At 49.1% G+C, this 124840-nt stretch overlaps 2 protein-coding genes and 2 pseudogenes across 2 annotated transcripts; 2 read left to right on the top strand and 2 right to left on the bottom strand.

The window, feature by feature from the left end:
- Positions 1 to 3151: 3151 nt before the first annotated feature.
- Positions 3152 to 3664, top strand: LOC142456278 (adenylate kinase isoenzyme 6-like; annotated as a pseudogene).
- Positions 3665 to 6140: 2476 nt separating this feature from the next.
- KLHL25 (kelch like family member 25) lies at positions 6141 to 44543 on the bottom strand. The gene is made up of 3 exons (XM_075557866.1): positions 44395 to 44543; positions 13477 to 15279; positions 6141 to 9160 (listed from the first exon to the last, which is right to left on the bottom strand). The coding sequence occupies exon 2, from the start codon at positions 15266 to 15268 to the stop codon at positions 13499 to 13501; it is 1770 nt and encodes a 589-aa protein (XP_075413981.1). The 5' UTR covers positions 15269 to 15279; positions 44395 to 44543; the 3' UTR covers positions 6141 to 9160; positions 13477 to 13498.
- LOC142457053 (large ribosomal subunit protein mL42-like) lies at positions 19581 to 26372 on the top strand. The gene is made up of 2 exons (XM_075558402.1): positions 19581 to 19601; positions 26006 to 26372. The coding sequence occupies exons 1-2, from the start codon at positions 19581 to 19583 to the stop codon at positions 26306 to 26308; spliced, it is 324 nt and encodes a 107-aa protein (XP_075414517.1). The 3' UTR covers positions 26309 to 26372.
- A 65-nt stretch (positions 44544 to 44608) lies between the features above and the next one.
- Positions 44609 to 101885, bottom strand: LOC142457049 (BTB/POZ domain-containing protein 10 pseudogene; annotated as a pseudogene).
- Between the last annotated feature and the right edge of the window lie 22955 nt (positions 101886 to 124840).

Raw genomic sequence — 124840 nt, 5'->3', positions numbered from 1 at the left:
GATTTAAATCAGGCATTGACAAAGAACTGCCCGAAGAAGACACAAAAGCTGTGGGGGAAGAATAGCCAGAATGCTCCTTCTAAGGAAGGAGGGAGACTCTTCGGCTCACTTGCTCTGGACATGTCAGGAGAGACCAGTCCCTGGAGAAGGACATCCTGCTTGGTGAAGTGGAGGGCCAGAAAGAGGAAGGCCCTTGGCCTCAGCAACGGGCTCACGCCAAGCAGTTGTGAGGATGGTGCTCAGCCAGGCGGTTTGGCTGTGTCGCACAGGGGCTTACTGTGCGTCAGAAGTGTTTCGAGAGCCGCTAAAAGCATACAGCAAACCACCTGCCAATTCAGTACCTGTGAGACGTACACTCAGATCGACAGACGCACCCTATATGTTCATCGCCTTGTACAGCGCCCATCCTCTTCCAGATTAGCGCGTGTCGTTCACAGAAACTCGGTGCCCCAACACTGGCTCCCCTTGCCCCTTCCTCCCCACTCCTGGGTCTCCGCATGTTAGTCTCTTGCAGATACACGGGGTTATGCAAGACTTGTCCCTTTCTGACCGAGTTCCTCCTTGCTGCAGTGTGCATTTTCGCGCTACCTTGTTGATTATACCAACTTTTGTTCATCCACTTGTCTGTGGATGCACTTTTGGGTTGCTTTCCTGTCTTCTGATTATGGTGAAAAGTGCGACAGCAGACACACCAATGTACAGGTTTCTGTCAATCCCTTTGGGCTCAATTCCCTCAAGAAAGGAAGGCACATTTTCTTGCTGAAGTCCCTCGCCAATCCTTCCAGGAGAGTCTATTATTTTCCTTGTTAAAGCACGAGGAAACTTGATCTTGGATAGAATGGCTGGCCTACATTGCTCGGCAGCTGCAGCCTGACATGGGTCTGGATCTCCTTGGTTCCCGAGGCCGTGCCACCTCTAGGGAATCGCCTGCCCTTTGTCCTCTGAGCTCACGGCTTCCCAGGTTAAACTACACATGTGCTGCACTTTGACCTTCACCGTTGAGCCCAAAGTATTGACACACACAAAAGGTCTTGCACAAAGTCACTATGGAGATGAAACGAAATATTTAATTTAGCTACATTTTAACAACCGGTTTTCCAATTTGTTGCAAGTCCCTTACAGCTCCCGGTGACCTCTATGGGTGCCAGGTGCTCCACAGAGTTTCCAATGACTGCTTTTCCAGATCGCCAGGCCTTTCTTCCAAGGCGCTCCTGGGTGAACTCCAACCTGCAGGCTTTCTGTGTGTAGCCAAGCGCAGACACCACTTACCCCACTGAGGAACTCCATGTATTCAAATATGACATTAGAGATAGTAACGCAAAAGACTCCATGTAGGAGGGGCTGAGCCAGTGATGAGATTGCTTCTCTAAAGGTTAAGGCCAAGTGAGAACCTGGTGCCATGCGAGGTCTTGATGCTCAATCAGAAAACAAAACGCATGCAATGACAATAGTATCAACGGCTCACAGGTGCTGAGGGCTGCCAGCAGCTTGCCAGGTATCCACTGTTCATGGGCCTTCATGTGTCTCAGGACCCTCCAAATCCAAAATGAGCAAGCTGCCTGGGCACACACACCCCACAACTCCGTAGGCGGGGGTGGGAGCCGCGTGGTCACATATGCACAGAATGAATGGGAAACGCATGCTTGGGGTTGCCCCAAAGCTTGAGCCCGCCTTGCCATCAGTGACCGTGTATCTAGAAGAGTACAGAGAGTTTGATGTGAAATAGTTCTCCTCCACTGCCTCTTCCTGTTTAGACTTTCCATTGCCCCAAGGGGACCAGTGCTGAGGGAGAAAGGGGAGAAGCCACAGGGTAAGCGCGGACATTCCACCTGCTGGCCCTCCCTTGGCCACTGGAGGCACTGTGGCTATGGCAGGCCCAACTACCGTTTCCCTGAAAATAAGACAGTGTCATATATTAATTTTTGCTCCCAAGATGTGCTAGGTCTTATTTTTAGGGGATGTCTTATTTTTCCATTTAGAAGAATATGGTACACATTTAATGTTTTATTAAGAGACCTCGCCCTTCCTGTCTGCTCCAGCTGCACTGCAGCTAACAGTGAGGTGTGCGAAGGCACCAGCCACTACGGTCCAGAGTATGGCAGCTTCGGGGGGGGCTTATTTTCGGGGAGGTCTTATTTCGGGGGGGATGCCTTATATTTCAGCAAGAGGCAAAACTGTAAGTAGGTCTTATTTTCAAGGGATGCCTTACTCTTAGGGAAACGGTATGTGTTTTTGGACCTCAGTTACCAGATCTGGGAAATGGGATCCAGGCCTTGCAAATGCACACAGAATAGTAAGGGCCCCCAACAGGTTCAGCAAGCACACCCCAGTCCCAGGGCCTGAAATGGGCCTCCCACCTCCTTTGAAGGAGGGTGACATCTGAAGTGGGTGCAGGAGCAGCTCTCTGCTGGCACCTCCTGCCCACTGGAGCCCCTGCCCGAGGGAGCTCTCGAGAGCCTGATGTGGCTATATGAACTACAATCGACTGGCATGCCCTGAAGTCGGGCACCAGGCACCCCAAAGTTGAGGAAAGCCGGAGCAGGAGGAAAGAGGGCAGCTTGCTTCTGACTGGCTGTGCGCACCTCCCGTTCCAGTCGGGATCCCTGGGAAGAAGGGAGTTGCTGGGCTAGGGCAGACCCGTGGCCCTGCCCCATGCTGACTCAGGACAGCCCGGCCCCTCTGTGCTCTGGCCCCTTTGGTCACCGGGTGAAATCAGGTTTTAAAGTGCATAGGGAACATGGGTGTGCACAGGCAATATGTCAAACATCAGACCGCTTTCAATGTGTCACAGACTGATGATGTTGCCGGTAACCTCTGCTGTGAGCTCCAGATCCGAAAGGGCTTGTGGTGCTGCCGAGTAAGCGCCAGCTGCTGACCGCCCGGCAGAGGCGCGACACCACCAGCCCCCTCTGGAGAAAGGACAGGCTGACAACTCCGTAGCTTCTAATCTCAGAAATCCGGCTCACTCAGAGGTGGGAGCAAATCCGTTACAGTGGGGTTTGGGGTAGATAGATTACAAGGTCTAGTGGCCTAATAGCTGCTTTTTGGAGACATAAATTAGTATAAGTATTTCGAGATGCCTACAATATGTAAGATCACCTGAAAACATCTGTATTTATAAAGCCATTTTAAAAATCCATAGAGGAAGGCCATGGTGCAGCCAAACATCCCCTGCTCACCGGTCCACCAGGGGTTGGAAAAACCACACTAGGTGAAGACCTTGCATCAAGATCAGGACTGAAAGGTATTCATGTGGGGTTTAGCTAAAGGGGGGCGGCTGCACGATGGCTGTGATGAGGAGTAGGCTGTTCTAGACGAAGAGAGAGTAGTGGATGAGCTAGGAAACCAAATGAAGGAAGGTGCAGTTATTCTTGATGACCATGGCTGTGATTTCTTCCCTGAACGCTGGTTTCATATAGTTTTTGTGCTGAGAACAGATAACACTGTATTGTACAAAAGACCTGAAACAAGGGGTTATCATGAGAAGCAGCTGCAGGAGACTATTCAGTGTGAGATTTTTCAAGTTCTCTATGAAGAAGCCATGGCCTCCTACAAGGAAGAAATAGTACATCAGCTAACTACCAACAAACCGGAGGATCTAGAGAATAATATAAACCAGATATTAAAGTGGATTGAACAGTGGATGAAAGATCATAGCTCTTGACTGTCAAGACTAGCCACATGATCGTTACTTACTGAGCTCTCTCTGCCCATCATAGAAATGGTCCAAGTATCAGTAACAGTTTCATATTTAAAATGTGCTGCAGGACTAGCAAGCGGAAAGTATCAACAAAAAAATCCATAGATCCTTGTGATTGGTTCCCCTGTTCTACTCCAACTTCCCCTTCCCCTCCTGGTATTTCCACTCTCATTATTGGTCCTCAGGGGTTTTCTGTCCTGGATTCAGTTTCCAGTTCCTATCTGTACCAGTGTACATCCTCTGGTCTAGCCGGATTTGTAAGGTGGAATTGGGATTATAGTGGGGGGGGGGAGGAGAGGGAGGAAGCATTAAAGAACTAGAGGAAAGTTGCATGTTTCATCATTACTATACTGCATACCTGATCCCATCGACACCTCGTGATCGCACAGGCTGGTGTGCTTGTTCCATGTGGGCCTTGTTGCTTCTCAGTTAGATGGCCACTTGTTTATCTTCAAGCCTTGAAGACCCCAGATGCTCTATCTTTTGATAGCTGGGAACCATCAGCTTTCTTGACCACATTTGCTTATGCACCCGCTTTGTCTTTGGCGGTCATGTCAGGAAGGTGATCGTGGAATGCCAGTTTAATAGAACGTGTTCATACATTGAGGGACTACTTGAGTGGAGGTCCAATGTCCATCTGCTACCTTAATACTTAACCTATAAATATATGGACATAGATCTATTTCCCTATCCTCATATATAAATATATTTGCATATGCACATGCCTGTATTTAGACCTCTATAAATGCCTTTTGTCTGCTACTTCTTTCCTCTATTTCCTTTTACTTTCCTCTTGTCCCACTATCATGCTCAGCCTTTATTTGGGTTTCAGTAATTCTTCTCGGTTACATTGCCCTTGATCAAGCCCTTCCAGATCTCTTACACCCTCCTCGCCACTGATTTTGGCTCACTTGTTCCCTTGTCTCTGGATTTGTTAACACCACTTCCTTTCCCCCTCCTGTCCCTCTCCCATGTACCCCCGGAACCGTTGGTCCCATTGTTTTCCCCTCCAGATTGTTTATCCCGCCTATCTTATCTAGACAGACCTGCAGAGATAATAATATGCACAAAACAAGACAGCAAAACAGTGCAACAAAAGAAAACAAACATCAGAAAAGTGGGTGAAGGGAGCCGTTGGTCAGGGTAAGACAGGCGTTCTCAAACTAGGGCCTGCAGACCACAAGCGGCCCGCCGAGGACATTCATCTGGCCAACCAGGTGTTTTTACGTTTTGTTTTTTACTTCAAAGTAAGATATGTGCAGTGCGCATAAGAATCTGTTCATCACTTTTTTAAAACTATAGTCCGGCCCTCCAATGGGTCTGAGGGACAGTGAACTGGCCCCTTGTTAAAAGTCTGAGGACCCCTGGAAGACATGACAAAATAATAATTTATAAATTATCAAGGGTTCGTGAGGGAAGGGAAAAACAAGCCACAGACTGCTGCCACCAGTGTCTTACTGCGTGCCTTCACAGAAGAAAATGGCAAGTATTAATTAGAGGTTAGAAAAGGAAAGGTGGGTTTCTGGTGTGTTGACTTACCCCCATTCAAGGGCATAAACCTGCAGACTCCGTAGGGGTCAGTGCAGCTCTGTGCTCCGTAGGCTTCCAATTTCTGAGTTTAGGGAAGAATATTGTCAGGTCTCTCTACCAAGGCCCCTCTGGGAGCACTCGACCAACCAACCTTTCCGTTAGCAGCTGAGTGCCCTGAACGCACCCACCCACCCACCCACCGTTCAATGGCATTGGGCTGCAACCCACATGGTGGAGGTTCGACGTCAAAAACCCACAGGGGCTCATTCGGAGTCAGCACTTACTCCATGGCAGTGAGTTTGGTTTTGAGGGACTCTGACCCCTGAATTGGTACCTGTGGTCTGAGGGCAGAGCCATCACCCAAAGCTGGAGGCCTCCACCAGGGCACTGGCAGGGAGGGCAGCTCACCCAGAGATGCTTGGGCAGGTCTTGAACTGAGGTGGTGCTGTGGGCTGCAAACAGGTGGGCTGGGTCCCCCTGGCACAGGAACTGCCCTACCTGCCCCTCCTCCCCACCAGAAACAGTAAAGAATCAGGAGTCCACAGGCCTCCAAGAAAAGTCCCTGAAGGAGTCGAGCAGTGGGGAGAAGCCACTGGGGCTGGACCTGGACCTGGGCTGCCATAGGAGCCTGGAAGTCTCTTAACTGGGAAGCTCACCCAGTGGGGACCCTTTGCAAGCTGCACTGTCAAAGACAATTGCTTCCAAAAGGCTCCCCCTTTTCTTGTTATGATTGCCACCCTTGGCTGTTGAGCAAGGGATGGCTGCCTGGTCCGGGGGGGCTCACCCTCTCCAGTTGGTGCAGGCAGAGGGGCTGTTGGAGCACAGGATCATCCCCGGGGAAACCCGACCACGTCACCCCCGGGGAAGGCTCCCGGATGTTGAATAACAGACACACCACATGTGAGTGACTTTAACGACTTTATTTCCTCAACATTCAGGAGGTGAGTGCGGGCTCTGGGGAAAAGACGTGGGTTCTGCTTGGCCTCTGAGCTTGCTTTCCCAGGATTGGTTTAAAATACACAGGAAGGTGGTCTCATTAGCATAACAAAAGTCCCATTCCCAAAATAGATTGCCCCACTGGTATGGGGACCTAGGATCTTACACTCCCTTTTTGGGAGACACAATTTAATCCGATACACTACCACCAAGTGGATTCTGACCCATAGGGACCTTGTAGAGCAGTGGTTCTCAACCTTCCTAATGCTGCGGCCCTTCCATACAGTTCCTCATGTTGTGGTGACCCCCCCAACCATAAATTATTTTCGTTGCTACTTCACACTTATACCTTTGCTACTGTTACGAATCGGGCAAGCCCTGTGAAAGGGTCCTGCGACTCTCAAAGGGTCCTGACCCACAGGTTGAGAAGCGAGCGCTGCTGTAGAACAGAGTAGCATTGTCCCACGAGAGTCCCATAGGACTGAAAGCGTCCCTTCCCTGAGTGGCTGCGGGTCTCTGTGCCAACCCTGCAGAAGGCAGTGCAACACCAACCCACGATGCCGCTGTGTACCTCCAGCCCCTGGCTTCAGAGCCCAGCTCCACTACTGGCCACCGGCGCTTGAGTCCGGTGAAACCGGCCCAGTGCCTTCGGCTAGCCCTGCCAACAGGAAGGCCGTATTAGCAACGAGGGAACTGAGGTCCAGAGAAGTGACGAGACTGATCCAAATCCAAGGTCCCACATGCACAAGACTGCCCCACTGCGTCGGCCTGGCTCACGGGGTACTTTTTAGTGATGACGTGTGGCCTTGTAGTGAGACACCCCCCCTGCCCCCCCAGTATTGCTCGAATGATCTCCTCGGGCTCCTGGTTGCTGAAGGGGGCTGTACTAGTGGGAGACCACTCACTCCATGCACAGCTGCCCACTCTCCCTGGCACATGAGCGAATGGGTGGGCAGTGTGTGCTGAGGAAAGCAGCGTATATACTTGAGTATAAGCCACCCCAAATATCAGCCGAGGCACCTAATTTTACCATAAAAACTGCATTACAAATGTGCTGAAAAACTCGGCTTATACACGGTGTACACAGTACATCATCACGGCCGGTGTCCTCTGGTATAAAAGATTAAACCCCTTAGTCAGGGGAAAGTTCAAGAGCTTGAAAAAAGGAAAGCCCGCTGGAACGGCTGTCCCTGAAGCCCAGTGTGCGGACAGCCAATGGCTGCCTTCTGGCGCCGTGTGCTTTCACACGAGGGCCCACGGGCGCGCTCAGCCGGGCACGCGCCTGGCATGAGTGGACGACATGTTCTAACAGCGCAAAGGTTTCTCAACAGAACTGTTGGGAAAGGGAGGCATACAGGGCTCTGCAAACGTGCCGTCACTTCAAGTGGTCCTGCAGCTGTTCGTAGCACCAATGGAGTTGAGGAGGGAGCTTTGTCTTCAGTTGGCTGGTCGGTGAGATGGGGTGAGTGGGTAGGCTGGTGGGGGAGAAACAAGCCCACTTCCCCAACTAGTCCAGGTACTGGAAAGGAGAAAAGTGATTTTCTTAACCTTCTTTTATTCCATCAGGGGTCCTTGTGGCGCACAGGGTTAGGTGCTGGGTGACTCCTGGAAGGGCAGCTGTGTGCCGCCAGCAGCGGCTCCGCAGCGCCCTGTCACCTGCCAGTCTCGCCTGTAGGGTCGCCATGAGTTGGAATTGACTCCACCGCAGTGGGTTTGGCTCTTAAAATCAGATCAGAACTGGTTGAACAACACAAAGGTCAGGGAGCACAGCCACATGATGCTCTGTGCTGTGTGCCGGTGTGCTGATGGGAGCCGGGGAGTTTCAGCGGGGTTTCCTGACAGCCTCCCAGGACAGGAGACAAGTGACTCCCGGGAGGCAGAGTTCAAGCGGAGGACCAGGAAGCTGGACTAGACATGGCCAGTCAGTGCATGGGCGCTCCCGGAGGGCAGGTTGCCCCCGGCTCTTCCCCACCAAGCCACTTGCCTTGTGGGCCAAGGCCCAGCACTACCCAGGTAGCACCCCTGCGCCCTAGTCCGACTCCCTGGAAGTCAACAGACCGGGCACCTGGCCAAAGGAGGGGCAATCATGGGGGTGGGGTGGGAGGGAATTCTGGAAGTAAAGGGGTGGTAAGGTGCCGCCCTCCTCCCAGAAATTCTTTACATGGGGCAGTGCCGTGGGTGGCCAGATCCTCACCCAGCTTCGGGCACTCACACAGGGCAGCAGACCAGAGGGGCGCGGGTTTGGGCACCAGAGCTCGTCAACCCCTTTCCTCCTAAAGGATGCAGGACCCTAAGAGTGGGTGTCAGGCTGGCCCCTCCAGGACCCATGTGGCTACTCAGGAACCCAGATGCTGGTGATCTGCTCAAGGGAAGGGACCCAGTAAGCCCGGAGGTGAAACAATGAACAAAGGGCTGGCAATCCCCTTGGGGACAACCTCACTGTTTAAATCTTGGAGCAAATGGCCAGACCAGTGCCTGCTGGAGGCCAAGGCTGTAGGTCTGTGGCTGTCCCCTGGCTCGTGGACATACTGTGGCACCATCTACTTGTGCTTTCTGAGGGCAGGCAAGCTCTGATGGTCTGGGGCACCCGGCGTGGGTGATATGGCCACCCACCAGGGCAGTCCTGCAACCAAGAGCTTGGAGCGCGGTCCACCAGGGCGTCCTGCACTGGGCGTGGCCAGCAGACCCCAAGGCAGGATGTGCTGACAAAGAGGTCTCCACAGGTTTACAGAGGGTGGCTTTTCTTCTCCCTAAGGGAGTCTCCGAGTCAGCCCACCTCCCAGCAAGCCAACACACCCAAAGAGGTCGTGGCGGGCTCCCGGGGGTGGAGATGGCACCTCTTTGCAGGTCCACAGCATTGCCCCGAGCTGGTAGGTGACTCCAGGACGCTTGGAGCTCGAAGCAGGGCCAAGCTGAACTTCCTGTTCTGCAGACAAGGTCAAGGCCACTCCGCAGTCAGGGCTGCTGTGTGGGCTGGGGAGAAACTCGCTGAGCCTGGGGAGCAAGCAAAGACATGAGTGCTCACACTGTTCTGTCCTAGTAGGGGATAGAATGAAATGTAAGGTGGCCGCAGGCCAGAGCCAGTGGGAGAATCCCATGCTGGCCTCCACCATGAACGGGGTCCAGGTATCAGTCCGCCGTCTCCCTGGGCTGTGCTCTTCTCACCAACGCCATGGGCACCTCGTCTTCCGTCCACTCACCCCACGTGCCCTGAAAGCCCACCATCTGGCAGCACAGGCGCTGCCCCCCTCTCCAGGGGGTGGGGAACTGCAGCTTGCACCAATGCACACAGTAAAACACCCAGAGAAGCAACGCGAACTGAAAGAATGCCCCTATGCCCACTCGCCGACTACTTCCGTCTCCAGAGAGCGTTACACAATCTACTGTTCTGTGCATAAACGATGCCTGTCTGGCAGGAGTGAGCGCTGAGGTGCCAGCTGAGGGTGACGCTGTGACGGTGGCGGTCATGACACTGTGGCCAGGCCACGAGTCTCAGAGGCTCGGCAATTTCAGTGCTGTAATTCGGCAGCTGTGTCGTGATGCAGTCATTTTCTACTTCGGGATGGGATGGGGTCGCCCCCCATCATTGCAGTCCGCCTACGCTATTTTTGCATGATGGCTTATTTGTGGGGCTTCACCATGCCAGTGTGCTGTGGACGTCAGAGTGGGCAGACAGAAGCAGGAGCTGTGTACTGGTGGAGGGTGTGGAGGGAAGGTCTAGGGAGAATTCCCTGAAGAAGTAATATTAACCTGAAGGACAGGCATGAGTTCGCTTGAGAGGGACCAGAAGTCCAGGGAGCAAGTACAGTGGGGCCAGAGTGTGGAGGTAGTGACTGAGGGGGAGACAGTCAGAGGCATGATCCCCACATTGTTAGGAAGGACAGATGGCGTGGTATGGACAGAGGCCAGCAGCGGTGCTACCGGGGCAGGCAGCCCTGGTCTCCGGAAGCTCGCGCCCCAGGTGGGCTCTTTGTGAGTGCAGGCGACGGCTCTCTCTGACCTTCAGTGTTGTCACAGGCGAAGGCCGGGGCACCGTGTGTTGTCACCTAGTGCAGGTGTGCTGGAGCAATCCCTTTAAAAAGTCCGACCCACAGCAGCAGCGCGGTGTCATGCTGGGGGTGTGACTGGGCAGAGACACGGCGCTGGACGCTGGGGCGGGGAGGATTCTCGGGACACCAAGTGAGGGGCCAATCACTGCATCCCTCAGCATCCACGGAGAGCTAAAGGCTGGGGTTTCATCTTCCTTCCCTCCCTTTCGAAAACGTGGTGAATGCATGCTTTACACAAAATCTGCTATTGGGACCATTTTCTTTGTGCCATTGACCAGTGACATTCCTTACATCAATGTGTGCAGCCATCAGCACGACCTGGCTCCAGCACCTTGTCATCCTCCCCCAGAGACGGCCCCCTTCCTTCCTGGAAACCTCCTCCCTTGTCCCTGGAATGGTCTGTCCCGGGTCTGTCCCAGGAGTGAAAGGAGGTACAGCCTCTGGCATGGCGGAGTCCCTGCGTGGTGCAGACAGACAAGCCCTGGACCATAAGAAGCTGGCAGCTTAATCCGCCCTGGTCTGGCCATCGCCGTCTGTCCCCCCAGGGTTGCTCCCAGCTCCAGGGCAACAGCACCCTGGCAGTTGAATGCCGAGCTTCCCTGGGAAGCACCAGCAGTTTTGAAAGCCCTCATATCCCGACCAATGACAGGAGAGGGGTCCTAGCTGTCCGCCAACCCTGTTCCTTTGTTTTCTGGACAGCAGTCACCTGCTGGTGTGACCTGGCACCTGGCTGTGGATTTGAACCGTGCTTCCTGGGCGACAGAAAGCACCGTTTTACGTGTGCACTGGTTGCCCATTTGTCTCCTCCTGAGCACCAACGTCTACTCATGCCCTTGGCTCGGTTTACATCAGGGTGTCTGTGTGGATGACCTGCAAGTGTCCTTTATATATTCTGGGTATTAAAGTCGTAACAGATCAATGAGCTGCAAATACTTTCTCCACTTTGTTTTCACACTTTAGGATCATGGAAAACATCTTTTGTTCTGACGAACTCCAATCTCGGTTTGTCTTCTGTTGCATGTGCAGCGGATGTTAGGGCTGCGAGCCGTTGCTGAGCCCACACGCAAGAAGAGTTACTCCTGGATTCTTCTCACAGACAGGGCATCCTGGGGTTTCCCTCAAAACTGAAGTTGGCGATTGCTGCAGTCTTGTGAATAATTAAGAGTTGTTTACTAAAAATACTTTAAATGGGTCAAATATGTAGAAATTTTAGGTCAGATACAGTTTTTTTTGTTTTTTAAAAACAATACCAAAAAAACTGGTCTGGAATACAGAAATACAGGGGTTAGGAAGGGGCCTGGTCAGGGACATGGGAATTCATTCTCCCAAAGGAGTTGGTGGCACTCAGACCTGGCCACCTAGAATCTCGGTGGCTGCTTCCGCACTCCCTCTGCAAGCGCCGTGCCTCAGGCAGCCCGACACCTAGGGCAGAGGCACCCCCTTCTCTGCCCGGGGAGGCCAGGAGATGCCGTGCCCACCAAGCTGCCCGAGGACGGTCTCACAGTGGCTCCAAGAGGAAGCGGACAGCTGGGCAGAGAGCAATCCAAGATGCGACAGTCTCCCCAAATGTTAGCAAGGACAGTGTGACTGCTTCTGTGGCTCTGGTCTTACTTGCCCTGGGAACGACTACAAGGCCTTGTCTTGGTAGCTCTGTGCCACTTAGAGAGGCGAGCACTTCCATCTAAGTTGGCACGGGGCTCTGACCCACAGCACCTTTCACAGAGTGGTGCCGGGCCGGGCTGTAGGCTCTCCTCTGCACGTGAGTTTTGCAGCCACTGTCAGCCCGTGTCACGGAGAGCTTTCCTTCTTCCCCTCCTCACTGGCCCTTACCCAGCTTGGTGTCCTTCCCCAGGGATTGGCCCACCGGCATCTAGGAGGCATCCTTGCTCCTGAGGTCCATTCTGGTAACACGGCAACTAGGAGGCCTTAAGCTAGAACCAAGCAGCTTCAGAACACCATCCTCCCACTGCCGCCCTTTAAAACAGTAAACAGGTGAGCCCTTACCCTCTGCCGCCCTTTCATCTGCCAGGCTCTAGAAGGCTGCTGAGTCCTCGCAGCCACCTCTAGCCATCGGCAAGGTCCCACATGCGTCTGGACTTGTAAAGGCACCTTTCCCTGCCCTGAGCCTCTAGTGAGCAAGAGCTTGGTCTCAGCCGTCAGTCCCCCTGGGATTCCGGACAGGACACACTGAAATCTCGGTGCTGGGTCCCCACTGCCTCCTGTCCCTCCCCTCCACCAGACAATAATGCTTGTCTGCCCCATGGTGGTGATAGTGGGGTGCGTGTGTGTGTGTGTGTGAGAGAGAGAGAGCGAGAGAGAGAAAGAGAGAGAGAGAGAGAGAGAGAGAGAGAGAGAGAGACACGCTCTCTGCCCTCTGGTTTGTCCTCAGCAGGGCCAGCCTCGTTCTGGAATCATAGACCCGTCCCCCTGCCTCTTGGAGGGTCACTTTCAGTTCCTGGGAAACAAGGGCCCCTCCTCACTGCAGAGGGGTTGCGGAGTCGCTGGGCACCCACCCTACCTGCCCTGTAGGGCTCCTTGTCCTGTGCATGGTTACACCTAGCCCAGGGTCAGGGTGGCAAACACAAGCCAAATGTGTGGCTGCAGGGACACAGGCAGATGGATCCGTCGTGGCTCTGCAGTCCGGCCTGGGCTGCGAGTGCCCACTTGTCCCACCCTGGGAAGGGGTGCAAGCAGCACCTCCTCCGAGGGTGGCCACATGCTGTCAGTGTGGCACCGTCAGAGTCAGTCACTGCCCAGCCCACACCCCATCCGGACAGGTGTGCAGGGGAGCTTCAGCCAGACAGCGTCTAGTCCCCACCCTCTTGCCTTAACTGGTCTGGGGATCGCCTGGGCCTTGGGACCAGCAGGGGATTCTGATGTCCAGCCGGTTTTGGGACCACTGCTTGGCGCAAAGGGGAAGTGTTGGACTGCTGACAGAAAGCCTGGCAATTCGAGCTGTCTAGAAGCGCCCCCAAGGAAAGACCTGGTCATCCAAAGGCTGAAACATTCAGCTGTCGAGAGTCAGGGGAGCTGAGCTCCTCTCTGACACGTGCAGGGTGGCCATGAGTCGGTGCCGACTCACGGGACCAGGCCTGGCTGGTCTGAGGGCTTTCCCCATTCGACAGTAGGGTGCCCAAGGTCCCTGCCAGCTAAGCAGGCAGCGCCAGGACCTGGTCTCACACACTAGCCACTGCCACCGTGCCCCGCTTACGGGGGCGGGGAAGCAGGCGCCCTGCCCTGTGCAGCCCCGGGAGGCCTTACCTGGGTGGCTCTGCAGGTGCCCTCAGGCGGGCAGGTGCTTCCAGGTGCTGACGAAGGCCGTGGGGATGAGCGAGTAGGGCACGGTGGTGATGCAGTCCCACGTGTCTGAGGTGGGGTCATAGCAGTCTAAGGTCTTGCACCGCTGCGTCCCAAAGTAGCCCCCCACCACGTAAAGCTTGTTGCCCGAGGCTAGGGCGTGGCAGGACATGCGCTTGGCGGTCATGTCCCCGATGCGCGTCCACTGGGTGGTCTCGCAGTCGAAGCGGTAAGCCGAGGCGGCCGTGAACTCTGTGTCACCCCCCATGATGAAGATCTGGCTGCCCAGGACGGCCGCGGCCGTGTAGCGCCAGGGCTGTGGGCACTCGGCCTTGATGCTCCACCGGTTCTCGGCGGGGTCGTAGCACTGCACTTTGGAGACCATGTCCCGGTGGATGCTGGTGCCCCCGAACACGAAGAGCTTCAGCTTGGCGCTCACCACCGCGGCGTTGCTGACGCCGTCCCGCAGCGGCGCCACCATCGTCCACTTGTTGGCCGCGGGGTCATACCTCTCCGCCTGCTTCAGGGACACGGACGGGGAGGCCGGGAAGACGCCGGCCAGCGACGTGTGCCCGCCGACCACGTACAGGCAGTTTTCCAGCTCGGCCGAGCCGTGGCCGAAGCGGGCGATGAGCATGGGCGCCGCCTTGGACCACTCCTCGTGGACCGTGTCGTACACCCACACGTCCTTGGAGACCCCGTTCTCCGAGCCCCGGCCGCCCGTGACATAGACCTTGCAGCCGATGGCGGAGGCACTGAACTCCTTGCGAGGGCTGGGCAGGTCTGCCTTGGGGATGATCTCCTTGGCCTTGTGGTCCACCTGGTAGATCTTGTCGCACATGAAGGTCTGGCCCCCGAGGATGAGGAGCGTGTGGCCCGCCTTGCGCGGCCGGGCGCAGGGGCTGGTGACCACGCCATCGTTCTGCAGGATCTTGGCCTTGCAGCCCAGGGCCTCGTCCAGGAGGAGCCTGGTGCGCTCGTCGGCCAGGATGAGGTCCTCGCCCAGAAGGGCCTCCCTGAGGCAGTCGGACGGCAGCAGGGCCAGCCGCACGCTGCGCAGCAGCTCGGGCAAGTGCGTCTTCCGCCGCTCCGGGTCGTGCCTCACCCACTGCAGGACGGCCTCAAAGACCACCTGCTCGTCCTCCACCTCCAGCTCGTCGCTGGACGTGAGGTCCAGCAGGGTGTCCTTGGACAGGCTGTTGAAGTCCTCGCTCTGGCGCACGGTGGCGAAGTGCACCAGACACATGCGCCAGGAGAACTCGTAGAGCCGGCGGCACTGGTGGGCGTCGGACAGCAGCATCATGCCCAGGCAGTTGGAGGGCAGCAGATTCTTCTCCAGGAACTCGGCGGCGGCGTCCCGCACGTCGTGGAACTGCAGCATGTCGCCGGCCTCCAGCAGCGACTCGGCGTTCTCCTCGTTGATGGCGATGCGTGAGGAGTAGGCAAAGTCCAGCAGCAGCTCCAGCACCTCGGGGTGCAGGTTGTCCTGGAAGTTGACCGTGTCGTCCCGGCTCTCCCGCAGGCCGTGGCTGAACATGGCCTCGAAGTAGCGGCTGGAGGCGGCCAGCACCGCTCGGTGGCAGGGGAAGGCGCGGTCGCCGGCCCAGAGCGTGACATCGGTGAACATGCGGTGCTTGCGCAGCGTGTTGAGGTGGGCCAGCACACAGTCGGGGTGCGAGGCCTTGTGGAAGAGCGTGATGTTCATGGAGCCCGTGCTGCCCCGCGACTTGCGGGTCTCGTGGACACTGACCGACATCGTAAGCCAATCTGCAGAGGGAAGGAAGCAAAGCCCGAGGTGAGCGTGGCCATTCTCAGGGCTGCTCACGCTTGAGCCCGGCCCCAGGCGGCCTGCCCGCTCTCACCCCCACCCCTCACCCCACCCAACTACACTGGCGGTTCTCCAACCCCAGGTCTGCTCCCTCGACCTCCTCTGAGGACGGCACTGGGATCTGTGCTGCTCCCTGCCCTTCAGGCCTTGTTCCGATCAGTGTGGAACCAAACCTCCGGTCTGTCGACAGGCCCCGCTGCGCTGGGCTCCCGTGGGCTGCAAATGGCCAGCGTACCTGTACAGGGCCGTGCCAAGTGTGTGCTTGCTGCTCACCCATGCTGTGGCCGGGACACCTGGGCTCAGCATGACCCGGACAGAGTGCTGCAGGCAGTTCCACAATCAGTGGCCAGCTCTGCTGCCCAGTCCTGACACTCCACTGGTCCCTGGAGATCTGCCTTCTGTGGCCCGAGAAGCTAGGATGCCCAGAAGGGGCTTACATGCCCCTCTGCTTCCAATGGGCCCTGCCTCAAGATGGGCCACCATGGCCAAGTGCTCAAGTCCTCTGAACCCTGGGGTCTGGAGAGGCCCTGCACAGCCCAGCTGACCTGCTGGCCAGTGGCTTGGCCCCCAGTCACCTTGGCCTACTCTCAAGTCCTAACAGGAAGGCAAGACAAAGGCCCGGGAACCACGGCCAGAAATGTGGGAGGCCAGACAATCTAGACTGGCCTCAAGCCGAGCAGCCCGCACCTCCCTGTCTGCTCTGCTGGCCCAAGGGTGCTCAGCACTGCACCAAGCTCAACCCGGAGACACAGGAGCATCCTGGCTGCAAGGTGGGGGCTTCCCAGAACCTTTGGTAAAAGGTTTGCTGCCTGCCTGCAGTGGAAACCCGGCTCTGCCCACAGGCCAGCAGAATCACCCTTCTTAAAGCTTGTCTAGCTAGTGACCAGGCTAAAACATTATCATTTTCCAATTTTTCAACCACTTAGCACCTCTCCCTCCCCCCCAACCTTCCCCCCTGCAATTTTCCGCTTAAATAATCCAGTAGGGGAAGGAAGTGATTTCATGCTTCAGTGAAATTTTAAATGAGCATCTGCCTGCCCGGCCCTCGGCACACCCCTCCCTCCACTGGAGAGGAACCAAAGAAGCCGATATATGTTGCGTGGCCTTGCGACCTAGGCAGTGGAGGGCTGTGGACCTATTAGTCGGCCAGAAGGACACTGTTGCCCCAGTGTACCCTGGGCAGTGGGCCCTGGTTCTGAAGGAGGCTGACCATGGGGCCCCGGCCCCTCAGCAGGTACTGGCATCAGTGGGGAAGGCAACAGGTGAGAGCTCAGGATCCCACAGAGGTCACCACTCCTGCTTGTCTGTACCTCAGTTTTCTCTTCTGGAAAATGAACTCTGTCCTGCTCAGACGTCCTGGGAAATGTAATTACTGACCAAGCACCTCCTGCTAGCCGGGCCTGGGACAGGGAGTCAGGCAAGGTGTGCCCATGGCATCCATGGCAGGCCCGCTGACACCTTGGTCCAGACCCCTATGCCCAATCTGAATTACCGATCCAGCTGTCACACCTCTCTGCAAATCCTCCTGTAATTGCTAAACTTTCCTTCCGGCTGCTCCCACCCCTAATCGCTGGGTTGCTTACTCTGCGGTCTTGCCCCATGGACCCTGAGGTGCAATGGGTTGCCGGGATTCTAGGCCTAGGCCCAGGCCCTCGCCCCAGGAGCCAGGTAATGCACTGAACACCGAGGCGGGCCGCAATCCTTGCCTTGGCACCCAGCAGCTCCTCTCCAGGTGCCTGAGCCCCTCCCTCATGTGCCCCCTCACCTGCGGGCTTCAATCCCTGAGCAATAACTCCCCACGCGAATGCCCCAACCTCCTCGGAGTCTTTTGACAGGCAGGGAAGCTGGGTTAGAGTCCAGCCATCACCGAGGCCCCCAAGTCCTGTGGCCAGCACCTTCACCACTTCCTGCTCCAGGCAGGGGTTCAGTGGGTCCCCACAGGGCTGGTACCCCCACTGCCAACCACGTGAGAGCATACATTCCAGACCTGCTGGGGGTTGGGGGCGAGGATTCTGGACCGGGTCTTTCCCTTGAGTGACATGCCTCCTCCCCTCCAAATGTCCTGAGTCCAAGCTTGCAGGGCAGCTGGCCCTAGAAGCCACATGGTAAGGGCTGAGCTGGGTCTGCACTGTAGGAGTTTACCAGCAGGCTCTCTGCCAAGGTGCGGAGGGAGAGACGTCCCTTGGAGGGGTTCCAGGTGTGACTAAGGTAAGCCTGGCCTCGTGCATTTGAAGGTGGGACATGAAATAAGACTGAGGAGAATCGGTGCGTGTGAATTATGGTGCTGGCGAAGAATACTGAACGCACCATGACTGCCACAAGAACACACAGCTGTGTCTTGGAAGACATACAGCCAGAATGTCCCTAGGAGGCAAGGCCGGTGGGACTCTGCCTCACATACTTTGGACATGTCGTCGGGAGAAGCCAGTGCTTCCAGGAGGGTAGAGGGGCAGCATAAAGGGGGAAGGTCTTTGACAAGCTGGACGACACAGTGGCTGCGACATGGGCTCAAACAGAAGAACAACTGTGAGGATGGTGGACTGGGCAGGGTTCTGTTCTGCTGCACCTGGGGTCACTACGGAGCGGAACCGATTTGATGGCACCGAATGACAGCAAAGGTGGGACAGGTGTTCCCGGGCAGTGCAAATAGTGAAGCACTTGACTGCTAACTGAAAACATGTGTCTCGGAAGAAAGGCCTGGTGATAAACTTCCAAAACCTCAGAGACTGAAAAACCCTAAAAAGTCCAGCAGCACTCAGGCAACTGGTAAGGCAAGGGGCAAAGCGAGGCACAGAGCTGCACAAGCACAGAATGGGCCACAAACACACAGGGTGGCCACGCTGGCCCTGGGAACAAGGGACAGCAGCCTTTCCTTGGACCACAGAGAGCAACTAGGAGATAGTTAAATCAGGATCGAGTGTGCTAGTCCACGCAGCCAAAGAGCCAGAGGCTCGACAGCCACTTGGAACAGGTCCCCCGCCCTCCCAGCAGCTGCACCCGACACCCATTTTTTGCCTCCTGTGTAGGTGGGAGGCTGGCCCTATGACACTCATGACTCACTCCAGACCCTGAGCTAAGGGCTCCTTGTTTCAGCCACATCACAAGTAAGAGGGATCTGTGCCCGAGGATTCTCAGGCCAGAGTCTTTAATGACACGCTGTGACCCAGGCCACAGGCTGGGAACAGGCAGAGTTGCAATTCTCCACTCACGTTATTGGGCTCCTGGGTTGCACTGAACCACCAGCTCCTAGTCCAGGAAGTAGCCGGGCTGTAAGGCTGGGAGGCCTGGGCTCTACCCTCCTGGCACCTGACCCCCACATGCCTCACTTCTAGTTTAAGTACCTGGACATCTAAGGCAGCCCAGAGCTATGGTCCAAACACTTCCAAAGCTGTGACCGCCAGCACTTTCTTCCAAGGTGCCCCTGGGTGCACCTGAACTTTTAATTTTTTAGTCAGTAGCTGAGTGCTTGACTGTTTGTGCCACTGAGGCTATCTAAGTTACCACAGCTCAAATATGTCCAAAAGAGAGTTCTGAGCCCTGGCCCAATCCATGGGGTCGGGGGGACAAGTCCGGGTGCCCCCACCTCCTGAATGAATCCTAAATCTGATCCCTTCTACTACTATCCATCCCTCATCTGCACAAATGCACACAGTCCCTCACTAGTGACCCACTTGAGCTCTTGCCCTCTACACAGAGGCCAGGAGGTCCTCGTAAAAGCATCAGTCATACACAGAACTGACCCGGCCATCTCCCCCCTAGAGACACACCGAGAGGAAGGCAGGTGCCCGACCAAACACAGCACACCAGTGGCCACTCGGCACAGTAATCACAAAGAAGAAGCCGTCCCAAAGCCCATCAATGGGTCTGCTCGTACCACAGCCGGCAGGAAGGAAGCTAACCACAGCCTGTTCACAGCAGCCAGATGGAGACCACCCAATCCCCATCAGCGGAAGAACGGATAAACAAGCCAGGTTCCCGTCCACAAGGGAACACAATGCAATGGCCACAATCACAATGACTCTCTGAATCTCATCCTCTGGGGGAACCCGGAGGACATTCGACAACTGTTGGGGGAGACCTTTCTTGCCAGGAGCCCAGAGAAGGTCTTCCCGCTCAGGAAACCTTGCTTAATGGCTCCCCAAGGCGGGGAGGAAGGGAGGGCAGACCCTGGCTAGCGGGCGAAGGAAGGCAATTCATAGAGGAAGGAAAAAGAATGGAGGCAGGGCAAGACAGCGGGAGGATGAGGTCTCTTCCCGATGATGAGCTGTTCGCTCGAACCTGACAATCTGCGCTGGAAACCTGCACCTGATACACAATAAAGGTTTGTTTGAATCTTAAAGACTGGAGTGGCATAACCTCACTTCAAAAACAACAACAAAATGGTGGCAGCAGCTGAAGAGTCAGAGAGACAGAGCACAAGGCCACAGGCGAAGACTGCCTGCCGGGCACACAACCTCAGGCCATCTCCGGTCTGTGCGTGGGCAGACAGGCAGGCCGAGGGCAGTGCGAGTGAGAGCGGAGCAAATACATAGATGTTCCGCGTCTGTATTAACCTACATATGCAAACACGGATCGGTCTAATAGAGGTTGTCTTGCTGCGAATACGCCCATGAGCCAAGTGAAGCATTCAGGGGCAAAGGCATGAAAACTTCTCGGACATAAGCAAACACCCTGCAGAGGGAGTCCCTGGGTCTGGGAGCTCAAGCCTGGTCTCATGAGGGGGACCGCCACCAGGCCAATTAGCGTAACAATTCAGAAAGACAATGTTCTATATCCTACTTTGGAGTTCAGCCTAGAGTCTTCCTCTTTTTTTAAAATCATTTTATTGGGGGCTCATACAATTCTTATCACTATTCACACATAGATCCATTGTGTCAAGCACATATGTACATTTGTTGCCATCATCATTCTCAAAACATTTGCCTTCCACTTGAGCCCTTAATATCAGCTGCTTGTTTTCCCCCTCCCTCCCCACTCCCCCTACCTCATGAACCCTTCATCATTCATAAATTATTATTATTTTGTCATATGTTATGCTGTCCAATGGCTCCCCCTGCCCTCTTCTCTGATGTCCATCCCCAGGGAGGAGGCTATACGTAGATTCTTGTAATCAGTTCCCCTTTCTACCCCACATTCTCTCCACCCTCCAGGCATCGCCACTCTCACCACTGGTCCTGCAGGAGTCATCTGTCCTGAATTCCCTGTGTTTCCGGTTGCTATCTGTGCCTATGTACATCCTCTGGTCTAGCCAGATTTGTAAGGTAGAATTGGGATCATGATAGTGGGGGGAGGAAGTATCTAAGAAGTAGAGGAAAGTTATAAGTTTCCTAGTTGCTACCCAGCACCCTGACTGGCTCATCTCCTCCCCACAACAGCCTAGAGTCTTCTAAGATCCAGAGCAGCTATCTAAGAAGTAACAACTGTTCTCTCCTCATCCAGAGGAACGAAGACGCCTGGAAACAACAAGTCCAGTGGACCATTGTTTCCACAGCCCTGAGACCAGAACTAGATGGTATCCAGGTACCACGGCCACAGGGATCACATCAGAAGGTCTTGGACAGAGTGGACCAAAGTACAGAACAAGATTCAAAACCATAAAAGAGACGCAGCTTAATGCTCGGATAAGAGACCGAATTCCCTCCCAGGTGCTCAGTTCTCAGTCAGACGACAGGCAGGTTTCTACGGTGAATTAGTGAGGTGTGCAAACCTTAGATTCATGAAGCATTTGAAATAAAAGAGAAAGCAGTGGCCCCGGGACAAAGTTCGGAAGGTCTGGGACAGAATGAGGAACGGACAAAAGAAATTCAGGGGAAGCGGGAGGAGTGGTGTTACCTTGTGGGGTGACCATCAATCACATGAAACAAAATGTCCAGGAAGTTAAAAAGTTTCAAAAAGGAATGAAGTCCTGCTGCTCCCACCAGGCACAAAATAACAAAGATCTCACGATCCCATTGATATGAAAAAAGGGGACTCCATCAGTCCACAAAGACAGAAAGCAGACTGGGGTTTGCGGAGGGGAGGAGGGAATGAGGAGAAATTGCGGGCCGGGGCTGGGTCTTCTTTGTGCAGCGATGAGGTTTGAAACAAGAAAAAAGTGGTAGTTCACGATATTGTGAATACCTAAATGCCACAAAACCAACTTTAATCCCACCGTGCTCAGCTCCTCCTCGGCACTCAACACTGCACGCTCCTGCCGTCCCTCTGCGGGCCTGTGCGGAGCCCTGGGGCCGGGCAATATGGCATGGTTGATGGCACGGAACCCCCGGCAGCTCTGCGGGAGAAAGACTGGGCTTTCTGCTCTAGTAGACAGAGTCTCAGAGACCCTCTGTGCGCCAGCCAGCCTGGACTCTAGGGCAGTGAGTTTCAGTTAGTCTCTGCCTGCTCCGAAGTGGGCTCAACTTCTTGGGTAACGGCTGCCATATACTGTGGGCTCAGTATGACCCAAAAGCCACCAGCACCTTGCTTTACTTGTGATGTGGCTACTGAGACACTAACCCAGCTGCGTCCCACTACTGGGTCGATGAGGGCGAGTGGGATGGTGGGGGAAGAGTGGCAAGCGAACAAGGGTGCCCACAGCGAAAGCTCGCTGAGTTACTCTACCTCTCCCCAACACACCACATGCACCCCTTTCCTGCAGTCACACCTGATCTGTTCTCCAGGAACAGCGCCCTACACCCAGGCTCACGGAGCTCTGTTGGCCAAGTCCCATGAAGGGTCCCAGTGAGAATGATGAAGGCTGGCTTTCCTCAGAGGCCTGAGAGTGCAGATGACAGCCAAACTGCTGCCACCTGCCGGAGCAGTGGGCCTGCACAGCAAGGCAGCAGGAGAGCCCCTCACCTGCGGCTCCATGCCCGCTATGTCCAAAGCTGCCTGCTCCTAGGCTTCCCTGTCCTGCTCAGGTTTCCTGTCACTTGCCACCACACAGTCTCAATGGGGCATCAGTTCCCAGAATCAGTGATCAAAGTCTGCTTGTCTGGGCATGCCCAATACTGAGTCGTAGCTGTATGTGCCCCTCCTCCCATCCAGGACACCACAAACACTGGGTAAGTATTACTAAGTGGCAAAATACACGTTGGAATCTGAACCCCTATCCGTATATGTAACCTTGTTTGGAGGTGGTTTTTGTTTGTTCATTGGGCCATCGCCAAGTAGGCTGGGTTCTAAATCTAATCACTTCTGAGCTATACCCAGGTGGGGAAGACAAGAGGCATATCCAGGATTGCTGGCAGCTGACTTAAAGCTGAACTAGAAAAGGAAGTCTTACCCTTAGAGCCACACCCTGCATCCAGACTCCCATCCTTCCCAGCTATGAGGAGGTGAAAAACAATTTGCTCTCAGCTGCTAACTTTGATATTGGAGCTTCAAACCCTCCCGGCGGTGCTGCAGAAGAATGGTCTGCAGATCCGTGCCCGTAGTCCAGTGAAGGAAACCCTTGGAGCAGCAGCAGCTGCGCCACCGGGTAGCACACGAGGTGGCAGGGGCTGGAGAGGCCTCGGTGGCAACAGGTTTTGTGTCTGTCTGCTCGTCACAGCCACCTCCTTGTGGTACTGCTCCCCCAGCAGCACTAGAGAACCAGGACTGTGAGGCTGAAGTTAGTTTTCTCTGCCACTCAGGTTATGTCTGTGATAGGCACTGTGGTCGGGACTGGGGGACATGAAAGGGGTGTCAGATGCAGGTGCCCGAGAGCACTGGCGGCAGTGTGCATGGCATCAGGCCTGCCCGGCTCCCTGTCTCGGAGTCAGAGTATCAGACATTGGTGCTGCACACAGCACAGAACCATGTGTTGATTACCTATGTGCCATCCTAGGTATTGATGGGTTTAAGGCAAGTAATTTTTAACTGCTCGCAATGGAATGCTTTAGACTAGCAATTCATCATCCTGCTAAGAGGTATCGACCCACCTCAGGCAACACCTCCACTCTGCTTACCTCGCAAGCTGCAGCCAGGCAGGCAATCCTTACCTGCATACAGGCGGGGCAGAGGACAGTAGCAATGGACCCGCACTTGTCTCTCAGGATCCTGGGAAAGCTAAGTGTCTGCAGCAGAGAACTCAGTAGCCAAGGGACAGGACCTTCAGAGAAGAACTTGCCACTTAGACAAAAGTGTAGCAGGTGGCCATTTCAGTGTCTGCTCTCCAAAACCCAAAGCCACAGCCATGGAGTGGATGCCGACTCCCAGTGGCCCTGGAGGACGCTGTGAGCTTCCCAGACTGTAACTGTTTACAGAGGAGAAGCGCCATGTTTCTCTCAAGGAGAGGCTGGCTGCACAGTTGACAGCCAGGGCTCTTAAGTGAGACCACCATGGCTGCCTGGCTCACTATTAAACCTCAGTTTGAATCTCTAGGAGACCCACTTCCACCTGCTGCTGTACCACCTTCACCCATCGTCAAGAGCCCAAACCAAAGTAACTGCTGTCGAGCTGACTCCAGGTGCGGTGACCCCCGGGGTGTCTGAGCAGACCTGTGCTCCACAAGTTCTCAATGGCTGGTTCCAACAGATCACCAGGCCTTTCTTCTGAGGTGCCTCTAGTAAATGTAGACCTCCACCTTTCTGGATAGCACCTGAGTGTGGGGTTGTTTGCAGCACCAGAATGACCCTCTAATTGAGAGTCTCGACTTCCTCTTTCATTAGAGAATGGGGGGGGGGCGGCGTACACAGTACACACAGGCTGCATTGCAGATCTGACTGTTCCCCAGTCCCCAGGTCTGAATGTATCAGGCCCAAGGCCAATTCTGCAGTTACCCAATCTCTAGATCAGCAGGACCGTGTCCTGGGAAAACTGGAAAAGCTGGCCCTTCTACAGGCGGCTTACAGGGGAAAGTGCAGGCCGAATTTCAGCCCACCCTGGGCTGGCGCCACGTGAGGCCAACAACCTGTGCAGAAGCTGGAGCTGCCTTGTGGGAGCTAGTACTGACAGCCAAGCCAAGCCCAGGCCCCGGTCTCCACCGTCTCCTCCTCCCACAGAGCATGGCCCAGACTTCCCTCGCAGGAATAAGGCGGCGAGAAAAGAACAAGCTATGTTATCAGCAAAAAAAGACAGACGGCACAAGCACAAAATGAGCAAAGCCTTGGAAAGACGTTTCTACAAAGGGGATGTTCAAAGGACCACCAAACACAAGAAAAGATGTTTATTGTCCTTAGCCATCAGAGAGACGCCAGCCAGAGCCACAGTGAAATACCCTTTCCGGAGTTCCAGAGGCACAGCGGTTGAGGTCAGAAGTTCAAACTCAAGGTTGCTAGTGAAGGAAACCCTACGGAGCAATCCTCCTGTGTCCCACAGGATCATACGGGTCAGAATTGATGGCAGCGGCTGTAAGATAGCTACCCCAAACTAAAACCCACGGCTGTCAAGGGAACTCAGAATAAATCTTTACAGACACAGTCAGCCCGCCCCTCTTCCTCTTCAGTGGCTGGCAGCCCAACATTTCCCCCGCTGTGCCAGCAGGGCTCCTCAGGATATAGTTATACACACACACACACACACACACACACACACACACACACACACACACAAATGCTAGCAGGGAAATGGGGAAAGTGGAACTCTCAGTCATTGCCGGTGGGGATGTAAAATGTACAGCCACTCAGGAAAACAGCACGGATTTGTGACAATTTCTCTAGCACGTGACCCAGCAATTCCACTCCAAGGGACACACCAAAAAGCCTGCAGCCCTTATGCTATGCATGGGTGGCGCTGACAGACATGCTGAACGAACACACAGACACACAGTGGTAAACACGACACTGTCTCACAAACGTAAAGGAAAGGTAAATGTTTAGAAAACAGGGTGTATTAGTGGTTACTGGGCGCAGGAGCGGATGGAAAAATTGAATTGATTACGGGGAGGGTTACCCATCTGATTATTCCAACTGCTGTCAGGAAGTTGTGCGCCTGTAAAGAGTTGAATTGGTAAGAGTCTTGTGATGGAAATACAATGGAGGTGTACACACACACACACACACACACACACACACACACACAGCTGCTGAGGTGGCTTATTTACAAGCCTACACCTCATGCTATTTGGTGCCTTGGTTTGGAGGTTTAAAGGGTCGTCATTTCATGGGACACCCCAGCCAACTGGCTCACTAACGTGTTTCATGTTTGTGTTCTACCTTGTGAGGCAGAGCCTAGTCTTCGATGGTTGCGAGCACCCTTCACGGAAGCGCTGTTCTCTACTCACGCGGAGCAGCAGGGACGTGGAGTCAGGAGCAGGAGGGTATGTGGCCACTGGCTCCATGAATCCCTTTGTCATGAGATCAGAAGAACTGGATGGTACCTGGCTAGAATTACTGACCATTATGATCAACAATTCTGTAGAATAATTCTAGTCAAAAGGGAGAAAATGCAGGGCAGAATTTCAAAGTCTCACGAACTCTGGACTTTCTGGAGCCATGAAGGATGAGTGAGTTTCTGAAACTGTTCCCTAAGATAATCTTTAAACCCTAAACCAAAAATATTTCCCAAAGTCACTTTATAACTGAGTAATAGTTTAGGGCAGCTAATAAGAACGGCCTGCCATGAGCACTGGGCTTATTAAAAGAACTTTCCCGGGGAGACAACATGGCGGTTTCACCGTGAGGACCCGTCAAGGGATGAAAGTAGATGTGCCTGGAAGCAGATGTTTCAGTTTCTCTGCATAATATCTTTTGCCATACCGTCTGATATAATTGCAAGGTCGAGCTTGCTTTGACATCAGATGGCAGGACAATAGTACGCTACCACCCTTCTGTGGACATTCCATATGAACATACGAAACCTATTCCTCGGCCAGATCCTATACATAACAGTGAAGAAACACATGATCATGTGCTGAAAAGTAGATTAGAAGTGAAAGATCAGCCCCTTCAACAAGGACCGATGATAGAACAACTTAGCAAAATGTTCTTTACCACAAAGCACCGTTGGTATCCTCATGGACAGTATCACAGACGTCGTAAGAAATTGAATCCTCCAAAAGACAGATGATTTCGAGGTTCTCATTAGGAATCATAGAGAAATGTTATCTTTTGCCTCATTTGCCACTTGAGAAAAATATCCGATGTTGTCCCTACTATGTTACAAATAAAGTAATTTTAAAAAATTGGAGGGGCCCGTGACAATTCAGTGAGATGATAAGTGAGGTTTCACTGCTGTACTTCTCACCTTGGTCCCACATACAGGAAGCCATCCCCGGCCTCCACTGGGAGTAAAGGAGGTTTTCCTGGTCTTCTGGACTGACTTCTGTTACACTGTTGTGAGAATGAATCGTTTTTATAATCAGGAAGAACCCTAAAGAGTTTTATCAAGGCTACTGGACTTGGGTCCACTAAAGGATTGAATGAATGAGATAAATCTCACAGCGGTGTGCCCGTGAGTGCTGCACCTGTTACCTGAGCAGGAATTTCCCAAGGGGGCGGAGTCGAGCTGAGTGGTGACCCTGAGCCCAGTGTCAGGAAGCCCACACGGGAAAACACACCCGGCATCCATCCCCAGGAAGCGGGCAGCAAAATAAGAATGGTCACTGTTACCGAATCAGAGCTGCGGATCACTCTGGACACTCGGTGAGGGGACACGTGCGATGCCCTTCCCCGTCTACTTTCCAATGGCCCTTTCGCTATAAAAACAAACAACAGCAACATGCATGCATGTTAAAAACAAAACATACTCTTCATTTAAGTGCAGCAGGTCAACGTCGTTTGCACTGCCTCTCCATCCCGACTGTGCGTATGCACTTCTGTTTGGTGAAACAATTTCGAACCTGCCACAAAATGACAGGAACATACATGTCTTCTGGTCTCATGTGGTCAGGCTGCTTGGGGGCACCTCTCACCGCCCTGCCCTCAGACCCCCACCCATGCCCCTGGGGAATGAGCTGGCCACAGGGTAGGTTCTAGAATGGAGCGGGGCTCAGAGAAGAGGTTAGGGCATTCCCACAAGCACTGCTTGGTCACAAACAGGTCTCCGCTTCAGGGAGAACCCAAGTGCGCCTGAAGGGCACTGCTGCCCGGAAGAGTGGGCGGGTGGGCCAGGGCCTGTGGAGGCCAGCATGCCAACCCTTCCCGACACAGCGTCGGCTACGTGCCTGTTGGCAGGAGCAGGAGCAACAGAGCCAGCATGCCCTCTCAAGGGAGCTCCCCCACCACCCAAATGCTCAGCATGGCCATCCAATCGCAGGGCAAACCCCATGTGGATGAACCCACTGTCTGCCTGCTGCCAAGAGCCAGAAGGGAAAGCGGGGTCCAAGGAGCCCCAGAGGAGCCAGTGCCTTCTCCACGGGGCTCCAGCCTTTCGACTTAATGCCCCAAGTGTTCTGCACACGTGGAGCAAGGGGTGACGCTTTAGCTTCTGGGGTGGAGAGCCAAGTCCTCACAGGCTGTCCTGGGAGCCAAAGCCATGGTGACAAGTTGACAGGTACTACTGAGACGGGTGGCCAGCTCCACTCACAGAAGCACAAGTGTCGCTGCTAGAAGGATGGGCTCGGCGGTGGCCTTACTCAGGGCAGCAGGCTCCGCCTTCCAAAGAAGGCAAAGGTCGGGAGGTAAAAGGGCAGGGGCTGTGAAAGCCTGCTGGAAGATGAAGCAACACTCGCCGCAAGAAATCAGCTAGGGAGCCTGCTTGGGAATGAACACAGAAGCCCGCGAGCCTGCTCGGAAACCAGTGTTTGCCTCCCTGATTGGGGGGTTTAGTCCTTGCAGCTGAGTTGGGCAAGCCCTGGGTGGTGTTTACCAGGACAGGATGGGCTGTGCTGTGGGAACCAGGCCCTGAATCTCGGTGGCTTAAAAGGGCAGGCACAGATTTCTTGCTCAGAACACCTGCACCATAGGTCCGGGGAAGTCCGGGAATCCTCAGCACTGTCCCTCCCAGTGACCCGATGACAAGCAGCCACCGTCTTGAATGCTGCCAGGGGAAGAAGGCACGCTCTGGAGCGTGGCGCGCTGACAGTCGATGCTTGGCTGGGAGGGTGCACAACACTTCTGATCACGCCTCATTGGCCAGAGCAGTCACCTGACTGCACATGCAGGGGGTGGGGGGTGGGGGGGGCAGAACAGTGCAATCCTATCAGAGCCCACTACTCCCATCATCTGCAGATAAGAAGACAGAAGTCCACAAGCAATGGGTGAAAGTTCAAAAAGGTGTGTGCAAATAGACCAGGACACCATGGTTAGCTCTACATCGCAGACATTAAAATGTATAATCGACAACTGCAGAGGAAAACCAAGCTTCTTCGCAGGAACATCCTATCTGCCCAGTTCACTGTGAAACCCACGACAAAGGACCGGCAGCATTAATAATAAATAACCACCGTATGCCAGCACTGTGCTCAGTGGTTTTCGTCATGAGCTCTCTATTCCTAGTGGGCCGGGCTACGATCATTATCTGCGTTTTACAGGTGAGGACACTGGGCGGCGAGATGTTGGGCAATGTGCCCAGGTCCCCTGGGGTTGGGGGCATAGCTCAGGAACCACATACCCCTCCCAAACAGACTCTCTCTCTTTCTCTCTCACTGCCATGAGAGTCCAAGGCTAAGAGGCTGGGGAAAGGCAGTCATCTAATCCAGACCAGTCTCACTCTGTTGAGCTCTTCAACAGGGCTAGAAGAAAAGTCTATGGGGTGTCAACCTCACATCCAACACTAGCTTCTGGCCTCCGGCCCCTTCCCCTTGGCTCCTTCCAGTGGCCTCCATCAACCAGCTTGCTGAGAGACTAAACGCCCCCATGTCCCACGGCCCCCCACTGTGGGTCACGGACCGGCTCCCTAGGGTGCATCAAGAACAGTGCAAATCCAGTACCGCCCTGGGCAGAGCGGAGACCCCAGCCTCTCAGTCACAGGCCACCATAGGGGAAGGGGCCGTTTAGGATCCGACAATCTCCCAGGCCTTGACCAAAAACTCAAAGCCAACAGTCAACCCATGGATGTATCCTGTCAGTTCCCAACCACCAAGGGGTTCGTTGCTCGTTTTTATATCGTTTTGAGGCATTATGCCAGCCAGCAGAGCCCTCCCCCTAGGGAGGCGGGGTGCAGCCAGCCCACAGACGAAGCTGCCCTGCATGGTCAGCACCCTTTCTGCCCAGCATCCTGCTCTCTCAGTGGGAACCCCAGTGGATCCCAATTCAGAGGGGCCTGATTATCGGGTTCTGGAGGTGTTGTAAATCTTTACGGGGCAGACAGCTTCAGCTTGCTCCCCTGGAGTGGCTCAAGTTTGAACTACCGACCGTGAGCTAGTAATTAACTGCCTGTCCAACAATGCCAGCAGTTTCAAACAACTCAGCTCAAAGGGAGCCTATAGGACACAGCAGAAATGCCCGAGTTTCCGGGCCTCCAACTCATCAGCGGGCTAGAAATCTCCATCTTTCTCCTGAAGAGTAGAGAGTGGCTTCAAACTACTTGCCTTTGGGTTAGCAGTCTCACATATCACCCCTACGCCACCAGGGCGCCTCAGTGCTCCAAAGGGGACAAAAACTGGTTCCTGGTGAGAATGCAAAGAGTCTTACTTTGGGGGGGGGGGAGTACCGCTAAACATGAGGGGACTTCAAAAGGTTCGAGGGAAAAAATCCCACTTTTTAGAAAATCTTAATTTCCCACAAACTTTTTACAAAGCCCCCTTGCATAGCTAGTGAGGAGCCTTAGCGGCTGGCTCCACAGTTTAGCCGCTGCTAAGTAATATGACGGTGGATTCACACTCACGCGGCAGCGGGGAGACCAGGCACTCTGTGCTCGCTACGGATCCAGCCTGCAGCCCGCACGGCGCAGCTATACGCGGGAATCAAGTCAACGGCACGTGTCAACAACACACGCGTCTGTAAATGGATACACAGAAACCACATGGCAGTGAAATTTATTTGGGGAGAATTACACACACGCATGCACACACACATTCTTTAAAAATTCCTGTGCATGAAAGAATACCATATAAACGTGGTTGAGAAATATCAAACAGAATGCTGATTTTGACTAAGGCTTTTACCAATTAATATTATGTGTGTAATCCTAATTTTTACAGTGTCCAACTCTCCAGTTTCTAGCTTCCTCCCTTTCACTCACGACTGAACAAAGACTGATGAGAGGCTTACTCTGCAAAGACCGCGGGGACCAAGTGAGCAAGGAGAGGGGACTTCTGTTCCCTCCGGAAGTTTGGAGACATAAAGGTTAACCCCAATTGTTATGTTCTTGTTCATTCACAGATTTAACAGCCAGCCACCCAGTGAGCAGCTTTGCTTTTCCTGAATGACCGTTATCTTGAGCAAATTCCTTAGAGAATTACATTTTTTGATGTCACACTGTTCTAAAGTTCTGGTTTCCACAAATGTCACCTGCTGAAACAGTTTGCTGGCGGTGACACTGACTGCCGGTGATCACAAAGTGTGTCAGAGCAGGACAGCTGCACAAGGTTTTCTGCAAGCAGACCTTTCCTCCACCTCGCAGCCCTCCAGCACCCGTTTGTTCCGCCCACTCATGCTTACACGGCGTCTGCCACAAAGAGGCGGACTTCAGCGTCCAGGAGAGATGGCTGGGTGCTCCATGTGCTCCAGGACTTGTTCATGCTGCCTCTAGCCCCTGCCCTCCTCTCAGCTCTGCCGCGCGGGCTTGCTGGCACCACCTGGGCCTGCTCTGGCCACGAGAGCCGGGAGGCATCTGCAAGGCTGGCTGCTGCTCCCGCCGGAGCAAGGCAGGAAATGGACACCAGGGCTCAAAGCACAGAAGAGACCGGGAACTCCGCCTGGGGGCCGGCCATCTGTTGGACTAACTTGTTTCCTTTTCCTTAGGAAGAGGGAGACAAGTGGGAGACAGGGCACACAGGGCAGCCCCTCACAGCAGACACCATCACCCGGACTCCTCCCTCTTCAGCTGCACCTGCTTAGCTTCTGGCACAGTGGCGGGGTGCTGGGGACATGCAGGGGCTGTCTCTACTCTTGCCTGGGTCCTGGAAGGGTCCCCAAGGCCCACAGAAGGAGTCACTAATGGCACCCTGGCTTGTGTATGAGCTGCGTGGCGGGTGTCACGCTCCGGGCAGAGCACTGGCTCTTTTTATTTGGCCGGAAGTCCCCGGAAGCTGGGTTCTTTCCTGAGCTGTGAGGGTTAGCACTGAACCAGAATTAGAGTATTTCTTAATTCCTAAAGCCCTGGGCCCAGCTCTCTCTCTCTCTCTCTCTCTCTCTCTCTCCATCGAGAGAAAATGGGGAGCTACGGAGGGAAGGGTGTACAAGCCCTGTAGAGCGCGCTGGCATGCATGCACCTGTCCCAGCGCCTGCACTCCTGGCCAATCTGCCCTCGGCTACATGTACACCTGTGCCAGGAAGGAAGGACGCAGCCTCAAAGCTCACAGGCGCGACCACCTGTTGCCTGAGTCCATTCCAACTCCTGATAGCCTTGTATGTGTCAGAGTACACCTGTGCTCCGTAGGGGGGTCAACCGCTGGGTTTTCTGCTTCGATCACCAGGCGAGCGGGCTTGAAGGTCCAACCTTTCAGTTAGCAGTTAAGCACCAGAAATAAACCTTGATTCATGCACAGAGTGGAGGGCTACCCAGCTGCTTAAACACAAAACAACTGGCTTTCCTGTTCTGCAATAAGAGCTGTGTACAGGATGCTAACTCATGTATATTACAAACCGGACAACCTACTCACACACAGTGTACACCTGTGGACAGATGCAGAAACTATCTCTGGAAGACGGACAAGAAACTGGCTGACAAGAGCAACCCCAGGAAGGGCGGTTGGAGAGACTTGGCTTCTCGCTGTATGTCCCTCTATTAAGAATTTGACTCTGCTGAGCTTGTGCCAGATGCACTCACACTTCCAATGGCATGGAGTTGGTTCCAACTCAGAGCCCCAGCAGGACTGCTCTGTGGGCTTCGGAGACTGCGACTCCTGTTAGATACAGCAAGCCTCTTCTGCCTCCTGCGGGGACCTCGGGGCTTCCAACTGCCAACCTCGCTGTTAGTCCCCACAGTGTGGCCCACCACCACAGCAGGGCTCTGCCAGATGCACCAAACCCAAACCACACTCGCTGCCATCGAGTCAATTGTGACCGACGGCCAGCCTGGAACAGGGGAGAGCTGTCCCTGTAGTTTCCAAGACTGTAACTCGCTACGGGAGTAGCAAGCCTGTTTGTCTCCCGAGTACCCACCACGCCACCAGGGCTGCACAGAAGCCTTAAAAATAGCACTAGTAGTGCAGGCACTGTGCCAGGAGCTTTCCAAGTACTATCTCAACTAGCATTTACGAAGCCTCTTGTGAGATGGGCGGATCAAGGCTCAGAGAAGGGAGGGCTGGAGCCCATATGCAGAGCCATGTGGCATCTTAAGTTCCCATTCCACTGGCATCTATGGGCTGTCCATGGAGATAAGATGCTCACCCCCCAACTCCCCCGCCTTCACCTCATGTGTCTGAGCAGCAGTGATAGCAAGTGAGAGAACTCTTGGCTTCCCAAGCACCCTGCTGCCTCCCCGACACCTCACAGTGGCCTTCCTGGCACACAGGGAGGGGCTGCCATGCCAAGCCACGTGACGACTGCTTATGGCGGGAGGGATGGTGGGCACAGAACAGGTCTGGGTTTATGACAGGATTCCGTCCCAGACACCAGTGAGACCTGTGTACTGTCCACAAATCAGTACTTCAACTTCACAGTAGTGCTGCAGGATGGTGTGGGAGAGACACACGCAGACAGCTGGCGTGAGGCCTGCCGCATGGCTGCACATTTTTAGGGGTTCCAATGGTTTGACCTCAGAATTCTTAAACAATCCTAAAACCACTCAAGGATCCTACACTTCCTGTTGGTATGGTTTATTCATACACACCGTATTTGATACCGAAACTGAGGGATTAAAAATACCTATTGGTGGTTGTGCTCCAAGGAGTGATTCTGACTCACAGTGACCCTGCAGGGCAGATTGGAGCTGCGACACAAGGTTTCCTAGGCTGGGAATCTACAGAGGGGACAGCTGACAAGTGGGAGGGTCCACAGTTAGCTGCGGCTGGAGCCTCCTGCGTCCTTGGCGGAGGATCTGCTGGCAAGCTGCACCCTCTGAATGGATCCCTTAGCACTCGAAAACAGCATCGCTCTGCGGCTTCGTGCACTGGTCATTCTGGAAAACCTCACTCCACCCAGCGATGTGCCCAGGAGAACAGGAACAAAAAAACAACCAAAAGGAATAATAATGTCTTGGTAGTATCATGAATGAGGCCGCGGTGATGCAGGAGTCGAATCCCTGGCGGTCCGTTCCAATCCCTGCCAGTGTACTTAACAGTGGATGCTCCCAACAGCGATGATGCTAACCGGGTCTCAGCAAAGCTTCCAGGAGGAAGAGAAGGCTGGCAACCGACTTCCAAAAACCAGCCCAGGCAAACCCTACAGATCCCAATGGCCTGATCTGTACCCCATCGTGGCGCAGTATTAAGCTGTGTCCTGCTTCATTGATGGGGTCGCCGTCAGTCAGGGGTGAGAACAACTCTGTGCAGCTACATTACCATCATGAAAATCGTCCTGAACCATGAACAGGCCTTCAGGACCACTCCCCAGATCGTACTTTGAGTAAAGTGAGCTGGCAGAATTTCTTTTTCTTCCACTTTAAGTATGCCTTTTATGAGCTTTGAGAAAAAGAGACTTCTATAGGAAGTGTGGGGTCAGTGAGCCTGGATGGAGTCACCTGCATGCTGGGGTCCCTGTCCTCTTCCCCAGCTTGCCCGAGTGGCAGTCAGCAGGGACTGCTGCCACCAACCACAACCTAACCCACTGCCGTTGAGTTCATTCCAATCCAGAGGGGCCCGTTACAGGGTCTTCTCCAGTCTAACATGCGGCCCGCAGACTCGGAGCCTGTCTGCTTCGACAGCTGCGGGAGCCATTGTCCCGACATACAGGACTCTCTCTAGTAAGCCCAGCTTCACCTTTCTCCCGAGGCGTGGCAGGTGAGCCACTGACCTTGTGATTAGCAGCCCAATGCCTAAGCCACAGTGCCACCAGCACCCTCTAATCCACAGCTGCGCCTCCCCAGTCACCAGGAGCCTGCCTTCCTTCTAATAACCTGGCTCTGCCCGGCTCCTCTCCTGTCATTATCAGATGCCTTCCTCCCACCTCCTCCTCGAAATGACAGAGTGCCTGTGGTGGTCTGCAGTGGGGAGGGGGGGAGCTCCCAAAGCAAAGTACAGGGAGGTACACAGGCTGTTGCACTTGGGCTTTGCAGCCGATCATTTTTTCGTCTCTTGAAATTACACATGCGTGCCTATTTATAGTCAAATGCATGGTGTCCATAATAGGCACTGATTTAGATATGCACTTTTAGCATCTCGTGCCATTGAACAGCCTTGCGTCAGTGCCTTCCTTCCTGCTTCTACCAGCAGAGAGAGACGATGAGGGCCTTACCACTGCAGCCAGGTTAGTTCACGTCCCTGGACCCAACCTTTCTCCACCGCCATCCATCGTGCTGAAGACTGCTTACTTAGATCACAGCCTCGCAACCATGAAACCCAATTCTTATTCGACCTTCACCACCAACTCCTGCCCTGCCCTCCCCTCTACTCCCCGGGGCTCACTCTGGGCTTTGGCTGGCACTTCCCCGTTTCTCCTTGGCACCTCCTCCTTCTCAAACCCCTCTGATCGCTCAACTTTACCCTCCCTGGGTCCCACATGTGTGTCCATGTAGCACCATTGTGTGCCAGAGTCCCTGGGTGGGGCAAATAGTGATGGCTTAGCTACTGACCAAGGGCTGAAGGTTTGGGTCACATACGGGCACTCTGGCCATTAGATACCGAAAACCCCATGGGTTTCTGAGGCTGTCAACCTTCCCGAAAGCACAAAGTCTCGTCTCCTCCCCTCCAAGGGGCTACTGGGCGTGAACTGCTGATCTTGTGGTGAGCTATCCAACATGGGACCCACTGGAGGGCGGTAGGTAAGCTTTTTCCTACTGTGGTCTGTCATCGCCCACCAGATCTACATCAGCTTCTAAGCAGCACACACTGCGGAAGGGACCATAGACCAACCGCAACAGTCACTGAATTAAGGATCGAACTGAGTCCGAGACCCTTTAAAGGTGGGTGAGCAGTCCGCGTATCTGCGGAATTACTTGCCGTCTGACCAAGGTGGTTCAGACTCAAACATCTGAAACGCTAGATGGGAAAGCGCGCCTTCAGCTCTGTCCTGGAGGGCGCCCCACCAATCACAGGACACACCCTGGGGGTGCAGGCCTGAGCACCACAACAGGAGGGGTAAGGTGGGAAAACTCTCTGATCTCGATCCCAGTACAGCCATCTCTACCTGGTCACTAGACCAAGAGACTTAAGTCCTCTGAGCCGCCCCCTCTTATCTGGAAAACGGGGGTGGGGGTGGAGGATGAAAGAGCCGGCCACAGAGCGCTGCCTAGCAGAGGGGGAGTAGATGTGGTAAGCGATGCTCCCACTTGGACTCAAGGCCGGGGACCAGCCAGGGCTCACTGCTGCCCCGGTTGATGGCAGAGTTGCACAGCCAGCTCGTCATGAAGTGCTCTCTCAGCAAGGGCCTCTGGCTGTCTGGAGGAAACAGTGCCCTTCCAGGGAAAGTCCTGGCTGGAGTGGCAAAAACAGCCACCACAGCTTCCGTCGACACAGATACGCTGGCTGACCCTGGTGCATGCGAGGAAACCTGGTGATTCCGCTCCGGCTGGCTGAGTACTGTCCGGGAGCATGGCTGCCCGCAGCATGGCCCTGCCTCCCCCCCTTCCCCGCTCCCTCGGCCTCCATGACTAATCTCAACCATGAGTCAGGAGGTTCCCTCCAGACTAACACAAAACCCTGCCGCCTGCACCGGCTCCCGTCCCACTCCTCCCTGCTGCTTCAGGCTCAGAAACTAAGTGCAAAAGCAGGGCCCCCACTAGGACCCTTGGAGGGACCCCCTGCCCCCTTCCCCACCCTCATCTTTATCTACCCATGCTCCCTCTACCAGCTCTCTCTCCCAGGGGGGTTTAAGCAGGCCAGGCCTGTAAGCTGATAGGACCCTTCCCTGGGGCTTAGGTCTGAGTCATCCTCAGGAAGCAGGGGATCACAGCCAACCCTGGAACTGCTTCCCCTGGGGTGGCAGAGAGCAGAGCTCACCTGGGGGAGGGACTTCAAGGGAGCCTGGAAAAACCAGGCCACCAGCTTGGGCCACAGGGACCAGGGCCGCCTGGGACCATGGGCCCAGGTATCCAGAGCCCGAGCTCCAGCTGCCCTTCTCATTTCCCCACATCTCTGCCGCCTACTGTACTACCTACCGTGTTTCCCCGAAAGTAAGATATCCCCGCAAAATAAGACCTCCCCGATAAGAAGGCCCACTGAAGCTACCGTAACTGGACCCTGGACCATAGTGGTGGGTGCCCTGCACAGCTCACTGTTGGCCACAGCGCAGCCAGACAGGAAGTGTGAGTAAATATACCATAAATTATGAGTAAATGTACCATAGATTGTTGTAAATGGAAATAATGGTAGTAACAAGAAATTCTTGATACTGCAGGATTCACAGTTTGTCTGGTTATCCTGGCTTGTAATGACAACTGCTACTGTACCATATACAGGTAATAAATGTCCTTTTTTGTTGTTCAACAACAAATGTGTACTATATTCTTCATGGAAAAATAAGATATCCCCTGAAAAAAATAAGACCTAGCACATTTTGGGGAGCAAAATTAATATAAGATACTGTCTTAAGGGGTCTAGGGGAGGAGATGAGTCAGTCAGGGTGCGATGTAGCACCGATGAAGAATACAGGTTTCCCCCAGATCCTAAATGCTTCCTTTCCCCCAACTACCATGATCCGAATTCTACCTTGCAAGTCTGGATAGAGCAGAGGTTGTACACTGGTGCATATGGGACCTGGAGGCACAGGGAATCCAGGGTGGATGATACCTTCAGGACCAGAGGTGTGAGGGGCGATACTGGGAGAGTAGAGGGTGAGTGGGTTGGAAATGGGGAACCGATTACAAGGATCTACATGTGACCTCCTCCCTGGGGGATGGACAACAGAAAAGGGGGTGAAGGGAGATGCCGGATAGGGCAAGAAAAGACAAAAATAATAATCTATAAATTATCAAGGGCTCATGAGGGAGGGGGGAGGGGGGAGCAGGGAGGGAGGGGAAAAAAGAGGACCTCATGCAAAGGGCTTAAGTGGAGAGCAAATGCTTTGAAAATGATTAGGGCAAAGAACGTACGGATGTGCTTTATACAATTGATGTATGTATATGTATGGATTGTGATAAGAGTTGTATGAGCCCCTAATAAAATGTTAAAAAAAGAAAAAAATTCTTTTCAGAATAAAGCCTCATGTAATTTTTTAATAATAAAAAAAAGGACACTGTGTTATTTTCAGGGAAACAGGGTATCACTATTCCAGGTGCATGGCCCCTCTCCACAACTTTCCCTTCCTGTCTCCAAATCAAGTTCAAGGGCCCACTAAGTATATTTGTTTGTCTAGAAGCTTCCTGAAATCCGAAGGACCCCAAAGTAATTTACATGGAAATTCACAAAGTTCTCAGAACCCCAACCTTTGATCTCTCCCTACAGGTACACAGGGCTCAATCCCTGGATGGCTGATGCCTCTTTCTGAGCCTGTTTTATAGGGTTGCTATGTGTCAGAATGACTCAGTGGCAGTGAGTTTGGCTTGGATGAATCACTGGAGAATTCTCTACACTTCTTCTGGAAGGAAAGAGGACTCAGCCAGTACTCAGAGAGGGGCGTCCAGTCCTCTCAGAGGCCTGCATCTTTTATGTAACAGGGGATGCCAGACAGATGCCCCCACCCCAAACAAAAAAAGCCCCTCTACTTCAAAGAGGCAGAATCACCCTAACCCCCTCCCCCCTTCCCTGGCCGCACTAGCTGTGCAGAACCGGCACACTCAAATGTCCTGGGCTCCGGACAGCAGGCCCACGAAAACAATGCCCCCAGTTGTTTGCGGAGCTTTCCAGCATAAAACAAACTTCCCTGCATGCTTTCTCACGCCCCGCACAACGCAGCAGCCTGGCAGCAGGATGCTGAAACACAGGCACTCGGCTGGAGTTGGAGACCAGTGAAAGGCAGAAGCAGACTGGCTAAGCCTGGAATTGTTCTTCTGGAAAAACACAGGTGGGTGAGACTCCAACAGAGGAAGCCCAAATAAACTGGAAACTGCTTCTTCCCTTTAAAGGAATAAGGAGACTATCTTTCATCCATCACCTCAGCTAGAACCCCAAACCAAACCAGCTGCCACCAGGTGACCTCCACTCACGGCGACCCAGAGAGTGAATGGCAGAGTAGAACTGCGCCCACAGGGTTGTTAGTGGCTGATTTTTCTGGAAACAAACCACCAAGCCTTTCTTCTAAGGCACCGCCAAGTAGATCTGAGCCACCTACATTTTAGTTAGTAGCCAAGTGCTACCTGTTTGTGTCACCAGGGACAACTAAAACGAAAATGTGGTGGGTGGGGTGGGGGATATCTAGAAATTCTCTCCAGGCTCTGTCATGGGAAGAGAAGGCTTAAGACTGGGCAAAAGGCATGTTGTGAGCCATACAAATGTGAAATGATCACACCTGCACAGAAAGACGCATGCTTGAGGGTGTGCCTTACCTGCAAGGGGGAAAGACACACCCCAATGGCTCTCACTAGGGAGACAGAAAAGTGAAATATGGAGGTTTGGCTGAACTATGGAATATTATCCTGCTGTGGAATGGGAGAGTTGCCATGCTCCACCAAGCGGTGGAGGCTGGGGAGTACCCCGTATGACTCAAACTGCGTGAAAAGCAAACTGTATGTAAGGAGGAGGACTGGAGTCCCTGGGTGCTGAACATGGTTACTGCACTCGGCTAAGAGAAAGGTTGGAGTCTGCCCCAAAGCACCATGTAAGAAAGGCCTGGCAAGCAGCTCTCCAAAAAAAAAAAAATCCATCCCTGAAATCCCTGTGAAGTTCAGTTCTACTCTGGTGGGTATGGGTGGCCAGGTATCAGGGCAGAAGTGAGGGCAACTGGCTAGGAGGGTGAACACCACCAAGCTGTTGACAGAGAGCAAAGACGGCAGGAGGGACACAATGGCTTTTATGCTGTGGCCCATTTTTGCTATATTGTCGTGTCCAAAGGGAATACGCTGAGGTTACTTCAACAATGCACACAACAACTCCTATCGGGGAAATCTTTGTCCTCCTAGAATCAGAAGTTGCTAGCATGTAAAGTCCATGGTCTATCTCTGGGACATCACATCCCCAGCCCATTCAGGGCACCCTGTCTTTCCCATGCTGTGCTCCTGCCTGGGGCACATCGCCCTCTGGCTGCCTCCTCCTGGTCTCTGCTCTGACATCACTATCCAGGAGCAAGGCTTCCCTGACTGGGGTGATGGTTCTCACCTCAGGTTCCCCACCCCCAGTACATCCAGCCACTTCCTCCCAAGCCCTCTTCCCAATTCTGCTGTCTCTCATCTGTCTCCCCCAGCTGAGCAGGAGCCCTGGGATGGCGAGGATCCAGGGCCTGCCCTTGAGGATTGGACACCAATTAGTCACTGGTCACCTCTGGCGAGGGAGGCAGACTTTCTCTACCCCAACACTGTCCTGAACCTGACTGCGGGCTGTCTCGCACCCCAGACGACTCTGCCTGGTTTCTAGCCCAGGGCGTGAGACAGACCAGTACCCAGTTGCCCCTGGTGACCCTATGTGTCAGAGTAGAGCAGTGCTCTGGGGTTTTCACTGGTTGATTTTGTGGAAGGAGACTACCAGGCCTCTTCAGCGGTCCTCTGGGTGAATCCAAACTTCCTCCCTCAGCTCTCCAAGGCCACCCAAGTTCTCAGAGCCCAGCTGGGAAGCACCACAGCTTTCTAGAAAGGGAGTTCCTCAGCTGCCCACACATCAGCTGGGCCAACTGCTGACCTGGCAAGAGGCTGCCTGAGGTTTGGACCAGCAAGTATTCTTTATCATAATTAGGAAATTAATTCTGCTCCGCTTAGATTGATCTGTGGTCAGCCTCCTCTCCCGGGCCCAAAGGGAGCAGGCACGAAAGAGCAAGAGCAAGGTGTTTTACTTCCCAGCCCCTGCCTCCCACTACTGATGACAGCAACAGCAGCTGAAGGTGTCATCTCGACAGAGGTGGGTGGGGAGTGACAGGCTTTCTTTACTTGGGCAGTAGCCCTCGGGGGGAACGAGGTCCTCTGTTCCCATGCGGCCCTGCCCGCCCCCTCAGGGCGGGGTCACCCAACTGGTCTTGCAAGCTCAGCCTTGGCAAAGCCAGGCTACACAAGAGGCAAGGAGCCTCCACCAAGGGCTCCCTGCCGATTCCTCTGCTCCTCAGAGCTTTTGGTTCATTCTCTCTGCTGGGTGGTGGCCCTGGGCAACGTGCCCAAGGCACACTCAGGAGGCTATGTGCTACCCCATCTACTGATTCCTTCATGCCACTGCATGGGCCGCCTTGAGAAGGGAGTCGCCAGATGCCACCTGCTTTCAAGCAGTTGTCTGCTCCCCAGATGCTGCTGGGTCTGGCTCTGGCTCAGCCCTCAGGCTTCACCAGTTCCCTCATCCACACACACCTCCATTTTTTGCAGGCCAGGATGGCAGGGGTCCCTAAATATGGAAGCGATCGGCACATGTGGGACACTGAGGGAGGTTTGCGAAAGGAGGGGAACCTAGCTCAGCCTCCACCCACCAAGAAAGGAAAGGAAATAAATCTGCCTACTGGATCCCTTTTTCTTTCCCAGGTAGACGGGCTCAGAGAGGGAAAGTGACTTGCCCAAAGTCCCACAGCACATCATGAGTAGAGTTGGTACTAGCACCTAGACTACTGACTGCTGGCTTGGACCCTCTACATTGCAATGACTCACCTTTCAAATCCCTCCTGTTTGTTAGTTAAGCCAAGATTTCTAAAACAGCGACCATCAGTGCAAGAACCTCGGAGAGTTCACAGCATAACATTTTGAGCAGTATATAAGAAAGCACGCACCCATTCTACAGATGAGTGACCTAGAGATAATAAAGCCATGCAGCCGGGCACAAGGAACAGAACTAAAACACCAGGCCCCGAGTCCCACTGTGCGCCCTTCTGCCAGCAGGTTTCAGGTCCAAGGCTACAGGCCGGTTGAGCAAGGCCTGGCCCGTGCAACCTTGTTTGACCTCTGCAGCTGAACCTGTGGTGCATGGAGACCCTGGGGTGGTGGGGCGGGTAGGGCTCACAGAAGAATGCGTGGGTAGAGTTTAGCTGGAAGGAAAGGGTTAGGCGTGAGAGAAAAAACCTAGTCTGGGGGTACGAAGGCAGGCTGGGGATGGGTAGAAGTGGCTGGGGACACAGGACAGGCTACAAGCTGTCCCAGAGCCACAAGTGTCTCTCACCACCACTGTGCACATAGAAGACAGGAAGAAGGGAGCCAGGGCTCTGGCATGCACTGGTGCCCATACGGGACACTGTTCCAGAGGCTTCCACGTGGTATCGGACTTGATCTTTACACTACATCGAGTTTCTAGCAGCCTGAGGACCTTTGAGTGAGGTATCTCTGGCAAGGTAACGGCCCAAAGTTAATGAGTTGCAGAACTGTTCTGCTCAGGATGTGAGGTGCTCGGCTCAGGCCAAGGTTCAGAATCCGCTGTAGGATGGGTCTGATTTTCATCACCTCCACCACCACCGGGGCAGCCACAGATGAAGGAGGGGAAAGTGGCAAAGCCTGTGGAGGCAGGAATGTGCCGGCTCCTGGCTGCTTCCATCTGAATGCTTCCCTGGCTGGGAAAGCACTTCAACAGCCTGGCTGACGCAGGCAATTCAATTAAGAAATTTATCACATTAGATGAAAACCAGCATCTCAATTAGCCAATTCATTTACGTCTGGCCACTCTGTCTTCTCATGTCAGCCCTGCCCTCCCACTCCAGCCAAGCTACACCCTCACTATGGGCTGCAGAGGAACTAGGCTAGGGCCACGGTGGGCAGGCTGTTCCAGGGCCCGTGCAACAGAGAAGCACCCAGCATCCTGTGGACACACTGAGCCCCGGTCTCTGGACTCTATAACCCTAGGCCACCCAAAGCTGCGGACCTTTCCGTCACCTCCCACCTACTTCTCCCTGACCTGAACCTATCGACTTGGGATGCCCGCGTTTGCTGCCTCCCTGAGACAGGTGGGTGGTGGTGGGAGAAAATACAGAGGGTGAGGAATTGGGCAGGGCTGTGACGCACCTTCCCCGGGAGCCTTTACATGGTGTTCCTGCCATTCCCCTTCCTAGGGCATACTGCCTGCCTCGTGGCGACACAGCCTTCATCCAGCAGGCGCCGCTTCTACTCGGTTCGAGCAATGAATAATTTAACACTTAAGTAAATGACCAAGCCACCCACTAAGTACAGCTCTTCTTCATACTCCTAGTAATGGATGGGAGAACCACGCTTGCTCTCAAGGCAGACTGTACAGTCAGGGTGTTCAGTAATTTTTCATTTCGTCCAGCACTTCTCTGCCCACACTGGTGTCCTCGGGTTGCAGATGCTATTAGGGTGCATCGGGCTGCAGAAGTTGCCGAGAGATGTGGCAAGTACAACTCGCCCACAGCTCCCCTCTAGGTACCACAAGCATAAATATGGCCGCTGTCTGGGACCCAGGACAAAGGTTTCTTCCATTTCCCTCTACCTTCCTTTAACAACCTCCCTGGAGTCACCTCCTGACAAACAGAATGACTCAAGACCTAAATAGTTGCCCAGCCTAGAGGCATCCTCAGGCACTGGGCAGGTCCAAGGACCTGGCTTAGAGGGTTACCTAATCTGGCTCTGGGCAGGGTTGATGGGGTGTCCTCATCCTCAGTCCCCAACTCCAAGTCCTTCCCAACACTTAACATCTCCAATTCATGACCTTTGTCAATGGAGAGATTGCGGCCCAGGGACAGAGGATGTGACCTCAATGTCACAGGCACCAGGTGTGGTCTGTGGTAAGATGTGGCTTCCTGGCTCCACATACAAGCGCTGATGGCCCCCACCCCCACCCCCCAACCACCGTGCAGGGAGCTGCCACTCTGTCCTGACTTACCAGGGCAGGCGGAAACTCAGCCAGACTGCTCCAGGGTAAAAGGAAAGGGGCCCAGCAGGTCCATGATTAAGCCTACAGGGCCTGGGTCCCCCCACTCCCACCCCACCAACCTTGGTGAGTTCTCTCTAGAAATATGAATTGTCCTTTGTTCCAAGACGATGGAAATGAACTTTAGGGGCTTTGAAGCAACCGCAAGCAGAACCCCCGGTAGCGGTGGAGACAGGGAACAAGATCTCTTGGACAAAAAGCATCGAAAGGGAGTCAGGCCGGTGTGGAGCAGGTGCGAGGTGCCATGAGGTCCTGGAAGCCAGCGTAGGGCTAAGCAGCAGCAGAGCGGGGCTCAAAGAGGGAAGCTGGGGACCTGCCTGGCAGGCGGCCCCCCAGGTTGGTAGGTGACCGTGATGTCAGGAGTGGGGCCCTTTCTCTGCAGACCGACAGCTCTCTAAACAGAGACAAGGTACCCAGGCCAAAGAGGAGGTAGTTCAGCGCCCCCATCCCCATCCTCCACAGCGCACCCCATCCCCGAGTCCGCGGGGACCGCTTTTCCCTGATTGAATCCTTCAACGCACGCTTTGCACAAAGGCCCTCGGCGCTCCGTGCGTTCTGGACTCGCTTCGGACGGGCCGCAAAAGCCGCCCGCTCACATCCTCCTGGACACACAGCGCTCTTTCTCCGGGATCGATAACGATTTTATTTTTTAAAAAGCGAGTCCGTGGATGGACTCCATGAATCAACCACTCCCAGGGGACAGAGCGGTAGCGCCCGCGCGCAACGTCCATTGGCAAACCAATTCATTGCCTTTCCCGGGGCTCGCAGCAAATCCCCACGCCGGTCCCCAGGCGCGGACGAGCGCGCGCGAGCCGCCGGAGCGGTGGCTCCCGGCAGCCCCCATTGTCCCCGACCCGAGCGCCCAAACTGCCGGCGGCTCAGGGGGCCGGGCTGTGCCGCGCTCTTCCTGGCCGCGCGGAGGCGTCCTCGGCCGGGGGCTTCCAAGGCGCGCCTCGGCCTCGCAGGGGGCGCGGCTGCCAGGCTCGCGGGACCCAGCCCTCGGCGGAGCCGGCGCCCGCGCGCTGAGGCGGGCCGGGCCGCAGGACAGTGCCCGCGGGCGCCCAGCCCAGCCACTCACCGCTCGGGACCTTGCCAGCCGCCGCGCTCCTCGCTCCGGGACGCAGTCCGAAGCCCACGTCGCCCGGGAGGCTCCGGAGTCCTCGCCGCCGCGTCGCCGCCACCCGCTCCCCCGGCTCAGCCCAGCCCCGAACGCGGTCGCGCGGCGGTCTAGCCTCGGCGCCGCCAACAAACTAGTTTCTCTAGCCGCCCCTCCCCGCCTCCCTGGCTAAAGCTCAGCAGCCAATCAGAGGCGGCACCTCTGTGACGGACGGGCGACCGAACCCGTAGTTCAGCCCGGAGGAGGAGAGAGGGGCGGGCACCTAGGCCGCGCCGGGACCGGGAGGGGGTGGGGCCGGGAAGGGGAAAGGACTTCGGCCTGATTCTTAAAGGGACAAGAGCCTGCCCACCCGCGGGCCAAAATTTAGGAACAAAACGCTACAATGTTCCAATGCTTTGGAAGAAGGGAGCCAAGCAGCGAGCACGGAGTTTGTATTTCAACCCGCAGGAGGCAGGATTATTTGATTTCATTACTGTCTGCGAGGCCACGCTCCTGGTTGTTCTACTTACACCCTAGCTTATGCTCTTGGTTTATTTCAGTGTTGGGGATATTCTGCAACTACCAACGCCAATCTAGGTTTGGCATCTATTTTTTCAGGATCTCTCAGGCTCACCTTGAAGCCAGCCGTCTCAAATATTCGTTCGTTCATTCATTCATTCATCCATTAATGATCCCGCAAATGTTTTCTGGACGCCAGTGATGGAGGAAGGGTCTGCTAAATCTTCATCCTTGCCTTCCGAGGTTGCTTCTCAGCCCACCACTTCAGTGTACTGTGCACCCGGTTCCTTCCTCCACCAGTAAGTGGCTGGTAGCAACTCCGCCAAGGACCATTTAAAAGATTCAATGAGCAGTGGGTATTCCCCTCACAGGAGAAAAAGAATTCCTATAGGTCACTTACTTAAGGACTTACTTGGGTCCTCAGATTACGAAGACAACCCTAATAAAATATGGAACATGATATGAACTCTAAGAGCTGAGCCTGGGGCGGCGAGAATTCCAGGGAAGCAGAGGTCAAGGTGCTGGGAGGGGGCAAAAAGGTTTGTGGAAGAGGAAGAGGGACTCCAGGAAGGGTTTTGGAAGCTGAGTGGGATTTTAGGAGTGGAAACTGGCAAATGGAGCCCAGGGTTACCAAGGAACTTAGACTGGACAGGAGACCCCAGCGATGAAGAGGCTGCCTTGTGGCAAGGAAGAACCTCTCCGGAGAGGGATTGTGGGGGGAATGGTGAAGTGTAGTGGAGAGTGGCAGCCCACATGTGAGTTCGGATCTCGATGCCCAGCCCAGAGGTGAGTTCAGATCCCGCCCAGCCCAGTCAAAAGCTGTGGAAGAAGGCAGCTGGCGCAGGTTCTCTTTGGAGGAAGGTTCTGAATCTATACTAGGATTATTATCAAGATTAAATAAGACAACAGCACCTATATGGGTACTGGCACCTAGTAAGCATTCGGTGTCGGTTTGACGCACATCTGGAGATGTTTACGACAAGAACGTTCTACTATTAAGAGCCGTTCTGGCCAGAGGCAAGAAGCTGCCCTACTGTGCTGTTAAGGAGTCCTCCAAGGGGGGGGGAAGGATGGAATGAGAGTAATTGTCCCACTGAAGACATAGCACCGATCCCATTTGTAGTTCTAACGTCTTGCCAATTTTCTGTGGCCCGAGTATTTATACAGCTGCTGGTTGGAGGACGCTCCTCATGCAAAATGGGTACTTAGCGAGTTCATAACCACTGCTTATCATTCCACATAAGTTCTCTGGGAAATTATAAATGAAAACCACCTAAAATCTGTCCCCATGATCACGTTTCCTCTCCTCAACTCCAAAGCTTAAATTAGGCACTGGCATATATTAAAACCAAAGATAGGCAATGGAACAACATCAGACTAAAGACATGTGCTGTCTTGCGTTATTACATGTAGCTATGACTGGAAGGGGAAAGAGATGGGACTTGCTTGGCATTTGTCTCGCTCCTCCCTGTAGACATTGGAGAAGCTACCACCACGGCCCTTAACACCTATGTTCTGACGGCTGGCTTACCTGTTACTCTACTCACTGCACAGCTGGTCTGGGCAGGATCAAGGCTGATCTCTCTGAACCCTGGGCACCTCACACGAGATGTCTGGGACATTGTTTGGAAGTATCAGTGAGCATAATAAACTAAACTAAGTCTTTTGCTGGCGAGCAATTATGTCACGTGGTATCCCCGGTCTTACAGAGTAGAACTTCCATGGGATTGTCTTAGCTGAAATCTGTAAGGAAGGAGCCCTGGTCAACAGCTCGAACACAGCTCTGCTCTGAGGGAGAAACATAGGACAGCCTATTTCCATGAAGATTAAACACTAAAACCCAACGCATGGCCATGAGTGAATTCTAACTCGGTGATCCTACGTAAGGCTTTGAGTCTTTATGAGAACAAACAGCCTCTTCTTTCGCTCAAGCCACAGTGCCACCAGGGCTCCTATAGGGCCCTTCTACTATGTCCTCTGGGGTCACTATGGCTCATATTTGACCCGATGACAATGGGTATAATCTTCATGGAAGCCATTCACCAGGTCTTTCTCCCGTGGAACCACCGTCGTGTTAGCAGCTGGTAGCACACCGATTATTACCACCCAAGTACCTTAGAATAAAATATCCAAAATAACTGTGATCTAGATAAAGGTCTGTAATGCGCGAGGGTAAAAGGTGTCTGGAGTGACATATTTTGTCCAGGACTGGCACTTAACTCCATAGTTGTCTGAAAATTGGGCTCTCATATTTTCACTCTGCCATCCTTCATGCCTGGTTTCCATTTCCAGGGTTGCCTCATGGTCCAAGGTGGTTGCTGGAGCTCCAACCACACCATCTCTATTTTGGGCAGCAGGAAGGATTAAGGGTAAAAGGACCAAAAGTGCCTCCCAGCTGTGGAAGCCGCCTGTGGAAGTCCCACATAACACGTCATCTACCACACACAGGGCAGAAGTTTGTGGCATGGCCATACCTACCTACAAAGGCACCTGGGAGATGCTGCATTTTATATGTGTGCACCCCCAAACAAATCTAGGTTTCGGCTAACAAAGGAGAAGAGGAGAACAGATGCCTAGTTTCAACCATTAGTCCAGGCTAAACTTTTTGTTTTTTCCCCCTTCTCACTTTGCCATCTGTCGTGTATTCCTGGTGGCCCAGAACATAAAGTTTTATAAATTCTGGGATGTTGTTCAGAGTTCAATGGTATGTGTTAATACATAACTGAATTCTTCGTTGTCCTACGTCTTTTGGATGGTTCTTTTCCAGACTGTTTTGCTCATGCCTCCTTATTTCCAAGGCTTCCATGTTATGGAATGTTCCAGAACTGGATGTCTATAGGTAGAAAGATTTCTTTCTTACCTATACTCACTCCCTAGGTCAGCAGTTCTCAACCTGTGGGTCATGCGTGAATCCTTTGGGAGTCGAAGGACCCTTTCACAGGGGTCTCCCGATTCATACCAGTAGCCAAATGACAGTGATGAAGTAACAATGAAAATAATGTTATGGTTGGGGATCACCACTACAGGAGGAACTGTATGAAAGGGTCATGGCATTAGGAAGGGTGAGAACTACTGCCCTAGGTGATCTCATCCAGGTCTACAGCCTTCTGCCCACACAGACACGGGCAACTCCCAAATCTCTGTACCCCCAGCTCCTGACTTTTCCATGAACTCCAGGCCCATGGCTACAACTGCTTGCTCAATGTATTTGCTCAGATGTCCAGAGTGCATATCAGTCTGAACAAGCCCCTACTGCATCGACACACACCCCTGATGCTTCTGCAGGCTTCTGTAGCTCAGAGAAAACGAACCAACAAACCCTGTGCCCTCTGAGTCCATTCTCACTATAGGTCAGCAGAACTGCCTGATCATTTCCAAGATTTTAATCCGCACGGGAGCAGATGGCCCACATCTTTCTCCTGGCACACCAGTAGAGAGGTTCAAAGTACAGACTTTGTGGCTAGCCTGCAGGGTTCCTTCCATCTCAGTGAAGTCCAGCTCAATTGTTCCTTTGGTTCAAATGGAAAAGAAAGCAAACCTTGCCTCATTTTCTCCGATCCCAGGGCCTAAGCCCTAAGGAAATCCTCAAGTCTGAACACTACCTATCACCTTTACTGCCTTGTCAGGTTGGGCCAGTCCACTGGGTCCTTGCAGCAGTCTCCAGACTCCCCCTGGATAAAGTGGAGCCAACGCATGGGGGTTTCTGAGTGGTGGAAATGGGAAACGCCCCTGACTGCTAACCAAGCCACCCAGAGGCACCTCAGAAGAAGACCTACTTCCCCAAAGCACCTGCCTGGAATCCGCAGGAGTCAGAGTCAACTCCAAGGCAACTGGTGTAACTGGTATATCCTTGGCTCAAAGGCCTGCAAGGGCTCTCAGTTCAGAGGGAAGACAAGAGTTAAGCCAGAGATGGGGAACCTTCTTTCATTTTCCATTGTGTATCTGTAACATCATTTGTGGGCCATACTGGTCAAAGATTTCACCTACTCCTCCTGCCTGGGAGCGGCTGGACTGCTTCTCTTTGGTGAGGCCTGTGAATTCAGCTGGACCCATGATGTCATGGGCTTTCTATATCTGCCAGGGCAGACGTTGGTTTCCAATTTGTGGGGGAAAGGCCAGCCCCCCTCCCCAACTAATCAGGAAGTGCAGTTGAACGGCTAAGATACGTAAAGATGGTAATAAAGTCATAGAGAGCATGAGAGCTAGAGGAGAGATTGAAATAATGGAGTCAGACACACTTCATGGTAGCATGCTCACCTCCTGGATGGCCATGACCTTACCAGCCAGGTCCGAGCACAGCGTGGGCCGAGGTGAGGTGGGGCAGAGACCCCCTTTATTGTTAACCAAGGCTTATATCTCTTTAGGGGATGTGATTACAGGTAACCACACACATCACAGGAGGGGGCTATACAATAGACAATACAAGTAATAGGGGGATATACAATGGGCATAGATTTAACAGGAAGGGGATGAGCTAGGGGTGTACATGATAGGAATGCGTGGAGCTAGAGGTATACATGTGACAAGAAGGGCGGACCCTAGATTCATGATGGCGGCCAAACCTTGATCAACCTTGAGTGAGCTTGGCCTTCCTGGGATCTCCTTCAGGGAAACAATCTACTACTAGCCTTATCAGAAGGCAGTGGGCTACCTGTTGTGGGATAAACAGTGGTGTCTGCTTGCTCCAGATGGCTGAGAGAATAACCCCTGACCTACTTCTGTAGACCTCCAAGTGTAGTCATTTGCCACGTGTAGCAAGTAGCTAAGTTTGGCATATATTTTGGGAAGACAACTTGGGAGAAATCCTTCTGTTTCCCACGCCAACTCATACAGTAAGCCAACAACCTGACCTGATCCTGGGCCAGAGAGCCCCTTGCAGGTCACCTCCCTGTCCCTTCACCTCTTTGTCCTTAGGTGCCATTGATTGCTGCGTCCAGGAGCATTGATTATGAACACAAGCAAAACAAAAGTCTTGACAATTTCAACCTCTCTCATGATCCTCAAACCTGCCAAGTCCACTCTGAGCAGGGCTTTTGCTTTGCTGGTTGTTTACCTGGAAAGTTCTGGACTCCGATATCCATCTGGTTCAATCTCTTTCACTCAAAAGATTTCTGCTCAAATGCCACCTTATCACATAGAGGCTTCACTTATGAATTCAGTTTGCACCCTGCCCCCTAATATGTAGAATTCCTCACACTTGTACTTGTGGATGTGACTTTATTTTGACATAGGTTCTTTCTTTCAAGATGTTATGGGTTAAGTGAATGAGGTCATCCTGGAGTCAGATGTACCCTAATCCCTTCTGAATGATGTCTTACAAAAGGGAAGAACAAACATGGAAGCAGAGGCCCCAATGGAAGATGCCTTACAAGTAAAGGTGTAGCTACAAGCCAAGGCATGCTGAGAGATGCCTGGACAGTTGAAAGTACCTTCCCCTGGAGCAGACAGGGTGATCGTGGACCCCGCTGGAAGCTTGAGTTTGGACATCAAGCCTTTAAAGCTGTGAGAGTATAAATCCTTGTTCGTGGGAGTCACCCAGTGCGTGGGGTCTTGTTATGGTAAACCTAAGACATTCTCTTGAATGTCCTCTAAAAGTACCCAAACTCCTCGCCCAGGGGATGCCCGTCCCCCTAGTCACCTTCCCTTGCTACATGCATATGTAGGGAGAAAGCTTCCCACTCACAGCGAGGCCTCCGTGGTCTCCTGTGGAATGTGAACCCTTTCACAGACCATCGGCAAAGCCACTCTTGGGTCACAGTGGTCAAAGCAAACGTGAGTACCTAGCCATTCTGCCTGAATACAGACACACATAAACAACACCTACCTTGCATCTGACCTTGGTGGGCTTGAGTGACCACTCCTTGAAGGAGCCCCATTGGTGCTTTTGGTTAAGCATTGGGCTGAAACATCCTCTTGGCACTTCAAACCCACCAGCTGCTCCGCGGGAGAAAGACCAGGCTGGTTGATCCTGTAAATAGTTACAGGCTTGGAAACCCAAAGGGCAGTTCTGCTCTGATTTATAGGTCACTGTGGGTCTGAATTGACTCAGTGGCTGTGGGGGTTTTGAAGTTGCTTTATTGCTTCTTTACAAATTGTAATTTTAGCTTCTTGGTAGTCTGCCCACCTCCGCAATAAAATTTAAGATAGCCAAACATGAAATTCATCTCCTGCTTTCTGACAGCATGTAAGCAGAGCAAACCTTCATTTCTTAGGACTCTTACCCAAATCATCCATTCAAAGCCAAATCGCAGTAGACCTACTTCTTTGCTCAGCTTGATTAGGTTCCTAAGACCAGGCCATATGTGAAAATCAGTGTTATGTGCCAAAGGAGGATGAGCCATCAGATTGTTAGACTCTGAAGTGGTTTTGTTAGGCAGCTTAGCCTAGGGAATTGGGAAGTCCATTTACGCATGCCCAGGAGAGCCAGCAAAGGACAAAGCTGGATTTTCCCCCCAGTGGGCTCAGATGGGCATTACACCTGGAGCAGCCCACCTGGGCCAGGTGACTGCAATTCAGCCAATGGGATCGACCTGGGGTCGTTCACCACGCCTCCCCCGGGAACCCTTAAGAAGGCAGGACCCAAGAGGGAGAGGGTCTTGCTTGGTGGTCTGGTCGTCTTCGTGTGAGGAGAGAGATCCTTGCGTGACCTGGGGCAGTCTCTGCCAGGCCGCATGGTCAGAGGAATTCTATGGGTGCCGCGTAAAACCTGAAGCTTCTTTTAACTCTCATTAAATTCACTTGGATCACGAGCCCGGCTTCGGCGTGAAATCTCTCTCACGTGGAGCCAAGGACCGAGGTTGGAATCTAGTCCCGGAGAGAGAGACCTAACAGTTTACCTTTGTTCCTGTTTCCCAACGCTTACAGAATTCACATAGCACTTTTGTAAGTTCCAAGTGACTTTTCTGAGGAAAAGGGAAGTCTCAGATGTTCACAGGAAATCTCAGGGACCAAGAGCTGCAAATCCCAAAAGAGCGCCCTGTGAGAGAGGCCTGAGAAGGAGTGCCCCTGCCCTGAGACATGCAAGAGCAGACCCCTCCCCACAAAAAAAGAAGAAGAGTAAAAGAGGCCTGGCCTCCCAATGGCAGGCTTTCATCTCCTCTGGCTGGGGAGGCGTGGTTGAAGGTCCTGCCCAACCTCATTGGCTGAGTATAAGCACAACCGGGTGAAGTCATGTGGCTAGGCCTAGTCTGTGCACCCAGGTGGACCTCCCACCTGGGCGCAGAGGGCTTGTGTCTGAGCATGCTCAGTTTAGAAGATCCTTCCATAGGTGTCTAATGGGTGCCTGATTTCTTTCCAGTCCCTTTGTGTGGCCTTGTGCAGGTATTGGTCCCTATTCTGGCTACCTAATAAAATCACAAAATGGAAGGAGACTACATCATTACATAGTTGCTAAATTATATCATTATGGTACTGCCAAATCATTCGGAAGCATGTCCCAGCCAAATTGACATATAACCTTAGCCAGCACAGCCAGCACTACTCTTGCTCTGTACTGCATTATTGTCAGACATAAGTCAGTCATTAATACCCAAACTAGTCAGACCATAGATGTTTTATACGGTGGGAAACACAACTGGGAAGAGAGTGTATTTGGACACATTCCCTACGCTCATCTCTAAGGAGTCTGGGAGATGAGGCCCAGCCACATTCTCCTAACTAAAAGTTATTCCCTCAGAGTCGCCCCGTAAAAATGTCAATATTGAGATGCTTCTTAGAAGCTTGCTATGCCCTTGAAGGTTGTCTGCCTGAAGGTTGTCTGCCAGGGAGAATCCTCAGACCCTACTGTCTGCCCCACTTAAGTATGGCCCACTCCCTTCTGATAAGGGTCAGAGATTGTCCCACTAGAGATGAGCTCAGGGACACTTAACTAAGGTCAAGCCAGCTCAGGGACCGCCACCAAGGGTTTTAACTCTAGAACCTTCCCACTCTATTGTGGATGTGACTTCCTGTCATGCGTATGCCTCCAATACCTCCCCTTCCTATTACATGTATGCCTCTAGTGCAGTGGTTCTCAACCTTCCTAATGCCGTGACCCTTTCATACAGTTCCTCATCTGGTAGTGACCCCCCCAACCATAAAATTATTTTTGTTGCTACTTCATCACTGTAATTTTGCTACTGTTATGAATTGTAATGTAAATATCTGATATGTAGGCTGTATTTTCATTGTTACATATTGAACATAATTAAAGCATAGTGATTAATCACTAAAACAATGTGTAGTTCTATGTTGTGAAATATTTATTTCTAATTACAAATAAATGAAATTTTGTCTTATGCATGGGTAACAGTCTTAATATAACAACAGTAAACTATATTGCTACATCCTGCGACAGTATGCATAAAAAGACAGCATCAGTGCGAAGGTTGAGATAGCTTCTTTCTCAAAAGATCAGAAATTCTCGGGGTGTCTTTGCAAGAGCACATTGAAGATCATCTTCCACAAGTCTCCTTCTATATTTAGACTTGATAACCAACAAGCTGAATCATAACTCGAAACAATGTCTTTAGCCGCTGGCAACAGTAAATCCTGAGCAATGGTGTGAGGTTTCATAGCTCTGGCGATTCTGAGTGCCACCAAATCTGAAGCTTCAATGGCTGCTACGTTTTGTTTGTGTTACTTGCCACCAGTGTCAAGTCTGGCTTTCTTGAGTCCATCAGCTTTGCTTCTAAAATAGTTGGTATCCTTGCCGGCAAATCTCGGACGCTTGCTATCAAAATGGCGTTTTAGTTCGTTTGGCTTCATAGATGCGGCTGATAGAACTTCACAACAAATAGCACATAGAGGTTTCTCAATTTCTGCTGCAATTATTGAGGTAAACCCATACTGTAAAAAATTCCTCACTCTATTTTCTTAATGTTCTTGTCTACACAGACCACTGTCATGGGATGGTTTGCTAATGAAAATAATAGATAATAACAGCTTTCATAATACAAAAGATGATACATGGCATAATTCAGTCAATACAATTCATTAAAGATTCCTATGATTTACCATTCTCTGTGGGTTGTTTTTTTTTACATACCTGTCACTATCACAAGGGAGCAATATTCACATCAACCACAGCAGAATATAAGAAGACTAATCAGCATCCAGATTCAGTTCCCATTGTACAGATATTTTTTGTTTGTAGTATTTGATGATTTCACAGTACATAATTTTACATTTCCCAGTAATTATAATTCATGAAGTGTCGTTTGATCTCCAATACTGCTGCTTTCAACACAGCAGCTGTTTTCAACACAGTAGCTGCTCTCTACACAGTAGCTGCTCTCTACACATGTGTGACTGGTCAGCATAAGTACATATGGTGCCAACCCTGTCACATACACCTGTATTTGTACAGGGTGTATGTTATGGGGTTGGCATGGTGATATGATCACACCAGGTACTCATATATGAGCGTATCTGCATGTGGGCAGACCTGCCTGGAGATGGATAGAGGAGTGGTGTCTCAGTTCCTAAGACCATTGGAAATACGTGTTTTCTGATGACCTTAGGCAACCCCTGTGAAATGTTCCTTCAACTCCCAGAGGGGTGGTGACCCACAGGTTGAGAACTGCTGCCCTAGTACATGCCCTTCCTGTTACGTACCTGTATGGCATGGCTTGCATGCCTAGTGATTATTTAAACCTGTCGGATACATTTGCCCCATCTCTGTGGTTCCAGACTCCAAGGAAGAGGTGAGCCCTTATCTGCTTGTCTGAGGTTTCTGTAATTTACCCTTCAATTGTACAACCATTCCTTGGGACCCATTTGGTTGTGGAGGCTAGACCCCCACATTATACACTGTCACAAATGTGAAATGTCTATGAATGAGGAGCAGATGTATTGATTCTTTCTAGCACCTTTTTACTGAGATGGTCCTTGTGCTGTGGATGCATTTCCTTATAGAAACAACAATAAAGCTCTTCAACTGTAGGTGTTCCTGGTGGTATCTGGCTGGACAGCTTTAAGAAACATTTTTGTTTGTTGTTTCTTTTTAATAAGCTCCAAAAAGCCTAATTTATTTCATTAAAGAAGCAAAATGGAATCAACCTGATGTTCATTTATTTATTTTAAACTTTTTATTGTGGGTAAGGTGATGGTTTACAGAGCAGATCATAGTTTTACATTCAATAATGCACACATAGAGAATCATTTATAGTCCCCACAATGAGCCCTTCTTCTCCCTGTGCTTCTGTCTCCATCCCTCCTCCTGTCCTAACCCTCTGAACTTTGTCCTAGGGCAAAGGTCTCAGATGATTCATCATTTTCAAGCAGTGGTGGGTTTAATTCAAGACCTAAGGGTAAGGGCCATAGTCTTGGGAGTCCTGCCAATCTTGGTCCAACCAGCAAGCCCACTTTCTTTTATGATTTTGAGTTCCATTGCACATTTTTCTCCCACTCAATCCAGGCCCTTCTAATGGGATCCTTTTCAGGTTTGGTTTGAACTAGCCACCTCCTCGCTCAGAATGTCAGTTTCACCAGAGCAGGGAATTTGTCTTGTTCACCACTTTATCCCAGACCTAGAACAGTGCCCAGCTCATAGGAGGCTCTCAATGAATTAATGCTGAAAAACTGGGGTTTGGGTTATACACAGGTTAGTGGCATGAATGGATGTCATCTGGTCAAGCCCGACTAACAAAAGGAGTCAATCTCATGAAGCCTGACAGAGTTAATAGCAAAGTGGGTTCGAGATGCATGGGAAGACATTCCAGAAGACATGGTGCGACGTGCCTTCCAGAAATGTAGTATTAGTAATGCTATGGATGGCCATGAAGACTACGCTTTGTATGAAAATGACAGCAGTGATGGTGATGACGGCGATCTCAGTGAGGACAGCGTCTATGATGTCCTCACACCAGCTGAAGCTCTGTATTGGGATACAGATGATGAGGAGGAATCCAGTTTTGAAGGATTTTAACTTTTTACATTTTAGCTTGGTTGCTGATTGAGCTCAGGGAATAGTACTCTTACGGTATCATTGTTGATACCTTATTGTTTTTGTTGAACCTATTTTCCACTTACTGTGCTGGTTTACTAATGTTAAATGACTTGTCCTTTTGTTTATGTTTTTTTATTTAAAATAAATAAATATTTAAATACATTACCCCACTGATGTCTCAATTTTTAGTAATTTTATTTTCATTTGTTTTGATTATTGAAACTCACCAATAGCTTCTGCATTTTCCACTCTAGGCTTATACTCGAGTCAGTCAGTTTTTCTGGTTTCCCAGGTAATAATTAGGTGCCTCGGCTTATACTCGGGTCGGCTTATATTCGAGTATAAACGGTAAGTGAGTGACACTTCAGAGGCAGTCTCCCCAATCATGCAGACAGTAGTTTCTGTTCTCAGTGGTGGATAAATCCAACTGGGCCTTCAGTTTTCCCTAAGTTTTTCCAGGGGTGGAATGTCCCTGCTCAAGTGAAGCCTGTCCAGGCTGAGTTGTGGAGCCAGAAATGCATTTGCCTGCTCCGGTTCTCAAGGAAGAGCCTGGTGTCCTTGGTTACCACTGCAGGAGAGCAGGAGAAACCAAGATCATGGAACGAGTCACTGCTCAGGCCCTGGGCACAGGGCAGGGCTGGACCTGGGCAACTTGCAGAAGATGGGAGGGATTTGCAAGAAGAACTAGCGGTTGCTGCTCATTCTAGCCAAGGAGGCCACAGTCTCTCAGCAGTCTCCATGACAGCCAAACTTTTTAAAATATACCCTGCCTGCCCACCAGACACAATTAACCACCTCCCCCCGCCCCCATACACACACACCAGACACACCGCAATTGAGGCCTGTATTTGATCTGGAAAGCATTCCTATTCCTTGGTACTGCGCAGTGCATGCTGGAGGCGCGAGGAAGGGAAAGACAATGCTCTTGGTTTGGGGGCAGTGAGCCTGTGTTGGTGCACTCCAGAGGCCCGCAGCAGAGGAGCAGGTCCCAGGGGGTGGGAATTAGCATCTGGAAGGAGGAGAAGAGGGTATCACAGAGCTAAGCCCTCCATTTGGACACATAGCTGGAGATGCCCTACTCCCCACCCCACACCCGAAACAAAGACTGATGAAGCACATTCTTACTACCACCAGCTCGATTACAACTCAAAGGAACTCAATGTATGGTTTCTGAAACTGTACACCCTCCTGGGAGCTGATAGCTTTATCTTTCTCCCAGAGAGAGGTTGGTGGATTTGAACTGCCAACCTGTGGTTGGTTAGCAGCCTACTTTGGGAGATGCAAAGGTATGTGTTCAACAACAACAAAAAAAGAATGTGTTCAGTGTACACTTTTTATGGCACCAATGTGGGAAAAAGAAATAAGCACCTGTTTAAATGCATGTGTGTGAATGAAGAAATTCTTCAAGAATATTCATAAAATGGACCCAATTGCTCTCTGTTCATAAGGAGGGGCAGAGGCAGCAGTAGACTGCACCATATACTCTGTAATAGAGTTTGATTTCTGAACTGTAGAAATCTAATGTTTATTTTAAATACAGTTGCACCATGTACTCTGATACATAGTTTGATTTCTGAACTGTAGAAATCTACTGTTTATTTGAAATACAGTTTAGGAGCCAAGACAGACTTGAAAATGAAACACAACAAAGGGATGTTCAAAGCTTGTTGGCCAACAGAATTAAGAGATTCTAGATGGTTTCCACAAACTTTTTGAAGATCCCTCGTTTCTATTTCGACAAAGACCAGGATGTGGGAAGAGGAAGCATAAAGGTGAGAATCCAATTCTGTGAGGAGCTTAGCCATGCCAACCCCATGGGGCTCGTCTACTCTCGCCTGCGGGGGCCCTATGAGTCGGAATGGACCTAAGAGCAATGGGTTTGGGTTTGTCCCTAAGGAGCCCTGTTGATGCAGTGGTTAAAGTGCTCAGCTGCAAACCAAGTGATAGGTAGTTTGAATCACCAGCCGATCTCTGTGAGAGAAACGTGGCCGTCTGCTGCCATAAGGATTACGGCAATGGGTTTGGTACTCTTTTGTGTTGCAGTGGCTGACTGAATAGAGCGTCTCTGTGTGTGGTCTGTTTAGGGCTCGGCCAGTGTGAGGTGTTTGTGGTCCACAAGGAGATGACACAGCTTGTTAATAATATCAGTAAGGTTCATGGAAATGAGGGGTAGACTCATGCGCATGAGAGGTCTGGAATCCGAGAGCAAGTCTGGGTCAGTTTTGCTGCACATCTTCCTCTAAAATGAGCCATTTCAGAAGGGAAATGAGGAATCTCACTTGTAGAACCAAGAGGGGAGTATATCCGTTGGTCCCTGAGATTCCTGCGCTGAAGTTTCTTGATCCAGGAGATAGATAACTTAGCTCCAGAGGGGTGTGTTAGTCTGGGCACTTCAGAGAAACAAATCCACAGAAACTCATGGATAAGAGAGAGTTTTACATAAAGGGTAAGTGCGCATCAAGAAAACATCCCAACCCAGTGCTGCCCAAGCCCACAAGTCCAACATTAACCCTTTAACCCATATGTCTGACACCAATCCACAGAGTCCTCCTCCATCTCACAAAATACACACTATGATGCTGACTGCAGGAGGAAAGCTGAGTCAGTGAATGTGTAAGAATCTCAGCGCTGGCAGGGCTCTCCACACGGCTGCTCCAGCACCCAGGGCTGCATCGGGGTAGGTCCCTGTGGCTTCTCCTTGGGGATATCTTACAGGAAGTGAGCCTTGCCAGCTCTTGGGACTCTTGCTTTCTGATGGTCGGATCAGGTTGCAGCTGCCTTAGCCAGTTCCCTGCTTCAACTTGCAAGGCTTACTGCAAGCCAGGCCATTTAACTCTCTGCCCTTCAATTAACCCCACATGTGTTTACTGGCCAGGTTGGTATAATAAACTGACTACCTCAGAGGGTAAGAAGCAGCAGAGATGCAGCAACAGCTTTAGAAAGTGATCTTTTATAAAGCAGAAAAGAAGCAAGGAAGGAAAATAAATGGTGTTTGGAGGGAGCAAGAGCTGCCTAGGTTAATGCACCGGCTCTGCTGCCAGCTGTGAGCATGGGCAGGGTATTTTGCCTAAGCCCCAGCTTCTCTATCAGTGAAATGGAGAATGTTGTCATGATAACTAATATAATAGTAAACATACTATAATTTTATTCTATTTTATAATTACACTCTTATTACATAATATATAATAATTTAATAATGAAAACCTACTTAGGATTCTACAATCCTGAAAACCTTACATAGGCATCACTGTGAGTCTGAATCTACTTGACAGCAGTGTTTTTTGTTTTGTTTTTTAAATAGGACTCTAGAACAGGTTATATTAAAATCTGTGCAGCATCCTTACTCTATTATCTGGAGCCTAGGGTCTAGGAAACCTAAGACATATTAACTGCAATTCAAGAACTGGATGTTCATGTTGTACTGAGGTTAGTGACGCAGAAGTCAACAGAGAAGTGGCGAGCTCTGAATGCAGTAGTTGGTTTCAGAGTTGGGGAGTGCTTGACTGCTAACCACAAGGCTACCCAGTCAGACCCACCAACCAATCGGGCAGTTCTCCAGGGTCACTATGAATCTAAGGGAAGACAGTGGGTTTTCAAAGGGGCATCCAAGGCGTCCTGGAGGTACAGTGTGTTTTTAACGAGAAGATCAGTTGGCTGGCACCTACCCGCTACGCCACCAGAGAAAGACACGGCAGTCCGCTTCTGTAAAGGCCACTATCTTAGCTACACCCCATATGTGGCAACGCCACTCGGCCCGAGAGAGGCACTGTGGGAAGGAATAGCATTCAGAACGATGTTATTATTAATCTTCTTTAAATGTGTTATTGTGCTTTGGGTGAAGGTTTGCATAAAGCTCTGCAATGTAACATCACTCACCTTGTTTCTTCTCTGGGTTACCTGTTTTCATGCCTTCTTCGGAACCTCGTCCTTAGGCCAATGCTGCCCTGTGGTCTCAGTGGCTGATTGGTCTAAGGTGGGTGTGCACATCTCTCGTGGGACTCTTCACCTGTGGAATGTTTGGGTGAACATTGATCCACCTTGCTGAGTTCAGTTCCAGTCCTGATGGGTGACTGTGGGCCATCATCTCAGGGATTCCACCCGTCTCATTCTTACCAACAAACCTGGCCTCCTCCTCCTCTTCCTCCTCCTCCTCCTTCTTCTTCTTCTTCAATGATTTTGAAATTGGTTTCACATTTTTCCTCCTACTGTTTCCAGGACCTTGTCACACCATCTCTTTCAGAGCACTTGGTAGTCCTTCTGAGCTCAAGGTCACAGAGATCAGTGTTCCTATGGTCCATTCGTCTATCTACTGGACTGATGGTTTCCATATATTTTCACTTTTCTCTCCTCTAGACCAGGAGAAACCAGGGAGAAACACCTTAAATTGCTGCTCATGAACTTAAAAAAAAAAAACTGTTTAAAAAAAAAAAACATTTTATTAGGGGCTCATACAACTTTTATCACAATCCATAAATACATCAGTTGTGTAAAGCACATCTGTACATTCATTGCCCTCATCATTCTTAAAACATTTCCTCTCCACTTAAGCCCCTGGTAGCAGGTCCTCATTTTTTCCCCTCCCTCCCCGCTTCCCCCTCCCTCATGAACCCTTGATAATTTATAAATTATTATTTTGTCATATCTTTCCCTGTCCAACGTCTCCCTTCACCCACTTTTCTGTTGTCCATCCCCCAGGGAGGAGGTCACATGTAGATCCTTGTAATCGGTTCCCTCTTTCCAACCCACTCTCCTTCTACCCTCCCAGTATCGCCACTCAAACCACTGGACCTGAAGGGATCATCTGCCCTGGATTCCCTGTGTTTCCGGTTCCTATCTATACCAGTGTACATCCTCTGGTCTAGCCAGACTTGAAAGGTAGAATTCGGATCATAATAGTTGGGGGGCGGGGGCGGGGAGGAAGCATTTAGGAACTAGAAGAAAGTTGTATTTTTCATCGTTGCTACCTTGTACCTTGACTGGCTCGTCTCCTTTCCTAGACTCATCTGTAAGGGGATGTCCAGTGGCCGACAAATGGGCTTTGGGTCTCCACTCTGCATTCCCCCACTCATTCACTGTGGTAAGATTTTTTTGTTGTTGTTCTGATGATGCCTTATACCTGATCCCTTCAACACCTCGTGATCACACAGGCTGGTGTGCTTCTTCCATTTATGGACACTTCACCCGCCCATCATACTATTCAATAGTTCTATCATATACAGATGAGTTGTACAATCTTCACCACAATCAACTTTAGAACAGTTTCTTCTTCCCTGTACTCATTGTTACTCATGTAATTATTCTTCAATTTTGGTAAAAATATACACAAAATATTCACCAGTTCAACAATTTCTATCAGGTATGATTCAGTGCCATTGATTAGACTCTTGGTGTTGTACAACCATTATCGACATCCCTCTGCAAATTGTTCCACCACATTAAAATAAGCTCAATGTCCCCTAAGCAAAAATTCTTCCTCCTTCACCCATGGTAACCGTAGGTCAAGTGTGGTTTCGTTTTCTCTTTTAGTAGTTTTCCTAATAAAATATTCACATATCATACACTTCAATAGTTTAATTGCCTTTAAAAAGAGGGGTATCTACATCATCACAATCCATCCTAATGCTTCCTCCCCCTACGGAAACCATTGCCTCAGTTATTGCCTCTAAGCATCCGCTCCTTCTGTGCTTCGTGAACTGGGAAAACTAACATAAACAATAAAAACCCAAACCAAAATGAAACAGAAAGGAGAAAACAATGCTAATAACACAGAGCGTATGAAAGAACAGAGCACCACCAATAGTTAAAAAGCCAGAGAAAGAACTTCTGTTCTGGAACAAGCGGGAAATATTTGAGCTTAGCGTAAATTCAGTTTGGGTCAAGAGAGAGGTCAACTGACCACGTTTCGTAGTATGCCGTGGTTTGATCCACCCTCATCAAGTTTGCAATGATCTCTGTCTGATAGTGAAGATGCTCCCGTCCCTCACCTGTGGCCAGAGGAGATCTGCCAGAGGCTGAATAATCTGACTAGATATTCTGCAGATGGATTGTGGTTTCCCACCATCCTCCACAGTCTTCTACAAGTGGAGTGTTCACCATATAAGCTCTGGGACTTTTCCCTTCATCATATTTGGATTTTGTTATCCTCATCTTTGGCTCACACAGGCTGATGTGCTTCTTCCACGTGGACTTAGTTGACACCTCACTTAGATGGCTGCTTGTTGGCGTACAAGCATTTAAGATCCCAGACATTTTTTTTTTGATAGATAGCCAGGCACCATCTGCTTTCTTCACCTCGCTTTGCTGGAACACCCTTATCCTCAGTGATCTCTTTATGAAGGCAAGTATCTAGCATGGACCTGGGGTGGTTCCTCTAGCTTAGTGAGTGTTCAATGAAAGGTAACCCAGAACTACTATGTATTTAGTACCTCAATGTTCTACTCGCATTAATATGGTGGCAGAATTTAATGTGAGAGGCAAAAATCTACCCTTGTGAGGAACAATGCAAGAAAATTTCCCCTAGCACCAACCCCCATGGTGAATGCAAACAGAGCTCATTCAATTAAGACAAAAATCTTTACAAAGCAACGACTCAACTATTGCAGCTCACAGTTGGACTATGGTTACATAAATTTATATCAGCAGTACCTTAATTCTATGCCTTTAGATAAATTATTGATGTTAACATTGCAATCGCCTTATTCCCTAGGGTAGTGGTTCTCAACCTGTGAGTCGTGACCCCTATGGGGGGTCAAATGACCCTTTCACAGGGGTCGCCTAAGGCCATTGGAAAACACATAAATATTTCACAATATATAATTACATATTGTTTTGTGATGAACCACTGTGCTTTAATTATGTTTAATTATGTTCAATTTGTAACAATGAAAATACATCCTGCATATCAGATTACAATTAAATTACAATTCATAACAGTAGCAAAATGACAGTGATGAAGTAGCAACGAAAACAATTTTATGCTTGGCAGGGGGGGTGGGGGATTGCCACCACATGAGGAACTGTAAGAACCACTGCCCTAGGGGGATGGTTAACAACGATTTTTGTTTGCTTGTTTCTTTTTGTTGTTGTTCTTGTTGGTTCTGGTTTTTGTTTTTGTCATGATACGATCACCAGAGTAAACCAATATCATTCATAACCAGGAGACAAGCAGATGGATTCTGGGCTCCCACATAATTCTAGTCCCAATCCAAGAACAGTTCTTATAACATTATAAACTTTTAAGACATTAGTTTCAGCTCACCAAAGTAGGATGTAAAACATGGTCTGTATTCTTGACATCACTCTCTTGTTTGTTTGCTTTGGCTTTCAGGGACATTCCTGGACTGCTTCTTATAAGTGCTTGATTCTCTGTGATTATTCTTTTTATAAAAATCATTTTATTGGGGGCTGTTACAGCTCTTATCACAACCCATACACCCATTGTGTCAAGCACATTTATAATATGTGACCATCATCATTTTCAAAACATTCTCTTTCTCCTTGAACCCTTGATAATTTATAAATTATTTTTTTCATGTCGTACACTGATCACTGTCTCCCTTCACCCACTTTTCTGTTGGTCCTCTCCCTGGGAGGGGGTTTTATGTCTATTGTGATCAGTTTCCCCTTTCTCCCCCACTTTCCCCTACCCTCCTGGTATTGCTACTCCCATTAGTGGTCTTGAGGGGTTTAATCTCTCCTGGATTCCCTGTGTTGCTAGCTCTCATCTATACCAGTGTACATCCTCTGGTCTAGCCAGATTTTAAAGGTAGAATTGGATTCACGAAAGTGGAGGGAGGAAGCATTAAAGAACTAGAGGAAAGTTGTACATTTCCTCGGTGCTATACTGCACCCTGACTGGCTCATCTCTTCCTTGTGACCCTTTTGTTAGTAAATGTCCAATTGTCCACAGATGGGCTTTGGGTCGCTACTCTGCACTCCTCCTCATTCATATTGATATGACTTTTTGTTCTGGGTCTTTGATGCCCAAGACCTGATCCCGTGGACATCTCATGATGACAGATTCTGCCATGGGGATTTGTTGCTTCTCAGCTAGATGACTGCTTGTTTATCTTCACGCCTTTAAGACCAAAGACACTATATATGTTGATTTGAAAGTGTTTATCAATCACTAAGCCTCTCCAGGGCACAATGTCAGGGGTAGGGGAGATCCAGAGGGAAATGTAACACCAAACAACAAAACCAAACTCACTGCCATCGAGCCGATTCTTACTCATAGCAATCCTATAGGACAAAATAGAATTGAGCCCGTGGGTTTCCAAGACTGTAGCTCGTTATGGGAGTAGAAAGCTTCATTTTTCTCTAGTAGAGCAGATGGTGGTTTTGAACTGTTGACCTTGTGGTTAGCCGCCCTCTGTGCAAACACTACGCCACCCTCAGATTCCTTCTCTTTTAAAGCAGTTCAAACTATGCACAAGGATCAGAGAATATGCAGGGTGCTGTAAAATAAGACAAAGAGTGGCTGAGAGATTTAGATGAAGTGCTATGACTGAGGCGGAGAGAGTGTAAGAGGCAGCACTGGCAGTGGGCTTGCTGGCTGCTTAGAAATCTCTCAAGGGCAAGAGATCACATCCCAAGATGTAAACAAATCTACACAGTGAACTTAAAAGAATTCCCAAATCAAACCAAACTCACTGCCATCAAGCCAATTCCAACTCGTATAGACTCTATAGAACAGCGTAGAACCGCCCCGGTGGATTTCCAAGACAGAACATCTTCAAGGCAGTAGAAAGCCCCGTCTTTCTCCTGAAGAGTGGTTGGTGGTTGGGCATGCTCAGCCCCAAGCTTCACTACTACGCCACCAGGGCTCCTTGCATGGGAAAGGTGAAAGACTGGATTCAAGAAAAGAAGAGCCCTTAGAAAGAAGATGGAGTTTTAAAATGCTAGAGCAGGTACAATTTTGCTGCAGCAGCAGCTGTAACAGCTAAAAACACATGTGAGTGGTTACTTAGGGGTGATATATTTAGTATTTGTAGACATATGGCTACATATTTGTGTGGGCTACACGTGCGAGGGGACTTCAAAAATCCATGGAAACATTCCATTGTCTTTGAGCTGGTTTTCCATAATAATTTTGCAGTTAGCAGCCCCACATGTATCCACTACATCACCAGAGCTCCTTCCATAACCATTCTGAAGCCCCCTCATATATTCACGTATATGTATATGTATAGATAGATGATAGATGATAGATAGATGGATGGATGGATGTATAGATAGATAGATGATAGATAGATGATAGATAGATAGATGGATGGATGGATAGATAGATAGATGGATAGATAGATAGATGATAGATAGATAGATGGATGGATAGATAGATAGATGATAGATAGGGGGCACAGATGCAGGTACTTCCTAGGTACAGCCAAACACCTCACATGATTGGGTTATTGGACTTGAAGTTTAGGGATGTAGATTCCTAAGACAACGTGATCAATAGGCACAACATATTCCATAAAGTTTATGTCCCTAGTTGGAGAAGTAGTGTCTAGAAGAGTTTTAAAATCTTGCAAGCAGCCTGCTAAGATACTAAGTCTCTTCACTTGAACCAAAAAAAGAGAACATAAGAAGCCAAGAACTCAAAGAGGAAAGTGGTATATGGGCAAATTGTCGACCTCTGCCCCCCTAGGCTCATCCCTCCGGAAGCAGTAGAACTAGATGGTGCCAGGCTACCACTACCCACAATATTGACCTGAGTCAATGGTTCCAGAGAGAATGAGGAGAAATCAAAGAACAAAACGATTCATTCTTAAAGAAGCCAAGGACCAGCTGGGAATAGAGGAACCCCAGAACTATCAGCCCGAGAGCTCCTTTAAACTTGGAGCCGAAATCATTCTCAGAGTCACCTCTCAGTAAAACAACATACTAGTTCATAGCATAAACAACATCATCCATCACCGCGGTTCTCCTTTTTAAAAAGCAATCATCTATCTGAGAAAAAAACTACCAACATTTAGCTGAAAGCAAAGATGCAAAGGGAAGTACCCACAGCCCCTGAGTCAAGTCCAACACTATATACAGGCCAGGGTAACACTGGCCCGTGGGTTTCCAAGACGGTAGATTTTCACGGGGACAGAAAGCCTCATCTTTCTCCTGTAGAGTGCCTGGTAGTTTCAAACTGCCGATCTTGAGGTTAGCACTGGGCTCCTTTACAGGGAAGGTAGATGAATGGAAGCAGAAGAATGATAATGGAAATGGTGATAACATTGACACAATGTAGAAATTGTAATCAAATATCATGGTAGAATTTATTTTTAAATTGCTAAATGGGAACTCAATTTGTAGTATAACACGCCACCCCAAACTCAATAAAACTATATACATTTAAAAGAAAAACAAAGCCTACAGTGTTTAAGTGGGTTGACAGGGGAGGAAAGAAGTGGCATGGACAGATGAATGGACAAGGAAGAAAGGGAGAGTATTCACTGACTCACCCTTTAAAAGACAGAACTGTCTTATTGGCATATAGTTCACATATCATACATTTCAATAGTTCAATCATATTGAGAAGAGTTGCACAATCACCACCGCAATCAATTTCAGAACATTTGATTCTTTCTTTTACGCATAGTTATTAACTTCCTACATTGCACCATACCTCCCATGCCACACCCCGCACTCCTTAAACTATCCCCTCCTGAGACTATTAATCCAATTACTCTCTCTATAGATTTACCTAGCCTGGATTTCATATACAAAGAAACATACCCCAAAAATCCCCCCCAAAAGAACAACAATAACAAAGTAAAACCGAAAAACATCAATAGCAAAGAAAGTGGAAGATATTAAAAAGTAGGACAAATTTAAAATGGGCAAAAGGGAAAACAAATGATAAGATGTTAGCATTAAGTCACTCTTAGTTCGCATTCCTAAGGAACCTGCCAAGGCGCCCCAAGATGTAAAAATTTACAACAGAAAAACCAGGTACGTGAGTGGGGAAACCGTTATTGTTTATTCACACAAATGATTACTGCATAGCAGCTAAAACAATGAGCTGCCTTTAGGTGTCAACACGGATGCATCTGGAAAACCTGGTGTAGAGAGTGAGAAAAGCGATCTGCAAATGATACATGGAGTGCGATCTCGTTTACGTAAATTGTAAAACCACACAAAGCAACTATAAAGAATATACTGCTTGCGGATAGTTGCTTATATTGTGTAAGTATAAAAACACCATGGTGCATACACACAAAATAGATAACAGGATAACAATATATTTTCGACCCATAGCGCTCTGGGGGACAGCACTGGAGACACTGTGCGGAAAGTGTGCCTGGTCTGCCCCATGCATAGCGGGGTGAAATGCAAAGGGGGTACAACAGGGCAGCAAGGGGAGCAAAGGAACCAAGTCCCCGAGGAATCCTGAAAATAGTCTTCCGACTTTGGGCACAGGGCTTGGCACCTCATGAGACCTGATTGGACAACACTCATAAGGGTCAGCAGACAGACCTGGAACTATCTAGAGGGTTTGTTTGTTTGTTTCTGCCCTGTGTCTATCTATATAAGATAGGCAGGACAAACAATTCTGAGGAGAAAACAACGGGAACCGTTGGTCCCAGGGGGACGTGGGAGAGGACAGGATGGGGAGGGGAGCGGGGAGGGGGGGGGAGCCAACAAACTCAGGGATGAGGGAAGAACAAGTGATCTAAAAATGATGGTGAAGAGGCCTGGTGGGGTTTGATCAAGTGCAATGTGTTCAAGAGGAAATACGAAGAGCTGAGTGGATGGTGAAAATGCTAGTGGGACAGGAGGAAGGTGAAAGGTAATGGAGGAAAGAACTAGGAAGCAAAAGCTATCGATAGAGGTATAGCTACAGCAAGGTATAAATGTAAATATGTTAATTTATAATGAAAGGGATAGAGGCCAATGGACATATATTTATATGTTAAGTATTAAGATAGCAGATGGACTTTGGGCCTCTACTCAAGTCCTCCCTCAAAGGAAGAACTCTTTGTCCTGGCATTCTGTGATGCGCACCTTTGCCACACATTATTGCTGAAGAAAAAAAAATGGGCGCATAAGCAAATGTGGTTAAGAAAGTTGATGGAGCAAATGGACATTGGGCCTCCACGCAAGTACTCACTCAATGCAAGAACACTGTTCTAATAGCCTGGCACTCTTTGATGCTCACCTTCCCTGACATGATCACTGAAGACAAAATGGGTGCATAAGCAAATGTGGTGAAGAAAGCTGATGGTGCCTGGCTATCAAAAGATATAGCGTCTGGGGTCTCAAAGGAGTGAAGATAAACAAGCGGCCATCTAGCTGAGAAGCAGCAAAGCCCACATGGAAGAAGCATCAGGTATCAGGCATCAAAGATACAAAACAAAACAAATCCTTATTAATGGGAATGAGGGGGAAGACAGAGTGGAGGCCCAAAGTCCATCAGTAGCCAATTGGACACCCCATGTCAGAAGGGCCACAAGGAAGAGAAGAGCCAGTCAGTTCAGTATAGCACTGACAAAACACACACCTTCCTCTAGTTCTTAAATGCTTCCTCCCTCCAATCCCCCACCTCCACTATCAAGATCCTAATTCTACCTTACAAATCTGGCTAGACCAGAACATGCATACTGGTACATATTAGAGCTCACAACACAGGGAATTCAGAACAAATAAACCCCTCAGGGCCAATAAGGGGAGTAGCGATGCTAGGAGGGTAAGGGAAGGTAGGAAAGGGTAAGGGGGAATCTATCACAATAATTGACATATGTCCCCCCTCCCTCCAGGGTTATAAACAGCAGAAAAGTGGGTGAAAAGAAACAGTTGTTGGTGCAAGACATGAGAAAAAAAAAGTAGAAGAAGAATTTATAAATTATCAAGGGGACATGGAGGAGGGAGGGAAAAAATAAGGAGCTGATACCAAGGGCTCAAGTAGAAAGAAAATATTTTGAAAAAGATTATGACAACATATGTACAGATATGCTTGACACAATGGATGAATGTATGAATTGTTATAAGAGCTGTAAGAGCCCCCAATAAATTAAAAATTTAAAAAATTGCTAGGAGAATTCATGTGAGAATTTTAAAACTGTGAATATAGACTATTAAATTGAGAGAGATTTTAATATTTTCTTTGACATGTTTCTGTACTTTTATCTCTACAGTGATCATGCACTGCTATTATAAACGGAAAAATGCTTAAAGATATAATGTATGCATTGATTTTACCTATTATATATAGGGATAAAAGGTGACCTGACAACTAAACCAGGGATATAATGATATTTTGCAGTGTTTTTCCCAATATTCAGGAAAAAGAAAAAGAAATAATAATCTATAGCCCAATCAATATAATTTTATATCCTTGCCATACAGTGATTGTTGATGCATTAAAAATTACATTTGTAGTGGCCAGTCTCATAATTATTCCTCTTCCTCTATTTGTTACTAAAACAATCAACCAGTGACCAGTAATAAAGAATACCTCCTGAATTCAAACCCCCAAAAGAAAAAAGAAAGCTGATGGTGCCCAGCAATCAAAAGACATAGTGTCTGGAGTCTTAAAGTCTTGAAGTTAAATAATCAGCCATGTTAAATAATCAGCCATCTAGCAGGGACACAACAAAGCCCACATGGAAGAAGCACACTAGACTATGTGATCATGAGGTGTCAACAGGATCAGGTATCAGGTATCAAAAGATCCCAAACATACCATTATATCGATGTGAATGAGAGGGGGTTGGAGTGGAGACCCAAAGCCCATCTGTAGACAATTGGACATTCACCCACAGAAGGGTTACAAGGAAGGAACAATTCAACCAAGGTGTAGGATAGCACGGACAAAACACACATCATTCCTCTAGTTCCTGAATGTTTCCTTCCCCCCATTACCATGACCCAGCTCTACCTTACAAATCCGGCTAGACTGGAGTACACACATTGGTACAGATAAGAACTCTCGACATATGAAATTCAGGACAGATAAAACCCTCAGGAACAGTAGTGATATCATGAGGGTAGGGGGCTGGGGAGGGGGGGCAGAAAGTGGGAACCCATCACAAAGCTGGCTATATAGCTCACCCCACAGGGGGACAAATAACAGAAATGTGGGTGAAGAGAGACAAAGGACAGTGTAAGACACAAAATAACAGCAATAATATATAATTGACCAAGGAATCACAAGGGTGGGAAGGTGGATGTGGGAGAGGGAAAAAGAGGAGCTGATACCAAGGGTTCTAGTAGAAAGAAAATGTTTGGGAAACATTGATGTCAATATATGTACAAGTGTGCTTAATACAATTGAATGATAGATTGTAATAAGATTTGTAAGAGTCCCCAATAAAATGATTAGTAATTTTATATATTTCCCCCAAGAACCTCAATGACCTTGAAGGCTTTTTGGAAAAGTATTGGTAATCAAAGCTACCTTAAAAGATACGTAGAAAATATGCAGACCTCATAAAAGAAATGAGGAAAGAAACTTCCAGTTATTGATGGAAGGACCGCTCCACCAGAAAGATGTGCATGCACCAAATAACAGAGCCTCTAAACACATGAAGTAAAAATTGATAGAGCTGTGGGGTAAAAATAGACTAATCCACCTTAAAGCTAGGAATTTTCAACATCCTTTCCCAGCAATAGACAGAACTAACTATGATAGAAAATCAACAAGGATTTAAGAAACTCAAGCAACACAGCCAACCAACAGGATATAGTTATTTATAGGAAAATCCCCCCAAGAAAAGGAGCCCTGGTGAGTAAAGTGTTGACTGCTAATTGCAAAGTTTGGGGTTCAAACCTGCCAGTTGCTCTATGGGAAAGGTGAGGCTAACTGTTCCGGTAAAGAGTGATAGTTTTAGAAGCCCAAAGGGGCAGTTCTACTCGAGTCTACAGGTTTGTTAAGAGTTGTAATCCACAGTGGGTAGACAGATGGAGGTGGGTTGTGGGTACCACCTGTGGCAGTCACCGAATCTGGTGTCTATTTAAGGATAAAGAGTGTAGGGGCGGAGTCTAGGCTGTCAATCTGGAGAGAGTCAATGAGACTTCTGTGTGGACATGGCCTTCTCCTGAGAATTCTGGGAAATCTGGTACTTCCTCTTTGGAGGCGGAAGACACCTCTCTCTGCCACTTCCTCAGAGACATTGCAATGTTGGAGGTTCAAGGTCACTCAGAGGCTCTTTGTGATCAATTGTGAACACTTATCCTCTGAAAACCCTACAGAGCACCACTCTTTTCTGTTGCACATGGGGGTGAGCCTATGCAAGGTCCACGTGAAGACAACTAGGTTTTAGTTTTTGTTTTTCCAGAAAGGTCAGTTCTCACACAGAACTACCGAATATAAGCATGTTCTACATGTGGTCCTGTACTGGGTTTTTTTTTGTTTGTTTCTCTCAGTGATGTATCATGGAAATTAACTCATAACAGTATTTAGAGACCTCTTCCTCTTTCTTTTTATAGTTCCAGAACTCTCCATTGTACTGACTTACCCTTGTTTATTCAATATGTTCCTATCGATGATGGTTGGGTTGTGTCCAGGTTTCGGCTGTAAGGATAGAGTTTGTTTGGGCCAGGTTCAGACCATGCAGCTGCATCCCCAGCTCTCCCGAGAGAGCCTGCTGGACCGTGCAGCCCCTTCTCCCCGCCTCTCAAGGCCAGACCTGGACTGTGCAGCCCCTGCCTCCAGCATTCCAAGGAGCTTCTCTCTCCGGGCCGGGTCTGTACAGCCCCTTCCCCCAGTGTTCCGGGATGATTTACTCACAGGCCACATCCAGACTCAGACCCTGCAGCTGCAGCACCAGAAGGCCTTCCTTCCCCTATCAGCACATACGTCCTTGGTTCAAGCGCTACATAAATCCCACTGCCTCACTGCCAGCACGACTTCCCTGACCTAACTCGTTGGGTCTCGAAACCACCCGGAGGCTCAAGATGCCCCCATGTCCCTTTCTCTGCTCTCCCTTCCCTCCCGGGAGTTCTTTCCCTGCCTCGATAAAGCCTTTCTCAACTTCACAGTCCTGACTAAATTCTGTCTCTGTTCCGCACCTCCGTCTCTAACCGCTCAGAGTTGCAATGAGTATCCCTGGGCATATGTTCATTTCATCTCTGTTCCCAGTAGATCTTTTAAAAAAATCATTTTATTAGGGACTCATACAGCTCTTATCACAATCCATACATATATCAATTGTGTAAAGCACATTTGTACATTCATTGCCCTCATCAGTCTCAAAACATTTGCTCTCCACCCAAGCCCCTGGCATCAGGTCTTCATTTTTCCCCTCCCTCTGCCCTCTCATTAACTCTTGATAATTTATAAATTATTATTTTGTCATATCTTTCCCTGTCCGACATCTCCCTTTGCCCACTTTTCTATTGTCTGTCCCCCAGGGAGGAGGTCACATGTAGATCCTTTAAATCAGTTCCCCTTTCCAACTCACCTTCCCTATGCCCTCCCAGTATCGCCACTGACACCACTGGTCCTGAAGGGATCATCTGCCCTGGATTCCCTGGGTTTCCAGTTCCTATCTGTACCAGTGTACATCCTCTGGTCCAGCCAGACTTGCAAGGTAGGATTGGGATCATGATAGTGGGGGGTGTGGGGGGAGGAAGCATTTAGATCCTAGTATATCTTTATGATAGATTCATGGAAGTGGACTTGCTGGCCAGAAAATGAATGCATGTGTAATTTGTAACATATTGCTAAACTGCTCATTCTAAGGGTTGTACCCTTCTACATTGCATAGGTGGGACTTCTTAAATAGTAGACTCTATGTTCGGGACACTAAGATGCTGGTCCTTAACCCAGATCCCTAAAATGCCAGAAGAAAGGATTCTTTCTCCTGGGGTGGACAATCTCTTCAGGAGAAATTAGCTGGGTTTTTTTTCCCTGGGGGAATATGTATTGCTTTCTTGTGTTTGAGATTCCACAGATGTGTGTGAGGTGGGGAGGTAGAATAAGCGTGGTGTTGGGTGTACTTGTTTCTTATGTACCCAAACCAAAAATCAAACCCATTGCCTTCGAGTTGGTTCGGATTCATAGCAGCTCTATAGGCCACAGTAGGAATTTCACTTGGCTTCCCGAGACTCTGAATCTTTTTGGAAGTAGGCAGCCTTATCTCTGGCTCTTGAAATATTTGAGCCAACAGTGAGGCTCAACCCACTGCATAACCCACTGTTAGCTTTCTCTCTCTGGCCTAAATCTCAGCCTCGGCTCCGCGCGAGAAAGATTTCATGCCGAAGCTGGGCTAGTGATCCAAGTGAATTTAATGAAAGTTCAAAGAAGCATCAGGTTTTACGCGGCACCCATAGGATTCCTCTGACCATGCGGCCTGGCAGAGACTGCCCCAGGTCATGCAAGGATCTCTCTCCTCCCACAAAGACGACCAGACCACCCAAGCAAGACAAGCCAAAAGACCAAGAGACCCTCTCCCTTCAGGTCCCTGCCTTTTAAGGGTTCCCGAGGGAGGTGTGGTGAACGACCCCAGGTCGATCCCATTGGCTGAATTGCAATCACCCGGCCCAGGTGGGCTGCTCCAGGTGTAACGCCCATCCAAGCCCACCGGCGGGAAAATCCAGCTTTTGTCTTTTGCTGGCTCTCCTGGGCATGTGTAATGGACTTCCCAATTCCCTAGGCTAAGCTACCTAACACCACCACTGTGGGGGAAAGGCCAGCCCTCCACAACTAATCGTGGGTTCAATAGGCACAATTATAGGGTTAATATCCATACAGATTATAATAAAGCTATGGAGAGCATGAGAGAGAGAAGAGAGATGGAAATAATGGAGTCAGACACATTTCATGGTAGCATGCTCACCTCAGCCCTGCTTGGTGGTCCATGTGGAGAGAGGGGGAGGGGAAGGAGGACAAGGGGAACGGGAACAGGGGAGCGAGGAGGGTGGGGGAGAGGAAGGGAAGAGCTGAGGGGGAGGGGAAGGAGGACAAGGGGAACGGGAACAGGGGAGCGAGGAGGGTGGGGGAGAGGAAGGGAAGAGCTGAGGCCAAGGGGAATCTTTATTGCTAACCAAGGCTTATATATCTTTTGGGGGCATGCAAGCCCACTAGTTACAGGTAAAGACATAAGTCACAGGAAGGGGTTGCACTATAGGTTATACAGCAATGAGAGGGGGACAATCTAGGGATATACACACAATAGGAAGGGGAGGGATTGGGGACACACATGTGTCAAGAAGGGCGGATCCTAGATTCAGGATGGCAGCCTAACTTTGGATGTCACTCAGCCAGTTTGACCTGTTCTCTGGCTCACTATAGAGACCAGTATCAGTAGGGTGTAAACCCCACCTACAGGAACCAAACCAATGACTGCAAGCCTTTAGGGAGAAGTAGCCTTTTGTCCTTAACAGCAGGGAGTGGGCCCTACTTGTGGTGGGACCAGACAGAAGTCTGGCAACTGACTGCCTTCAGGGAGGTAACTTGACAATCATTTACCATTTGCAGCAAGCAGTGTCCTAAGTCTAACATATATTTGGGGAGATAACTTGGGAGAAATATTTCTGTTTCCCACACACCACACCCTCAGATCTTCTTAGGTCTGCTTCTATTAATTCCCTTAGACCAGCGCCGATTTGACTTCCGTAGTGTTTCTTAATCCAGAGCCTCTCCACAGTGCTGCAAGAGAGGCTGGCATCTGCTAATGCCTTGTAGTGCATCTTTTGTAATGCATTTGCATCTCCTGCCCCACCCACCCCATAGTTACACTTCCTTTTAATGGGCTGGTGTTGCAATCTCTCCTCTATGTCTGGCCTCTTATTATCTTTATTATTGAGGATTATACCTTCTAATAAGGAGTCTGGCTGGTGCTGTGGGCAAGACGTTGGGCTGCTGACCTCAGATTAGTGGTTCAAACCCATCAACCGCTCTGTGGAGAAAGATGAGCCTGTTTGATCTTGTAAAGATTCACAGTCTCAGAATCCCTTGGAAACCCGACGGTCGCGGTGGCTCTGCGTCTGAAACCGATTCAATGGCAGTGGGTTTGGATTTGAGATGCCTTTAACTAGTGCCTGCCAGGTGCAAAGGTTAATTTGCTGAGCTGCCACCTGAAAGGCAGGAGGCTTGAGTCACCAAAAGGTGGACTTGGAAGTACAGCCTTTGAAAAATCTCTTGGAGCAGAGCATAGTTCTACTCCTGACTATCACATATGCGAGTGACTGTGAGTTGCAATTGACTCTGTTAGATTCCTCAGGTGAGAAAGACCTCTGTCCTTGGCTTCTCTTGAGAAAGAATTCACACCAAAGCCTGGTGTGTGATCCAAAGGCATTTTATAAAGGATGGAAGAAGTTTCAGGGTTTACAGTTAAGAACAGACCACACCCTCAGGACACTTCACACCCACATGTGAAGATCTGAGGCCAGAGAAACCTCAGCAAGGCCAAGGAGCAGCTGGCAAAGAGGGAGGTGGTCTTGAAGTTTCAGCTTTTTGGGGCCTTCCGCTGGGAGTCGTGGTTGACCCCATTGGCTGAATTAAGCCCACCTGGCCTAGATTGGGGCCCACCCAGGTGCATCGCCCCTTCCTGGCTCTGAGCCTGAATTTGGAGCCTGCTTAGTAGACACACCTGGTCCCTGTTCTGGCTACCGAACCACTCCACCACCATGGGTCTACTAAATGAGTAACTATTTACGGGGTTCAGGTTGGAGAGGACATAAATCTGCTGAGTTATTCCACGGGTTGGGGGTCGCTGAGGGGCCCACAGAATATGAGGGAAGAGGAGAGAGGGTGCCAGCAAAGGGAGGTCCCAAGCACGCTCTTGGCTTCGTTGCAGGACTCAGAGAGAGGCGAGTGGAGATGTGAGTTCTTAGGGGACTGCTTTTGGTCACTGCATGGGTCTTTCCTCGACTAGACGACTTGGGCTCTAACTACAAAGATAATTATGTATTCATTATCATTCTGGCAAATAGACAGTGCTGGACATTTCAACAATTTTCACAGCTCGAGTTAAGTGACATACTTTATAGAAGTGGTGGATCCCTACCCTGAGGACTTGATAAGAAGTGTGATTTCATGCCCCTGCTTTCAGGAGATACATATAACATGGCTTTCATTGAATTACAAAGCAAACAGAACAGGATGGCTGCAGAATTGCTATGCTTCTGACAATGTATGAAGAATCTTGCACATGCTCTAAATTTTTTTTGCTCTAAAATTTATTAGGTTCTTGATTCTTCTAAGACGAAGACACGAAATGAATCTTTGTCATAATAGATGGTACAAGGTGCGTTTGCACCAGCAACAAGCTAACCACCATTTATCTAGGGTCATACTCCTGTTCAATGCTGTTCCAGGTACTTAGGAAGCAGATTCAAACAAGGTAAACCCTGTTATCGGGGATTTTACAGTCTTGGGCAGGAAGTGGACTAGCACAGCGGGTGTAATAAATGGCTCTGGACTGCTTGCCTTAAGGTCAAGGGTTTGAACCCAACTGCTGTTCCGAGGGAGGAGGCAAGATCTGTAGCCTCAGAAACCCACGTACGCAGTTCTGTCCTGTCCCGTCCTGTGGAGCCACTTGGGGGTCAGAATTGACTGCATGGCAGTGGTTTCAGTTTGTCGTGAGTCACAGAGTGCTTCTCAAACAGAAATGCTAAAAAAAGGGGGGGGAAACAAAGGCATTGGGGGAACAGGGCACTAATCCACCATGGGGAGTGTTCTGTTCATGTCTCCACAGGAAAGAGAGAGAGGGACCAGACCTCAACCTGGTGCACCAAGCCTTGCGGGCAACATACTGGCATGAAGCAGTGAAAACTAACAGGAGGGGTCTGTGGGGCCTAATCCCAGCTACATTGACCCCCTCCCCAGAAGAATGCACCACAAAGGACAGCACTGAAGGTACAGCCTGGGGAGAGTGGTAGGTCTGCCCAAACCACAGGGGGTGGGGGGAGAACCAAGAGGGAACGAGAGAGAGGAGAGAGAGCGAGAACAGCATCTGGCCCACCAAACTTCGAGGACAATGTTCCAGCTCAGAGCAGCCAGTGCACAGAAAGGACTGTGGAGTTGGCCTCACCAGGAGACACGACTGTCCCCTGACTGACCCCAGCACTATAGTGAGGCAGCACTGGAGACACAGCGCAGGGGCTGTGCCTGGTCTGAATCCCCCCTGCCCCCACCACCACCACCAGGGCGTAACATGAAGGGAGTGCAACAGAGCAGCAAGGAGAACAAAGTCTCCAAGGATTTCTGAAAATAGACTTCAGACTCGGGGAGTCAGGGCTGGACACTGCATCAGACCCAATCAGAAAACATTCATAAGGGTCAGCAGACACACCTGGAACTACTCATGGGCTAATTTTTGGTTTGTTCTGTTCTTATCATGTCAATGGATATAAGATAGGCAGGATACACAATCCCAAGGAGAAAACAACAGTACCAATATGGTTCCGGGGGAACAGGGGAGAAGAGGAGGTGGGGGAAAGAGAGGGGGCAGCCAACAAACCCAGGGATAAGAGAACAACAAGAGATCTAAAACTGATGGTGAGGAGGGCCATCAACTGATGGGGTTTGATCAAGTGCTGTGTAGCCTAGAGGCAGTACAGATTGCCGAATGAAGGTGGAACATGATAGAGGCACAGGAGGAAAATAAAAAGAAATAGAGGAAAGAACTAGGAGGCAAAAGACATTTATAGAGATGTAAACATAGGCATGTACGTATGTAAATATACTGATGCATAATGATAGGGATATAGGTCTATGTACATATATTTAGAGGTTAAGTACTAAGGTAGCAGGCAGACATTGGCTACTCAAGTCTTCCCTCAACACAAAAACACTTTGTTCTAATAACCTGGCATTCTGTGACGCTCACCTTTCCCACATGATTGCTGAAGACAAAACGGGTGCTTAAGTAAATGTGGTGAACAAAGCTGATGGTGCCTCGCTATTACAAGATATAGCGTTTGGGGTCTTAAAGGCTTGAAGTTAGACAAGGGGCCATCTGGCAGGGGAGCAACGAAGCCCATATGGAAGAAGCACACCAACCTGTGTGACCGCTAGGTGTAGATGGGATCAGGTATCAGGCATGAGAAGACCCAAAACAAACAACCTGCTACATGCCAGCGACACAACCTTGCTTGCTGAAAGCGAGAAGCACTTGAAGTAGGAGGGCTGGAAGTATTTGCCCATGAAGACCAAGGACTGCTCCTTGAGTACGGACTGAAATTCAATGTAAAGGAAACAAAAAGTCTTACAACGGAACCAAAGACGCCATCAGGATAAATGGAGAAAAGGTGGAAGCGGTCAAGGATCTCGCCTTGCCTGGATCCCACTGCTCATCGAAGCAGCAGTCAAGAGATAAGATGGCATATTGCACTGGGTAAATCTTGCACAAGACTTCTTGTACGTGCTAAAGAGCAAGGGTGTTACTTTGAGGACTAAGGTGGCATTTCCAATGATCTCCTATGCAGGAGAAGTGGCACTCTAAGGAAGACTGGAAAGGATCGATGTATGTGAAACATGGTGTTGGTGACTAAGATCGAAAGTACTGTGGGTCACCAGATGAACAAACAGGTCTGTCTCATACGTTAGGCACTTTGTCAGGAGAGACCGGTCCCTGGAAAGGGACATGAAGTTCCACAAAGGAGAGCGTCAAACACGAGAGGGAAACCCCTCGGTGAGATGGGTCGACACAGTGACTGGGTCAACGGGCCCCAACAAGGGGGAGGACGACACGGGACCAGGCAGTGTACCTCTCTCTTATACAGTGGGTCATAACTAACTGATCGATTAACTAACCAACCAACCAACCAACCAACCAACCAACCAACCAACCAACCAACCAACCAACCAACCAACCACATTGCACCTAACTGACATTGCAGGGTTGGGTTAGATATATCAACACAACCAACTGGGACATTGTCCTTTTTTCTTTGTGTGTGTGTGTGTGTGTGTGTGTGCGCGCGCGCGCGCGCACGCGTACATGCAAACTTGATCAGCTGAGTGGCAGGCGTTGCACTATTTCAGAAATCAGAGGCACAGCCTTCATGCTGGAACATTCGGCGCAAAGTGGTCTTATGTCCGGAGCTGAGAGAGTGCGTGCTTTCTGAGTTCTCTACTGGCCAGGTCGGGCTACAAACTGCATCTTGGGCTGTGGAAGCCTCTCCCCATTCAGAGGCGCTTACAAGAGCCCACCCAGCGGAAACTTGGCGGTAAAGTCTCAGGGAAGTCTTTGGGGAAACTTAGCGCTCAAGAAGATTTAGTCACTTGAAAGATAAAAATGCAGGTCTTGCTTTTCAGCGATAGCTTTGAAGATGAGCATCTATTCCTTTAGCGCTCACATTTTCCATGGCAGACTCTCGGGGTAGCTCTGGAAATACCCCACAGAGAATTACCCATAAGCTTACAATTTTGCATAAAACTTAATAAATGCCCCTGAGGAACCAAGGGTCTCCGATGATAATTCTTTGATCTAGCCTATCAAGGTGTCGCTGGGGAAGAAAACGAACTCAGCTGTGCTTACTAATTGCTCTGCTCCTCCTGCTTGCTACTTTCCCCATATAGTGTGCGTTTCCTCTACACGAAATGCCTAATTGGAGCCTTGGTGGCACAGTGAGTTAAGCACTTGGCAGCTAGCAGCAAGGCCGGCAGTTCAAACACAGCCGTTCTGCGGGAGAAAGATGAGGCCGTCAGCTCCCATGACAGATACACAGGTTCAGAAACCCCCAAGGTGCTGTTCTACTCCGTTCTGTAAGATCTTTGTGAGTCACAGTCGTCTAGCTGGCAGCGGGCTCAGGGGTGGGTTTGAAACGCTGCATGAGTCCGAGTGGTGGAACCGGTTAGCACACTTGGCTGTTAACTGCAAAGATGGCGGCTTGAATCTACCCCGGTGCTCCCTGGAGGAAACGTCCAATGAGCTACATCGCAAACTTCAGCCGCTGTACCCCTATGTATGGGACACACTTCTACAATGACACACAGGGTTGGGACTGATGTAACAGCCCCTGGCAGGGCTTCCTACGTCTGTAGAGAGTTGGTCTTGCAAACCCACAGGGGCAGTTCCATCCTTGTCCTATAGTGTCGCTAGGAGTCGGAATCAACCCGATAGCAGTGAGTTTGGTTTTTGGCAAATATTTAATATACACCATCTTTTCCCACCTTATAATAACCCCAGGATGCAATTATTATTCCTAGCTTACAGAGGAAGAAACAGAGGGTAATCCAGCGTTTAGGTATCTGCTCAGTGTTGTTGTCCGTAAATGGTTGTGGGGGAGCTGGGGAGCTGTGAGCACATTTTAGAGCAATTAAGTAATGGATGTGCTCTTGAGGAGACTGTATATAGGTTTATATCAAAGAAAGGGCTCACACAGTTGTCGAGACAGACAAGTGACACGTCTGTGAGTCAGCTGTTAGGTCCTGAGTCTCTCTTGACATCCACTGGGATCTTTCCTGGGTTTGTCTTCTTAGTGACTTTACCTTCTTCGTGTCTTCACGTGGGCTGTTCGTCATCACAGCTCATCAAGGCGCAGTGATGACATTGCTTGGGCAGCTCCATGCTTGAGAGGGTGTCTAAATCAGGTGGGATGTGCTCAAGGTCATATTCTGGCTCTCAGGAACACTGTCATCCACCGAATGGAGCCGGACAGAAATGACACAGAGGTCCTAAGAATGATCACAGTTGTGAAGGACCAGCTAACAGTTAATGAGTGCCTAGTCTGTGTCAAGGAGCCCTGGTAGCAACGTGGTTATGCATTGAGCTACTAACTCAAAAGCTAACAGTTCAAAACCACCAGCCACTCCAAGGGAGAAAGACAGGGGCTTTAGGCTTCTATGAAGAATTTCATATCGGACCCTCCAGAGGCAGTCCTCTCCGGTCCTAAAGGGCCGCTGGGAGTCAGCATCTACTAGATGGCCATGTGTTTGCTTGAGTTGATCATGTTGCCAGTTCTACACATGGATTGGCAGCTTCTTCAGTCCTTACTCCGAGGCCTGGTGGTCACTCGATGGTAGAACTCTCCCCTTCCGAGAGAGGCCAGAGTCCAGTGCCTGGCCAATGCCCCTCATGCATGCCCTGCCCATCTGTCAGGTGCTATGATGCTGAACAGGCTTTAGAGGAGTTTTCAGACTAAGACAGACTAGGAAGAAAGGCCTGGTGACCTACTTCTGAAAACCAGCCAATGAAAATCCCATGGATCACTGTGGAACAGTGTTCAATGGACAACTGATCACAGGGATGGTCCAGTCTGGATGGTGTCTTGTTCCTTGAGTTGGCACAAATCAAATCCTTACAATAAGCCAATATGCTTTTATAATTTGACTTTTTGGAAATTCTTCTAAGGGCAAGGCCATGCTCATAACTATAACACTGTTCTATGAATTGTGGGGGCTTCCAATTTCCTAACAACTGTACTCTGGTTTAGAATCCTTGAAAAGCAACACTCCTGAAAGGCGCTGAGCCTCCTCCTCCGTGCTTCAGGCTCACTCAACAGGAGGTTGAACCTGGCAGTCTTGTGTACTTCTCTCTGGAAGAGAGAGCTGAAGTGCCCAGTCGGCTAGGGAAGTAGATTAGCTCAGGTCTTACCCTAGATGTTGAGTGCGTCCCAAGAATGCAAGTTATTTACTAATGAAGGTGAACGAGCTGATCACAGAGGATGTATTTCATAATTCCACTATTTAAAATTTTTTCCTCCTTACTTGTTTTTGAACCACATTATCATGGGCATATTTTCATAGTGTAACTATTGACCCGAAGGTGCCTACGTTTGGTGGCTTCGAATTTATTTGTTATTGAAAAGACCGTTTCAGTGAAACAGGCTGGGAAAACAGTGGAAAAGGCTGGGTCCTCTAGAGAAGCAAAACCCAGTGAAGTTTAGGATGTATATATGTAAATAGAGAAGCTTGTATCAAGGAAATGCGCAGGTGGACTAGTTCCAAGTCCATCGGTCAGAAGTCAGGCTGGAGGCTTCTCCTAACTCAAGAAGCTGCAGGGCAGATGAACTCAAGATCAGCCCTCTTTGCTGCAGAGATGAATGCCTCCAAGGTTGGCCGGTCAGGGGGCAGGCTGCTGACAACTCCCAGGACTCACAGGTAATGCTGCAGGCCATTGTTTAAGTCTAGGACGAGCTGGATGCAATATCTAGACCCGTCACCAATCAAGCAGGCTTTCCCACAGTGCCCACTTCTATTTGAAGCAGGTCACACCCTGGAGGAAACATGCTGCCAATTGATTCACTGCTCATGGCAGATCTCAACATGGAAGTGGTTACATGATGTGAAATCTCATCATGGGTGATTACTTTATCTTACCTGTCACAGGGGTGTCTCCTCTCATTCTACTTATTAAATCTGAGTGTTGAGAAAATCATCAGAGAAGCTGGCTTATATGAAGAAGAATGTGGCATCGGGATCGGAATGAAGGCTTATTTAACTTGCGCTATGCAGATGACACACTCTTGCTTGCTGAAAGTGAGGAGGAAATGAAGCACTACTGATGAAGAGCAAGGACTGCAGCCTTCAGTGTGGATGACAACACAATGCAAAGAAGACCGAGAGTCTCACAACTGGACCAATAGGCAACATCATGATCCACGGAGAAAAGACTGATGTTGTCAAGGATTTTGTCTTACTTGGATCCATAACCAATGCTCATGTAAGCAGCCATTAGGAGATCAAAAGTCATGCTGCGTTAGTTAAATTTACTGCACAAGACCTCTTTAGAGTGTTGAAAAGCAAGGATGTTACTTTGAGAACTAAGTTGCCCCTGGCCAGAGCCATGATATTTTCAATGGCCTCATCTGCGTGTGAAAATTAGACATTTAATCAGGAAAGCTGAAGAAAAATAGATGAGTGTGAATTGCGGTGCTGGAGAAGAATATTGAAAATACTGCTGAAAAGACAAATCGATCTGTCTTGGAAGCAGGAAGGCCAGAGGGGCCAGGAGGGCGAGACTTGCTCTCCTGTACTTTGGGCATGTTACCAGGAGAGACCAATGTTGGAGAAGGACATCATGCTTGGTCCAGTGGAGGGGCAGCGAAGGAGAGGAAGGCGCTCGGTGAGAAGGATGGACTGACACCGTGGCTACAACAGTGGGCTCAGGCATGGAAACAATTGTAAAGACAGTCCAGGGCCGAGGAGTGTTTTAGGGTCACTATGGCTTGGAGCCGACTTGATACCCTCTAACAGCAGCAACAATGTGCCACGTCGCTGAGGACCCTTCGAACATGACACCTTTGCCACAGGAAGTAAGATGTCTAGAATACATTTGAGACGTCAGACTGGGCATAACTTGACTGTGGTGACACTTTCAGAAGGGTCCAGCCTATCTCACACTCCCCCTTCCATAACCAAGTTTTAATAAGCAGAATAAGTGAAAGCTACTTGACAACTAAAATTTATTAACGATTCTGTAGTTAAATTAGTAGGAGCCCTGGGACAGTAATGGGTACCTGTTGGGCTGCAATGCGCATGGTCGGCAGTTCAAAACCAGCTCAGTGGGAGAAAGACTGGACTTTTGATTTCTGTCACCAGTTACTGTCTCGGAAACCCACAGGGCATCTCTATGAATTAGCACTGACTCGATGGCAGTGAGTTTGCTTTGGTTTCATAGTTAAATGAAGGAGCTTCTGTAAGGTCTCTCTCTCTCGGGCTAGATTTCAGCCTCGGTCCTTGGCGCCGTACGAGAAAGATTTCACGCCAAAGCCGGGCTCGTGATCCAATTGAATTTAATGAGAGTTACAAGAAGCTTCAGGTTTTACGCGGCACGCATAGGATTCCTTTGACCGTGCGGCCTGGCAGAGACTGCCCCAGGTCACACAAGGATCTCTCTCCTCCCACGAAGACGACCAGACCAGCAAGCAAGACCCTCTCCCTTCCGGTCCCTGCCTTTTCAAGGGTTCCCGGGGGAGTCGTGGTGAACGACCCCAGGTCGATCCCATTGGCTGAATTGCAATCACCTGGCCCAGGTGGGCTGCTCCAGGTGTAACGCCCATCTGAGCCCACCGGCGGGAAAATCCAGCTTTGTCCTTTGCTGGCTCTCCTGGGCATGCATAAATGGACTTCCCAATTCCCTAGGCTAAGCTGCCTAACACTTCAAGGAGCCCTGGTGGTACAATGGCTAGGCGGCTAACTCAAGGTTGGTGGTTCAAATCCACCCAGCGACTCTGAGGAGAAAGCCTTGACCATCGACTCCCATAACATTTATAGCTCAAAAAGCCCCAGGGGCCAGGGCTAGTCTGTCACATGAGCTGGCTCTGAGTTGAAGTAGCATCGACGGGACCCAACAAGCAAGCTATGAGGATCTTACCTGACCCAGCGCCAACAAGCTGTTACTCAGCTGTCCAGCTGGGAAAAACAAAAAATAAAGGGGTCATTTTCTGAGCTCTGTTGAAGGCAGGGATGGCAGAGACACTACAAGGTCCTCAGCTGCCAGTGTATCAGGAGGGAATCAGTCAGTCTCTCAAGGTTTGTGTTAACTATTTACAGGCAAGGTTAGCGGAGCATTTCTAAGACGCCGCACCCGGGGACAGTCTGGCCTCCTTTCTATCGATGCCTGTACGGTTGTTATCCTGAGCTTTCCGTCTTGGCCCCGACCTATGAAAGGGGACCATGGAGATTTGTGGAAGAAGCTCCCTGACAAGTTTCAATTTCCGGCTGCAACCAAGAGCGGATGTGTCTGAAGAGACAGAAATCGAAACAAGCCAAGTTTTATTTGATGATCTCTTTTTAATTGTGGCAGATGTCCGTGCAACAAAACACTTGCTTGTTCTATTCAATGTATATTTCCTATTTTAAACATCCAGTCTTCTATGGGTAGACATTTAAGCTGCTTTTAACCCTAGGCTAGTGTGCATGGTTCTAGAATGTATGCTGCTGGACAAGTGTCTGTGTTCCTGCTTTCAATTGCTTGGTGTACACACCAGGGGTGGAATGGCTGGGTCTTATAGCAATTTTCGGATCGTCCATGCAGAGGGTGTGGAGTAAGTCAATTCAAATTACTTGGAGCATAAATTGCGCCATGTGTGCTTCTAGAATATTGGTGCGCATCCCATTTGGCATTGCACGTTGCCAAAATCTGTCATTCATTGGCCATCCTGGATTCCTGCCGTTTTCTTCAGTTGAGCTTTCTTAATCTTTTTAGGAATATCCCAAGGTCTCTTGACAGATATGCATGCAAATGCACAAGGACAGAGGAATGCAGTGCAGGGAAGCCGGCATTCCTGGCATAACTAAGGATGCTTGCAGGGGGCACATACTGCTCCAGAAAAATCCCTTTCTCCCCTGTCCCCATCCATGTTGGAGCTGGTATTTAGGAGCCATATTGTCTTCCCCTGGCCACAGCAGGTCAGCTCAGAGTCAGCTCCTCAAGTGGAGCTGGGCCCTTCCTCTCTTTGCCAGGAAGTTTGGACTCAAAGAGGCAGGGTCACCTTTGTTTCTCTCAATTTGCTTGTCAGGTGTCAAATGTGCAAGCTGTTGGCAGCAAGGTGATTTCAATAGTCCAGGGGTGGGTCTGGAGTCAGAGGAAAAGTGGAGCTGAAGTAGCTCAGAGGGCTAGAGTCTCGAGGCAGAGAGGCGAGTCTGGAGGGTATTTGGAGCCTGACTTCCAGCCCCTTCCCAAGACTCAACTGTGCTTCAAGCTTTGTGTGTGGTGAAGTAGCCCCATAGTTCCAACACATTCCTATTTGTGCCTGAACTGAGTTCAAGTTGGGGTGGCTGCTATGTGAAACCAAAAGAGCTATTAACTATCATTCAAGGACCCAGGGCCCCATTGTTACGATTCCGTTAACTGCCTTAGAAATAAAGTAATAAGGTTTCTTTCGATGCTTTCCCTTGTGAGTGGGCATCGTATCTCTTGATCATGAAAGTGTGACGTCAGCATGATGGCATAAGGAAAGCCACGTCTTTTCATACTTTGTAAAGCATGAGGCCCAGAGAGATTCCATGAAGTATATACTATGCTTTGGTGGGGGCTTGCCTGGGTGGCCAACCTCCCCGCCATTACCTTCACGAGAAGACCTTGCGCAGGGTAAACCCAGAGGGTCCAGGGCACGAAGTCTGCTTCTTCGTGGCTTTCTCAGCTCAACACTTCCCCCTGTGTCAGAATCACCATGAGCCCGGCACCCCCAGATGGTGGCAAGATGCCTGGGGCAGACCCCGGAGTCATGTAGGATATAGAAAGGTCCCGAGGCAAGAAGGGGCCACTTCTTTAGGAACCTTTTAAAGAATGAAGGAAATGTTTCCTGAGGTCCCTTGCAGACTTCTCATATATTACTGGCTAAAATGTGTCCCATGCACTTACCAAAGCCCATCACCAGGAAAGAGTTTGGGACCCCTTGATAGTATTCGATCTATCAGAAGCTGTGGGGAGAGGAGGGTCCCCAACAAATCATCACAGGTCCGGTAGGCGCAATTGTACAGTGATAACAAGTAAAGATTATAGTCAAGTCATCTCTATGAGAGCAGGAGAGGTAGAGGAGAGATTGGAATAACGGAGTCAGACACAATTCATAGTAGCATGCTCACCTCAGCCCCGCTTGGTGGTCCTCATGGGGGGTGCCCGGCTGCGAGAGCAGGAGAGAGACCCTGGGTCCGAGAACAGGAGGGAGCCTCAACTTCATTGCTAACCAAGGGTTATAGCTCCTTAGGGAGGCAGGATTACAGGTAACCACACGTCACAGGAAGGGGCAGTACAATAGGCATACACATCGTAGGAAGGGGATGTATGATAGGCATAAGCGTGACAGGAAGGGGATGAGGTAGGGGTGTGCCCATAGGAATGGGAAGGTCTAGGGGTGTACATGTGACAAGATGGGCGGACCCTAGATTCATGATGGCACCCTAACCTTGGTCATCCTCGGGCAGGTTTGACCTCTCTAGGGTCTCCTACAAGGAAACAGACAACTACTGTCCTTATCAGAAGGGAGTGGGCCCTACTCGTTGGATAAACAGTGGTGTCTGCTTGCTCTAGATGGCTGGTAGCTCTTAGGGAGAATGACCCCCTGATCTACTCCTGATGACCTCCAAGTATAAAGTCATTCGCAAGCAGCTAAGTTTGGCATATATTTAGGGGGAGACAACTTGGGAGAAATCCTTCTGTTTCCCACAAGAAGCCACCCCCTGAGCTGTGACTCAGTTCCTGGCACACACAAACTCAAAGTTTTCCTCATAACCCTTGCACCCAAGCGATTCTCCCAGGGGGAACCGGACAGCGTGGCCCTGCACTCCCCTCCAAAGCACAAAGACATGCCTGTTCTGGTTCTGAAGAGGCATCAAAGGTGGGTGAGGTAAACATGTTGAGGGGGCAGCTTGCAGAGGCAGCTCTGGGTGGCAAGCTGGTGTTTTCAGAACCAAATGATGCCAGAACCCTTTCCACCAGACTCTGTGGAACGCTCCTATGCAGCCATCTGCATGCTGTAAGCAGATTTTGGCGGAAAGTGCCAGCATGTGGCGTCCCAGCAATGTTCTACTCTGCCTACTTCGCCTCTGCCATCCGCCGCCCAGAAGGAACAATCCGTGCAGCCAGCTTCCCCAGAGGCGCCCTGGAAGCAGGGACATCTTCACTGCTGTGGGGGTCCTAGGTCAGGTTTCAATGATGCCCTGGAGAATTAGCAGTGGTTTTCTTGGTTCGGTCCTCCAATGCCCTCCAGGCAGCCCCAACCCCCATCTCCTAGCTGGGGAAGGGATGAGAGTGGTTTAGATCAGACTGGTTGTCCCAACCCATAACATAATCTCTCAGGCAGCTATCCCATGCAAAAAGCCCATTCAAGGAATCTGCTCTCTGCAGTCAGTCTCTATCCGCTGTGTGGGCTCTATGTGAACCCCCAAGAGGCATGCCCCGCGTGTTGTTAGAGAACCTTGTGGGAAGTCCTTGAACCTTGGCATCACGGAATGATTCTCAACCAAATCCAGTCCTTCCAGGAAAGCCCGAGAGTAGGCTTCCCTAACCTGCAGGGCTGGCAGGGGCATCTGGACCACGTTGGCAGAAGAGACTGCTTGGAAACTCAGGCTGGGAGAGCTACTGTCCCTGAGGTCAGGGGAAAGAGCCTTTCTTGTTTGTTACCTCCTGGAAGGATTGTAGAATCCACTGTTGTTTGTAATTGACACTGTGAGTTGGTGCTGACCCCAGACAGGAAAGATGGAAGCACCTCCCGGTCTTGTGCCAGTCCCATGACTCATCGTGTATTGGGAAATTATATCTTTTCTTTCTACTCCGTTTCATTCTGGAAGTTCTGGGGGACTCTCTGCAGCAGCTTAGCAACCTGCCGGCCTCCCCAGACTGAGGGTGACTGCCCAGAAGGCACAGACGGTTAGGAGTTGACCCCAGGCTGCCGAATGGCTACTACTTCTACCACTAAGCCACCACTGTCCCTGACGCGAATGTTGACATCCCCATTTCATATTTTAGGCATTTGGGATTCTGTCGGGATGAATTGTGTTCCCAGGTCAAGGACCGGGGCACAGGAGCAAAGAGGTGCTGGAATGGAAGAAGGAGCGCTGTTGGGTCTGCAGGCGGAGTACAAGGCTGAAGTAGGGAGTGGGCGTCCAGATGAGCAGGTGGCTCAGGTAGTGGGAGAGGACTGAGTCCAGGGTGGACAGAGGGCACAGGAAGGAGGTTAATGGCGCCCTCTTGTGGCCATTGCTGGCAAACAGCTATTGACCTCAGGGTTCCGCTCTCAACAGGGCTGGGGGTTATGGGTTGGAATGGAATCTGCAAGGAGCAGTTCTTGGGAGATGGAAGGAAGGAAGCAGGGCTGCTGAGGACTGGGAGGAGTTTTGCTTGCTGCTCCCTGTGGATTCATCCTGAGACGGGCACTTGGAGAGGAAGTCAGACATGATCAGGAAGATAAAATCATGATTCAATAGCAAGGCAAGGACGGAATGGGTGGAGCAACAGTGAGTTGGAGGCTTAAATGGACAAGCGTTGGGCCCATTCTACATGACAGAGTGGAAACAAACAAGCAAACAAACAAACAAACAAACAAACAAACAAACCCAATCTCACTGCCATCAGGTCACTGCTGACTCAGCGTGATCCCCTGTGGTCTTCCCAGACTGTACCTGTTCCCTGGTACTGTCCAACTGCTGACCACGCGATCACAGCCCAATGAGGGACCACCACACCCCCAGGGGGAGGACAGAATCTAACCGGCTGTCTTACAAGGTTCCCCAGATGGGCACAGTCACCAGCTCTTTCCTCTGAGTGGTGCAGGCTGGTGAGGATCAAGGTGACAGAAACAAAGCCAGCTTCTCATAGCAGTGACCAGGGCAGCTGACGAGGCTGGAAGCGGTGTGGACCTGGCTAAAGACAGAGGGAAGACCCCACTCACATATTTAATATGAAGAGGTGATATCGCCTGGGGAGGAGCACCCTGGGGGCGCGGCGAGTTAAGCACTCTGTTGCTAACTGAGAGTGGCCAGGGAGAAGCCACCAGGCTTGCCATAGGAAAAAGTTGTAACCACTTCACAGCCTCGAAAACCCAAGGAGGTGGGGACTCTACCCTGTCCACTAGGGTCCCTATGAACAGGACCTTGATGGTGCTGGGCTCCGTGTGAAGGAGGTCTGGAGAGGCTGCTTAGGCCCTGAGGGAGCACGGAAAAGGAACACCAGCAGGGCATCCGAGGGTGAGAGGAGAGAAAAACTTGAACTCACTGGAACTCAAGCAGGAGAGGAGTGAATGCTGACCTCCCTATTCACTCCTGGCCTTCTGGTCTCTGTCCTCTGGCTACCCCCACCTCCTCCCCTCGCAGGCTTGGACAGGACTGCAGGCCACTTCCTCTTGTCCCAGGCACTTCCAGCCTCACTCTTTGATGCCTCTCCTTGTAACCACCTCTTAGGAGGAAGGGTGGAGTTGGGAGTTTCCCTTGGAGGATTCCACCCATGGAGATCCTGCCACAGAAGTGAGCTTTGGGGCTTGGAGCCAGAGAGGTTCACCCCAACCTCCCTAGGCAGCCATGAAACAAGGCACCTCCAGGGCCTGCAGAGAATTCTGCTCCTTCTTCTGGCCGTGGCCAAGGGCAACTTTCATTGTCAAGTTCTAGACATTGCAAACAGGCCTGGCCTATGGGAACAATTCTCAGGAAGGAAAGGGAGTGTCTGTTCTGTATCAAAAATGCAAATGACGGGATGGGGGGGGCAAAATAATAAGAAAAAAAATGCAAATGACACCTGCTTGTACCTTCAGGGGGATCTGTGCAGTCCAGAGGTCAGGTAAGCCGATCAGAGTTCAAAGTCCTTAGGCCTTGACCCAACCCACATGTCAGAGGCCACCAGGAAACCATATCCCCAGCCTGCTCCCTCAGAATGATCCCTGACCAGCTCCACCCCAGTGGACTTGCTTGTTTACACAGGGTGTGGTGTTGGGCCTTTACTATGCCCAGTGACCCTGTGGGAGTGCAGAGAACTGCCTCATCGCCTCATTCCCTCGGCTCAGTCTTCTGGAAGAACAGACAGTGTGATAGTTTTTTTGTGCCAACAGGGTAACCGGAAGGAGAGGTGGGTGGAATCCAGCTAGTCAACCAGGTCACAGCCTCATGGTACCTCCTGGTGGGCGTGGCCTTTCCACAAGGAGGATCCTGGGAGCCTCCTCTCCTTCTGCCTTTACTTTCCTGTTGATGACGCCATGTGGAGACCTGCTGGAACCCTGGACTTTGCACCCACTGGCCGGTGATCTTCCCGCACTCTGCACCATTGCTCGTGGCTGCGCGAGTCTGAAAAGGGACTTATGGACTAGTTTGGGACTTATGGACTGGATCTGGACTGGGGTGGGCTATTTTCCTGATAGATAACTACTTCTTGATATCAAGCTCTGTTACATGTATATGCATGCGATAGATGAGTGTCACTGGATTTGTCTCTCTGGTCAACCCAGCCTAAAACAGACGGTCAGGTCTTTACACCAGTCTTTCTGGCAGCAGCTAAGCACGCAACCTTTGAGGACATCTTTGCTCACGGGGTAAAGGAGGGAACAGAAAAGGGAACCTGGTGGCTAAAGCCTCGGCTGCTGGGTCCCCCCCCCCCCCTGCCCAGGGGCTCAGCAGGAGAAAAGACCTGGCCGTGTGCTCCCACAAAGCTGACAACTGGGGAAGCTGAAGTTCTGAGTCAGAATCGACACCACAGCACACCACAGTAAAAACAGGAGGGGACCAAGTCCCCTGGGTGGCACTCACTGTTAAGCCATCGACTACTAGTCAGAAGGTTACAGGTTCAAATCCACCCAGAGGCATCCTGGCAGAAAGTCCTGGAGATCTGCTTCTGACTCAGAGTCCAGTTCGATTCCACCCTCAATGGCAACCCACCCCACAGGACAAGGGCCGGTGCGTGCTGGCTCCCAGCTATGCTCATGTTTCACTGAATGTATGCAAAGTCTCTACCTCCAGATAGGCTTTCTAGACAAGGACGAGAAGGCTCAGAGAACTTATGTGGCCGATGTGTTGTGTGGTGGGACATGGCAAAGCCAGAGGGGGCCTAGTACACAGGGTTCTCTCAGGTTTACTGAGGGCCTGGGCCCTGCCTTTAACCAGTAGTCTTTTATTCTCTATGCGTATCTCCTCACTAAATTAATTTCCCCTCTCTTGCTCCTGTAAGTAGCTACTGTGTAGAAAATTACTAGAGGTAGTCCTTCGAACAATAGCCTTTGCAACTTCCACCAAACAACTCTTTCCTGATGGGCCTGCGAGCGAGAAGGTGAACGCAGATACTGACAGGAGTGTGTGCCTCAGTTGTGCGTGACGGTTCACACAGCTCATCGTGGGTGTAAAAATGGAGATGTCTAATGTGGGGATCGGTCAATTTTGCCTTCCTGTTGGACATAAAACAAGCCATCTCAGAAGCAGGAGGGGAGATCTCGCTAAGGTCAAGAGTGAATAATTGGGCGTGCAGTGTATCCTAAGAACTCTTCAATCCTGGGACAGACAGGTGGTGTAGGAGTGGCGGCAGCAGAGCCAAGAACCAGAGCAGGAGGTGATTCAGTGGGCTTCCAGGTCCACAGAGCAAGTCAAGCTGCATGCCCAGGAAGCAAGCCCTTCAAGGAAGTTACAGGGTCAGAGCTGAGCACTGTGGGGCTTATAGCAGGAGAGGCACACCTTTGGGGAATTTATTGGATACACTAGAAGCGCTTTGCAGAATTCCCTGAGCAGGCAAGAGGCTAAAGGGCAGTGTGGCACAGGCAAGGGCGAAGAGAGGGGAGCCTATGGGCATGGCTGGGCAGAGACTCTCCTGATGGGAAAAAACGTGTCCTTAGCATCCGTGACTATGAAATATAGCTGGTTTACCTCCGCATAGCCCCCACAAGGGCTAGTATGTTTGTGAGTTCTCTGTGGCCATGGCAATGGATGCTCAAACCCAGCAGAGACACAGTGCGCCCTGGCAGGGATGGCCGGTGTCCAGATTGGCGAAGGAGGAAAGAGGGTGGAGGCCTGTCTGATCCCTGCTGCTACAGTAGACCAGCCTCTATCATCCATGGGGGTCCGTAGGAGCAATTGTACAGTTCTAATTAATACAGATCATAATCAAGTCATAGAAGATAGGAGAGAGAATACAATAAAGGAGTCAGACACATTTTACGGCAGCTTGCTCACTTACGGCCATGATCTCAGCAGCCAGGAACACACAGAGAGTGGGAGGACGGGGAGGGCATGGCTATTTCTAGAGACTGGAAAACTCCAGGCTGGCTGAAGGGGTGGGATCTTCAAGCAGGCAGGGCAGAGGGGAGTGGGGCAGGGGGAGCAGCACCACTGCAGTAATAATTCAAGGACTAACAGGATAGTTTACAGTTCCTGCTAATTGGGCAGGCAGAGTGCGGAGCAGTCAAGGTCTGTCAGGAGAGCAGGGAGGGGAAGGAGGGAAAGGGGGCTAGCTGCTGGTAGGGGCTTTAAGGCAGTTTCGAACAAAATGGAGTAACTCATGTTAAGCTGGGTCACTACAGCAGGGCCAGTTCTGGTGGGTCTTATAGGGATGCCGTGGGTGTCCATGGATTAGATGGCGGTGAGTTTGTTGGCTGGAGACCACGCTGCACTGTTTCCAGGCACTTGCTCAGAGGCAGGAAGCCAGCCAAAGGCAGGTGCTCAGAAGTCAGCCTGGCTGGGAGGGGACTTACTTCTCTGGGCTCCCCATCTCGTCTGTGATAGGGGCCCACTCTCCTGGGTTTCTTGTGAGAGTTCGTGCACTGATGTTCCTAGAAGGACTCCTGGCTGTACAAGCTGCTTGAGGTGAACCAGCTGGGACTACTTGCCCACCTCGTGTGTGACACAAGCTTGTGCGCCTGGAGGAGCAGGCCCGGAGGGTGCTGAGTGCCTTGGCCCGCTTCCCCCAGCGGCTGAAGATAGGCAGTCTGTGTGGGAAATGGACGTCCTTAGCCGGCACCAAGGATCCATGCACTGTACGACTCATCAGAAAGTTGGAAGATCAAGTCGACCCAGAGGTACCTAGGAAGAAAGTCCTGGCAACCCAACTCTGGGACACCAGCCACTGAGGATCCCCGTGGAGCAAACGTCCACTCTGACCCACCGTGAGTTGGCATCGACGAGCTTACTGGCAGGGGCAGGGGCTATTTCTTAATAATGTACACTTTGTTTCTTTCACCAGTGTATTGGTGGTGTCCAAAGTAGAGAGATGAAGGTTTTTACTCTTTTTCCACCTCAGACTGGCTAAAAGACATTAAAAAATAAGACCCAAACCCACCCCTCTACCCCCCAGCATTAGTTTCTGTTGTGGTTAAGCTGGCGTTAACTCCTAGAGACTGTACGTACAACAGAACAAAACCCTGTGCAGCCTGGTGCCCCCGCAGGCCTCCTTTCCGCCCACGGAGCTGGCAGGAGCAGGCCACGTTTCTTACACTGTACCCTCCGCGCCTTGGCAGTACCTGCACGGATCTGATGCCCAATAAGTCTGTGCTGGAATTAAGAGGGTCTCTTTTTCATAATGGAAACGGTATGCTTAGCTGGGTTGCAGGATGAGCGACCCTTTTAAAGAGATGCCGTTCCACGGAAGCCCCTTGTCCCCACACCGTTCGCTGAGTCACTGTGCGAATGTAGGCTGCGCCGTCCTGGGCTGAAGGCGGCCAGCTCCTCCCTCGCTCAGTCTCTTTCTGGCTTGTTGCATGGGCGAGGAGAACAACTCTTTCCAGAGGAGTCAGGAGCTGCACATGAATGTCCTGGGAGAGAAGATGGGGTATACCGCAGGCTGCCGAAGAATGAACAAATCCGTGTCAGAAGAAGCACAGCCAGAAGGCTCCTGAGAAGTGAGGCCGGTGTTACCTCGCCTCCCTAATTCTATCAGGAGGGAGCAGTCCCTGGAATGGCCCAGTAAAGGGTCCGTGACAATGACGAAGTCCTTCCATGAGATGGATTGACATCTGGCTACAACAATGGGCTCAGATTTAATAGCAATGAGAGAATGGCACAGGACAGGGCACGGCTTTGTTCTGTTGTCCATGGGATCACTTGACTTGGACACACTTGACACCACCTCACCACCACCACATCATATCCTGTTGGGAACCCCAGAAAGAGAGGTAGATGGATGAAGAAGTAGCTCACACAGGTGTAGAAATAGGCAAATAAAGTCAGGAGTCTCCTGACACGTGGAAACTGATGAACAGTTGGTAGGATGATGAAAGAGAGACAGTAGGGGGCATAGGATGGTGGATACAAAGGTCTAAGGTTGACCGAATGACTCCACCTTCCATAGTCTCCTGATACTTTCCAGGATTCACAGGTGACAGTAGATGGAGTAACTAGATGCAAGATGCAGCTCTGGCTGAAGATAAAGGGCCAAAGGGAAGATGACCCTGCTTAGTTTATAACATGTCTTCCCATGATGCATCCTGGAACTGGGGAAATTAGTACAGGATGTGTTCAGGGGTCCTCTATATTCTGACTGGTGGACCTTCAAAATGTTTTAGGTTTCCTGGAATTAGTACCCGTTATGAACCAGTGTCCAGTAACCCCTGCAACGTCTGATTGTTTCCTTTTCCCTTTGGGGAAGGCTGGGAGAAAAAACTAACAGGATGAATCTTTGGAAGTGTAGGGGGTCCTTCCACAAAAGGACACAGCCTTCCCTTCATTGAAGGGGCTATGGGTCGATCAACTGGACAGTCTGGCCACTGATTGAGAGGTCATGACTCAATCGGGAGATTTGAGTTAGATGACCATTCCGTTGATCCGGCATTCTTCTGCTTGTACAGATAAAATAAAGGGTTAGTAGGCTTCCCATCTGTTTCATTCCTAGGGACACCCTGCCTAAGTAGCTGTCCAGTTGGATCTGACTCAGAGAGACCTTATGTACCACCGAAGGAAACACCGCACTCAAAATCAATATTACATTTGAGCTTACTGTTGTAGCCACTATGTCACTTTAACTCGTCACGGGTCTTTCTCTTTCTCGCTGCCCCTCGACTTTATGCAGCACGACATCCTTCTCCAGACACCAAGCTCTCCTGAAGTCCAAAGTCCGCGAGACAAAATGTCTCCATCCTCGCTTCTAAGAGGCATTCTTACTCCCAGACAGATTGTTTGTTTGAGTTGTACCCTACTGGTTAAAAACCATTCAGCTGCCTTTGGTCCCTTAAACATTCTGTGCTGGGAGCAAGGAAGTCCCGAGGGAATACCAAAAATAGACTTTGGGACCATGGTGTGACACCTCATCAGACTCGACCAGAAGACACCTGTAAAGGTCAACCACTAGACCTTGAACTATTTACGGGATTTTCTATTTTTTTTGGCATTGGTTTGTTGTTGTTGTTGGTGTTTTGCTTTGCAGTTTTATTTGTGTGCATATTATTATCTCTGCAGGTCTATCTAGGTAAGAGAGGTAGGATAAACAATCTGGAGGAGAAAACAACTGGACGGATGATTCTGGGGGGACATGGGAGAAGGGGAGGTGGGGGAAAGGAAGTGGGTGTTAACAAACCCAGGGACAGGTGATCCAAAAATCAATGGTGAAGAGGGTGTAGGAGGCCTGGTAGGGCTTGATCAAGGACAATGTAACGAGAGGAATTACTGAAACCCAAATGAAGGCTGGACATGATAGTGGGACAAGAGGAAAGTAAAAGGAAATAGAAGAAAGAGCTAAGAGGCAAAGGGAATTTATAGAGGTCTAAATAGGCATGTACATATGTAAATATATTTATATAGGACGATGGGGAAATATATCTATATGCATATATTTATAGGTTCAGTATTAAAGTAGCAGATGGACATTGGGCCTCTACTCACTACTCCCTCAATGCAAGAACACTTTGTTCTATTAAACTGGAATTCCATGATGCTCGCCTTCCCTGACACAATCGCTGAAGACAAATGTGTGCATAAGCAAATGTGAAGAAAGCTGATGGTGCCTGGCTATCAAAAGATACAGTGTGTGGGGTCTTAAAGGCTTGAAGGTAAACAAGTGGCCATCTAGCTCAGAAGCAACAAAGCCCACATGGAAGAACACACCAGCCTGTGTGATCATGAGGTGTCAATGGGATCAGTTATCAGGCATCAAAGAACAAAAAATCTTATCATTGTGAATGAGGAGTGCAGAGTGGAGACCCAAAGCCCATCTGTAGGCAATTGGACATCCCTCCCAGAAGGATGGGAAGGAGACTGGTCAGTCAGGGTGCAGTGTAGCAACAATGAAACATGCAACTGTCCTCTAGTTCTTTAATGCTTCCTCCCTTCCACTCTCATGATCCCAATTCTACCTTACAAATCTGGCTAGACCAGAGGATGTACACTGGTACAGATAGGAACTGGAAACACAGGGAATCCAGGACAGATGATCCTTCAGGACCAGAGGTGAGAGTGGTGATACTAGGAGGGAGGAGGAAGGGTGTGGTAGAAAGGGGGAATGGATCACAAGGATCTACATATAACCCCCTCCCTGGGGGACAGACAACAGAAAAGTGGATGAAGGGATGAAGGGAGACATAGTGTAAAACATGACAAAATAATAATGATTTATAAATTATCATGGGTTCGTGAGGGAAGGGAGGTGGGGAGGGAGGGAAAAAATAAGAAGTTGATACCAAGGGCTCAAGTAGGAAGCAAATGTTTTGAGAATGTGGATGGCAACAAATGTACAAATGTGCTTGACACGATGGGTGGATGTATGGATTGTGATGAGTTGTACAAGTCCCCAATAAGATGATAAAAAAGTCTGCCCTGTCACATCCTCAACATTGTACGTGCATTTCACAATGGAGAGGAAGTGGCCTTGCGTGCAGAGGGAGGGGAGCACAATCGCACTGTGGAGAGTAGCATCCTATGGCTCCAAGGAGCATCTGCATCACAGCATTGGATTCTGCCCATGGAGGTCCTTGTTGCTGAAGGGGAGTGGGTGGGGGGCTCATCCAGCTCATCCACTTGTGCGCTTGGGTCTGACCTTGGGGCAGGTCAGCGGCAGGTGCAGCAAGGTTGGTCATAGATTGACTCTTTCCACATTCTGAGTCTACATGCCGAGTTTTTCCTTCTTCATTTTCCCAGGACCTTGGAGTAAGGGGTCTTTGGACGTAGTTGTGAATCACTTCTGGTGGCCAACGGGACTTGTTCTTTGTAGGTTGGATAGCGGTCTACTCCCAATAGAATCTGCTGAAGACTTGTCTCCTTCAAAGCTGATTTGGCCACATCTCTGTTTACCTAGTGCTTGAAAAATGTATACAACTTGGTGCTATAAATAATATAGCACCATCTGTGGTGGATCCTCTCCATCCCAGTCAACTACATCATCCTCTGTAAGCACCACAGTATGGTATTCCCATTCCCATGCTGGGCGCTAGCCAGATAAAAGCCAAATTGTTTATGAGCACCATCATTTGATAGCTCACGCATTAGGGCACCGAGATTGCTATATTTAATAATAATATATTCAAAAGATATAAAAAAATTAAGATGCTTCTCTCAGTGGAAGAATAGATATGCCATCAGGACAATGAGTTATGCTTGTCTTACCATAATTCAAAATAACTTGAAAAACAGTAGAACCAATTCCCTCTGCTGCTTCGTCCTCTCCCTTCTCATTAGGACGTGTGAAGGGATGTTCTCTGCCAGGCCCAAGCATCCTGCCCGACATTGCATTTGGCTGTGTAGTGAAAATGGATGGACCTACCACAAATCACGTGATATCCACTGTTAGTGTCCCTCGTTCTGATGGTCTTACATCTTGTGTATTTTCATATACAGGTACCGTCTCCCCAGATGTCTTACACCTACCCTCTGAGCTTGACTGACTACGGTTTCCAGTGCTGCCACGGGAACCATTTGGGGGTGCTTTTTAAGGACGCGGACTGCTGGGATGAGAGGAACTGCGATTTTTTTCTTCCTCAACAAGGTGCTACCGTGTTGAAGTCCTGCTTCCAGTACAAGGAATGCGCGGAGACCCTGTTCTCTCATGAGATGATTCTCTCCATCATGACTCTCTCTCTCTTGCTCTCTCGTGCCCCCCCACTAGCACCATGTAGATGAAATTTGGGGTGGTCGACTGCTCCTTCAGCAATGCGTGAAGAAGCACTTGACTGCGTATAAAGTTCACATGCGTGGTCTGCTCTGCACTTTTCCATCCCAACCTCCCAGATCACGGGAGTCACTGCCATCAGGACAAGGCTGCACCTGCTGTCCCACTTCAGGCTTCCTTCCACGACTGCTCTGCAAGCTCACTGGTAGCGCCACCGTCTGTTTGCCGAGTTGAATGCCCACCAAGGAGCAAGCCAGAGACTGGGGTCAGCAACACCTCCGGCTCTTCCTCAGCCTCATACTCCCGCCAGCGGTGGCGGTGGTAGCAGCCACTCGGGCGACTGTGGCAACCAGAGCAGCCTGGGCAGGTCGCAGCCTGGCTCCTCAGGCTCCTTTCTCCAAGGGCTGCTGCGATCCTTGATCTTCAACAGCAAATGCTTCAAGTCCTCATCACTTTCAGCAAGTCAGGTTGTGCCATCTGTATACTGAAGGTTGTTAATAAGCAGCCTGTACCATAGGTCCAAGACTTAGGCTATTTTTCTCTTTTCTTTTAAAAATAGTTTCACTGATTTAAAATTACATATCATATACCTCCATTGTTAGCTCATTTTCTTTATTTTTTAATTAATTGTTTTATTAGGGGTTCATAAAACTTTTATCACAATCCATACATACATCCATTGTGTAAAGCACACTTGTACATTGATTGCCCTCGTCGTTCTCAAAACATTTGCTCTCCACTTAAGCTCCCGGCATCAGCTCCTCATTTTTCCCATCCCTCCCCGCTCCCCCCTCCCTTATGAGCCCTTGATAATTTATAAATTATTATTTTGTCATATCTTGCCCTGTCCGATGTCCCCCTTCACCCACTTTTCTGTTGTCCGTCCCCCAGGGAGGAGGGCACATGTAGATCATTTTCACAGAGTCGGATATATATCATCACGATCAGTTCTAGTGCTCTCTCCACCTAGCTGCATTCATTATGTGCTCCCCAGTTCCTTTCACCACCACCCGCCTGCCCCCTCCCGGATAAACTGTTGCATCATTAAAGACCCCGTCCTTCTGTACTTCACGAACTGGGGAACCTCACAGAAGTGATAAAACACCAACACAGAATGAAGCAGAAAGGAAAAGTAACACAACTGAAAGATAAAAATTAAAAATAAGAAACAGAAGACCACCAGGAATATTAAAAAAAAATAGCCAGAGAGGAAATTTCTGTTGTGGAAAAACCAAGAAATATTTAAAGCTAGAGCAAACTCAGGTTGGGCCAAGAGGGACATCATGTGACCAGGTATCACATTACACTGTAGCCCCATGCACCATTTTCAAGTTTACAATGATCTCTGTCTGATAGCAAAGCTGTTGGAGTCCCCTGACTGTGGGCAGAGGGAATCTGCCAGAGGCTTCATCTGACTTGATTCTCTGCAGGTGGGTTTTGGGCTCCTACTGTCCTCCACAGATTGGGTGGTCACAATTTAAGCTCTGAGAGTTTTCCCTTCATCCTATTTGGCTTTTGTATGGTCATCTTTGGATCCCACAGGTTGGTGTGCTTCTTCCATGCGGACTTGGTTGGTGCCTTGCTTCGATGGTTGCTTGTTTGAATACAAGCCTTTTAGAGTCAGGCCAGCTTGATTACTCCTTTGACTCTGCTTTCCATTATAGTTTGAGTCCGGCGACCATTCACCTGATGTAGAATTCTTTGTGCTTCAACCTCGCCCTTTCTCCAATGGGGTCCAATCAGCCGCATTAGGACAGTCCCACACCTCGCTGACGTAAAATCGCAATCACGGGAGTCTTCAGAGATGGTAGGGTCTCCTTTACAAATCTTTTCTTTCTTTTTTTGGGTGTTAAAATTATTTTGAATATGTCATTTTTGTTGCAAGCTAGGAAAGAAACAGCATCAGACGTAGCTGTCCACGTCTCTAGCTCCAGGTTGTCTTCTGGTGTGTTAGTCTGGGTAGACTAGAGGAACAAATCCATGGACACACGTATGTGTATAAGAAAGAGATTTATATATAAGAGCAACTGGACATTGAGAAAACAGCCCAGCCCAGTCCAGATCAAGTCCCTAAGTCTGATATTAGCCCATATGTCCGATATCAATCTATAAAGTCCTCTTCAGACTCACGAAACACATGCAATGACATCGAATGCAGAAGATCACAGGCCAGTGAGTAGAAAGCCTTTGGATCCAGTATCGTTGGAAACATCTCAGCTCTGGCAGGGGTCTCTATGTGGCTTCTCTAGCTTCCAAGGTCTGGTTGCATCCTCGTGGCTTGTCTTCTGCAGTGTCTTCCAGGGAGTAGCAGAGAGAGATAGTGTTTCCTTACTCCAAGAAGGAAGTCCCAGATTTCCCAGAATTCTCAGGAGAAGGCCATGTCCATACAGAAGTCTCATTGGCTATCTCCAGATTGACAGCTTAGACTCCACCCCGACACTCTTTATCCTTCAATTGACATCACACCCCATCTGGTGTTCATCGGGGTGGTGTCGTACAAGATGCTAAGTGGTAGGTTTCTACCACCTGACACAATGACCTCTTACGGAGCATTTTCGCTAGGAAGCAGCCTAAACTCGCCCTTGAGGCCATCGTGCGAGGAGCCCCTGCTCTACAAAGGGCAGAAGCCCCAGTCAGGTGCTGGCGGGCCTTTGGGTGGCACAGAGCAGGGCTGAGCAAAGACAATGTTTACAAGGTAGCTTTAAAAGCTGGTGGGAAAATCACACTTTTAAAAGAGAAAGGAATTTTCCCATGGACTTTTTGAAGCCCTCTTTGAAAAATCTGCTTCGAGGTTAAAAAATCCCTGTATACTATCTATAAGCAAGTAAAAAATACAGATCACATTGATACTTGATTTTTACCAGTCTAGTGTCCCACCAGATTACTAGTGTCCCATAGACACAAAACTAGAGAAGGGCAGGGGCTGAGAGACCGAGAGGGCTATTTCAAAATAAATGACTCTGTTTTATTTTTTAAAGACAGCCAGTATCCTTCCACTTGCCACAAGAGCAGACTGCTTAAAGAGAAACTCCACGGAGCTCGGCTCTGAAGAAGGCAGTGCAGAAACGCTTCCAGTACAGAGCCAGCTCCCGATTCCCCACACAATGAGTGTCATGCTTCTTCCAGGACAGAGGCATATGGAGAACCTGGCGGAAGCTTGGGCCAGGGACACACAGCATGTCCAAGGCCTAACTCTCCTGTCAGTTCCGTCAGCATCTTTGCGACAGACGCATAAACTCTGACCACAGCTGGGAGCCATCTGGAAAATTCCTGAGACTCCAGTTCCCGCCTAGTGTCTCTAACTGGGCCCAGTCCCCTCTGACTGGCCTCCTCTGGCACCAGGTGGATGCTAGTCATCAGTCTGGGCTGTCGTCCTAGGAGTAGCCCCGGTAGCCTTTGGGTGCATAGGAGGTGATGCACAGCTGGAGAATCCTGGCAGGAACTCCAGGATGCTAGGGACAAGGACCGGAGGCGCCCAGGGTGCGCTCCCCTTTCCAGCTGCAGCCGGCCAGCAGGAAGGAGCCTATGGTAAGGAGAAAGGCGACAATCCAGAACAGCACGGTGGCAAGTGCCACAGCTTTACAAGGGTTCTTAGGGGGGCTTTTCATAAAGCGAAGGTGGACGGAGCCCATGTTGGCCAGCCCGGAGTTGGGCACTTCTCTCCTGGGCAGTGCGCGCGCCAGCTTGGTCCCAGGCAGTGGCATCACAGCGCAGACACTGCTGGAGCCAGAGTGCCCCAGCGCGCAGACAGCTCTCCCAGTGGGCAGCTCTGGGGTCTTAAAGGCTTGTCTTCAAACAAGCAGCCAGCAAAGTGAAGTATCAACTAAAGTCCTCATGGAAGAAGCACACCAACCTGTGTGATCCAAGGATTGTAAACGATAAAATCCAGAGCTGGAAGCACAGGGAATCCAGGACAGATAGACCCCTCAGGACCAATAATGAGAGTAGCGATACCAGTTGGGGAAGGGGAAGGTGGGGGAGAAAGGGGAAACCGATCACAATGCTCTACATGTAACCCCCTCCCTGGGGGACAGACAACAGAAAGTGAGTGAAAGGAGACATCGAACAGTGTAAGATATGAAAAAAATAAAAAGATGAATTATCAAGGGTTCGTGAGGGAGAAAGGGTAGAGAGGGGTTGCTGATACCATGGGCTCAAGTAGAAAGCAAATGTTTTGAGAATGATGATGGCAACAAATGTACAAATGTGCTTGACACAATGGATGGATGTATGGATTGTGATAAGAGTTTTATGAGCCCCAATAACATGATTAAAAAAAATCCAAATTTGAAGGAGGGAATGTTATTTGTTTTCTTTTATTTTTAAATTAAAAGATCCTTTTATTGGGGGCTCTTACAGCTCTTATAACAATCCATACATCAATTGAAGCAAGCACATTTGTACAAATGTTGCCATCATTATTTTCTAGACATTTACTTCTTTAAAAAAATATTTTTATTAGGGGCGTATACAATTCTTATCACAATCCATACGTACATCAATTGTGTCAGGCACATTTGTACGTTCATTGCCCTCATCATTCTCAAAACATTTGCTCTCCACATAAGCCCCTGGCATCAGTTCCTCATTTTTTCACCCTCCCTCCCCAGAGGGAATGTTATTAGAGCTTAAATTCCAAACAGCCACTTTGCAGAAGGCTATGGATGACAGGGATATCATTGCTGATGTCAGATGGATCTTGGCTGAAAGCAGAAAATTCCAGGAAAAAATGTTTACTTGTGTCTTTTGGACTATGCCAAGGCTTTGCGGACTGTAACAAACTATGGGTAGCCTGGGAAAAAACAAGAATTCCAGGCCACTATATTTTGCTCATGTGGAACCCATACATGATCAAGACACAGCTGTGCAAACAGAACAAGGGATGCTTCCTGCTTTACGCTCAGGGAAGGTGTGCATCCGAGTTGTAGCCTTTCACCATATTCATTTAATCTGCATCTGAGCAAATCGTCAGAGAAGCCGAATTAGATGGGAAAGAATGCAGCATCAGGATTGGAAGGAGGCTTATTAAGTACCTGTGACGTGCAGATGACACCACCTTGCTTGCTGAAAGTGAGGAGGACTTGAAACAATTGCTGATGAAGATGAAGGATTGTAGCCTTCAGTGTGGATTACCTCTCAGTGTAAAGAAGACCCAAATCCTCACAACTGGACCAATAGGCAACATCATGGTCAACAGAGAAAAGACTGAAGTTGTCAAAGATGTCATCTTACTTGGATCCACAATCAATGCTCATGGAAGCAGCAGTTAAGAGATGAAAAGACGAGTTGCAATAGGGAAATCTGCTGCACAGGATCTCTGTAGAGCACTGGAAAGCAAGCATGTTACTCTGAGGATTAAGGTGTGCCTGACTGAAGCCATGACATCTTCAAGTGCCTCATATACGCATGAAAGTTGGATATGGACTAAGGAAGACTAAAGAAGAGTTGATGCATTGAATTGTGGTGGTGGAGCAGAATGCTGAAAGTATCACAGACTGCCCAAAGGACAAGCCCATCTGTCTTGGAAGAAGTAGGGCCACAGTGCCCCTTAAAGACGAGGATGGCGAGACTTTGTCTTATAAACTTTGGACATGTTGTCCGGAGAGACCAGTCCCTGGCGAAGGGCATCCTGTTTGCTGAAGTCGAAGAGCTGAGATAAAGGAAGGCTTTCAAGGACATGCATTGACGCAGGGACTGCAACAGTGAGCTCAAACACAGGAACAATTGTGCGGCGGACTCAGGAGCGGGCAGCGCTTGGTTCTGTTGTGTTATGGGGTGGACCCACTCAATGTCACCTCACAACAGCAACAACATGCACGATGGTGGAAGCCCACCATCCATTTGCAGGTTCCCTACGTGGATTAAGCCTCTGGTGACTCCCCTTGGTCTATAGTCCAGGGATGGACATAGCCTTGTTGTTAGAGATCATTGTAAAGTAGATGTCGTTCGGTTAAAATGCAGCAACTGATGGCTTGGTCTCCCTTTTGATTAATTTTAAAGTTGTTTCCATTTTTAATTTTTTCTGCTTTCTTTTCAGTTTCGGCTTTTATCTGTTTTGTTTTGTCATTATTGTTGTTTGGGGTTTTTTTGGGTTTGTGTTTTGTATGATATACTGTATATAAAATCCAGGATAGTGACCCCAATTTGATCTGACAAATCTGGCTAGACCAGAACATGTCTACTGGCACAGAGAAGGGCTTGCAACACAGGGAATCCAGAGCAGATAAACCCCTCAGGACCAATAAGGGGAGCAGCGATACTAGGAGGGTAAGATTGGGGCAGGTGGGCGGGGGAAGGGGGAACTGATCACCATGATCAACGTTGGCCCGGCTCCAGGGGGACAGACAGCAGTAAAGTATGTGAAATGAGACAGTGGTTGGTGTAAGACATGAAAAAAGAAGAACACGAAGAATTTATACATTATCAAGGGGACATGGGAGAGAGAGGGTGAGGAGGGACGGGAAAATGAGGGGCTGATGCCAGGGGCTCAAGTAGAAAGAAAATGTTTTGAAAAAGATGATGACAACATCTGTACAGATGTGTTTGACACACTGGATTTATGTATGGATTGTGATAAAAGCTGTGAGAGCCCCCAATAAAATAAAATTTAAAAGTCAATCAAATCAAATAAAATCCAGGAGAGGTAACTTTATAGAGAAAACACTGAATGAATAATAACCTAAGGGCTCGGCAGGGGAGGTTTGGGCAAACGGAGCTCCAACACCAATGAGTTCGAGAAGAAAACGTTCTGAAATTGATTGTCATGATGATTGTACAGCGCTTCTTAATATGACTGAATAATAAATTGTAAGATATGCGAATATGGTCTGGCATCTACCAATAAAATTATTGGGGAAGTTTATTCCGGTTTAAGTTTGTGCTTCAGATGTAAGCTGAAGGCTTCTGAGTCCTGTAGCTTCAGGGCCTGAGAAACTTGAAGCAGGAAGATGAAACAGAAAGACCACAGACAGGTGGATGCTGAGCTAACTTAATTGAGATCAGTCAAATGATCCCAAGGTCAGCAATCCACGGAAAGCTCCAGGCATCAGCAGGTGATTTAATAGGATGCTGAAGCAGGAGATCCAGAAGGAGAAGTGAGCTAGCTTCTGCACACGGTCAGTCGGTACTAAGAACGAAAGCTCAGTGGATTGTCTTCAGACGGTGACCGGATCAACTGGCTTCTTCACAGAAGATCCCATGATGGAGTGGACCACACCACGCTAGAACATATCGTGGGAAAACCCTGGCCCACCCAAGTTGACATAACACTGAACGATCCCATTCTTAATGAGCTTTGGGGGTTTGGGTGCTGGTTAAGCTACAAGCCTGAGGAGAATGGGGAGTTTGGGAGAGAAATGAGAGCGTGTGTCTTGAGATGTCTAAAGACCTTGCTTGAGACTTCGAGGCTTTGGCCATGCAAACAAACAAACAAACAAACAAACAAAACAACACACATCGGTTTTGTGCAAAGAGTCTTTGAATGATTATTATTTTAAAATTACAGAGTTATCCATCATTTATGGCCGAGTCTCTGGTTCTAGGATCCCAGACAGTCTCAGAAAAGGGCCCAGTGTGCAGAAGGAGGGGGGTCTGGTGCAAGGGCGCAATCCTCTCCATGCACAGTAAAAAGGCTGCTAGACAGAGGCCTGGGGGATGTGTGTGCTGTCCCGGCTGTCTCCTTGGAAATGGTGACGAGGCTGCAGGCAGCCTTCACAGGCACCATGTCAGCCCAGGGACAGCTAATCAGAGGCCCTGTGCTCATGAAGCAAGTGGGAGGGTGGGCACTAGGGCACCCTGCAGTGTCGCCTCTGAGCAAGCCCCTAATAGCTCGGCCTCTCCCAGGAATGCAATGTGTGCTTTGTACTTTAACTGCCGTACTATTTTCAGACTGATTCCCAACTAAAACATGAAATAATTCATGTAAAAGCATTTAACATCGTCTGACATGTGTTTACCCTTCCTCCCTTTCTCTTCCTCAGCAGAATCTCTCCGGCGCAGACAGTAGGCGCTGACTCCGAGACTTTTCTAAGAGCGGTTCTTGGCAAGTAATTGCAGAGGCCGGTGGGGTGGTCGCAGGTCCAGCTCCTGCAGAAAGGTCAGCTGGTCTCTCCGCCTTGCTCAGCCCAGGGCGGTCCTTCCAGCTTGAGAGGCCCCCGGCGCGCCATCTAGTGGTGAAAGCCTCTCCGGTTCCCACCTAGCCGCTCAGCCCTGGGCGTCCTGTCCCCATCTCCGCTGGGAGCTTTATGTGTTTCTATCTGGGCTGAGTCACGAGACAGGACTGCAAGGCCACTTGCCAACGCAATCAGACATGTAAGGGGCAGGTGTGAAGCAGGACAGGGATGTGAACAAGATTTTTTCAAAAATTAATAAAATAAGAGCAGTTCCCTCTTCTGTACTTTCCCAAATTTTATCATTAAAAAGATCAGAATTCGATTGCACACACACCCCTCTCAGGGATGAACAGCAGAAACGTGGGTAAAGGGAGAGAGCGGTCGGTGTAAGATATGAAAATAATAATTTATAATTTATTAAGCGGTGATGAGAGGGAGGGGAGGGGAGGGGAAAAAGAGGAGCTGACACCACGGACTCAAGTAGAAAGAAAATGTTTATGATGATGGCAACAGATGTACACACATACGCTTGACACAATTGATGTATGGATTGTTATAAGAGCTGTAAGAACCCCCAATAAATGATTAAAATAAGATAAAATAAAATTTCAGATGCAGTAAAGATGAAAAACAAACAAACAGAAATCCAACTTTTTTGGAGTATTTACTCAGCATACAGATTGGATAAGTACGGGGAAAGGATATAATGTTGACAACAATATTTCCTGATTTTAAGCCATGCCATCTTCCCTTATTCTGTTCGAATGACTGACTCTTGGTCTATGTACAGATTTTATATGAGTACAATGAATTGTTCTGGTATTCCCATTCTTCTCAATGTCACCCATAGTTTGTTATGAGCCACACAACATAATGCATTTTTAGTAGACACTTAATGAAAGTTACACCCTTTTACTGCCTAAAATACAAAAAAGGATACCTGTGGCAGTTAGATTTTATGTCAACTTGCACTTGTGGGAAGGTATAATCAGGTCACAGCCCGATGATGTCTCCTTGAGGGCGTGGCTTTAAAAAAAGCCAACAGTTTGATTGGCACTTAATTCACATATCACACAATTCAATAATTCAATGATATCAGGAACTGGACAACCATTACCACAATCAATTTCAGAATGTTTTCTTTTCCCCCTCCATGATTACATGACCTTTAAAATGAGTTATGTAAGCATCGTCAGGTCAGTTCTACACCTCACTCCCTCTGCCACATTCACTGTTACTCCTGAAATGTCACCCCACCCCCATCCCCTCCAAACCCTCCCATCCGTTATTATCTTTATGCATCCTGGCCCTCTGTGCCTCACACACTGGTAAACCCAACAGAATGAAGAACAAAAGCAAAATGAAGCGGTAAGGCTAAAACAATAGCAATATAGAGAGACAAATGCAATGGGTGAGAAAAAAGGATCGTCATCAATATTTAAAAACCAGGGACGGAGTATTTGTCGTAGAGCAAGAAAGAGATCCTTGCACCTAGAACACATTTAGGTTGCGTCTAGAGGGTGGTCAACTGACCACGTATCAAGTTTTGTGGGATACAGAGAGTTTTTCCTCAGGTTGTCCCCTCTTATTTTATGCCAAACCTAAGACACTGCTTGCTACACAGGGTCAATGACTATATACTTGGAGGTCAACTGCTTAAAGGTTATCTCCCTGAGGGTTATCAGCCTTCTAGGTAGAGCAATCAGACTCTACAGCCTGTCCCACTCTAAGTAGGACCCACTCCATTCTGATAAGCATAGTGGATTATTCCCCTGAAGGATAGCCCAAAGACAAGGTGAGATAGTTTAGGTTTATTGTGCCAATCTGGCTAATAAACACAGGTGGGGTTAATTGAAGGGCTGAGGGGTAAATGGCTCAGTGAGCCTAGCCTTTCTAGTTCTCAGGCCTCTTGCTTTGTGATGGCCGCACCAGGGTGCAGCTTCCTTAGCTGGTTCCCTATTTCAGCTGGCAAGGTTCACTTCCTGTAAGACATCCTCAAGGAGAAGCCACATGGACCTACCCCGATGCAGCCCTGGGTGCTGGAGCAGTCACATGGAGACCCCTGCTGGCACTGAGATGCTTACATGTTCACTGACTCGGCTTTCCTCCTGCAGTTGGCATCATAGTGAGTGTTTTGTGAGACGGAGGAGGACTTTGTGGATTGGAGTCGGACATAAGAGTTAATGTTGTACTTGTGGGCTTGGGCAGCACTGGGTTGGGATGTTTTCTTGATGTGCACTTAACCTTTATATAAAACTCTCTCTTATACATGAGTTTCTGTGGATATATGCCGTGATTGGAAATACATTCACTCTCTCTGCATGGACCTGGCTGCTGAGATCATGGCCGTCTGAGAGGTGAGCAATTACATGCCTTATCTTGTAGGATCTCTCTTTAATTTTATTCCTTAATTACACAATTGCCCCTTGGACCAGTTCAATTGTGGGAGCTGGTACCCCACAAAGTTTATGAGTCAGGATTACAGTAAGTAAGGCCATCCCAGACCTGTGCTGTGGCTAGAGGGGATCTTCCGGCAGCTGAATCTGACTCGATGCTCTGCAGATGGGTTTCGATCTCCCATTTTCCTCCACAGCCTTCCACAAGTGGGGTGGTCAGAATTTTAGCTTTGATGCTTTTACCTTTGTCATATTTGGATTTTATTATTGTAATCTTTGGATCACACAAGTGGTGTGCTGATGGTCCACGAGGAGGGAGAGAGAGAGAGAGTTTAATAGTAGCCCAGGCCCCTTTTATATTCTCTGGGGACATGCAAGCCCCCTAATTACAGGAGAGGACATACGTCACTGGAAGGGGCTGTCCTATAGGTAATACAGTAATGAGAGGGGGGTGGTCTAGGGACAGACACGCAATAGGAAGGGGAGGGATCCTAGGTTCAGGATGGTGGCCTAACTTTGACCTATTCCCTAGATCTCCATAGGAACCATTATCAGTAGGGTGTGAACGCTTGGTCTCAGGCCTCAAGGAGGAATAGTTTATTGTCCCCAATAGCAGGGAGTGAGGTCTGCCATATAGTCTGGTGACTAACTACCCTAGAGGCCTACCCTGTAGTCTGGGGACTAACTACTACTGGTGTGAGGTCTTATGGCTAGTTCTTGAAGGCTCTCTATGAGCCTGGGATTATGACCATTTTAGATAATAGTCTATGGAAATTACTGTTTGCTGTGGGGCTAGGGTAAAAATCAAAGGGAAAGTCTGATCCAGACCCTAGTACACTGAATCTATTTCTATCAGCCGGCCTCCCAGTATTGGCCTCTTTCTCTCTTAATTCTACCTGGATGCCATCTTGACTCCCTCCCACATCCTCTTCTCAATCCTTCCTGAATCTCTGGGACCGCCCTGGCCATGTACTTCTGTCATCTCCATTAGGTGATCTGCAGCAACATTTTACTTGCAGGTAATATTAGTGGTATGTTTCAGGCAAGATCTCTCTAATATGCTCAATGATATCCCTTGTTCTACATCCTCTCGCCTCCTGCCATAACCTGTGACATGTGATGCTGCAACCAGTGTTGAATGATCTTCAGCAAAATTTTACTGCATATGATATTAATATTGTTCTATATTTTGAGTATTCTGATGGTCACCATTTTTTGGATTGGGTACAAATATGGATCCCTTCCAGTCAGTTGGCCAAGTAGCTGTCTTCCAAATTTTCTGGTGTAGACAAATGAGTGCTTCCATTACTGCATTAGCTTGCTGAAACATTTCAGTTGGTCTTCCAACCATTCCCGGAGTCTTGCTTTAGGCTAATGCTGTCAGTGTAGCTTAAACTTCTTCCTTCATTACCATTAGTTTTTGCTCATATGTCACCTCGTGAAACAGTAGAATGCTGATTAGTTTTTTGATACAATGATTGTGTATTATTTCCATTTTCTATAAATGGTCTCTGCGTCATTAGATGTTTTACCCATAGAAACTTTAAATACTGCAACTCATGGCTTGAATTCTTCCTTGAGTTTTTTTTTTTAGTTGAAAATATTCTGAGCATGTTCTTCCGTTTTTGGTTTTCTCACTCTAGGTTTTTTTTTTTTTTTTTTAACAATTTATTGGGGCTGATACAATTCTTTTCACAGTTCATACATATACATACATCAATTGTATAAAGCACATCTGTACAGTCTTTGCCCTAATCATTTTTTTCTCTTTTCTTCTTTTACATTTTATTAGGGACTCAAACAACTCTTACCACAATCCATACATATACATACATCAATTGTATAAAGCACATCCATACATTCCCTGCCCCAATCATTCTCAAGGCATTTGCTCTCCACTTAAGCCCCTTGTATCAGGTCCTCTTTTTCCCCCCCCCTCCCTCCCCATTCCCCCCCACTCTAGGTTTTTACACATTTTATTATACTAATACTTTACTTTGTCTTCTTGAACTGCTTTCTGAAATTTGCCTGTTCAGCTTTTTTGATTTCATTATTTTTACCAAGTGTCTTAGCTACTCTACAATTAAAAGCAAGAATCGAAGTATCTTCTGGCATCTACTTTGGTTTTTCCTTTTTTGAAAACTGAGAAAAGCAGTGTTTGCAACTTCCCAGTGAGAGAGAAAACCCAAACTGAACTCACTACCCTGAGTCAATACTGACTCATAGAGACCCCCTGTGTTAGTCCGGGCAGACTAGAGAAACAAATTCATGGACACTCATATGTGTATACGGAAGAGGTTTATATCCAAGAGCAATTGAAATTGAGAAAAGCATCCCAGCCCAGTCCAGTCCAAGCCCATAGTCTGATATTAGCCCATATGCGTGATAACAATCTATAAAGTCCTCTTCAGACTCACAAAACACATGCAATGATGCCAAATGCAGGAAGAACACAGGGCAGTGGGTGAAACATCCTGTGGATCCAATGGTGGTAGAAGCAGCTCAGAGCTGGCAGGGGTCTCCATGTGGCTCCTCCAGCTCCCAGGGCTCTGACTGCCATCAGGGTAGCTCCACGTGGCTTGTCAACCATAATGTCTCTCAGGGAGTGAGCTTGTGTCCCGCTTCCAGGGAACTCTTTATCTCCTTGCACCTCTACCTGAGATCATCAAGCTGCAACCTGATTGACAGGCTACACGCCACCCCTTCACTCATAAGTCTTAAATTGACAACAGATTATGTAACTAGCATACCCCCTATTGGTTCTGAGACTACAGCTGTTTCTGGGAGTAGAAGCCCATTTTTTTTTTCCCGTGGAGCTGCTGGTGGTTTCAAACTGCCCATCACAGGGACCACAGCCCAATGCATAGCCACTATACCAGGGCTTCAATTCTATTATAGGGTCATTCATTTAGTCAGTGTTATAGAATTTCCAATACTGTGTAGAAAAGGAAAGTATACATGTATAGGATATGTATTGGACAGATTTTTAGACCAAAATACATGGACTATCTTGTAGAGATAAAAAATTCATCTGCCGGAATATTATTTACTCTAACAACAAGTTTTGAAGACAGGGATAAATTCTCAAGGACTCATTCACAAAGGCAGAACCATTCTTACTAGACTGAGACATGTTGTAAACAAAGCAAAGAGAACATGAAAATAGCAAATTAGTCCTGAGCCATCCTTCATTGGGCACTGTCAAAGCAAGCAATCAAAGTCAGCGACTTCCAAATCCATCCCCTTCAGATAACACACCTCATTTTTCTTATTAGGGCATTTCAGCCTAACACCCAGGGAGTACTTCAGATCCTTAAATTTAATACACATAAGTTTAAGGTAAATCTAATTTGCTTTGTGAGGTTTCCAAATCAGAGCCTTCTGGCGTGGCCTAGGAAGGATGGTGTGCACCTTGAAAAGACAGAGACGAAGGTTCTGGTTGTCTGTTGTACATGGCTTGTGTTACCAAGGGCTAAATAGGAACTAGATTAAAAGTGGCCAGGTAGGAACATAATACCAGGTGTGTTCTCCCCTTGGGTTCTATTTAAGTCAAGTCAGGTGCTATTTGAAATGGCAGATTACCCTACCTGGTTTACCCAGGAAAAAAAAAATTGAAATCACCTTCTCCAAGACAGACATGCTCACCTTTGGATTTGAATTTCCATTTCCCCAGGAAGGTTCACTGGACACCCCTGTAGGAGTGTGCGTTGATTGGGGGTGACCGTCCAACCATGCTGTATGGCAGAATGGATTGGTCTTCTTCCTCTCCCCTCAATATGAGAAGCTGACCCCAGGTGAGGCATGAACTACTTTTTAAAAGGCAAATGTTGCCAGACTGGATTCAAAGTAAAGCAGTACCCATCAGTAAGCTCCATATTAAAGCATCTTTTAAATATCAAGGCACAGTTAGGTTGAGAGTAGGAGGATAGAAAGTGACATACCATGAAAAGTAAGTACGAAAGAGATGGAGTGGCGGTAGCCATAACGGACTAAGGAGATTTAAAGGCAAGAATTGCTATCAAATATAGTAAGGATCCTTTTCATAACGATAACATGAAAATGTATGAATTCTAAATGTATATGTGACTAGCTACCAGATACACAAAGTAAAAGTTGATAGGACTGAAACAAAAAGCACACAAATCTAAAATCATAAATGAAGTGGTTTTATTTCTTAATTACCTTTTTCTTTGTGACTGATAGAACAACCAGGCAAAGGCAGCAGCCAGGATACAGAAGAAGAATGCTATTAACTGCCTTGATTGAAATGACATTACTACACCCAGAAGCAAAATGCACACTCATTTCAAATGCTTAAATAAATTGGACATAAAAAAACCCCCCAAAACAAGACAGTGTTTAACCATGTAAGTCGCTGGGCTGATGGATGTTTAAGTAAGTCATTGGGTCATCATCCCAACACAAATGTGGAGAGCCATAAGACTGAAGTGGACTTTTAGAAGCCAGCATTTGGTTTGAGCAGCATTTTGCTTAAGAGATAAGTAGTCATCTGGATTCGTACAAGTTGGATTTGAAGTAAATCTCGCATGTTGTCTGCCTCTGTTCTTGAGAGTGTCCCGGTGACTGACTTACATGTCCCTGATTTGGGAACAAAGGGACACTAACGTGGTCCGAATCTCTAGTTTCCAGGGCTAGGATTTTCTGGTTCCTCAGCACTGGAATGACATGCAATTCATCGTGTTGATACGAATATTAAATAACGCATGTGCTCTTAAAGGAGCCCTGGATTATCCAGTCTGAGGTTGCAAATTTCTCAGTATGTGGCCCCGAAATCCCGTGACTTTTTCCTAATGCTCCAAAGTCTCTGACGTCTGGCGCAGGGGGATTTCAGGGGTGGGAAGTGAAGACAGGAGGGGGAAGGGGCACCAGAATGGGCTGTGATTGCCCAACTCATGTAAAGGTGATTTAACCACGGGGCGGGGTGCTCTAAAATTGATATGGTAATGAGTGCAATTCTCCTTGATATGATTGAGTGAACGGTTGAAGTGTATGCTATGTAAATTATGTGCCAATAAAACTGTTAAAAGAAAAAAAATGGAAAGACTAATGGTAGTTGATAACTAATTCTGTTTTCCCTAGAGTGGGGCATTTCTATCCCCAGGCCTGCCTCTTTCCCTATCTTTCTATGTTTTAATATGATCACCAGACTGACTGTGAAAAATGCATTGGCTGTTTTTATAATAAACCTGTTCAATGTGATTGATGCAGTGGAAATTAATCATCAAGGTTGCTGGATCAGCTCTGTAGAGTAATTGGAAAAAGAAATTGTATTCCAACACGTAAGCATATTCCATGTCTTCCTTTGGCTCCATCTTTCTCTTTTTCCCTGAGGCCCACCCTGCCGTCGCCCCCCCCTCCCAATGTCCCATATCCCTCAGCCAGAGGGAAGACCCCTCACTTATTGCGACAGTGTGGGAAAGTGATAAAGGGAACAGTGAAAGAGATAATTTACTTCCTGGGGGTCCAACTGTCTAGTAGTTGAGAGCTTAGAAAGGTGGGAAACAAAAAGGGAGTCTAGGTGTCTGATGATTTAAAAAAATTTTTTTTGCAACAAGCTCTGGGATTTTCCTTTGGGACATACAGGCTAACCTGAGATTGTTAGCTCAGCTGTTCATTCTTGGATCTCTTGTCTTCTAGATGCATTACTTGTAAAGTGATCCCAGGGATGTCTTGTGTTTGATTCTTTATCATCCCGGGGTATTGGTGTCTGAGGGTTCTTGTCTCTTCCATGTCCTTTCTGAGTCTTATTCAAAGTCATCTGCACACCCGTACAGAACAGAAGGAGTATTTACACACATGTACACAGCTAATATTATGGTGATCAACACAAAACAAAGGGAAACCACCGCTATGGAGCCGCTTCCAAGTCATAGCAGCACTGTACATGGCTTCTTAGTTCATAAATCTTTACGGGACCAGGTAGCCTCACCTTTACCCCAAACATTTTGTAAGGGTTGTCTTAATTATTTCTGGTTCCTCCAGACACTTGAGTATTGTGCAAACCCTACATTTTTGCCATGGTAACACAGACTACTAGTAATAGTCCCCCTTGCCAAGCCCCTTAAGGAGTCCTGTGGGTAGCTATGTGGGTTAGATGTTGGGCTGTTAGCCACCAGTTGAGCGGTTCAAGCCTACCAGCTTTTCTGAGGAGGAAGATGTGTCAGCCTGCACTGGAAAAGATGGACAGCTTTGAATCTCCATCTCGAGATGCTCTGAGTCAGAATAAACTTGATGCCATTTGGGTCGCTTTTGGCTTGTTTTTTGCTGAGCTCAAGGTCAAGTGCTGGACTCAGGTTTATAGGTTGGAATTATGCTTATTTTATAGGTGGAGATACATAGATTCAGTGAGTTTAAGTAACTCAGTCATATTGTTAAAGTACTTATACATATAGAATATTGGATGTAGTAAAAAAAAGAATAGTGGATGTAGTGTCCTATAGATGTCAGTCCAATCAAGGAGATAATCCAGATACCTTGCTTGCTCTTTCTATCACCCCAGGCTATCTGAAATGCAAGTTTATAAGTTGGTTGATTACATAAGCCAGTTGATTTGGCCTTTGATGGATTATGAGCCGTTAACTCACTTCTGACCATCCAAGGCATGAAATATTCCTAGATGAGATCGGAATTTGCAGTCCCCTAACTTCACAGTCATTGTGAGGGTGGACTGCTCTGATATGCCCAGTATTGTAAGTTCCTTTGTTACAAATAAAATAGGACCCATTCAGTCTATGAACTCAGGCTAGCAAGAGGGTTGTTGTTGTTAGGTGCTATTGAGTGGGTGTCAATTCAGCAACCTTATTATGCACAACAGAGCAAAACCCTGCCTGGCCCTGTGCCATCCTCACAGTGGTTCTTTTTTCTCAAACTGTTTAAAAAAATTTTTAAAAGCATTTTATTAGGGGCTCATACAACTCTTATCACAATCCATACATATACATACATCAATTGTATAAAGCACATCTGCACATTCTTTGGCCTAATCATTTTCAAAGCATTTGCTCTCCACTTAAGCCCTTTGCATCAGGTCCTCTCTTTTTTCCCCTCCCTTCCTCCCCGCTCCCCCCTCCCTCATGAGCGCTTGATAATTTATAGATTGTTATTTTGTCATATCTTGTCCTATCCGGAGTCTCCCTTCCCCCACTTCTCTGCCGTCCATCTCCCTGGGAGGAGGTCACATGTGGATCCTTGTAATCAGTTCCCCCTTTCCAACCCACTCACCCTCCACTCTCCCAGCATCGCCCCTCACACCCTTGGTCCTGAAGGTATCGTCCACCCTGGATTCCCTGTGTCTCCAGCCCCCATATGCACCAGTGTACAACCTCTTCCCTATCTAGCCCTGCAAGGTAGAATTCGGATCATGGTAGTTGGGGGTGGGGGGGGGGGAAGCATCCAGGATCTGGGGGAAAGCCTCACAGTGGTTCTTATGCCTGAGCCCATTGTTGCAGCCATGTTGTCAGTCCATCTCTTAGAAGGCCTTCTTCTCCTTTGCTGTCTGTGTGAGTCTAGGGACTTCAGAGAAACAAATCCACAGAAACTCATGCATAAGAGAGAGTTTTATAGAAAGGTTATGTGTGCATCAAGAAAACATCCCAACCCAGTGCTGCCCAAGCCCACAAGTACAACATTAACCCATATGTCCAACACCAATCCACAAAGTCCTCCTCCATCTCACAAAACACACACAATGATGCCGATGGCAGGAGGAAAGCTGAATCAGTGAGCGTGTAAGCATCTCGGTGCTGGCAGGGGTCTCCACATGGCTGCTCCAGCACCCAGGGCTGCATCAGGGTAGGACCGTGTGGCTTCTCCTCAGGGAAGTCTTGCATGAAGTAAGCTTTGCCAGCTGAAGCAGGGAACTGGCTGAGGCAGCTGCACCCTGGTGTGACCGTCAGAAAGCAAGAGACCCGAGAACTAGACAGGCGAGGCTCACTCAGCCATTTATCCCTCTGTCCTTCAATTAACCCCACATGTGTTTATCGGCCAGGTTGGCACAGTAACCTAACTCACTGTCCCTCTCACCTACCAAATGTTGTCTTTGTCGAGTGACTCGTCTTCCTGACAACATGTCCAAAATATGTAAGACTAAATCCTGACATCCTTTCCTCTGAGGAGCACTCTGGCTATACTTCTTCCAGGACATACTGGTTTGTCCTTTTAGCAGTCCATGATACTTTCAATATTCTTCTCCAGCACCACAATTCCAGTGCATCGCTTCTTCTATGGTCTTCCTTATGCAATGTTCAACTTTCACATGCAGATGAGGCCATTGAAAATATCTTGGCTTGGACCAGACACACCTTAGTCTTCCAAGTAACATCCTTGCTTTTCAATACTCTAAGGAGGTCTCGCATAGCAGATTTCCCTCACGCAATGCATCCTTTGATCTCTTGACCGCTGTTTCCATGGACACTGATGGTGGATTCAAACAAGATAAGATCCTTGACAACTTCAAACTTCTCTTCATTTATCAGGATGTTACCTGTAGTCCAGTTATGAGGAATTGGGTGTTCTTTAGTGAAGACTGCAATTCATAATTGCCATCAGCTATTACTTCAAGTTTCTTCTCACTTTCAAGCAAGGTTGTGTCATCTCCGTATTTCAGGTTAATAGTCTATCTGTTGTCACATTCTTCTTCATATAATCCAGCTTCTCTGATTATTTTCTCAGCATACAGATTGAAAAACTAGGGTGAGAGGATACAAACCTGATGCATGTTTGTTCCTGATTTTTAAAGCATGCAGCATTCCCTGCTTTCTGTTTGCACAACTTTCTGTTTTTCTAAACAGCAAAGGGGTGTGATGTGGAGTAGCAGAAAGAGCAGGCCCGACACGCCCTGCATAGAAAGAAGCATATGTAAACTTGCTGAGAAATTGATGTCTTTCTTCCAGCTCAGATAGGACCTCCTAGTACTTGAAATGAGGCTGATTGGGCCTCAAAGTGTCTGAGAAACAAAACGGGCTTTGCCCAAGATCTGCAGGAGTATAACTAAGGCAGTGACGACCGATCTCCTAATGGTTTCCTACGGAGTTCAATCCAATTAGCAACCCTGCTATGCTGGGGATCCCCTATTGACCCTCCACCAAATCCAGTCTCTGCCCTCAGCTGCCAAGCTCAGATCCCCAGGAGGCTGCTCCCTGCCCACCACAACCTTGGCTCCCAAGCTGAGAGTCTGCTGCTTGGGCTCGGCAGTGCTGTTACCCACAGGGGATCAGAGGCCAGCCTGGGCCCCACTCCACTGGCAGCACCCCTGCCTCCGTGACCCTCTCCCCTCCCCAGGGCTGCAGCTTTTGGGTGCTCTTGGAAAAATATTCTACTACTGAGCTTAGTGCTAGCTCTCACTATTGCTAGCTCTGCTGTTTCCTCTTTGTTTTGTTCTTTAACTGCCTTTGACAACCAGTCACTGTGGAGTCCCTTCTGGCTCCTAGCACCCCATGCGTGTCAGCATAGAGTTGTGCTCCCTAGGATGTTAAAGTGGACATGACCATTTGGAAGAACCAGGCTTTCTTCCTGGATGCCTCTATCTAGATTCAAACCTACAACCTGTCTGTTTCTAGTCAAATGTTTAATCATTTGAATCACCAGAGGGGACTTCAAACCCTGTGCCCTGTGTAATTAGAACTTATGCTAACAAGCTCTTTGTTTAAATCATAAGCAAGCCCATTGCCATCAAGGCAGTTCTGACTCACAGCTGCTCCAGGAGTAGCCTTCCTAGAACTGCCGCATTGCTTTCCCAAAGCTGGCAAGCTTTGCAGAAGCAGGCTGCCCTCTTTGTGGCGCAGAGAGAGTTTGAACCACTGATCTTCCTCTTAGCAGTGAGTGCTTGAACCACTACGCTACCAAGCCTCCTTAAATGGATTGTTATTTCCTGGCCAGTCCCTGACTGATACATACAGATGGAAGGATATCACTTTTCCTTTGACTAGGGACAAAGCAAGAATGAATGGAGATGCAGACAAGTTTTACAGATGAATGAGGCAGGCCAGTCAGTCCCTGGGTGTGCAAAGAGTTGCCCCGAGCTGCTGACCCAAAACTTTGCAGTTCAAATCCACCCAGCGGTGCCTACAAAAGAAAGACCTGACTATCTGCTTCTGTAAAGACCACGTCCCAGAAACCCTTAGGGGGTTCACTTCTCCTCGGCAGCACCTGGGCTCACAGTGAGTCGTAATCAACTTGACAGCAAAGGGGGTGCTTTGGGTTTGACTTGGGCAGGAAGGAGGGTCATGTCAGACCCTGTTAGCCTGTATTTTCTTTATGAAGAAAGATGACAACAAGACCCACCATTGAGCTCAGGAGCTTTTTAGAGGCCCCATCCTGTCCCTTTGGCAAATCTGTTCAAGGGCTTCAAGCAGCTGGCTCAGATGGCGTGCATTTTCAGTGTTACTATTAAGTAACAATAACTACAGAGAACAGTCAAAGATGGATATTGAATAATGCAGAAAGCGTCAAAAGAAGACAGAAAGAATACACAAAGTCACTGTACCAATAAGAACAGGTCACCATTCCACCATTTCAGGAGGTAGCGTATGCCCAGGAACCAGTGGTGGGGAAGGAAGAAGTTCAAGCTGTGCCGAAGGCATTCACCAAAACAAGACTCCAGGAATCGATGGACAACCAAGTGAAATGTTTCAACAAGCTAACGAGGCACTGGAAGCACTTACTGGTCTGTGCCAGGAAATTTGCAAGACAGCTATTGACCAACTGATTGGAAGAGATCTGTTTTTATTCCCATTCCAAAGGAAAGTGATCCAACAGAGTGCTCACATTAGAGAACGATCGCATTAATACCGCCTGCAAGCAAAATGCTGCTGAAGTCCATCTAAGAGATTACAAAAGTACATGGCGGTCCAGGCCTGATTCAGAAGAGAACATTGAAGAAGGAATATCACTGCTGTGCTAATGGCACATGGATCTTGCCTCAAAGCAGAGAAGACTAGAAAGATGTTTGCTTGTATTGTATTGACAAGACCCAGGCATTTGACTTTGCGGCTCATCACACACTATGGATTTCCTTGAGAAAAATGGGAATTCCGGAACACATCATTGTGCTTATGTGAAACGTGTGCACAGATCAAGAGGCAAACAGAACGTTGTGCAAACAGAAAGCAGGGCATGGGAGCCGGGGGAAGGTTTTCTGTCTCTACTTACCGTCGGTGAACCCCTCCCTTGCCAGGCTTGCCGAGATGTCACAGGGATGCTGCTGCTGCTGCTGCTGTGGCCGGCTGCTCATCATTGGCTTTCTCTGAGACACCCCCACAGGGTTCCAGAATGTGGACGATTCTCCCTCGGAACAGAGTCTCTTGGTTCTCCCCTCTTGTGCCCACAGGAGTACTCCCACCACAGTCTCCGTGGTTGGTTGGGGTGGGCCCTGGGGGATGGAAAGGTAGTGATGGGATTTAGTCAATTCGAACCAGTTGGCAGAACCGAAACCTGATTTTTTAGTTGAGTTTGGGGAACTGGTTGTTAACATGGCACCTGTAATCAGGGTTCTTTTTAAAGTGGGTGCCTGGACAACAGCCCCATGGGGAAATCACAAATTTACCTTCTTTTTAGTTTTCTTTTAAAAATAATTTTATTGGGGTCTTAAAGGCTTGAAGGTGAACAAGCGGCCATCTTGCTCAGAAGCAACAAAGCCCACATGGAAGAAGCACACCAGCCTGTGCGATCATGAGGTGCCAAAGGGATCAGGGATAAGGCATCATCAAAAAAAATCTTACCATAGTGAATGAAGGGGGAAGTGCAGAGTGGAGACCCAAAGCCCATTTGTTGGCCACTGGAGACCCCCTCACAGATGGGTCTAGGGGAGGAGATGAGTCAGTCAGGGTGCAATGTAGCACCGATGAAGAATACAGCTTTCCCCCAGTTCTTAAATGGTTCCTCACCCCAAACTACCATGATCCGAATTCTACCTTGCAAGAGTGGATAGAGCAGAGGTTGTACACTGGTGCATATAGGAGCTGGAGTCACAGGGAATTCAGGTTAGATGATACCTTCAGGACCAGGGGTGTGAGGGGCGATACTGGGAGGGTAGAGGGTGAGTGGGTTGGAAAGGGGGAACTGATTACAAGGATCTACATGTGACCTCCTCCCTGGGGAATGGACAACAGAGAAGGGGGTGAAGGGAGACTCTGGATAGGGCAAGATATGACAAAATAATAATCTATAAATTATCAAGGGCTCATGAGGGAGTGGGGAGCGGGGAGGGAGGGGAAAAAAAAGAGGACCTGATGCAAAGGGCTTAAGTGGAGAGCAAATGCTTTGAAAATGATTAGGGCAAAGAATGTACTGATATGCTTTATACAATTGATGTATGTATATGTATGGATTGTGATAAGAGTTGTATGAGCCCCTAATAAAATGTTTAAAAAATAATTTTATTGGGGGCTTGTATAACTCTTATCACAATACATCCATCCGTCCATTGTGTCAAGCACATTTGTACATTTGTTGCCATCCTCATTCTCAAACCATTTGCTTTCTACTTGAGCCCTTGGTATCAGCTCCTCATTTCCCCTCTCCCTCCCTATTTCCCCTTCAGGAACCCTTGATAATTTATAAATTATTATTATTTTTTCCTGTCTTACACTGTTCGATGTCTCCCTCCACTTACTTTTCTGTTGTCCATCCCTTGGGGGAGGGGATTATACGTAGATCCTTGTAATTGGTTCCTCCTTTCTACTCTACCTTCCCTTCACCCTCTACTCTCTACTCTCATTATTGGCCCTGAGGGGTTTATCCGCCCTGGATTCCTTGTGTTTCTACTTCTTATCTGTACCAGTGTACATCCTCTGGTCTAGCCAGATTTATAAGGTAGGATTGGGAACATGATAGTGGGGGGAAGAGAGAGGGAGGAAGCATTAAAGAACTAGAGGAAAGTTGTATGTTTCATCGTTGTTACACTGCACCCTGACTCGCTCATTTCCTCCCCACAATCCTTCTGTAAAGGGGTGTCCAGTTGCCTACAGATGGGCTTTGGGTCTCCACTCAACATTCCTCCTCATTCACAATGATATGAATTTTTTTTGTTCTTTGATGCCTGATACCTAATCCCATTGACACCCCGTGATTGCACAGGCTGGTGCGCTTCTTCCATGTGGGCTTTATTGCTTCTGAGCTAGATGGCCACTTGTTTATCTTCAAGTCTTTAAGACCCCAGACATATCTTTTGATAGCTGGGCACCATCAGCTTTCTTCACCACATTTGCTTATTCACCCGCTTTGTCTTCAGCGATTGTGTCAGGAAGGTGAGCATCATGGAATGCCAGTTTAATAGAACAAAGTATTCTTACATTGATGGAGTACGTGAGTAGAGGCCTAATGTTCATCTGCTACCTTAATACTAAACCTATAAATATATGCACAAAGATCTATTTCCACATCCTCATATATAAATATATTTACATATGTACATGCCTATATTTAGACCTCTATAAATGCCCTTTGCCTCCTAGCTCTTTCCTCTATTTCCTTTTACTTTCCTCTTGTCCCACTATTATGCTCAGTCTTTATTTGAGTTTCAGTAATTCCTCTCGCTTACATTGTCCTTGATCAAGCCCTACCAGGCCTTCTACACCCTCCTTGCCATTGATTTTGGATCACTTGTTGTTCCCTTGTCCCTGGGTTTGTTAACACCCACTTCCTTGCCTCTCCCCTCCCCTGTTCCCTCGGAACCATTGGTTCTGTGGTTCTTTATTCTTTTTTAATGGTCATTTGTGCAACAGCGGATTCTAAGCATTTGTAGTAATGTTCATTCTGCCCATAGGTACAAAAGACAGAACTATGCTTGTCTTATTTACTTATTCATTTCATAAGACTCCTTATACTTTTGATGAATACTACATTTTCACTCTCCTGTGTTTGTTGTTTCAGTAAACTAACATACCATAAACAAAAAAGTGCCAAACAACCAGAGTGATATGTTGTCATTTGTTTCAACTTTGTGCTTTGCTCAAAATTCCCACAAGATATTATGAGTGAATTAGGCAATTCCTGAAAGTGTTCAAAGAGCTAAAAACATTGTCAGATCAATTACTGCAAGTTTAGTAGAAGCAGAAAGGGGTTTTTCAAAGATGAACAGAAGTTGCCTAACTCCTTCTAATACATCAAACACAACTACTATTGTCTAATTGAGTTACCTTAGAAGGAATGGGACCCTCTTGCTACAGGGAAAGGTGGGTAAGGATAATTCATGTGACTGACAATGCTTGGATAAAAAGAATATTGCATGTGAGGATGCCAATTAAAAAGCAATATGAAAGTATTTTGAATAACAGCTTTATTGCTTTTTGTCGGGCATTGTGTAATGTTTTAAAATTATTTCTTTTAATATAGTCCTGTTTTGTGTACCACTTTTATTCTTATTTAAGTATTAACTCTATGAAATAATAAGCTATCTTTTAGCTCATCAATTTTTTATACTTAGAATGGTCACTGGGCAGCAAACCAGTTGTTAAATTATTTGAATCCCACTGTGGTGCAAGGGGTTCACTGTACTCAACCCCGAACTGTAATGGAGCCTAGATTCTGAGCATCCAGATCGTAGAAGGCTGTGGATGACAGTCGAAGCCCTAAATCTGTTTTCAGAGTACCCACATGGATCAAGCCTCCATTGAACTCCTTCTGACCATGGACTAGGGGTGTGAATAGTCTTGTGCTTGAGCAGAGTGCATTGGAAAGTGGGTTACCTCCATCCCAGGAGACTTGACTGGGCTTGTCCTGGATGGAGATCACTGGTAGGGAGGTCATATAGTCACGAGTCATGCCCTGACTGCCTTGGTCTGAAGGCCCTGGGCCAGTCTTGAAACTCTTGTGCCTAACATAACGTATGTGTCCCACTAATGGTCCTGTTGCCATTTCTGTGGTCCTACCTGTAACTGATGCATCAATCTGCCACCAATCATGCGTTTTGGCATAGTTTCCTTTGCTCCCGCCCTCTGCCTGTCCTTTTTAAGTCTCTCAATCTCAGCAAAACTTTGGATCCCATTACGACCTCATGTTAATGATCTCCCTCATCTGGATGATGCGTCTAGTTTAAGATTTAATACAGGTTCTTCATAAATTACATTTCGGATTTGTGGTCTCTTTTGTACCCTAGACCATAACCAAAAGGTTGGAAGTTTGAATCCATTCAGAAGTGGATTGAAAGAATCAGGGCTAAACTGACCCCCGCCCTGGAAGTATGTGCTACAGAGAACAACACTAAACCTGCAGGTTGGGGAGAGGGGCCAGCCTGCCACGCCCACACGGAGGCAGACCAAGAAGGAAAAAGAGAGAGCGAGGGTCTAGATCCCATATCAGCACACCCAGCCCTGAGGATGATGTCCCTGCACGGGGCTGCTAAGGCACAGAGAGGTCTGTAGGGCTGACAACAGCTGGAGACATGATGTCCCCTCGCTGGAGCACACCGCAACAGAGGACAATACTGGGGATACACGGCGGGGAGTGATTCCAGTCTGAACCCCCCACAGCGGGGCAAACCAATAAAAGGGAACATAACAGATCAGCAATGGGAACAAAGCCAAGCCACAAAGCCCTTGAGGAGCCCCCCAAATAGACTTCAGGCTATGAGGGGCAGTTCCCAGAATCCCCCATGACCAGTGGGGAGATAATCATAAAGATCAGCAGACAGACCTGGAATTATGTATACTTTTTTTTTTTTGCTAGTTACTATTACCATTTTTTTCAATCTTTTTTTTCTTTTTGTTTTGTCTTCGTTAGTGTTGATTTGCCTACTTATATAAGATAGGCATGGGAAACAAGTCTGTGGAGAGACAAGGGGACCGAAAGTTCTGGAGGGACTTGTGGGGAGGAGGAGGTAGGGTATGGGAGTCGTGAGCAAACAACGCTATATATAAGGGAGCAAGCAGGGAATTAAAATCAACAATGAGGAAGATGTAGAGATCCTGGGGGTGTTGTAGCAACAGCAATCTAGCTGAGAGGAATTACTAAGAGGCAGAAGAAGGCTGAGCATGATGGTGGGGCAGGAGGAAGGTAAAAGGAAGCAGAGGAAAGATCAAAGAAGCAAAGCTATGGATTGGAGTATAAACATAGGTAAATATGTAAATACATTAATTTATGAAAATAAAGGTTTTGGGCTATGTACATATATTTATGTGGCAAAGCACTGAGGTA

The sequence above is a fragment of the Tenrec ecaudatus genome, chromosome 9, assembly GCF_050624435.1.
Source record: "Tenrec ecaudatus isolate mTenEca1 chromosome 9, mTenEca1.hap1, whole genome shotgun sequence".
In the NCBI taxonomy this organism is placed as follows: Eukaryota; Metazoa; Chordata; class Mammalia; order Afrosoricida; family Tenrecidae; genus Tenrec; species Tenrec ecaudatus.
The sequence above is the reverse complement of the archived record's forward strand: the minus strand, read 5'-3'. Positions and strand labels throughout refer to the sequence as shown.

Excerpts from the sequence above, each read along its gene's own strand:
- KLHL25 (XM_075557866.1), bottom strand. The coding sequence starts at position 15,268 with ATGTCGGTCAGTGTCCACGAGACCCGCAAGTCGCGGGGCAGCACGGGC.
- LOC142457053 (XM_075558402.1), top strand. The coding sequence starts at position 19,581 with ATGAGGTCTCTTCCCGATGAT. Across the intron at positions 19,602-26,005 it reads TGAGGTCTCTTCCCGATGAT|TATAATTGCAAGGTCGAGCT; the intron begins GAGCTGTTCGCT and ends CATACCGTCTGA.